General features: G+C 34.1%; 5 protein-coding genes and 1 long non-coding RNA gene across 10 annotated transcripts; 2 read left to right on the plus strand and 4 right to left on the minus strand.

Annotated features, from left to right (window-relative positions):
• The first annotated feature begins 236 nt into the window (after positions 1-236).
• Positions 237-21,513, plus strand: LOC106051736 (uncharacterized). 4 transcript variants are annotated; one of them, XM_056032786.1, is made up of 6 exons: positions 1,679-1,793; positions 5,688-5,813; positions 7,308-8,075; positions 12,402-12,545; positions 16,061-16,183; positions 16,775-21,513. In XM_056032786.1, the coding sequence occupies exons 3-6, from the start codon at positions 7,325-7,327 to the stop codon at positions 16,972-16,974; spliced, it is 1,218 nt and encodes a 405-aa protein (XP_055888761.1). In that variant the 5' UTR covers positions 1,679-1,793; positions 5,688-5,813; positions 7,308-7,324; the 3' UTR covers positions 16,975-21,513. The 4 variants fall into 4 exon arrangements, with proteins under 4 accessions (XP_055888762.1, XP_055888759.1, XP_055888758.1 ...); XM_056032787.1 differs by lacking the exons at positions 1,679-1,793; positions 5,688-5,813 and adding an exon at positions 237-791; XM_056032784.1 differs by lacking the exons at positions 1,679-1,793; positions 5,688-5,813 and adding an exon at positions 1,069-1,343.
• Positions 21,514-26,589: 5,076 nt separating this feature from the next.
• Positions 26,590-68,075, plus strand: LOC129926910 (uncharacterized). Of its 2 annotated transcripts, none has more exons than XR_008778609.1 (4): positions 26,590-26,665; positions 27,882-29,555; positions 51,458-51,574; positions 65,770-68,075. It is a non-coding gene; the product is annotated as an uncharacterized LOC129926910 (long non-coding RNA). The 2 variants fall into 2 exon arrangements; XR_008778610.1 differs by having other exon boundaries at positions 51,474-51,574.
• LOC129926909 (uncharacterized) lies at positions 41,382-56,153 on the minus strand. Its single transcript, XM_056033503.1, has 3 exons — positions 56,018-56,153; positions 49,141-49,225; positions 41,382-47,480 (listed from the first exon to the last, which is right to left on the minus strand). Exons 2-3 carry the CDS (start codon positions 49,172-49,174, stop codon positions 44,086-44,088), a joined length of 3,429 nt encoding a protein of 1,142 aa, XP_055889478.1. The 5' UTR covers positions 49,175-49,225; positions 56,018-56,153; the 3' UTR covers positions 41,382-44,085.
• Positions 68,076-77,666: 9,591 nt separating the features above from the next.
• On the minus strand, positions 77,667-79,561 carry LOC129926967 (G-protein coupled receptor GRL101-like). Its single transcript, XM_056033835.1, has one exon. It carries the CDS (start codon positions 79,504-79,506, stop codon positions 77,695-77,697), a length of 1,812 nt encoding a protein of 603 aa, XP_055889810.1. The 5' UTR covers positions 79,507-79,561; the 3' UTR covers positions 77,667-77,694.
• Positions 79,562-94,298: 14,737 nt separating this feature from the next.
• On the minus strand, positions 94,299-102,463 carry LOC106051739 (uncharacterized). The gene is made up of 2 exons (XM_056031463.1): positions 102,364-102,463; positions 94,299-98,954 (listed from the first exon to the last, which is right to left on the minus strand). The coding sequence occupies exons 1-2, from the start codon at positions 102,398-102,400 to the stop codon at positions 95,485-95,487; spliced, it is 3,507 nt and encodes a 1,168-aa protein (XP_055887438.1). The 5' UTR covers positions 102,401-102,463; the 3' UTR covers positions 94,299-95,484.
• A 16,810-nt stretch (positions 102,464-119,273) lies between these two features.
• On the minus strand, positions 119,274-120,593 carry LOC129926670 (G-protein coupled receptor GRL101-like). The gene has a single exon (XM_056032146.1). The coding sequence runs from the start codon at positions 120,591-120,593 to the stop codon at positions 119,274-119,276; it is 1,320 nt and encodes a 439-aa protein (XP_055888121.1).
• Between the last annotated feature and the right edge of the window lie 23,586 nt (positions 120,594-144,179).

Consider the following 144,179-nt stretch of genomic DNA (forward strand, 5'->3'; position numbering starts at 1 on the left):
GAATCAAAAGTTTCAATAATTTCTATAGATATATACAATTTTTTATTTTTAATATATTTGCATTTGTATATGTGTAATGTGATTTCTTTAGGTATCCGCGGGCCGCATAAAACACTTCGGCAAGCCGCATGTGGCCCGCGGTCTGTGTTTTGCCCACCCCTACTATAAAATATAAAAACAAAGCTGTCAAAGTATTCTCCTTCGTGTTGAGATCTCGCTGGAAAAAAAGTCTTTCAATAGTAACATTTTTTCTTGGCTTATAGCATTGAAGTGCGTGGAAGGACTTGATTATCTCACATTTATTACACATTATCCGTCAATTTGAAAGTGTTATAGACCTGCACTGCTTTATGGCCGATCACGTGCAATAATGTCATAGACCTGCAAAAATGTCATAGACCTGCACTGCTTTATGGCCGATCACATGCAATAATGTCATAGACCTGCACTGCTTTATGGCCGATCACATGCAATAATGTCATAGACCTGCACTGCTTTATGGCCGATCACATGCAATAATGTCATAGACTGTACTTCTCTGCTTTGTGTATCCAATCCACTTGGATGACTGCCTGGTCGTGTGATTTATGCGCTGGATTGTCGTTTGGACTTACCTATAGTCCCGGGTTCAAACCCTGCCCGCCCCCATCCTTCGTCGTCCTGTGGGAGGTTTGGACTAGGAAGTAAAATATCTTCAATTTGAAGGAACATCCGAAATATGTCAAAAAAGCAAAACAAATTCGCTATAGTAAATATCTGAAAGACTGCTTGATTGTTTTCGCAGTTTTCAGGTAAGTTGCAATTTAATTCCAGCAGTTGTGGCTGGTGAATTCGGTCCATCTAGCACTATATATTAGATATCTTGTACATACAACTTGTAACAATTCACTTTACTACCCTAACATTCCTTTTCATGCTGTCTCCTTCAGCTGTTCACCGCCCCCTTTTCAACTCAGTCTTATCTTACTTTAGTAACTCTTACCTTAACAAAGTACTAACACTAAACATCAACTAGTCGGTCCGTACTGTCAGACACTTAACGTATTTTAGGAACACACTATAGCAGACTGACTTTGAACGCTACATCGTCTAGTGGCGACATGGGCATTGGGTTAGAGATTATTATTGTAATCATTTAGGCAGTAACCGCTAGGCTCTTGAAGGGATAACATCGTTTTGGTTACTGACTTGACTGTGACCCATTCTGCATTAAAGTTTATTATTCTAATTTTATCTCGAGGGAACTGAGGGAATCTTGCTAGCTATTTCTATTTTGTGACTTGATGCATATTTCGCATCAGTAATATACCATACAAGATACTCAAGCATCTAGGATTATCAAGGTACTGTATAAATATATCAAGTAAAATGGGTTATATACATACATCCGTTGCAAAACACAGTTACACAATGCACTACAAATCTCTCAAAAACAAGCACACTTAGTATCACAGTTAATCCTTTTTGTTACACACAAAGTCCATTCTTGTTTGTTTGGTGCTATTGAGACTTTGACGATGCTCAAAGCTAGAAAACTGGGTATGAAAATATTTGTAGGTGACATTGAAACCCGGACAGTGAATCATTTACTGATATCCATTATCATGAATTTTCCTTGAAAAATAAGTCTGATATAGGAGTCTTTTTTTTACATGTATTTCTACAAAGGTATAAACCCGCTCTTTAAAACAACGTAGATAACAGTAACATAACTTGTTTCAGAAATGTTTAAGTTTAAATTGAAAACTATTGCTCGTGACAACGATATCATAAAACATAATATAGTCCAGAAGGTATGTTTTAAGATTAACTTTCGGATAAGTTTTTAAACATTTTCTTATTGAAAATTAAAATATATAGTAAAAAAGCAAGCTTAACTGAGTGATGTTTTCCATTAAAGGAATATTATTTACATTTACTATCAAAATCATTGGCAAAAAACAAAACCCATTTGGGTAGTGGTTTGAGACAAACATCTATAAAAAAGCTAACAAGATCCTCGAAATAAAGAATCACCCTTTGTGTCAGGATTTTGTGATTTTACCATCACAAAAGAGATACAAGACACCGATAGCAAAGACAAACAGACACAAACACTCTTTTGTTCCCCTGGCAATCAAATCATTAAATAAGAACAATCTGGTATAAACTTTGTCACATGTAAATTATGAGTGAGTCTGGTGTAAATGTACACATTGGTTTCTTATAGTTATGTTTTTTGTTTGGTGTAATGCACAAATTGTAAGACAAATTTCCTTACGGATAATAAAGATTATTATTATTATTATTATGTTAGAAATGAACGAGTAGTCATTCTCTGGCGCTGCCAGGGTCGAGTTTCGCTAAAGAGAAACAAAATTCATCGTAGTCCCTTTAACAGTTTTCACTGAGGAATTTTCTGGTGATTTGGCAGGTCTGCAGCAGTACCGCCCTCTGACAGGCAACGAAGATGTTCCTAGGAATGTTAAGGGCCTTGAAGGTGTCTGTGAAGTCAGTTGTTATTATCCCCTCGGTTGATATAGCCTAACAATGGGGTATATTGTTATTTTGGACAATTTCCATAGACGCTTAATCTCCAAGCCTAGGTTCCCATATTTTCTTTGTTTTTCTATCTCAGTTTTTCTTAAATTATGAGACAGTGGTACGGCGATATCGATAATGTTAGCGGTTTTTTCTTTTTTATCGATGAACAGCAGATCCGGGCGATTATTATTATTAATATTATTATTATTAATAGACTGTATTCGTTTAAAAAAATGTAAAATCATATTATTTTGAAAAATTGCTAAGTGCAAATTTGTTGAAAGAAATGAGTTTCAAAACAGGGATATCTTTAAATACTTTATAGCACTGCTTTTGATTTTAATTTACAAAGTTTATATCAACTCAGTCTGACTATCTGTCTATCTGCTACAGTCTGACTGTCTGTCTATCTGCTACAGTTTATATACACTTCTTTTCATCAACACCCATTCTAGGATCAATTTAAAACTTTTACACAATTATTCGTATTACCTAAAAAAAAACATGAAGTAACGAAAAAACATTCAATTATTGGCAATGAATATCTCAAGGAAACTAAGTGCTACACTTAAAGAGAAAAATATTATGGATTATGGGTGATTATGGGTGATTATGGGTGATTAATGGGTGATTATGGGTGATTATGGGTGATTATGGGTGATTTCAACCTACCTGATATAAATTGGAAAACACTAACCATAGATAAACACCAAACCCTTAAGGACATAAATGAGCTTTTCATAGAAACTTTATACAGCTTAATTTTAGATCAAATCATTAAAAAACCTTCTAGATTAAACAACACGTTAGATCTCTTCTTAACCAACAGACCTGGATTAGTAGTAGATTATGATATTATCCCTGGTCTATCAGACCATGAGACAATTAAAATACACAGTCAGATAGAAGCATTAGCCAATATAAAACCCAAAAGAGAAATCTTAATGTGGAACAAATGCAACCTAACACAACTACACCAAGCTGCATTAAACTTTCAAGAAACATTTATATCAGAAAAAGACATTAACCAACCAGTCGATGACCTCTGGAATTTCTTTAAAAACTATCTTAAAAACATTATATAAAATCATATACCAACTAAATACACATCAAACAAAATAAATAAATGCTGGTTTAATAATAGACTAAAGAAGCTTTGTAAACAGAAGGAAAGCCTATATAGAAAAGTTAAAGTAACTAAGGCAGAAGGAGTTCATAAAAAGTGTATTAAAATAAAACACCTAACCCAAAAAGTAGGCAGACAGCTGCAAAGTGATTACATAAACAATGTAATATCTAAAGATAACAACAAAAACCTATGGTCATACATTAAGTCTAAGAAAATGGAAACAACAGGCATAGCGTCATTAAAATGACAATATAACTTAACACATAATGATAACAAAACTAAAGCTAACATCCTAAATAAATACTTTGCATCAGCACTCTCAGCCCCAGGAGACAAAGACATATTACTTAATTTGAACCAAGTAGACAACATAGGAGATATAGAAGTACAAAAAAAAGGGCATCCAAAAACTATTAGCAAACATTAAACCTGATGGTATTCCAGTTAGATTACTCAAAGAACTAAGCAATGAGATAGCACCAGTGTTCAAAATACTTTTTCAGGCATCTCTTAACCAGGGCAGAGTACCAAGGGACTAGAAAGAAGCTAATGTCACCCCTCTATTTAAAAAAGGAGAAAAATATAACCCAGGAAACTACAAACCAGTATCACTTACCAGCATCACATGTAAAATCCCAGAACACATAATATGTAACAACATCATAAACCACTTAGACAAACATAATGTCCTCACACCATACCAACATGGCTTTATGAATTGTAAATCATGTGAAACACAACTAATAGGACTAATTGATGACTTTTCAAAAGCTTTAGATAATAGTGAACAAATAGATGCTATCTTACTAGATTTTTCTAAGGCTTTTGACAAAGTTCACCACCATAGTTTGCTTAAAAAATATTTCCATTTCATCAGTGGATTAAAGATTTTCTGATAGGGAGAGAACAAACTGTAATAATAAATGGCTCTAAATTAACACCAATAACAGTAAACTCAGGTGTACCTCAAGGAACAGTGTCAGGTCCACTACTATTTTTTAATTTATAGAAACGATTTGCATTAGTTCAGGAACAAAAGTCAGATTATTTGCAGACGATTGCAGAATATATAGAACAATAAAAACAACACAAGATACAGAAATTTTACAAAAAATTTGATGAATTACAGAAACTGGGAATTTAATTTGAGCATGTCTTTCCACCCAGAAAAATGTCAGTTATTAAGAGTAACAAAAAAAACTAAAACAAATTAATTCCACTTATCTTCTTCGTGGTAAACCAGTAACACAGACTAAAAACGCAAAATATCTAGGTGTTATAATAAATGAAAAACTGTCATGGAATCCCCATATTGATGAAACTATCAAAAAATCAAATAAAGCATTAGGGTTATTAAAAGATATTTGTATAAATCAAATAGGTTATAAATCTAAAATGTTATTTACCCTTGGATAGGTCAATAATAGAATTTGCATCCTCTGTTTGGGACCCTTCAACTCAAGAAAACATTAAGAAACTAGAACAGACACAAAATAGAGCACCAAGATTTATAACAAACGAATATTCACTTTTGACTAGAGTAACATCTTTAGTAAAATCACTAAATTTAGAAAGCCTTCTGGATAGTAGACTTAAAAGTAAGGTAGCAATTATACATAAAACATTGAAGTATATTATAAAAAAAACCTAATAAAATACTCAGAAAAACACAATCCTCACTCCCTCGGCTAGTACAATTATATACAAATACTCCTTCTTCCCTAGAGCTATTAGAGCATGAAATGGTTTGCTTTAGCCAGCCAGGAAAACCAATGAATTTAAGTCATTAATTAACATGCATGACTAGATTAACATAGGGCGTAATCATATTCATTTTTGAAGAAACGTATGTAGTTTATAAGATAGGAAGTAACATCTGTATTTTTTAAAATAAGAAGTAACGTCTGTACTTTATAAGATAAGAAGTAACGTCTGTACTTTATAAGATAAGAAGTAACGTCTGTACTTTATAAGATAAGAAGTAACGTCTGTACTTTATAAGATAAGAAGTAACATCTGTATTTTAAACGATTAGATGTTACGGCTGTACTTTAGAAGATAAACTGTCAATAGTCGTCGTGCAAGTTCTTTAAGATTTTCAAAATCTATATATACATAATTCTCTTCATGGCTCAAGAGTTTGGACACGTAAGAAGTAAAGGTAAGATCACTCTTTTATTTCTGCAAGTCGGACGGACTAGAGTTAACCTACGAAAATAAAGAGGAGGGGGGGGGGAAACAAGTAATATTCACACGTCACTAAATAGAGAGGGCCGGGCTTAACCATTCTGACCAAGAAGTCATAGAAAGATCACTCTTTTTTACTTCTACCCCATGTAGCTTTAGTGGCGAAAAAAAGAGGGGGCCGGGAGGAGAACAAGTTATCGACTCTGTATTCACCCGTCACTAAAAAGCCCTATGCAAAACGGATTTTGCGGGGCCAAGTTTGGGTAGGAATACGGATAATAAGTGAAAATTAAGAGTTTGCATTAGAAAATAAATTCGTCTTTGCATTTTATTCATTCTTTACTACGTACAGAATTACTTTACGAGCCTTGCGTGTAGAGAAGTCATACAGTTTATCATTCAAATTTTGTTTCCAACATAGATCACACTCAATAGCAAGAATTACCAAATGTTTCAATCTATCTTCGAGAATAGTTGACCTCAAGTAATTCTTCATTAGTTTGTGGCGTGAGAAGCTTCTTTCACTAGATTCCACAATTATGGGTATTGCATAATGCAGTTTTTTTTCATCATGCGTTGGATTGGCGTTTTCCATTTTGAATGACACCCCAAAATTACAATTTTTGTCCATATATTTCAGGTTTTTTTTAGTTTTAAAAAGATTTTAATAATTCCCGGAGATTTCCAGGATTTTTTCGTACAGTTTGCAATTTCAGGAGATTTCAAGGAGCTCCTGGTAAATCAGGAGGCTGCGGGAATTCTGTTATAAGTTATAAAATGGTTTAATTCAATAATTTACACCTAGAATTAGAGCGAGTCTAAGACCGGCCCTGCAAAATAACGGCGTATACTACGCCGTGGGTCGACTAATTGTGAAATATTCTACATGATGCTAATTATAATTATATTTAATGTGGAGATGCTGGACAGTAAAGCGATTGGCTTCTGAATCGGGGTTCAGGGTTCGAATCTTTGTGAAAACTGGTATTTTTAATTTCAGGATCTTTGGGTGCCTCTGAGGCAGGGTAAAGGAAAGGCTGTTGGTCGCTGTGCTGGCCACATGACATCCTCGTTATTCGTGGGTCATAGAAACAGATGACTTTTAAATCATCTGCCCAATAGATTGCAAGGTCTGAAAGGGAATCTTTAATCCGATGAGAACACAAAGCTCTTGGATTTTAAAAGAAAAAGTCATAAGGTCAAAGCCCGTAAAGAACTTTCGGATTCGAGCGCCATACATAAAAGTCTACACAGATCTAAACAAATCTAGTGGCTACCTGAAATTAATTATTTGAAACAAAGTCGGTTCTGGCAACTTATTTTGCTTTCGGTTTCAGAAACAGATAAACTATAACTAAAAAACTAAGTTATTCTTTATTTTACGCCTGCATTTCATGGATTTTTTAATAGACACCCTTTTTATCGACTGCATTATAAAGTTTTATAGTTATAGCATTTCTATTAACAGGTCGTTAACATTTCAAAATGAACTCTTCACTAAGAAGTGTAATGCCCAGTAAAAAGACATCCTATAAAGCCCGAATGAGAAGCTTCAATCTTTTATCCAATGGCAGAAGAGGTCAAAGAAAGTTGTTTGAAACTTTGGCTATACTTGGGTTTCGATATTGGTCTAGTAAATCAGAGATTGTTTGTGACTTTTGTGGTATAAGAGAGGACATAGAAAAGTTAACTTCCGGAAACCTTATTTCTCATGGATGCATTGAACGTAAAGATGGCGTCTTAAAATATAAAGAAAGAGATAAAGTTGAGAATCACATGGACAGTGAAGTAGAATTCACTCCAAGAGATAATGACTTATCTGAATTAAAGCACGAACATAGAGATGCCTGTATTCAAGGTGTAAGTCACTTGGACAGTGCTAACAATAAGTCAGAAGTGAGAGAAAGTACTGAGACAAATGTTTTCCGAGATGTGAAATCTTCATTAAATCAAGTAAAACATACCGATGACGTTGATGGTTTTGCTTGTGAACAAACGATTTTGATAGATGAAGAATGTAAAGCGGTTGATGAAAATGATCAAATAGAATCGGTTGAAAATGAACAAACACTTCTAACTTTTGATCATGAACAAATTAAAAAATGGTTAAGCCAGTGGAACTTTTCAGACACAAACATTTCGTTAAGTGGGTCAAAGGAGAGCTCTTCTGACGAGGAAATTCAACTCTCTAGCAGCACAACAAACAACAGAACTAGTGATAGCGACAATAAGAGAGGTAAGTAAGGGGGGAAAAAGCATCATTTCAAACTGAACTTAATTTTAAATTTCACACTGTAAAAGTTGGCAATTCTTTCCCTCCTGTAGACATTACGAGAGTGTAGAGTTTAAAAGAGTTGAAACAATCATGCAGAAAGCCTAAGTTAGCAGCCAACGTTTTCTTGTGTAAAGTTTAGAGTTGCGTTTTACCTTTACCTATCCCTTAGTATGTTCGACCGTTGGGGCACCATGCAATATTTGTCGACCGTCTTTCTCCATTCTTCTCTGTCTTTTGCCTTAGATATAACCTCTTTGAATGGCAGCCCGTCCATTCTTTTAAGTTGCTTTTCTCTGTCTGCCTCTTCTTTTTCTTGATACTGTTCCCTGAAGGAAGGACTATGCGAGCCCCGAGTAGCGTTTAGTAATTACCATTTCAGGAAATGTAATAAAATTAATATATCTTAGTAGCCAGATAATATTCATTTGCGTATTTTTGATATAGTCACTGATATAGTGTATTAGAAACAATTGAAAAAAAAATGTTATAAGTAAGGCGAATGTGTGGATATGAAAACATTTTGAATAGAGCTAAAATTAGCTATTTGACCTAATGAATGGCCTATATTTAGTATGCTCATGTGTTAAGGTATACCAATATCTTTGCGAAGAGTAGGTCTATCACCTTAGACTTGAATTAGATGTAGTTGATCTAGGGTTCAAGAGATTTTAAGTAACCTTTCGGTCGCGCGATGAATTGGACGTCTACATTCGCAGATATAAGGAACGAATTTATGTAAAAAAATGCTTTTGAAACAAAAATTTGAAGGTTAATTTTATAAAATATTGAAAAGAATTGATTACATTTTTGTATTTTAATGTGTTAAAGTAAAAAAACTAACTTTGCAAAGTGAAGTTCTTAAAATTAGATCTAGATCTAGATCTTATCTCATGTAAACATGGCCATATGACCTAGATCTATGAATTAGTAATAATTTCTTAGAGTTGAGCAACTTTTTTGAGGGTCTTAAGCTTGTTTTAGGACTACAATACATACGTTACAGTTTCATTTAGTACCCAAGAGCATACCCAAGTTTTATCAAGATTAGTCAAACAGTTTTGATTTCTATGAGGGACATACATACATAGACCTACATACATACATAAGCCTTACTTTATGTTTTATATCATAGATAAGGTTCCACAACACATGTTTCTATTACCAAAGAGACGACTACAAATAAGGAGATACTCTTACTATATATAAATAATGACGTCAATGACCTATGCACTCTAATCACAATTTAACAGAGCCCTACTGTAACGATGTTTCGATCTACCTTTTCAAAATCTAAGAAAAAGATGAAAGAAAATTTAAGACTAGTCAGTAGAATTAACAAACAGGAAGATAAAACATTGAACTGCATCTTTTGTGAAAAAATAAGAGTTTGAGTTTTGTGTCATTACATATACGATTTTGTAATATGTTTTCTATTTATTTTCTTTTTTTAAATTCTCGTATCTGTTGCAAAAAAAATTATAAAAAAACTGTTCTGACTGACACTTTTCCAGGAAATTATCTGGGAATTCCCTTTTAGCAGATAACCTAAATCACCGGGTCAACTTCTTAATATTATCGAATGTATATGATCATGGGCTTGAAGAGTAACGACTAGGAATACAAGCAAGCTCCAGGCATTCACCAACAAACTTGCAACATATAATTGGTGTAAGTTGGCAGGACAAAACCTCAAACTTCAGAGTGTGTGGAACAACACAAAATAGAGATGGGTTCAATGACGCAAATGGGAGCTGGAATGGTCATATAAAGGTTTCAAAACAGGCTCTAGACTGGAACGCACATGGGAAGACAAAGGCTGGGATACCAAAGTAAACATTGAATATATCGATAGGCCAAGAAGCAAAGACAACAGGATGGACATGGGCCCAAGTGCAAGGAATCGCCCTTTAACATAGTTCAAAGACGAAATACTTTTGCGGCCCTATTCTCCACTGAAAGTCAAAAGGACAAGAAATTCTGACCTAGTTTAATGAGCATTATCGTAATACATGTGTCCAGAATAACAAAATATTTGTATCAGAGAGTATCTCCTACATCCTAAGGCAAGATGAAATACGTTTAGCTAATTCAGTCATAACATGAAAACCGACAAGAAGAAAGCGAAACCAAGGCCCACCACGTAGAGCTCGGTGTCGTACCTCCTTTAAAGAATCTAAATTCGTGGGCACCAGTTGGGAAGAGGCTATGAAATCGCCATATCTCTGTGGAGAAAGCTTGGTGCCCTATGCGTCATATGGCGTGATCGGACCTAAGCCTAAAAAGCCTAAGTATGCCATAAACTTCTGTTTCTATATAATTATCCCGCAATGAACGCATTAAGGTCTAATTGTTTAAAATAAATACAAAAATTTCGAACAAGTCTAATTCGACAAAATACTCATAATTACGCACCAAGGCCTTCTTCTTGACATAAATACGGTGTTTACAATCATTTATCTTTGAGCAGATACTAGAACTGATAGCAGACATTGGAATGCCAATGTTACAAAAATACAACGACAATACATGAGACAGTGATAGTAGAAGACACTGACAAAGTTATGACATGTTTAGCAGAAGACGACAATGACATGTGAGATATGAAATATGGAACACACTTTACAAATACAACAAAAAAAAATAATTCATGTGTAAGTTCACAGTAGTAGACTCTATACATGCATACATTGTTCTGTCTGTCCGTCTGCCTGTGTGGCGCCTATCGCTACTTTAACAAGATCTAGCTTATTATTATAGCTTTTATATAGCTTTTATATAGCGCTACTTTCATGCTTATAGCATGCTCAGAGCGCTTTGGTCCAATCTCATTTGTGGACCAGTGTGTGTGGGGGGGGGGGAGGGGGGTATCTAGGAGTCGGTTTTCCGTGCTGCCTTTAGGCGCTCAGTAAATACAACTCTGCCCGAGTCGGGTGTCGAACCTCGAGCCCCCTTCTAGGTAGCCAAGACAAGTCAAGTTCAAGCGCACTTAGCCTCTCGACCACGCTTCCCACTTATTCATCGACATTGCAAGTCTACGTGCAGTTGATCGGTCGTTGACTTGTAGCCCCAGACCGCTAGTACAACTAAACCGATGTAGGCGTTGTATATGTTTCATAAATAAACTGTAAATAACTTGCACAAACTTCTCATGGGAACAAAAACTCAGCGTAACGTTTATTACAATTTGAACATATTTAACTTGAAGATTTAGATCTAGTAGTCATGAAATGTACCTATAATTCAATAAAATCTAACTCACTATAAAAACATGTCTTTACTCTTTCAAATCTATGGGTGACTGTCTTTCTTAACAACAATGATGATAAATCCTGCCGTAATTTCATCCTTCCCCAAGACCAAGAATGAATGCTATCCTTCTTCATCATTGCATTGGTAACTCCATAATGATGGATATGTATGATCCAGCAGCTGTTGTTTTCCATCGAAGACTGCTTAAGACACATGCGAGTTTATAACAGGTATTCGGATTTCTGAATATTCTCAAATAACAATAACACTTTTAAACTCGTTCGTACCTCACTCTGTTAGACTCTATCACCGCCACTCATTGATCAGGGAACATGAAATGCACCAAGATACCTGTTTGTAGTCGCTGAATGAACTCTTTATGTTGTCTGTTGTATTTATGTGTATTTTTCTGTTGTGTTGTCTTTATATGAGAAACGAGTCCTTGTAATCACAACAAATTTCCGTAAGGATCAATAAAGCAGTCTTAGTCTTAGTCTTAAAGAGTTTTTAAACATTTAATTACATGGTGGAAATGTTAAGTGGCCTCTCTTGGGCGTCTCTATTCTAGTGTCTCTAAACATGTCGAAACATGTACTAGTAACACTATTCATTGAACTATTTCCTCAATCTACCAAATATCCTAATACCACTTCTTATATTCTGATTAAGTTCAAACTTTGCATAATTATTTATTGTCGATGACAACACATGAATCGATCAAATATGTAGTTAGTCAATTATTCGTGTTTTATTAAATTTGTTTTATATGGAAAAAGTACTAAGCTAACGGGAGATAATTCTTGCAATATGGAGAGATATACAAGCTATTCAACGGTGCTCTCCCCCTAAAAACACGAATGGGACTCTTTTGTCAACCTGCACGATAGCGGACGGGAAAAAGTCGCCTGACCAGAAGTGAAACGTGCGCCATTTTGTGCATTTATGATTGATGCAAAATAATTGATGCAATTTAATACAAAGTTTTTTAAAAGGTATTTGTATAAGGTAGTTTGATATTTCTTTATACTTTTCAAACAGAGACGCAAATCACAGACCAACCCGATAATGGAACTTCAACAGAATTGATGTCTAATTCTGACTCTAGAAAACAGGTGGAAAGTTCTTTATCTGAAATTACATGCACGGGAGAAAATCAATCTCTGAATTCTAACAATGGTGAAGGTAAAGCAATTAACTAATGAACTATGGTAGACTTCTGAAACTGAAAGTCCACTTATGTGTATTTCTAATTGTTTAGTCGACGCTAATGTCAGATGGTTGTTGATTTCATTTTGTTTTTCCTCAAATGGTTAATACTAAAATTAGTTAATTTTCTTAAGTTTCTCATAAACTTCCATTGAATCGTACGAATCTTTGTAACTTATATAGTGTTTGATGCCTAAATCAATTGTTTGATGCCTAAATCAAGTGTTTGATGCCTAAATCAAGTGTTTGATGCCTAAATCAATGTAGTCATACCTTTTTTACCTTTACCTATCCCTTAGTCTATTGGACCGTTGGGGCACCATGCAAGACTCATCGACCGTCTTTCTCCATTCCTCTCTGTCTTTTGTCATAGTAAGAACCTCTTTGAATGGCAGACCCGTCCAATCTTTTATGTTGTCCTCCCATCGCTTTCTCTGTCTGCCTCTTTTTCTTTTTCTTGGTACAGTTCCCTGAAGGAAGGTCTATGCGTGCCCCGAAGATCTTGTAATATGGCCATATATTTTAAGCTTGCGTTTTTTACGATAGTTAGCAGGTCATCATGGGGTCGAATCGTTGCAGTAACCCTGTCTCATCTCTTGGTTTGTGATGCGGTCTTTGAATGGGATACCTAGGATCCTTCTGTAGCATCTCAATTCTATTGCTAAGATCCTCCTCTCTAGCTCTGCAGTCAGCGTCCAAGACTTGCAAGCATATAAAAATGTGGCCATGACCAGGGAGCGCATCAGTCTAATTCTGGTACCGAGGGCTAAGCCTTTGTCTTTCCCTATTTTTTTAAGTTTAGAAAGGGCTGCTGTGGACTGTGCTATTTGGGCAAGTAGTTCAGGTTTCGTTCCCTCATCTGAGACAATAGCTCCATTTAAGAATACTTTTAAAAAAAGATTTGAACATGCTGATTGTAAAATATATCTGTTGATATACTGGAGTGCGAAATTTATTTTTTTTATTTTTGCTTTAACTTAATAACTTTTGTTATATTATATCATATGACAAATCAATAATAAAAAATATATATTGAATGTTGTCTAATGTTTCCGGGTTGCCATGGTAATGGCGGCCATCTTGAAAATAAACAAATATTAGTTCATATAGGAAAATTCTAAAATTTTTCAAAATAGATAAATTTCAAAACTAAAAATACTTACACCTTAAAGTATAAAGGTGGCTGGAAGGAGCTAGCTAGATTTTATACATTTTCCCTTAGTATTGTGCATTTTATGATTTTTTAAAAAGGGTGATTTTTTTACCTGTAAAATGCATCCACATTTTTTTTCCCAAAAGATTATATAAATTCATTAAAACTAGCTGATTCTCTGTATTATTTATCTCTGAATATGTGTACCAAATTTGATACATTTATCTCTATTAGTTCTAGAGATTTTAGAAATATGTTACAGAGGGGGTCACAAAAAATGCATTCACTCAAAAACAGTGAATTTGTATTAAGAAAAATATGGAAAATAGTGTTCACCATGCATCATTAAATGCTTTTTTTAAAATAAAAAATGCTATTTTATAGAAAATTTTTGGTGCCAGTTTATAAAATACATGTCCACCTATTTAATTACACCAAAATTGAAAAATCGATTTTTTTTTTACCCAAAATCGAATCCAGTAACCCCTTAAGATCTAGATTAACAGTCAGCAACAAACAAACAACTACCATTAGTGTCAAGGCTGAAAACAATGCTTTATTATATTGAACGCGCGCACCTTTGCGCACCATATTATATAACTTTCAGAGGATATTTCCATATTCACAGTATATTTTAGGTTTTATACAGTTTACAGTTTATGACTTTAAAAAGGAATAAATACGTCCACATTGAATTGTATGTGTCTACAATGAAATTGAAAGTTTTACTTTATTAAGAAAGTCTGCGTTACTTCTTAGGCATAACATCGAACTGTGAAATTTAAATAATTATCAAACAGATATTTATATATCTGAGTTTTTATCGAAGACCATACAAATATGTGTCAATGGGATTCTTAAATATGTAAAAAAAAAATACTAATGATTACATTTTATATTTTTGTTTTCATTGATTATAATGTTCTGATTATATTTTAAAAAAAAAAAAAAAGGAAATTGTAGATATATTTATTTTATATTTTCAATACAATTTAGCACTTCTTTGAGATTTTTTTTTTCAGAAAATTTTCTCCCAATGTATTTATTTTAGAAAAGCATAATAAACTAAAGGTAGCGAGTAAAATATCCCGTTAAAAATAACATTATTAAAACTCAGAAGAACAAGTACCTTTGTACACTAATTTCATTTAGACAATGTTGTTTGTTCGCTTATATAATTGTACATTTTGTTCATATAAAAAGAAAAACAAACCAGTAGGCCTACTACAAGTAAATGTGTGTTAATGTAAATAAATTGAGAAAATATTTCGTTATTATTTTTGAATTATTTCTTTTCCGAATAATTTCACTAAATAATTGTCTAGATAAAGTGCAAAGCCTTGACATTTTTTTCCTATTTCAAAGTAACACTATACGACCTTTTATTTTATTATTCATTATCTCATCACCAGTCTCTTGACTTACGTCGTGGGGAGTGGAGTGGTGGGGGGGGGGGGCTGTGACAGTAAGCGTAAATAAGTCCCTCCATTCTTCTCGGTCAGCAGCTGTTCTTAGCAGGATATCAAGCGAGTGGCCGATCCATTCTTTTAGCTGTCCAGCCAGCTTTTCTTTGGACGACCCTTTCTTCATGCTCCCTCTACTGGACCTTAAAGGATGACTTTAGACAGTGAGTCATGTCTTACAATGTGACCAAACCAGCTCAGCTTTCGTCTCTTCACAGTATTGAGGAGTTCTTCCTTTTTTGTCAGATTAAGTGTTGACAGTAAAACACAAACTCCCTTGTCTTTTTTTCCCTGGTACCTGAAACCCAGTATTCTTTTGTAGCATGTACAATCGAAGAAAAAACACTGAACCATAATATACAAATACAAAAAAACCTAATAAAATTCTCAGAAAGTCGCAAAGATAAAGGCACACTCGTTATTCCATATGCTATGTCAAATTTGTACAAGAATTTTCCTAGACATTCAAAAATGTATTTATATCTTTTGGAAAAAAATAACTGCCTAAACTCTGGTTTGACCTTTATAATTGTTCAAAGTATAAGCATCTTTAAGACAAATTTTGCTATTTTAAACATGCTTTCAGTGGGTTTCCCAAACTCTATTCCAATGTTTCTAAGTATTCAGTAACAAGTTGAATTAAAGCTTAAACGTGTTTTAATTTTTTAAATCTTCCATCTCTAGTTTTTTTTTTTAGACCCTATATATCCCTATGAGTCAAATATCGTGTATAAGTCTCAGGGCTGTAAGAATATAACAAAAAAGCTTTTCTAGCTGTCCTAGTCCTATTTATTTGGATTTTTTAAAAAATTGAAGTGTTAATTATTTGATCAATCAACTCCTACTTCTCAATATTTAACCTTTAATGTGTGCAGATATTGGAGTGAAGAGCGCACTTCCAAACAGAGAACTACCAAGATATCTTTCTAAGAACATGTTCACCACAGAAGACCAAAGGACGAAACAACGTAAACGTATTGATGTCAATCAATTATATGGTAAGAAAATTGAATTAGAAATAATATATTTCCACAAGATTGATATTTTAATGAAAGTATTGAATCCAAGATTTAAGAACTGTAAGATACAAAGCATAAATGTGTTTTGTAAAAGAAAAATTGAAATTCCACAAAAATGTTATATCCTATATATGTGGTCTCCTTCAGTTAAGATGAGTGCCTGGGCATTAGCAGTTGTCGAAACGAAGTCGCTGGCACATCAGTTCCATCCCCCCACTCCACGCAGCTGATGTATAGATACAGTTTGGTGTCATCCTCGTCGCTGGCTCTGTCAGGGTGTAGCACTGAGTGCCTTAAAATTTTATTATATTCTAGACAAGGTTTACCATTAGGAGGATTTCTTATTGGAAATGAATTTTTTGGAGGAGAAAAAAAAATATACATTTAACCCTTTTAGCCCTGCTTTGGTCAAACTTATTTAGTATAAACATTCTTGTAAATATTCTGATAATAAGTTTATCATGTTTGCAATTAGTAATTTTTTAGGCCTTATGAATTTTTGTAAAAAAAAAATGTACTTATTTCAATGTGTGTTCTATTTATAAATATACTTTTTTTACTCAAACATAGAACTCCTCAATGTGGTGCAGAAAGAGAACGAGTGTCTAATACTTTTCATGAAATGTAAACAATGCAAAGAGAGACCACTACAACAGCTGTTTCTACCCTGTAAACATGTGTTTGCTTGCAGGGAATGTGCTGCTAAAATTGACCAGTGTCCATCCTGTGGTAAAAAAATACTGGCCACCATCAATATTTATTTCGCATAAAATTAAGAATGGCCCAAATGAACAAAACATAATGCTTAATTAAAGCATGCGATTCAAATAGGAATTGAAAGAATAGGCGGTGAGGTAGAGACAGTTAAATGGGAATGTCAATAGTGATTTGTCTAATAGTAAGAGACTGACTGACAGACAGCTGACACGCTATGCACAACTAAAAGCTTATTTCAATTCACTTTTTATCTGTCTGGTAAACATTTGAAACGTGTTATTTCTTCCACACCCATTTGTGACGATACGAAACTTGCATGCAAGAGTTCATTTGAGTTTTTCCCAGCTAACCGTGAGAAACTTTTTATTTTTAACCGTAAAATTAATTTCTTGTCCACCCATAACTAATTTATTTTAGAATTTATCTCCCCTTTGCACTGTTTCTCATGAGACGAAGCTTAACTTAAAACATTAACTAGCCTCTCTAGGGCTAAGTTTTAATTTTTGACCGCTGTACAGGTGACCAGCACACAATAGTCGCGGCACCAGCGCTACACGCAGCGGCCTAATAACTTTTCACACCTATTTCTCCCCCTCCCTCCCCCGCAGGATACGCACCGCTCTAAGAATAGCATTGCACTCGGGCTGGACAGATACATATTCGCTTAATTTTCTTACTCTCACGGTAGGCAACGAATATTGACCATAAATCTGACCTGACGCCTGACATCTCCTGTACATAGATACATGTGAGAAAATCACCTAGATTTCTTCTCCACCCGTTAAACAAAATGCCCCAACTGTATATAAAGAGGGACCCAAGCATTCTAAGTTAGGCCCACTAGAATTCTTACAGTGTCCTGTGTTAGGGAGTTTATTTTGTGAGGTCTCATTAGGGACAAACGGCCTAATTGCTACACCCGATTGCTGTACCCGATTGCTGCTTGCCGTTGTTATAACTACCAGATCTCCACTTAAAGCTGTAACCAAAGCTGACCACACCAGATACTCCCCCCCCCCCTCCATTAGATACCTGTCAGCAAGAAGGCATTGCCTACTGTCCTTGGCCATAAAATATTTCCCAGTGTCCACAGTGCCCTATACTACCCAGTATCATCTGCCCAGTACCCGGCCTAAACTGTCCACTGCCCAATAGCTATTGCCTAACGCTATCCGCTTAGAGCAACCTTCGCTGCAGAAGATAAACTGGTGTGAGTCAGAACGGCCATCTACAAGCTAGAAACCACAGCTGAGAGGTCCATCCCACTACAACTTTGTCTGCAGCACCAACCCTCTCTACTGCTAAACAGGCAGCGGCCTCAACATAGAGCCGGCTTGCCTACAGCATAGAGAATATCCCAAGCCGACGTCCTAAGACAAAGCCGGATGACTCATCCTTCTGAGTGCCAGTCCTTCGACCGCAAGAAGAATTCCCACGGGCTAGCAGCTAAGAATATAAGTAGTCAAAGGCATAGGAACACTCTTCTCTTCCATTCACGCCTAAAGTAGCAATCCATGATGAACAGCTATGTTAGATATTAGCACCTTCATTTCATTTCTTGATTGTAATTTTATTTGATCATTTATCTTTTGTAAACTTTCATTTATTAAATTATTTTTATTCATAAACTTACAACATTGGTTTGTTCTTACTGTTAGTTGCGGTGTGCCTGTACAAAATCTTATATATGTGAGCGGGATAAATTAATAAAATTTCCCCTAGATTTAAATAAACAAGCCACAAATGAACTAATTAAACATCTCGTTACACCAGTCTCGGATCAAATGGAAACTTTACGCAATTATTCATTGTACCTAACAAAACATGAATGAATACAAATTAAAAATGAACCAAGTAGTTCATTAATTATAAACAAATAATTAATTTGTTTGATTTCGAAATAAAAAAGAATATACATTCTACTTAATTGAGAGATATACTTGTAAATGTGAAGTTCTTCCTCTTGTATAACCCTTTTTAAATGTAATTTTTTATACTATGCTTGTTTTCTCTTTGGCGTAAGCTAAAAATTGAAACTTTAGCGCTCACATTATCCTTTTCTTGTCTCAGTCAGTGACATGTCCCGATCACGACCTGCCAGCCATTGTTTTAAAATATGCATTCTTGACACAGTTAAAATTATTAAAAACTTTTTTTTAGCGGTAAGTGTGAGAGAATGAATAACTATGATACAGTACAATGAAGAATGCAAAATGCAAAGTTGTTTTCATTGCAAGATTAAACATGTAAAGTGTTTTAATAAAAAAAAAATAGAGACATTAGAAAGAGAATGTGGGAAGAAAGTACAACCACCTTAGAAATGATCACAAAACAAAAGTTGATACATGGATCTGTTCGAATCTCAGCAAAGTCTAAATGAAGTTTTCAAAGATCTTTAGGATATGCTTAAGTCCCACCACTTATAAAAGGTAACTTACATCAGTTTGAGATTGTAAAGGCGTTTGGTCGTTGTGCTGACTGTCAGGTGGGGTTTCCGTTAGTTGCTCTAGGGGTAGACATAAGTTCAGTGCTTTTACGGGTTCCCCCCCCCCCCACACACACACCGCAACAGTGTAAACCAAAGCAAAGAGTGCTAGCATATAAACTACGAAAAAATTAACAACGAATAAATGTCATCGAACTGAAACATTATCGAGTAAACAACAACTGTTCAAAATGAACAATATTAAATAATACATAATTGTAAATTAACAAGATATTTCCAAGTGTATCAATCTCATGGTGGTTAACATTAACATTAATAATTGTTCAAATATCAAACCAATAACACACCTTCCACACGCATTTTTTTTTCCTTTTTTTTGTGTGTTTTTTTTTAACCGAGGAAGAATTCGCAAGCTGAAAAGAAGAATTTAAACAATTCCTTATCATAGTTTATAAAAATTGTATTGACATTAACACAGACGCAATTTTGTCTAGCCACTAAAAGACTAATAGTGGTGGGAAAAAAGATAACTATTGGACTGACATTGCAAACACTTTTAACTTGTAGGTGAGCAGTGGAAGTGTACAGTTTGAGAGGGAATATTTAGTAAGGATAGGGCAAGGAGGAGACTGAAGATGGAGAGAGAGATACAGAGAGGGGGAGAGAGAGATACAGAGAGAGGGGAGAGAGAGGGAGAGAGAGAGAGAGGGGGGAGAGTGAGAGAGAGAGAGGGAGAGAGAAAGAGGGAGAGGGAGAGAGAGGATGATAGAGAGAGGGGAGGGAGAGAGGGAGAGAGAGGATGAGAGAGAGAGAGGGGGAGAGAGGGAGAGAGAGGGGAGAGAGGGGGAGAGAGAGGGGAGGGAAATAGAGGGTGAGAAAGAGGATGAGAGAGAGAGGTGGAGGGAGAGAGGGAGAGAGGGGGGAGAGAGAGGGAGAGAGAGGGGTAGAGAGAGAGGGAGAGAAAGAGGGAGAGAGAGGGGAGAGAGAGGGGAGAGAGAGAGGGAAATAGAGGAAGAGAGAGGGGGAGAGAGAGAAGGAGAGAGAGAGGGAGAGAGAGGGGAGGGAAATAGAGGGGGAGAGAGAGGGAGACAGAGAGCGAGGGAGAGAGAGAGAGGGAGAGAGAGAGGGAGAGAGATTGGGAGGGAGAGAGAGAAAGGGAGACAGAGAGAGAGGGAGAGAGAGAAGAAGAGAGGGAGACATAGAGAGAGGGAGAGAGAGTGGGAGAGAGATTGGGAGGGAGAGAGAGAAAGGGAGACAGAGAGAGAGGGAGAGAGAGAGAGGGTGGGGAGATAGAGGGAGAGAGAAAGGGGGGAGAGAGAGAGAATAAAAAGAAAACAGAGAAGAAGTGATGTAATGTGCGAATTGCTGTGATTTTATATTAATACTTTTATTTGTCAACTGTTGTGACATAATGGGGAAATAACTATTTTTGATTAATTGTAAAGACAGGAGTGATTCCCCTTAAGAAGCTTATATGTTTAGTTACCAGCTTGACCACTTGAACTGTGTTGTGTGCTGTATATAATTTTTGTTCTGTTAGTTATTGGTCGTGTGACTTGGGGTACCTGGGAGAAGTGTGTCTTGGGATACCCGGGAGAAGTGTGCCCTGCTCTGGAAATCTTTAATATATCTTTAATCATTATTGTATTTTATATAATGTATTAAATGCTATTAATTAGTAGGTATAGCCTCAAATGATTTCCAGGCAGTATGTTTTACCCTGATGTTCTGCATCCTGGGGTACTCCCAAACATGACATTTTTATAGCCTTGACTCAGAGGGATTCAACTCTGTATTGAATAATCAAATGGGCTTTACCGAACAGATGACTATAAGTGGGATTCCATGTAGCTTATAAGTTTTCTTGAAGCTATAATTCATCATGGCCCTTTGGCTAAAGGTGGCTGTTTCGGCCTAAACTCTATGACCCCAGAGTGGTCAAAAGTGGCCGTGTGTTGACCTGAGGTCTGTGACCTTCATTTTTGTTTACACTGATGTGTGATTTCCAGAATGTGACGATAGTGTACATATTATGTGTAACTTTATTTAACATGGTGTTGAGAAGGCAATGTGAGTTGACGGCCAGTTTAATTTGCACATTTATTTGACTTGTTTTTTGTAAATAAACTTTTTGTATATATGTTTACTTGCGACTTTGTTAAGTCTTGTTTTGCATACATTAGTTTAATTAGTTTAATTTCCTGTTCATTTATTTTCTTTTCACAAAACTAATATCAGCTTATTTTAAGTTCAAATTCAGATCGCCCCACCCTTTTTTTTTCTTCATAGCTTTAATTAAAAAACGCTGATGTCAAAATTCACTCAGATAACCCTTTCTTTCTGCCCCCACCCTATTTTTCACATTTTCCCACCTGGTCCAGATAAGTCATAAGATCTAGACTATCTACTAAAGATTTATGCGATTAGAAATATTTACCAGGTTTCTGTTTATTACAACGTTATGCTTACAGCTCTCTCAATACGCTGATTATTTTTATTTTTTTTTTGCCACCTAATTAATGTTAATATCATTTTAGTAACCACAATATAAATAAGAGAAAAATAGAAAAGGTACTGCAAAGGACTGTCAAAACACAATGAAAAATGTATATCTTGATAACACTACAGGTTAGCATGTGTCATGTACATTGTATGAAATAGTGCCAAGAAATCTTAAAAATATAAGTTGAAAGAAATGGGAAGGGTTTTATTTCTTCTTACTTCAGACTTACCTTAAAAGCACTTGTAATATTCAACAATCTGACAACTGCAGACACCAGGTAAAGTAGGGCACATACAAGTCGATGGTATATTACATACATACGATTGTGTTAACGAGTGTATGGGGTGAGAATATGTGTATAAGTGTGTGTCTAAAATATGAGTGTATAGTGTAATTGAGGGTAATTAGGTAATTATATGAGTGTAAGGGAATGTGAATATGCAAACCAGTGTGTGTGTGTGTGAACGTGTGTGTCAGTTTGTGTGAACATATGTGTCAGTTTGTGTGAACGTGTATGTGTAAAATCGTGTGTGTCAAATTGTGTGAACATGTGTGTGTGAACGTGTGTGTGTGAAAACGTGTGCATGAATTTGTGTGTGTGTGTGATTGTATGTAAACCTGTTTTTGTGTTCATGTGTGTGAGAATTTCTGTGTGTGTGTGTGGTATATGTATATGAGTGTATATAGACGTCTATATGTGTGACTTGGTGAATGGAATCTAAAATTATAAAAAAATAGAAAACAAATGGAAGGATAAACACTTCAACGTTGAACCAGTACTGTTAAGGCTAGGGCCACTGACAGACATTGTACAGTCAAGGCTAGGGCCACTGACAGACATTGTGGACAGGTTAACAACGTAAAAGACATTTAATTTTTTTGGTTTTCCCTGTTTTGACTCCACATTTAAATCTTGTCTTACTGTAAGCGACTCTTAGACGTTTTCCAAACATTTCCGTAGTCTTTTTAACCCTAAAAGTGCTGAGCTGTCTTACAATGAGTGCATACAAAATGGAATTACAATTCTGATGCTTAGAGGCTAAACTACCAGACGCGTTTTAAGGGTTAACAAAGATCGTGTTTCTCCCAGTGTTTATTCTTACATTCATTTCTCTTGTTCTAGTAGAAACAGAGAGACCTTACCTTCACGTGACGTCCCTTCAAACTGTTTCATTAATCCAAATTGATAGAATAATCTTTACAGTTCAATACTCCAGAGAATAATATCTTCCATATAATTAATTATATAATTATTACGATAGTGCACAATCACTGATAAATAATAAACATTGACGTCTGATTTCAATAAAGTAGGTCAACTTGATTTTCAGGGGGAACAAATGATTCACGTGGAAAGTAAAGGAGAGTATTATTAGAAGCCCGGTTAGTCTTAAGTTCCATAACTCTAGCGTGTATGGCCAGTAGTTTGAAATACGTAACCATTTCAGAAGGTTAGTCTTATTAAATTGACGAATAGGTGGACAGCTACAGATACGGAGATGTGTTCTTACATTTTAAGTTAAACAAATAGAAATTATTTTAATAGTCTGATTAAGCAAAACATTCAATTGTTTGGTTGCTAAAATATTTCACATGTTTTGGATGTTCCTTGAAAGTTGAATATAATTTACAAGAGAGGATGAAACGACGACAGGGATGGGATCGGGCAGGGTTTGAACTCTGGACCATCGATAAGCCCGAACGACAGTCGAGCACGCAAACCGCACGACCAGGAAGCCATTTAGTGTGTGTGTGTGTATGTAAAAAGGATGGGTGTAAGAGTGTGTTCATCCACGCTCACATCTACAGAAGGTCAACTTGCAGACTTGTGAGGTACACACAGACGTCTCGTGCCAAGGGAGGTACTAACATCAGCAAATAGGCTATACATATTGTCCAGCTTCTCTCTGGTTTATCCGGAGTATGGATTAAGTCTTAGCGAAAAGAACGTGACGAAGCCGCCTATTGTATTAGCAACACCAACACAACATCACAAAACACCACACAACAGCAACACAACACCGCATAATACCAACACAGCACTAACACAGCATCAAACAACACCAACACAACTCCAAACAACACGAACACAACATCATACAACACAAACACAACATCAAACAACACCAACACAACTCCAAACAACACGAACACAACATCATACAACACAAACACAACATCAAACAACACCAATACAACATCATACAACACCTACACAACATCATACAACACCAATACAACATCAAACAACACGAACACAACATCAAACAACACCAATACAACATCATACAACACCTACACAACATCATACAACACCAATACAACATCAAACAACACGAACACAACATCAAACAACACCAATACAACATCATACAACACCTACACAACATCATACAACACCAACACAACACCAACACAGTACTGCACAACATAAACAAAAGATCACACACCACCAACACAACATCACTATTTATGAATTCTATTTTCTTGTCTACTGTAGCACCTGGGCAAGCTACTCTGCCTCATAGTGGCTTCCGGGAGAAAACGGTCCTAATAGGAATAAATTAAGCCAAAGGGTAGCATAACCAAAATTCCCATAAAGAGGGTGCACTGTGTGAAAGGGTTGTAATTGAATTCAGATGATGTTGTTAACAATCCAAGCGATGTTCCTCAAGGAATCTTTTGTATAATGTATAATGGCTAGTCCGGCACCACTAGCCTGGTAAAGCAAAGAAAAATTGAGGAAGTCCACTGTGTGATAAAACTTCAGCCAAGTGAGTCAAAAGTGTCAAAAAAACAACAACAACAACAACAAGAAATAGCAGTGTTGATAATTTAGACATCAGCTTCGACCCTCGCGAGACAGGACGTTTTGTTCAACCAGGCTTGTAAGAGAGGGAGCTCTTGCTGACCTAGTTTCATCAGTCTTGGCTCGACCCTTATAGTCAGATCAAACTGTATCACATACAAGGTCCCAAACAACGTGTAGACTACGTCATGACTTCAAACAGTTTGTAACAATATTGTCACGACTGTATAGTTACTAGATGTATCAAATAGATACTTGTGATTGTTTTCTTTGTAGTCTTCAATACACTAACAATACAACATAATGAAAATTTAAATGTGTATTATTATTATTATTATTTTTTTAGAAAAATCATATCTAATATTTTTATCATTATGATAATCACATTCATAATAATTGATCCTTTGTCGTGACCGGTCCATTCTTTGATGTTGTCCATCTCTGACAGAGCTTACTTCGTGTGCATCTTCCACTTTACCTTGAAATTTGATTTTTGAACGTGAATCGTGAGTAATTAACGAAATACATATATATATATATATGGACATTACAGAGGGACTTCTTTTAGTCCGACAGTTAAACTGTGTAGGGCACGTATCCCGTTTGGGAGACGAACGTATGCCAAAGGCAGTCTTTTTTGGTGAGCTAAAAGGTGGTCGACGTAACAGAGGAGCCCCACGGAAACGCTTCAAAGACAAGCTTAGGCGTCAACTTTCCTTGGCTGACATAGAAGAGAGCACTTGGTTGCACGTGGCCTCAGAACGATACAGCCGGAGGTCACTCACGAAGGCCGCGGGATAGACATTTGAGATCAAAAGAAAATCTGCTGGCGAGGACAAACGCAGACGGCGAAAAGAAAATCTAAATCGACCGCCTGAGGACAATGGTTATGCTTGCCCTGGATGTGGAAAAATATGCAGGTCACAGTTGCGACTGCGCACCCACGGGAAATACTGCATTCCTCACTAATCTTCGGACTCGAAGACTAGCGTTATTATTATGTATATATATATATATATATATATATATATATATATATATGTCAATGAGTAATTAACTGTTCAATAAGCACAGTAGCTATGTTCGTCATACACAGACAAGAGTACGCTGGTTTGGACATGTCAACCGCATGCCAGATGGAAGAATCCCTAAAGACATTCTCTATGCTAGACTTGCGAAGGGAGTCAGGCCCTAATGCCGCCCACCTCGTAGAGCAAAAGAAACGAAGCGGCCTTAGATAAGACGAAGAAAATGAAAGCTGGTGAGAAGCGTGTCCGTACCTAAAAAGGGGACTCGAGGTTCGACACCCGACTCGAGCCGAGTTGTGTTATTGAGAACCTAAAGGCAGCACGGAAAACAGATACCCCTCTCCCTACTGGTCCACAAAAGAGATTGGACCATAGCGCTCTGAGCATGCTATAGGCATGAAAGTAATGTTCTTTAAAAGCTCTAATTATTATTATTATTATCATCAGTTACCCCTAAAACAATGCACAATATTCATCATATTGCGTTGATATATTAATTTCAAGATTATGTTATATATCCCCAGCACTTGAAGCCCAAACAAGTGATAGTATTCTATTGTGTCATTCTATTCTATAAATAAACTTCAGGTCTGCAGACGTTGGTCTTTGTTGGCATATCACAGCTTCTTGATGTACGTATAGTTTAATCCTATACCTAGCACTACTCTACACACCTGGTGTATCTCCGCATGCAAGCAGCAATAATATTCTCATAGTTTAAATTTGAATACTAGTAGGGTTGACGGGATAACAATATTGTACAGTATGGGCATTTAACACAATTCGGTAGTCAGTACGGCCGTGTACAGTATGACGTGCTTGTTACACTATTGGGACTACATTCAGCAGAGCTGCGCCAAACACACAAATACAATAGAACTACTTTCTTTCCACAAGATGGAAGCAAGCCGGTCTCAATCTAAATCCAGATAAGTATCAATTTGTTTGCATCACAAAGGTATTATAGGCAACTATTTTAACATTCCAGTTTGAATCTGATTGTATTAGAATACTAGATCCACTGTTTTAAATCTTAATTATAATCATTCCACACGACAATATAATATAAACAAGTAAAGCCAGTCTGCAAGAACTCAATCGGAGGTCATTGAAGTAGCTGCATGACGTCACAATCGCAGCGTGTTGATGCTGAAATAGCATCTAGTTGAAGGATTGATAGAACTGTTAGGTCTACATTAACTTTACAGCGATTATTGAAGCAATTTTTTTCAATTATTTAATACTGAGAAAAAAAACACGATATATGAAAGTTTCTCATTGGTTGACCTGGAAGGTCCAACACGCAATGACACATTTCCATATAGAAATCTAAATATAGATAGGTCTAGATCTAGGTCTAGATCTAGATATTACCTAGTGTTAGCTGAACTCTATATGATAGAATACCAAAAGAAGTAACCTGAACATTTTCTACAATAATCATATTTAATGAGAACGTAGCCTCTTATCCGCAAGTCTAGCTGTGTCAAATATGGACTTATATTTAATGATTGTATAACCAGGTTAATGACTCACTATTTACAATACCTTTATTCAAGTCAGAAATTTATGGAACCTTCAGGAATCTGGACGCGTACCGCCGATCTAAAAAAAAACCCGGCTCTATCGATTTACATAGAAATTTAATAGTCGATGTATATCGCTGACAAAAGAATTACTAGCTGGTTGGCCAAAAGGGGAAAGCTCTAGCTTGACCGTTTGACAATTGCGTTCGTGATTTCCTAATGTTATTATTAATTCACGAGATTAATAAATTAATGTTCAGAAAATATGAGATAACAGTAAATTTAAGCTGCTTTAAGTTTATTGAAAGATCATGTAAAATTATATAATAAAGATTAAATCAAAATTCTAGATATAGAAGTAGGTTTAGATGTAGACTAGATCTTAAGAGTTCTAAATCACAGGTCTATGTCTAGAGTTAGTTCTAGATGTCTATTTAATGATAATATCTATAAATAATGGATAAAGTATTCTTTTCCCGCTGGCCGTATTGGTAACGACCTACGTTCAGTAAGCTGACGGTGTCAAAATGACTGCTTCGGGTTTGAAACAAATATTTAAAAAAATATTTTATTATACTTTAAGGTGTATAATGGAGTCATTGACTTTTTTTAAAAATTATTTTTAAAATGTTTTTCTTGTCGTTTTAGTGACACAAGTACCAACTATCCGCCACTCATCATCATCCTCATCAAACTCCATTAGAGTGAGGGCTTGAGAGGCTCAAATCCTCTCTTGCAAAACCCTGGACAGGAATCATGCCAACAGGAGAGTGGCCTGTCCTGCACTGTGCTATAATAGCTTGCTCAGGCCAGGACAGCCTTCACCACGGGGAAGTGCGGTCAGGGCGCCTCATGCGCTCCCAGACTCCACGGGCTTTTTGGGACTTGTCCCAGCAATCCTATCCGCCACTACAACTTGAGAACTTTATGATTGCTGTCTGAACAAATCTTTTAAAGTATAATAAAGTTCTAAACAGATCATCTGTATACAACATCAAATCTTAGTGAATAAATCACTTTACTTCGACATCATTGAAGCTTAGATCCAGAACCATGTAACATCATCAACAGCAGAGTCAACACATCAAGACTAACATCATTGACTGCTGAGAAAACACTAGAGCCTGTGTGCGTGAAAAACTCTGCAGATTTCTTAGCCTGTTTTTGTGACAGATGAATAGCCCCCCCCCCATGTGTTTTTTATGGCACATTATACAACATGTAGCTTAGGCACTGATGCAACTACACTGTCTACACGCCTCTTAGGAAACTGGACATTCCTATCTAGGTCATTAAATGTACCAGTTGATCTTCTGCAAGCGCAAGCTTGAATGAACAGACTCTCAGACCAGTTTCAGTTATACACACACAAACTATATGAACGATATGTTTATTCAAGCTAAAAAAATAATAGAGTCTTTATTTTCAAAGACATCGTAAAGAACGTGAATGTTAAAGTAGTTGTCATTGTACCGCTACATCCCCATATCTTCAATAGTTCACAACATCGCCTATTTTATACAAGCAACTTTATTTCAAGCTTTCACTATTTCAAAATATTGACTATACATGCAAGAGGTATAGAACTTTTAAGACTGACCGGGAGATTCATACAGTGCTCGAATCTACTCGTGACCCAAAAGTTGACCTATTTTATTGAAACCAGGTGTGTTATAATCTCCCCCAGTCAACTACACACATTGTTTTATTATATTTTATTTACCCTACGGATAACATTATGTTAAAAAAGAATTTTACTGAACTATTTGGATTTTTCAATTACAATGCATTAATGGAGCAGTATGGATTATTTGAATTACATGGATTAATGGAGCAGTATGGATTATTTGAATTACATGGATTAATGGAGCAGTATGAATTATTTGAATTACATGGATTAATGGAGCAATATGGATTATTTGAATTACATGGATTAATGGAGCAGTATGGATTATTTGAATTACATGGATTAATGGAGCAGTATGGATTATTTGAATTACATGGATTAATGGAGCAGTATGGATTATTTGAATTACATGGATTAATGGAGCAGTATGGATTATTTGAATTACATGGATTAATGGAGCAGTATGGATTATTTGAATTACATGGATTAATGGAGCAGTATGGATTATTTGAATTACATGGATTAATGGAGCAGTATGGATTATTTGAATTACATGGATTAATGGAGCAGTATGGATTATTTGAATTACATGGATTAATGGAGCAGTATGGATTATTTGAATTACATGGATTAATGGAGCAGTATGGATTATTTGAATTACATGGATTAACGGAAAACTATGGTGTTACCATAAGGTAAGGTTCTATATTTTTTTTTATCTGAAAACGAAAATGAATGAAAGAATAAAATCTGTTGAGAAACAAAATAGAATTAACATGGCCACCGAAAATATTTGAAGGGCTTTTAAGAATGAGATGTAAATGTGGAATTTTAACAAGAAAAAAAAATTAAAAATGAATTATTTTTCAAAGGTGTCCACAGTTCTCACTAAATGATCAAATCATTAACCTTACTGATCATTGTAGATTTAAACCTTTGTTCATTCTTCCATACATCTTCTTTTTCAAATAATTTATAGTTCATTCAGCGTGTCACATTCACGCATGTAGGGGAAGGTGGGGTGAAATGTCACAAGGGTAAGTTGTCACAAACACTATATCGATATAATGTGATGCGCTATCAAAAATGTGAAACTACAGCTGAGATGTTTACGGAAACATTTACAAATAGTTATAAAATGAAGTAGATACCTTCTCGCATTTTAAAATTATCACGATTCATTGTTTTTGACTGTTCGGAAAGTGGAATTTTATTTTTGTGTAATTTTGTTGAAAAACACTTATAATTTTGAGATGATTGTCTAACATTACACTGTTTCATATATGTGTATTAGTTACACATTGAAATTAGTTTTTTTCAAAAAGCTCGACCCAATAAAATTTTATTTAAAATAAATGTTCTGAAAATTGTTGTGGGGCAAGTTGTCACACAGGTTGGGGTAATTTGTCACAGTTGTGACAACTTGCCCCAATGAAGATTAAGCATTTTGAAAATAAATTTTAATATTAATATTTGTTTATTAATAATTATTTGTTTTATTGATTCCTTTTTATGGTGATACCTAATAGATACCTAAATAGTATTAAGCGACTTTCTCTTTAAATAATGCTGTTTACAAAGGTTATGCCAGCATCAACATACAGAAAAGATGTTCTCCTAGCGCAACATTTATTTTAGGAAAGAAGTTACCTAGTCCTACTATTTAGATAGGTTGGAAATTACCTAGTCCTACTATTTAGATAGGTTGGAAGTGGGTGCATTGCTGAAAGAAGTGAACAGATATTTTACAAATATTATATAGAAAAAAATAAACATTATTTTGAAGAAAAACCTACAGCTTTCCTTGTTAGGTCCAAAACTTTTCAGAACCTCCACATATATATCATTCTTTCACGACGGCCAGTCAAGGAAACTACTACAAGAACAAAGTCTTGACTTAATATGCTATTTCTTTTAGACATAGCAAGATATGGTGATTTTTTAAATGTGTGACATTTTACCCCATGCCTGTGTCAACTTACCCCGGTGTGGGGCAAATTGTCACAACCTCAACCCAGCCACTTTTTTGTTGTATAACTTTGATAAATAAAGAGATAAAGTTTATTTCATTTACTCTAATTGTTGTCTGAATGTTTAAGTTACAGCATGTTAAGTTTGGTGAGAATCAATGAATTCTAAATATGTTTAAAACATCAAAATCTGAAAACTGTGACAACTAGCCCCACCTTCCCCTACATACACTCACAAGTGTACAAGACAATGTGAAACAAATAGAAATAACATCTTACACAAATGTACACAGACTCTGACACAAATATATATACACTCTGACACAAATATACCTACACTTTGACACAAATATACAAACACTATGATACAAATATACATTCACTATGATACAAATATACATACAATATGATACAAATATACCTACACTTTGACACAAATATACAAACACTATGATACTAATATACATTCACTATGATAAAAATATACATACAATATGATACAAATATACCTACACTTTGACACAAATATACAAACACTATGATACAAATATACATACACTATGATACAAATATACATACACTCTGACACAAATATACATACACACCTTCGCACACATACACATTCACACATACACGCTTACAAATGGTCACACACACACACATGTATACTCATCCACCCTCTATTTCACACACCTACGCACATTCACATGCATGCTCACACATATACACTAGCACTGGTACACGCTTACACTCACATACACACACACACACACAATCTTATTTTAGTAACACAGCAGCATCTTGAATGCACCTTACTGTGCAGTACGTCTGCCAATGTCAAAATGTTGAACAATCCAAGTGCTTACAAGGTAAGTTTGACAATTATGTAATGGCAAAGTGTTCTTATCCTCTACAGACACAAGACGAAGTCCCGCCCCCTGCCGTTTCCATTAACTTTTTATTTACAGATGACTTAGTATAGTGCCATACAGGTGTACATACTAACCTGTTGGAATAATCCAGGCATAAATAATTAAATACATTTCCTTATTGTTTCTTTATGCTTTATTCTTTTTCTCTCTCATGCTATATAGATAATATTTGTTTTGATAGCTAAGATGATAGAAACATTTCTAAATATCATTGGACTGCCTAGATAGATTTCCACATTATTATAATCTATGTGTTTTTAAAACCTTTAAATAATAATAATTAAAAGAGGATGATTCTTAGAAATAGTTGTCAGAGAATCTTCAAATTAGTACTGGAAAGGCACATCCCAGCCTATTTCTAGCTATTGACATTTAATAGCGTTATCTATTTTATTTGTCGCCTATTTCACTCTTGATTCTTGACAATCTCTTCTTTGTTCAAATTGAAAAGTGAAGAAGGATGTATGACTTTAATGTTTGACTCAAATTATGGACATTTTCGTTAGTCTCCTATGTTATATTTTCATTTTTTTTTCTGCCTACGGGGATTGTATGTATTATATGTTATTTTCCATTCTGGCACGTAAAAAAAAAAAAAAGAATTTTAATACACTCTTGAGTTACACTGTTACTATTTACTTGTATTAATCCTTGTAGACCTTTTTTGAAGTCCAGTTCTAATCAATATTTTTTCTTCATTTGGAGTTTTTCTATTGTAGGATATATAGACTATTGTCATATATCGCTTATCTTTAACTGCTCTGAGGTCGTTTTGCAAGCGTGCCTATTGGTCTATAGGGCAGGATAATGTCAAAACTTGGTCCAAATATCACGCTGTTTGATGTAGTAGCTCTCACAGCTTGCTAAAACTCTCATTAAATCATTAACAAACTTGTGCATGTTTTAGGCGAAATGAATTGGGTCGTCACCAAATGAAATAGAAAAAAAAAAAAAGAAAATTAAGATACAAAAAAAATGCAATTAATTACAAACATTCCTGAATCTAAATGTACACATAAGTTCAATTCACATAACGCAATATCCGCATTACTCAAATAGCGTTCTGTAATCTACCTGAACACTTCTGTAAGCTACCTGAACACTTCTGTAAGCTACCTGAACACTTCTGTAATCTACCTGAACACATTCGTAGAGATGTCGTAAACCGATTTGTTCAGCTTTAGATAGTTCAATAGCATCAGTATAAGTGACGTTAATTTTAAGGTTTTATTACTTGAGTGTTTTGCAAGAATTTTTTTATAAATAGTAGTAACGTTGAATTGTGAATTTTGATCAAATGTATCTTTGAATGGGTTCATTGAAAAAAGAGTAAGCGATATTCATCTTTCCCTGGCTTGTGATTTCGTTTATGACATTATAAATACACAAAGGAAGCGTTGTGCTGTCAACACAATCCATAGTAAAATCAACGTCGTATTATTGGCACCAAACACATACATCGCGACAATTGATCCCAGGGTCGTTAGTCATTGTCCACATTTTTTTTTAAAAAATCGTATCTGGATTGTTATTGATCGCCTACATCTTTACTATCAACTCTATTTGTTTCTATTTTCCAGTTATCGTTTTCAAGTGATTTTTTTTTTCATTGAGTTTAAAGGCATTAAACTTAAAAAAAATTATAATAATGCTTTAGTGTATTCCATCTGTGTATTGGAATAGATATATAGGCATCTTCAAATTCACGTATTTGACACTACCATCGTGACATTTTTTAAAGTCCACATTCAATGCATGTAAAGACTGACACTTATACTTACATTTCTAGTTCTTCCAATCAATGTTTATGTTACCGTTTCACCACTTGAGCAAATACCATTTACGACTATTCACTGCTTTGACGTATATACAAGCCTCTATCTTCCTAACTCCTTACGGCCGTTGTTGACATAAATGTATTGCTTAAATATATATTTAACGTAGCCTTATAAATGATCCAAAAGCGCAGGCAAGGAAATCACAAATAGTACAGAACATTACTTGTGAATAAGACCAAGATTCTGCTGGCGATCAAGTGTGACCAGTGAACGAACGTTGAATTTAAAAAGGACCGCATCTAGATATATCACAAATTTAATTACGTGACTGATGCAAACTAATTGATACAATTACACTTCTTATTAGCTTTTTTTTTTTGTTTCTAAATTATTTTTTAATGGTTTTCTTGTTTGAAATAACGTCTGTGTTTTATAAGTCGTATCATAGAAAACGATGGAAAATGGAAGCAATATAAACATGTTCACGTATAACGTCAAAGAAATTCAATGAAACAGAAATATTTGTAAATTGTTTTTTTACAAATTTCCTATGTTACTTTAGAGTTGAAAGATAATTTACTTCTTAGACCAAACCTCCCGCAGGAAGACGGGGGATGGCAGTGGGCAGGGTATGAACTCGGGAATATTGAAACGACCGAACGACAGTCCAACTCGCATAACGCACGGGCAGGCAGCCACCCTGCAGTAGTCTAGCATTTAAATGTCAATGTCATTAGTATAAATGGGAAACAAAATAATTCTCGACCTGTATGGTGACATGCATGCATTACGCAAAATAGCAGGTTTTATGTCCAGGGCTTTTGCAAGAGAGGATCTAAGCCTCTCAAGCCCTCACTCAAATGGAGTTTGATGATGATGAGTATAAATGTCATAAGTATATTAGCACTACACCACTTGAACTATTAAAACTCACATTCGCTCTAGAGATGATAACATAGTTAGTTCATTCCCCATCTGACACAGTTGGCGAAATTAATAGTCATTTCTATTTAGACCTTAATGGCCACGATCAAAGCTAACAATAACAAAAAGCTAAACTAAATGAGATTGTACATTTTTGAGTTTTGAAAGTAGATGAACGCATATCCAAAGCAATGAAATCAATTAAACCAGTGTTTCTCAAAATGTGGAACCCTAGTGCTCCGCGAGGCTTGAAATGTTGTTCCACAAACGACTGGAAGAGTTAACTAGTCGGCCACCACGTAATTACATCTCTAAAAAATACAACAACATATAAGCAAGTGTTCCTCTAAATGTTCAGAATGTGCGAAGTGTTAAGGAAAACGTTGAAGCGAGTAATAGGCTAGAGCAGAACATAATATGATCAAGTGTTTGATATGCACTATTGCTATTTCAGTTGTATGCTAAATATGTGTGTGAGATAGCCTATGTTATAACATTAGACCTACACATTTTATCAGGACCTATTCATTTAAATACGTTGTAGTTTTAAAGCAGTGGCATAAAAAGTACGTATAATGTCTAGTGCGGAATCTCTTTTGATACCCCCTCTCCCCCCCCCCCCCCAAAAAAAAAAAAAAAAAAAACTTTTTTGTGCTATTCTGACTTTTTTCTCAAACTTTTACTGATGAGAACCCCATACATAATTTAAAACCACGCTCTCTCTCTTCTCCCCAACCTCATTAACCAATGCGGTTGTCTGTGGTAGCGTTTTTAGGTCTATCTGCAGAATACTTGATGGATCACCGACACCAAGCGTTTTTTTTTTTTTTAACTGCGGGTACGTATGGCGTCCCGCAGTATTTGTTAGAGCTTTACAACTGTTTTTTTCAGAGCCAATCTGCTGCAAGCTACTTTCCTCTATGCCAGTGAGCGCGAAATGGCGTAACAGAGGTGCCCCGCCCCGTAAGCGATATAAAGATCAGCCACTGACCATAACTATGATCACATACAACAATGTTGTATAAGCATCTACTAATTTTCGACACATAACTATAATGATAATTATTTAATGAAAAACAATGACATTTATTTAATATGTGAATAAGATAGTTATAATTGATAATTATAGTTAAATCGACTAATTAAAGTAATAGCTCTTTTGTTACATTGAAATATTATTATTTAGTTACTATATAGTTGAGTATAATGTCTGTTTTTAGTTTCATATTTGTTGGGAGTTTCATATACTATTGACTCAATGGTGTGTACACAAGGTACATTAGTCGAATAACGAAAAATTGTCGCCCAAAGAGAAAATGTCGGAATGACGTATTTTCGTCTCTGCGTACATATTACGCAAGGTTCGTACTTGTAGGCAACTCTGCGTAAAAAGAATTGAGCAACCTCTCACGTAATAGATAGCCTGCTAAGAAAACTGATGACAGGGAAAACTAGAGGTATTATGTTACGCAAACTGTCACAGCGCCCTTTCGAAGCAAATCCAGGGACAGATGAGACATGAGAAGACATGAAAGATGTGTTTAGATGGTTTAAAATAAAATATATTTCCGGTGAAGATTCTAATGAAATAAAATAACTATTGCTCTGTTCTGCCGAGTACCTGACACTTTGATCATGACTCGTATTCAAATAAGTAGCTATGAGATAGTATGACGTCATTGAACTTCCAGTGATGAAGCTTGCTGGGTACTTTGTGCACAGTGTTTCACAAATTTTCGGAAATATTTCATGAAAGTCTAAATTGCGAAATGAATCGTAAATGAATACAAAACTAATATGCCAACAAAGAAATACTACTATATAATTTTAAGCGATATTTTTTTGCAGCTTTTCCAATCGAGGTAAATACTTGAATCATTAGTAATTTGATTTGGTAAAGTGCTTGACTTCCGAATCTATGAGTCTCGGGTTCCTATATCGGTGAAGGCTGGGAATTAGAGTTTCAGGATTTTTAGGACGCCCCTGAGTCTGACAAAATCGAATGAAATTAATCAGGGAAAGTAAATGAGTTTGGTCGTTGTTCTGGTAACATAATACGCTCGTTAACTGTCGGACATAGAAATAGTTATCTTTATGTCATCTGCCCTATAGTTCATTAGGTCTGAAAAGAAAAGTGTTTTTTTTTTACTTTAATTGCATAATCAAACTTTTCGATGTCATTATTTTTAGAATATTTAGTTCACTTATTCGAAGATAGTTTAAAATGTGAATCCTTGTGGTGAGTCAAAAAAAGTTCAGAATAAAAAATTATGTTAACATTGATTCATATTTTTTTGAAAAAAAACAACACCCTGCTTGTATTTCAGGGCTTTTGTTCTTATTTTTGCTTTCGACCCGTTGTTCTGTTAAGCTTTTAAACAATTCTGACGTAAAGAGATTAATCATGGCTTGAACGCCCCAAATACATATTTTAACAACTTAATTGTTTGGTAACTGGAGACAAAAATTGAGAATTGATTGTGATAGTCAGTGTTTCCCAAACTTTTAACATATGTATACCCCTTCAATAATTTTTGTAACTCTGAGTACCCCTCAAAATATAACTATATATAAACAAAAAATTAAAATGTTAATAAAAATATAAATAAATGTCATAATAAATATTGTTGTAACTCTAGGTTAGGCACTCAACGAATAGGCATGCAACTCAACACAGTGTAACAGGAAATAAATACAGGTGTTTATTCACTAGGACAAACACATAGCATCCTTCAGCTTCCTCAGAGTCTTTCTACTAATTTACCAGTCCTTTAAACAGCAACCCGAATGTGGACCAACGACAGCCTTCCCCGCTTCGCTCCAGGTCCCTTCTACAACCTTCAGGCAGCACCAAAAGCTGGCTTCTTAGTTTCCAAACATTCAGACTCTTCACAATCCCTGATGCAATGTTATTATCTCCGTTCTAGTCTCTTCCTGTTTACGTTCACTAGTGCGCTAGTGCGCACCTCAAGCACTGGTGCAAGGCAGGGTTACAACACTACCCCCACCTTAGTCTTTTCGTCCCGAAAAGAAACATGTTCACGGTTGGCCAGTGCAGGTGGAGGTCGGTCAGTGGGAGTCACAGATTGCATTGATCGTGCTCCCCACAAAGCAATCCACACTGCTCTCTGCAGGTACCGCTTTCTCCTTCTGCTCCAATTGACCTGCCTTTGGTTAAGGGGAAGTCGTTTTCGTTGTCTGGCCTTTCTCTTAGTTACCACCGACGGCAGACTCATGGCAAGAAGCGATGCAGTGGATGTCATAGCGTAGGTCATCAAGACCATTTGTCTTACACGTTGCTCCAGCAGGCTTTCTCGATGTGCCGTGGGCCCCCAGGAGGCCAGGTTGTCAAACACGGTATAATCTTTAAGCTTGTCTGAAAGACATATCTGTGGGGCACGTTTACAACGTCCTATGTGTCCATCTGCTGTACCACCATCAGCGCTTCTCTTGCTGATACTGGTATCAGGACAAATACTTAGTTGGCAGGTCTTCCGGTGCTCGAATTCTCCCTTTGAGGAGGTCCCGTCATCACAGTTATTTTTCAACGTCTGAGTGTAGGCAGGAATCACGATAGCATGATCAGATCTGTGCTCAGTACTTTCACAACAAATGTTAGGATTCTTGTCGTAGGAGCCAAGCTTGCACGGCTCACTATTACAGTCATAAACAGCGCCACCATCAACGGCGTCTCCGTTGAGTAACGGATTGTTTATACCTGTCGACATGGTAGCCATCTGATCGTCGGTCTTGCTCATCACGGTATCAAACGTATCATCAGTCTTGTTCAGCGAGGTACTGATACCTATCTGTTTAATCATGGTACAGATCTGCTCGTTGACCTCTTTTAGCTGTACCTGGAACGAGTTCATCTGATCTGTCACGGTATTCATGAGCTCTCTGATATCTGGTTGTACTTCGAACAGATACGAGTCCGGATCTTCATCTTCGTCCAGCAAGGCTTGTCGAAGGCGTTCTCTCATTTTTTCTTTGGCACAGAAGATCCTCAGCTCCCTGGCTCGGAGCTCCTCTTTTAACTGTTTACAGCTTAGTTCATCTAGCTTCCTCAGCGTTGTCATTGTTTCCTTTCGTTGAGCTGCCCAAATCCCACTTCTGATACCAATTGTTGTAACTCTAGGTTAGGCACTCAACGAATAGGCATGCAACTCAACACAGTGTAACAGGAAATAAATACAGGTGTTTATTCACTAGGACAAACACATAGCATCCTTCAGCTTCCTCAGAGTCTTTCTACTAATTTACCAGTCCTTTAAACAGCAACCCGAATGTGGACCAACGACAGCCTTCCCCGCTTCGCTCCAGGTCCCTTCTACAACCTTCAGGCAGCACCAAAAGCTGGCTTCTTAGTTTCCAAACATTCAGACTCTTCACAATCCCTGATGCAATGTTATTATCTCCGTTCTAGTCTCTTCCTGTTTACGTTCACTAGTGCGCTAGTGCGCACCTCAAGCACTGGTGCAAGGCAGGGTTACAACAATATTATAAATATAAATATTATAAATAACATTAATTTGCATCAATGAAAATAAGAAGCATAGTTAATGCGAACCCCTTCCAAACTCTTCCCTTACCCCTTGGGGTACGCTTACCCCACTTTGGGAAAAAAAATCAAAGTTAACTCAAAGCTTTGAAGAAATTTATTGTGAACAGCCATATTTGGAACACATTCCACTGCTTGAAAATAATTCATAAAATAAGGATCTTTGTCAAATATTTGTAGAAAATAATTCATGCTTTAAATTTCTAAAGTGTTTGCATCTTCAGCCGCAGAGTTTAAAAAAAAAATATTTAGGTACATCCGGATAAGAGTGAACTTCATGACATTCACATATCACCAATGACCGTTTCACTATTTTTAAACCATCATCGACATACACGTGTCATTAAACGTTCTGTATTATTCGGCTTAAAAAGAATATTTTCAAGATTGGTCATATTTAAAAAGAAACAAACTCTATGCTGGAAGCCGTTAAAGTTATTGAAAAACACAAAAGGATTTCCAGACTGCCAAAATAAATAGACATCTTTAATTCCAACATGTAAATGCATTTTGTGTAAGTCTTTCGCAATAAAAGATGTGTTTAGATAGTTTAACAAGTAATCTATTTCCTGTGGAGATTCTAATGAAATCCGATAACTATTGCTCTGTTGTGCACTGTACCTGACACTTTCATCACGACTCATATTCAAATAACAAGCTATGAGATAGTATGACGTCATTGAACTTCCGGTGATGAACATTCTGAACTTGTTTCTACTCGCATGAATGGTTTTAATTAAATTAACAAATTAATTTAGATGAAATCATTTGTTGGAATCATTATCTTTTTACATTTGCCTTTACCTATCTCTTGGTCTGTTGGACCGTTGGGGCGCCATGCAAGATTTTTCGACCGTCCTTCTCCATTCCTTACATCATTACATGAAGAATAAATTACATTTGGCAGGAGAACTAGAAAATATTTATCTTGTACAGGCTATATGTCTTCATGTATTACGGCTTTCATTCAAGAGTTTAATAATTAATATTCGGGAACATTTTGCGCATCATCTTCTAAATTTGGATCTAAAAGCATTTATAAATATTTTAAAAATATTATAAAGTCAAATTTTTTTCTCTGTCTTTGGGGTTGGGGGGGGGGGGGAATGTATTATTTTTTTATATCTTACTTTATCGCATTTTACTTCTCAAGGTGTAATAATCTCCCTTTGCGACTTCTTGTGTGACTAAAGAGGCCAATCCTTGATACACAGCTTCGGTCACAGGTTGGACATCTGTAATCACCAATTGCCGTTGCATTTTCACCCTTCTTTCTAGTACTACTAAATTTTCTTTTTGTCTCAAATGTGTATCACGCGGTCTTTAAAAAAGATATCTTCATTTGTCTTGTTCGGAAGCCACCTGCAGCCAGTTGCTCTCTTTGTCAGTTTAAGCAAGCTGGCGCCTATTCGAAGGGGAACCTGTTGCGCCACCATTTAGCTCACCAATTGATAAATCTTCCTATCTTGTGATATATCAATTATTTGTATATCACTATTCCTAGCCCCTTTCGCACTTTTAGCTTTATGGCAATACAAAATAAAATAGTATCGGTGATACTGCAGTGGTTGTAGCTCATACTTTCTGATATTGAAAATATCGATACCTGACTTTTTATCTGCTTGAGATGACCACTTCGGGACCTATTTTGAGTTTGTGTTTCCACATAGACTATCTTTGTAACCTTGTATTCATTTTAATAGTTCTTCAGGGCCCTCTAATGTTTACTACCTCACTGACTAAAGTAGATAAAGGAACTGTGTTAAATGTGCAATTAATTCTACAACTATTTGGCTTGATGATGGAGAATAAATTGAATTTGAATTTCTATAATTTCTGTGCTAACATTTTAGATTTAGCACCAGAGATAATTTATTGTAAAAATAAGTGAAAGAAAATGTTAGATTTCATTATGTGAACTTCTCCGTGGTAGAGAAATATAAAGACATCGTTTGCTATCAAAGATGGCCTCTTCTACCAACCTCGAGTGGCACTATCAGTGGGAGGCTGAGATTTAAACAAAAACAACTTCTAGATCATGTGTATTATACGCGCAAAATACCAGACACTGATTTTTCTACCTGTGTATAAATGTATTTAAAGATCTCGTTTTTACTCCTCGAAATAATCGGAGGCAAAGGATATTATTTTTGTAAACTTAACTCTTTAAGCTCAATGCTCTCAGAACATCAGGGAGACCTGTTTTAATCTAATTTAACCCTTACCAGTCGTTAATGTTTTTGAAGGAGTTGGCAGCCAGATCTGAATTAATTTTTAGCTGACTCATTTAGTATTTGACAAGAAAGCAGAAATAATAACAAATAAAACATAAATCCAGTTAATTTTCATGCAGTATTTTATTTATGACAATAAAAAATGTTCCAAACATGATGTCTGAATGTTTATTTTTTGAAAATTTATTTGTGTATGGTGCTTTTTGAAGCACTCGCGAGGGTTCAATCCAAGGGGACGTAGCGGACCAACCGAGAGTAAGTTTAACAGTAGAATAATGTCTTAAGCCCACCTCCAGGTGTTATTCTGTTAGTAGAAACACTGCAGTCTTTAGTCTTTCTGTTTGGAAAGTTAGCTATGATATGGTGTCTTTTGTTTAGTATCTGCTTTGATTCCCCCCGCCCCCCTCCACCTCTACACTGCCTCTCATGCTGTGAAAAAGTATCTATTTAATTTATGTTTTGGAAAAATGTAACGATTATCATTTACTTTATGCTTTATAAAACTGTAATTTAAAATTTAGGAATCAGGAAGTGGAACATAAAGCTTGATATTCAACTTCAATTCGTTTATTATTATTATGACGCACTGGGTGAGTCAATGAACCGGGACCAAAATACAAAAAAACAACATACACATGATAAACATCTAAAAAAAAGCTTAATCAATGAATACTTTAATTCTAGCATGCATCAGAAAAAAAAGCACAATATAGTTAAAAATAAACATTCGACTTAAGTTATTATAACGAATACAGAGAAATTTATTCTATACATTATAGAAAATAAAAATAATTATCAATTATATGATTAATATGAAATTACAAAATGTAATTATGCTAGTAAAAAAATATGCACAAACATTAGCAGACATTTCACTAGAAATTGTTACAATCACAAAATGTCTAAAACCCATAAATAAAATCATTAACAAATCTCACATTTTTATATAAATACATATGGTTATGTTTGCTAATGCATACAGGGAAGGTCATAAAAAATCTGTTTAAAATGTTTAAATATTAAAATACGTAATAGATATGGCTACATCATAACATATTATGAATAATTATGCTTTAAAATACTTAAAAATCGTACACGAAAGTTAATATGATGTACATTCTCAGTGTTGATAATTTATAATAAATAAGGTATTTAAACGCAAAACTAAATTATTCCTAAGGCCACCCTTAGGTACGTCTAAACTAAGCAGCCGCCTAGAGCCTCTGATGGGTGAAGGCTTCGCTAAGGACCTAAACAAATTTTTTAGAAAAACAATTGACAAACATGGATCAAATGTCAAACACATCAGAGCTTTATATCTCTACTCTTACTCAACGTATTCACTTATTAGTCTGTATGTTTGAAGACCATTGTTGCTTCATTTTGATGAAAATGTCCAGGCGTTATTTTGAGTCTTCTGAGTCAAAGCGCAAACAAAAAGGGGAGGAGGCATTTCTTTTAAAACAAAGTTGTGCCTTATTAAATTTCGTTACTCAACAGCCGCCGCCACATTCAGCAGCAGCAATTTACTGGGAACGAATTGGATACACGTTTTTTCCCAAATCCCTAACAAGTGGTCAAAGTGGTCAATTGTGGTCGTGTCTTAAGAATGGGTTGTTAAGGTTTTGAAAAAGAAACAACAAAAAAAACAAACGTCATGTACGTGGTCAAGGAAGATTAAATTCAAGCGATGCAGACAAATATGTATATTTATATATACACGTCAGCAATATGTTTTAGCAAATAAAATATACTCGAAATACGTAATATAATGTTAACATGTGCTACATTAATTATAATAGAACAATGACAACTTTCAATGTAGATACACATCAATATATGTTTTCATAAATGATTGATCTTTATAATGGTTTTAACAAAAGTAGTAATAATTTGTTGAATTATACATTAAGCTACCTTACTGATCCTCTACCACCTAAGTCAATGCAACCTTAACCTGCGTGACATGTGGACAAGAATGCCTCTCTAGACATAGGGCCCCACAAACACATGAACAAAAATGTCCTATAGGATGTACCATGGTCGTTCTATGGCTGAAGGAGGCCTACATTGATGATTAATACAGATGTTTGCCTCGACATGTAAAATGCTCTTCCTATTTTGACAAAAAATTATTAGGTTCAAACTCGGTTAGCTTACAACGTGTTTTACTGGTAATAAAAATAAAAATCTAATTATTTTCTCTTAATCTCTTAATATCTCTTAATATCTGAAAGCGTTACTAATATCATAAAGAGATAAACAAAAATATGTACTCTAAAGAAGACAGTTAACATATGTTTTGGCAGCACAGACTCTCTTAGTTCTAAAGCCACATATTTTCAATGAATCTGTAATATGTCTAGATTGAGACCTAAAAATTGGATATAAAGTTTGATTTCTATGTCTTTTTTATGTTTAATTAACCTATTATTACACAGGTTGCCTTCAATACTTACTTATTGGGTACAAGTTTTTATAATAATAATAATAATAATAATAATAATAATCTTTATTATCCGTAAGGAAATTTGTCTTACAATTTGTGCATTACCAAACTTATCTCTTAATTTTATAAAAAAAAAACATATACAAAGTACAACACAAATTTTAATAAGTTTAAATTAAAATTCAAATTTTAAAAATAAAATGGGAGAGATTATATATTAATATACACATTTGTAAATGCGCACACAATATTACACAATATAAAATTGTATTGATTTTAGTTCCTATCAGAAATTAAATTTAGATTTATTCCCAACAAACATTACAAGATTTTTTTTTCTAAATCTGTTAATGCTAAGACAATGTAATAAAACGTTTTTAAAGCCTAATTTGCATTAGACAGTTGTTAAGAATGATAGGAACTGTGTAAATAATTGGATTAAGAGCAGAATTGACAGGCATTACAAAAACTGCGATCCAGGCGTAAACTTCACGATCAAAGATGTGACCATTTAATGAAAGAAATCCAAGTATTCCAACAGGAAACCAGCACATAAAATCTGTCAGTGCAACAAAAGCTAGTTTTTTAGCTATATTTAAATCATTATTCCTTCTACTGCCATTGATTTGCATGCTATTCACATTTTTTCTAACGTTGACAATGTTAACAAAAATTAAAATTTGACCAATTGCTATAAAAAGAAACAGGATAAAATTAAAAATCACGAACACAATAAAAGAAAAAACCCAGCCATTATGTTTTCTAAATCCCAAAGGCATAGCTGAACACAAACCATTAGAAGAATAAATATTCAATTCAGTAGATGTAATAGGAATTAGAGCCAATAGAAAACCAAAGAACCAAACCAATGTAAAAGATAAAATTTTTCCGATTTTTGTAAATTTGTGTTGACCGAATGGATACGTAATTTTCAAGAATCGATCTATTGTTATCAGACAAATAAAAAATGTCGAAGTTTCACTTGAGACTGTTGACAGAAATCCTGCAAATTTACACAAAGCACTATGTCTCCATTTGACATCTTCTAATACATAAATATCTTCATATTGAATATCTACTGAAGCTATTAATAGTAAATACAGGCCCATAATAAAATCTGAAACAGCCAGACCAGATACAAACAGTCCATGAGCTTTTTTAAATATCTCTCTGTTCCATCCAATTCTATAAACCAGCACAATACCATTTCCAATTAAAGTTACAACACTTACGGTCCAGATGGTAATTCTCTTTAGAATGTCACCAACAAGATGTTTACATGAAGAGATGGCATCTACAGGTGCATGACATTTGTCTGCTGAAATATTTGGATTTAATATTTGTGGACAACAAAGTTTATAATCACTAGCTCGTAACTCAGACTTTATAGTAAGACCTCGGAAAAAATTTTTTTGAATATTTGTCATCTCAACATTCTCTATGTATAAAGTTTCTAGTGTAAAGTATTCCGGTATTCCCAGATCTTGAAACATAGAAACTAAAGTATGACTTAGATTTAAGTGTTTTAGAAAACTTACATTTTCAAAGACATTCAATTTTAGTGATGATGTTTTTGTATTTGATAAATCAATAATTTCTAAGGATGTCGGAAAAACAAAATTTTGATCTATCGTTAAATTTTCATTGTGAGAAAAATTCAACACTTTCAAATTGCTTAAAGCTTGTACTAATCTCAAATCATTACTACTGATTAACTCATTATAACTCAAATCTAATAAAATAAGCTTTGAAAATTTCCAATATTGAAAGGAGTAGTCATAGTTTGATATCTTGCAAAAAGATCCATAAAAGGCAACAATCTGAACAATAGGAGACATTGACACAAAAAAATCACTGGAGACAATTAATCTGGAATTGTTATATATCCCTGCTTTAAATGTAATAAAAAACTCAATGTTATCTGTTTTGTTTTTTTGAACTCTGTTAGAAACACAGAAATAATTTTTTGGACATGGTGGATCACATAGAAAAGTTAAACCCTTAAGGAATAGGGCTATTAATTTATAATTTAAATCGTTGAAAGGATCAATACAGTTTTCTTCTACCTTGAATGAAACCTTACCGATCCCTACAGGTACAAGATCGTTAAACTTGAATTCATCTTCACCAAACGGACAGTCTCGAATGCCATCAGCGAGATACGTTGTGTAAATACAAAAAGACTTTGGACATTTAATAAATCCTTTAGGACAAATAAAATTTTCGCAGTTTTGTAAGTGTGAGTTATCTTCGCATATAGAATTAATGAAATATTTATGGAATGTTTTACTTTTAATACATTTGTGAACTATTTTATTCGGTTCCAGGTTACACTTGAATGCTGGAAATAAAAAGTCGGTTTTGTTAGTTTCCTTTGCACAAATCAAGTCAACCTGTTTATTAATGTTCAGTTCAAAAAAAGAACTAAAGTTTTTACCTTGTTGACCTTTACTTGCGTTTGTACAATCAGATATATTAAAACGTTGTAGAATGAAATGATTATATTTAGTGGCTTGTAAAATAGAAAAAAAGTTTTTACTTTCTTTCTGGATAAAGTTATCATGAAATTTCTCGCTACAGCCGTAATATTTTAAATAATCGTTTTCAGGTGAAAAACCTTTAACACATTCAATTTTCTGAACTACACTAGAAATGTCTTTAAATATTTGTTTATCGTCATTATAAAGTAAGAAAATAATAGCCATCAAAATTGAATAAGAATTATTTTCTACTATGTTGCTATCTAAATTTACTGAAGCTAGTAAATCTCTAGTTAGGTTTTGATTGTTTATAAATTCATGACATTCACAGATGACTAATGAAGGTCTAACTACTTCAGAACATTTATCTGTAAACACGAAGTCCATAATATTTTCAATATTCATTTCAATCAACTCATCATTAATCAGACTTGAAAAATTAAAAAATGTGCATTCGACAGCAATTGAATTGTAAATATTATTGAAAAATAAAAATGGATTATCTGAGAGCCAAAATAATTCAGTTTTGATTTTTTTTATTCCCACAGGTAAACGCTTGATGTTTAAGTCTTTTCCTTTAATAAACTCGTTTACTAGATTCCATAAAAAATTCATTTCTCCAGTTGACTCTATTGAAATTAAATAACTATTAGCCTGCTTGGCACAATACTGGACACTTTGATCATGGCTCATATTGAAATAATCAGCAATATGATAATAAGACGTCATTGCACTGCCTGTAGTAAAAGTTGATGGATATTTTAAACACCCCAGGTTACAAATTTTAGCAAATACTTGAACAATATTTACGTCATGAAAAGTAAGAGAAACGTGCATAAAATTTAAATTAGTATTTTGTAAGTTCTCGTCTCCTGTTGACAATACAAAAAATCTGTCAACGTTCGTGTCTCTCCTTTGCGTTTTAAAAATGTTTCCTACATCACTGAAATATGAAGTCAAAGATGTAGATATAAGAATCATTACTACCAAAGGTCTAGGTCTAGACGTGAACCAAATTCTAGAAACATTAAATACGTCATTGATTGTAAATGATTTATCACAAGTCATAGTCACATTTTGTATATCGCTTAATATATTTGTCTCAATCAACCCAGTTGTCGAAAATGTCATGAATGTGTGATTTTTCTCGCCTAGTCTTTCTTTGAAAATATAATCTGTAGCTGTTTGTAGAAACTCTATTTGTTCTTTCACTTCTTTTCGACAGTCAATGATAAACAAAATATCGTTACTTCTTGATTGACAATCGTTCAATGGAAATAACCAAACGCAACCTGAAAAAAATAATTATTTTATTTTATTGTAAAAATTTACCTTCAAAATTAAGCCGAATGTGTCATCAAAAGATAATTGAATTGGATTTATTCAAATACTGAAAATGTTTCAGATTTGTACATACATTTACTTTCATTCAACAGAGTCAGACACATTTTAACAGTTCCATGTTGAAGAAATAATTAAGGATTAATGTTCACTAGAGGATGAAAATGTTTCAGAATCGGAAGATTTTAAATTCTTAATACACAGCTGTTTTTGTTTTAGCCATGAGCAGTGCTGCAAAGGGGGAAAATGTTATAAAAAATACAAATAATTATGTTTTGTTATATGCACTAATTACTTTTCGAAAGCTGCGCTGGGCCGAACTTTATCTCACATGGAAGACGACCCTATGCCAAAGACGATCCTCTTTGGGGAAGTTAAAGAAGAACGGTGTAACAAAGGTGTCCCCCTCCCTCCTATAAAGATCAACTCACGCGACATTTCGCCCTCACTGACACAGAGGAAATAGAAAGAGACAGTTGGAGATCTCTCACAAAAGCTGCGGGACACATAGACACAAAGGAAAGACCTTATTAAAGACAGGCACAGAAGGCGGATAGAAAACTCACAGACAAAGGCTTTATCTGTATGAGGTGCGGAAAATATGCAGGTCGCAACTGGGTCTGCGTAGTCAAGTGCAGCATTGCATTCACCCATAATATATATATATATATATGTCTGTGATATTTTACGTCTCGTGTGACTATCTTTTCCCTTTGCAACTTCTCATGTGACTAAATAGTTCAATCATGGATACACAAATGCGGTGACAGGTTGGACTTCTGTAATCACCAGACGCTGTAACACTTTCACCTTCTTTCTACGCTATCTGAAATTCAGGATCCTTCCTTAATGCTTGTTTTCCATCAGGATCTATCCAGTGCCTAGTTTCCCAACTGTTTTTGTCAGTTTTGGAAGCGCTTCATGTCATGATTACAAACTCTTATGTACCTTAAGAGTTGGCAGCCTGCTGCTCTCCTGCGTTCTCTTATATCACCGTAAGGAATGTCTTGTAAGAGTCAACCTTAGTTAATCTGCTTTGACTAATCAAGCCATTTCTAGAGCTGTAAAGTTTGTCAGTTTGTGCTTATGAAGAGAGATTTGTTCCAGCACGCTAAAATATGTCTTCGTGCAATCGGATCTTGTGCTATTTGCTTCTAAATACTTTCAGCGATGTTTCCAGTACTACAATCTCTCTTAAAGACATCTCTATGGTTTAGTCTTTGTAGGCCTATGGGTCTGATTCCCTCCACAAGCTCTGCTTAGAGGATGCCCTTCGGTAGAATGCGGATATGTTCAAGAAAACGTTTCAATTCGCACAAAATGTATTATTGTTAGTGTAGAATTGTTTAGATCTATTACAAATTTAATTACATGCACAAACTAAACTAAACTGTGTAACTATGTACGCTTTTTTTAAAATTTTTTTTTTTTCTTGTTTATATTTGTTTTAAATTTTGACTTACAGAGAAAAAGTCAATAATGTCTTCAGATCTCAAGAAGTAAAAGTTGACTTTTCTCTCAAAAATATTAAAGACATTTTCTTCATTATAGAAAATTTGACTTTTAATATTGTATACATAATTATAAATTATTTTGTAAAGTTTTACTTACCAAAAGATATGAAAATTGAGAGGATGAAAAACATTTTTTTTCTGCTTTGACGATTGAAACTCGTTCACTAGCTTTGGATTGAAGTCTTTTTGTGCAAATAATAAAAGTTGGTTTTAGTATTAATACATGAATATTCTAAAAATACCAAAAAAAAAAAATATATATATATGTCAGAAACTCGCATAAGTTACATTTTTATTCCTCTTCCAATATAGTAATTTTTGTAAAATCTTTTATAAAAAGACGTAGGATACATTTATGTACTTATATGGAATATTTTTTTTTTAAAAACTGATATCAATCGTTTCTGTAATGTTAGAATTTTTCTAATAATAGTTATTGGTTATTAGACTTAAAATCTTCCAATACTATTATGTGAGAAAAATCTTAGGTACATTTAGTGCAATTGCGCCCAGTCATCCAAAATTCATCTTTGAGTTGAGTAGAGGTTCTTAATGCGGTTAGTTTTAGCGTTAGTTTTTCAAGGTTCTGATGTCACAGTTAGTTGTTTTACTTATCTGAGAGCGAAAAATTTAATTTTTAAAATCAACTATGCAAGCAGTTTTTTTTTATAAAAATACACCATATAACTAAAAGAGTAAGATTTAATTGTTTAGGCTTTCAATAAGAAATTGGCCGTTTAGAAAACTATTAAATCAATTAGATAATTATTCAATATTATGAGTAAGGCCATATTCAATAACATAAGTAAACTAAGATTCACGTCAATAATATAAGCAGAAAATAAGGCGTTTGTGTGTATGTTAGTATGTATGTATTGTAATGTATTGTAAAGATGTCTCTAATGAAAATCAAAACCGTTTGACCAATTTTCATAAAAATTGGCATAAATGTTCATTGGAAACTAACAAGAAAGCTAACACGTGTAAAGTAGCAAACTGAAGACACTCAAAAAATAAAGTTGCACAACTCTATGAACGTATTACTATTTCATGGATCTAGGCCATATAAACATGTTTACAAGAGACATGAACAAAAGGTTACACATAAAATATGAGTCTTCTTTGATTTTTCAATTTTGTACGAAACTATTTTAAAGGCCCCTTTGATGCTTTCAAACACCAATTGTTTAATCAAGTTTAAAAAATCATCTTGGAATCGATGTTATAAATTCCATTTCAACTTTTATGTAGTTGAATTATTACAATTAAAGTGTGGGGAAAAAAAACAAAAAAAAAAACGTTATTTAAAATAATATCCAAGCGATTGGGTACTTAAATTCTGACCCTAGCTCTATCAAAAAGTCTAAATTTAGAGTTATATGGCTGATGATTACTGTAAGAATTTGATGGATTTTTAGATTTAGTAGCTCTTAGATTTATAATACTTTTCCAACTAGATCTAACCATAATTGTCTTCCCAAACGACTTCTTTATGAGGCTGTATGAAGAAAAGCGCTCCCAGGAAGGGATATGTCCACACAAGCTCTACAAAGACACCATCAAGCGCTCTGACATATATATATATATATATATATATATATATATATATATATATATATATATATATATATATATATATATATATATATATATATATATATATTGACATTTATGGCTAGGAAATCCTAGTTCTCGATGGCCCCTCATAGCGTGAAGCCGTAAGTGTCGGAATCTCAAAATACGAGTCAAGGAGCGCCAACATATAGCTGATAGAAGAAGCCCAGACCTATCTGCAGTCGAATCAACTTACACATGTCATGTTTGTGTCTGGCTTTTTAAAGTGAGGATTGAACTTCACAGCCATCCTCGAGTTCATAGGAAATGAGAAATGTGATAGTCTTCGACCACGATGGAGGAGGTATATATAATCTCTCATTATTTATTACAGAAGTAATAAAATAGAAGGTCTACTTCAGATGCCAAAGACATTTCGTCAAAATCTACATGGTTAAAAATAAAATAAAAAAAAAAACTATCTGGTTTGATACTGAAACCATAACAAACATTACGGAAAGTGTTCAGCGTTACAAAAACCAAACAGGTAACAAACAAAATATAAATACAATACTTAAAAAATCAACAAAGCTTATAAGTTATATCAAGTGTATCAATTCGTTTGGATCAGTCAGGTAACTAAATTTTTAATAAGGCTATGACGACGATCTGCAAAGAGGACGAATTCATCTTATACAACCACTTCAGTCAATGAATATTTATTTCCCTTAAAAAGGGGACTACTTCAGCTTAAACCACTACTTTAGTCAAGTACTATTTCCTTCCCTTGTTAGAGATAACACTTAAGTAATTTTTTTACCAATAGTTAATTAACTAATGGGTTATATTTTTATTTATAGATTCTTGTGTTGCCAGGTTGCTATACTCACAGTAAACCGAACAGAAATACACTAAGATACTCTCACTGCGTTCTATATAAGCAAAACATTTTGTTGTCTGTCTAGGACAAAATACAAGTAGGTAGATGCTATTTCTTCCTATTCCTATTCTTGGATCAAGTTGAAACGTTGATTTTTTTTTCACTTTCGTTGAAAACACGTAAATCAAATGAATTATGTATTAAATAGAAAAAGGGAAGATAACGATTGGGATATTGAGAGAGTGTAGAAATTGAACTGCGCTCTTCATTCACTAAATATGTTTTTTTTTGTTATTTTTACAAAAACATCCTTATATTTTTCTTGTTCAATTTGTATGTTATGCATTTGTTTAGTTATTTCAATTGGGGCCAATGGGTGAAAAAAATGTGAATGACCTCTGCTCTTGACATAAACGTATATCGAAAAGTAGTTAAAGAGCAAAACCGAAATAAAGAGACAAACAATTCAGGAAATAATGGACCACTTGTGTTTCACTTGACTTGGTTTGAAGTAGGACAATTTGCAAGGCTTTGTTTAGCACCTTGTTGTTCTAAAGTGCTTAGCAATACGGATGTTCAAATAGTGGCTTGTACTGTATAGCTGCCAACAGAAGAAATACGCGCAGGATGTGAACACTATACTTTGTTTTTAAGTATCTCTAATAATAATAACTGGAATTAAACTGACGGACTGTGACAGCCACACACAACTCTTATGTTTGAAAGATACACTGAGACACAAAGTTAAACTAAAGGGAGCTAAGTTAAAGCACTTCAACAAAACCACCAAAAGGAAGGAGCATAATGTTTTATTTCAACACAAGAGAAAACAGTTCTTCCGAAAACTAACTGTTAATGATGTAGACAAAATTCAAATCATTGATAGCAATAAGTATGGCGCGTTCATCGACTATTGGGCAGCGCTTCTATAACGCGCAGGCTGACTGGAACCCAAACTACAAACAACCAGAAATGCCTGATGAGGATTTCACAGCTGAGAAAGTCTCAGCGGCAATATCAGAAACTCAAAACTGGACTGCTCTTTGGCCGGACAACATAGACAACTTTTCGCAGAAAAAACTTAACAGCCATATATGTACCACTAACATTACGTTTTAACGAGCTAATACCAGAGCCATGTTCTATGCTGATAGAACTCACTCAAGGGAGAACATCTCTACTCTCCAAAATAGGTGATCCGAATCAACCATCGAACTATCGCCCTATCACTTGTCTGTCAGTTGTGTATAAACTATTAACTTCACTAACAAAAAGAATAATGTATACATTTTACTCTCCCCCCAAAATACTAGCAGCGGAACAACAAAGTTTCATTGAAGAGTCGATCGGCTGTAAATTATAGCTAACTATAGATGATATTATACTATAGAAAGTATTATACTATAGATGGTATTATACTATAGGTGGTATTATACTATAGATGGTATTATATTATAGATGGTATTATACTATAGATGGTATTATACTATAGATGGTATTATATTATAGATGGTATTATATTATAGATGGTATTATACTATAGATGTTATTAACTTATTATACTATAGATGGTATTATACTATAGATGATATTATACTTTAGATGGTATTAACCTATAGATGGTATTATACTATAGATGATATTGTACTATAGATGGTATTATACTATAGATGTTATTATTATACTATAGATGGTATTATACTATAGATGGTATTATACTATGTATTATACTATATATGGTATTAACCTATAGATGGTATTATACTATAGATGATATTATACTATGGATGGTATTATACTATGGATGGTAACCTATAGATGGTATTATACTAAATGTTATTATACTATAAATGTTATTATACTATAGATGGTATTATACTATAGGTGATATTATTCTATAGATGGTATTATACTATAGATTGTATTATACTATATATGGAATTATACTATAGATGGTATTATACTATAGATAGTATTATACTATAGATGGTATTATACTTTAGATGGCATTATACTATAGATGGTATTATACTATAGATTGTATTATACTATAGATGGTATTATACTCTAGATGGTATTATACTCTAGATAATATTATACTAAAGATGGTATTATACCATAGATGGTATTATACTCTAGATGGTATTATACTCTAGAAAATATTTTACTATAGAAGGTATTATACTCTAGATAATATTATACTATAGATGGTATTATACTATAGATGGTATTATACTCTAGATGGTATTATACTTTAGGTAATATTATACTATAGATGGTATTATACTCTAGATGGTATTATACTCTAGATAATATTATAATATAGATGGTATTATACTATAGATGGTATTATACTCTAGATGGTATTATACTATAGATGGTATTATACTCTAGATAATATTATACTATAGATGGTATTATACTCTAGATGGTATTATACTCTAGGTAATATTATACTATAGATGGTATTATACTCTAGATGGTATTATACTCTAGGTAATATTATACTCTAGGTAATATTATACTATAGATGGTATTATACTATAGATGGTATTATATTGCACCAAGCTTATAGATGAAAAAGAAACGTACACGTGTGCTACATCGACTATAAAAAAATATTAATTCAGTTCCGCATGATTCGCTTTTTAAAACCCTGGAAATTCAAAGAATCAACCCAAGAGTAAAAACACTATTGAGAGTCTGTATGGATAATCGAATCAAAGATGCGAATCGAACCCAACCTTTAAGTTCGGGTTCGGTTCGGTCACATTTAAGTTAGGGTTCGGTTCCTCTCCATGACGATTTTAGTTTGGGTTCGGTTCGCTCAGGTCTAAAGTTAGGATTCGGTTTCGGTTTGATGTTATAAAATTAGATAATAACAAAATTAGGTTCATGTAATAATGTTTATTATTAATTAGATAAAACAGAGATGTACAATCTTACTTGGCAGGTGGACCATTTTAATTTTAAACACTCGTGTCGTGGGCCACATAACAGAAAAGATTAAAATAAAATTACATAAAAAAATAAAGCACTTTTATTAGAAAATGGATATAATTTTTTGTAAATCCCTTTCAGACCCTACGATCTATAGAGCAGATGATGTAAAGGTCATCTATTTATGTGGTCCACGGTTAACGAGGGTGTCATTTAACCATTACAACGACTAATCGCCTTTACTTTCCCCAATTAACGTCAGGTACCCATTAGAGCTTGGTCGATTTAGAGGCGACCTTTAGATCCCGAAATTAAAATTATCAGTCTACACCAGGATTCGAACCTAGGATATCTCGGATCGCAATCCAAGCGCTTTACCACTCATACACCGCTCATCCCACTTGAGTAGAATATTTGCACTAATTCATGGGATGTAGGAAGTTTATTCAAATACAACTTCTGAAGATCCCACTGCTTTGATGGGACACCAAGTTCAAGCACTGAATCTAGAGGCTCATCTTTGAGTCGAAATACGCCACACCTTTCGCCTGTTAAATCTTATTAAAAAATATTTCAAAATCTTTGATTCAGCTTGTTGTCAAATAAAGGACAGTTTGTTCGGTTCGGTTCGTTCCGATCAGTTTTATAAGTTTGGGTCCGGTTAGGTCGTAAATGAGGTTCGAGTCTAATTGTTTCGTTTGAGCTCGGTTCGTTTCCCATTTCTAAATTGAAACATAAATCTGCACCTTAATGGTGATAAACTAGCCTCTGTCCACATAAGAAGATTTATATACTAAGGTGACTCTCTATCTGTGGTCTGGTTCTGCCTATCATAAATCTAAATTACTCCATGGCACTACAAACGGTTTTAGGGTAGACACTTAATTTACTAAAAGTGTGTATACCCATTATACATGGATGATTTAAAGCTATATGCAGTAACCGAACAAAAGTTATACACCTTCATTACAACATTAAATAGCTTCACTGACGAGATCTTTATGTTTTTTGGCCTTGATAAGTGTGGTATGATAAGCATTCAAAGGGCAAGGCAGACTACACCAACATTGCATTTGAAGGCATCAAGGAATTGAACTCTGCCTCTCTTTATAAATATCTTGGAATAAACCAGAATGCCAAAATAACCCCCCCCCCAAAAAAAAAATAATAATTAAATAGAGACTTTCTTTGTATATATAAGCAAAGAGTAAAAAGAATCCTCAACACCAAACTGTCTGTCAGTAACCTTATCTCTGCAATAAATAGCTGGGCCGTCCGTGGATCCCTTACATCGAAAGTACTTTATATATATATTTATATATATATATATATATATATATATATATATATATATATATATATATATATATATATATATATATATATATATATATATATATATATATATCGCCAAGCAAAGAATAACAAGCTCGTTTTCCTTACGAGGAAAATTCTGGTTTAATAATTATAATAAGTTCAAAATAGATATATAATATATATATTATTTTTATTATAATATAATAACTATTGGAACCTAGCGATATAGTCTAATTCTAAACAATGAAACACTATCTAATAAAACAAGACTTCAAGAACTTACTTGTCACCAACTCAACCGAGTAATGTGGAATAGCAGCCAACATCATGCAGACGACAATTCATAATACTTAAGCCAACGACGTGGCTTCCTGTTTCCTGTCCTCTATGACTACTTTGTTTAACTTGTTCTTACTTGAGGAGTCCTAACGTATAAATTGTCACATTTGAAGCATCGAAACATTTTATTTAATAGCAGAACTTGAAAGAAATTACAAAGAGAGCAGAGGCGTAGCTAGCAATGGGCGGATGGAGCGGACCGCTCGAGGCGTTATGCGGTGAGGGACATTAAACTGAGGACAAACTTTCTTAGAAAAAAAAACTACACATTATGTATATGACTAGATTGACCTTGCGACACATCTGGAATATATGTATTTTATAAGATAAGATAAACAAAATCACAAAGAATATGTAGTTATTTTTCTTCTTTAAAATCGCATACATTCTTTCTATAATTAAGTTGAATGTAAGCTGTAGTGCAGCTTAATTTAAATTTTTACCAAATTTTTTGATTTTCTGAAAGAAACAAACTTGTACACTTTTTTTCACTCCATCGTATTTGTTGCTACTTTATTGTTTTAAATGAGGAACAATGCTATGATAGTCATTTATTTTCATTATTAATCAGTTAATTGTAATACGTGCTTGTACTCAGGAATGAATTTTGGATGACTAAGCGTAGATTTTTCTTGCATAAGATTTTTTAAGTCTATTAACTGTTATCTATTATAAGAGTAATTAAAATATAACATTTCAGAAACAATTGATATGAGTCTCTTTTTAAAGTCTTTTTAAATTTTTTTAAAATAAAAATTACTATACTGGAAGAGGAATAAAAATTCAACTAATGCAATGTTCTAACATTGAGATATGCATTTTTAGCGACCCCCGTAAGGGGAAAAGACGCTGTTAGTTTTTGCGTGAAATGTCTGTCCCTCTGTCCGTCCCGTTTAGATCTCGTCAACTAGAAAAGATAGTGAAAATCGGACATCATAATATTTTAGTCCATTCAAAGTTCTGATGCAACGGCTAATGAAGGCCCACTAAACCTTAGGAGAGAAAGGTCAGTACTGACCTGCTTTGAGCGGTATAAAAGGCTCGACGAATACCTCCCATCTAGAAAATTAGTGGATAGTTGGAAATGCAGAAGACGTATCCAGATGCAGTCTTTTATGCATCATTCCACTAGACTATCTGATAAAGCTGGCCTCTCCACCAACCGACAAAACATTCAACGTTTTCATCCCCTTCCCCCTTTGTGTCGCCCAACAAAACCAGACATACGCTTGAAACTAGTAGACCCTAATGTCACTGTCAGGTTCCTGTGTTCTTTTATTTATGAAATTATTATTATATATTTCAAATACGAATATTTATTAATATTAAATATTATTTCAATTTGTATTATTGTTATTATGTTCTGAACTTATAATATTTTGGCTCAAGTTCAGCCTGACAAGCACATCATGCACATATAGTTGTAGATAAACTAATAAACTAAGTGTATGATGTAAATAACAATACAATTTATTCTTGTGATATATTTACAAAATGACTGATCCATGATGAATGATAATAATAGTATGAAATATCATTATGTAATAATATGTAATATAATCTGATCCAGTTAATATCTTTAGAATATGCAAATAATTATGAAATACATAATTTATTACCTTAACAGTAATAGGTAGTTCAATGGATCACATAGACCTTCAATCCCAAAACAACAACTGATAATATATGTAGATCTAGCCTCTAGATCAGCTACTGTCCACTGACGACAATTCCAAAATAGAAGTTCATAGTTGATACTACACCATCAGGTCTGACCAATGCAACCCGCAGTCGGGAATCTTGAACCTCAGACTCATGTAAAAACCAACGTGCACACCAGACGACCAACTGAGAGAAAGACCTCAGTCCTGTAGACTGTAGACCTAAAGTTGTACTCTCAATATAGAACTGAGACTGGAAAACCAAGTCTTGACACTGAGACTTGACACAGAGTCTAACACATAGACTTGAAACCAAGCTAAGATCACTATTTAGACTTGACGCTAATACTTGAAATAGAGTCCTCACTTGAGACTACGACTAAAACTTAGTCTTGACGCTAAAACCCTATAGAAGATAAAAGAAAAGGATTCTTCTAATCATCTATATCTAGTCTAATTATAGACTTACAAATACGAACGAATTCAAATAGAAAACTATACAATGAAAAATAAAACTCACCCTAAACAGGGGTCAAGATAATCCAACAAGAAAATGTCCAAGGCAAATGCTAAGGCTATCCAATAACAAAAACCAAGGAGAAATTCAAGAGCTCTCAAAACACGTCTATCTGTACCAACGTACAAAACAATGGAGAGACTGTACTAGACGATAAATGACGCAAATCACACACACACACCTAACTTTACGTCGCTAGAAGTTGTGACAATCAACAAAAGCTCAGTCCTCTAGTCTACACAGGAAAATTAATAGTGTAATGACGTCATCAATATAGTGATCAACGCCGCACTATCAATTAGAGAAATAATTCTACTATACAGTTACATAGATAACTGCGACAGTCACTAAGCTAAGTCGTTCATCTAACAACCTTCAAATTCTAGCACTGGAGACCACTAATGCCTTTAAGCCCGGTGCTATTTTTGCATATACTGATGGGTCGGCATCGATAGATTCTGGAAGAGCAGGCTATAAAGCCTACATCGACTTTCTTGGCTCTTACTAAGTAAAAATCTTTGGACCGTGTGTTAGTGTTTCTAGTTTTGATGCGGAGACCATGGCAGTGGGTTAAGCCTTAAATGTCATTGCCTCTCAACTCGGCGATGGAAATTTGAGGGCAACACAGATTGTTGTGATCACTGACTCAAAATCTGAACTACAGGCTTTGCAAAGCCCTGGATCATGGCCATCCAATATCCACACTGTCATTATGGCCTCACTCAACATAAAGCTATGGCACCCCTGTAATAATGCAGTGGGTACCGAGTCACATAGGTGTGACTGGCAACACTATTGCAGACTCTTTGGCCCACCAGAGAGGACAAATTCCACCAACTGAACAGGCTGTAAGTTTTTTGTATGCTCTGGCTATAATTAAAAAAACAACAAGATTACAAAGAGAGTTTGTGTTGCCACACAAACTCTGAGGCGGTCCCCGTAGGAGACGGATCCCTGGTCGACTGAGGATGGCATCGAGCAGGGTATGAAACCGAGACCGTAGAGATAATCAGTCCTGCGCGCTAACCGCACGACCAGGCATTGCTCTTAATCTAATGACAAACTGGTTACAAACTAATAGCTTACTATTGATAATATACATACACATTACGGAATGACAACTACCGGATATGTACAATATGTCAGAAGAGCGATTTTAGATAATCTTTTGGTATTGAGCATTTTCATTTAGGCCTAAATGGAACTAGAATGAGGATGTAAATCTACCTAAATTAAACTACTAATTTAGCACTCTCAATATCTATATCTACTAGATCTAGATCTAAAATATATATTTGGGATAATATAGATGTAATTTAGATAAGCTTTATATAAAAAAAACACTAGATAATCAATTAATAGAGCAAATTGCAATATGAAATATTAAAATAGTAGATTAGTTTTAGTATTTTATAACAATGCAATATTGACATATTGACAACCTAGACTTTAGAAATAAAAATCTACACTTTAAGCCTAGAAATTAAAATTATAGATCTTGATCTAGTCTAAATCATGGCTGTCTGGTAGTGCGGTTTGCGCGCTGGACTGTCGTTTTGATTCATCGATGGTCCCAGGTTCAAATCCTGCCCGCTCCCATCCCCCGTCGTCCTACAGGAGGTTTGGACTACAACTCTGAAGGAACATCCGAAACATGTAAAACAACAAACATTCCAAACTAGACCAAGAAATTTTAAATCTAGATTATATAATGATTTTAATTAGAACTTAAAATCTAAATCTAGTTTTAAAAATCTAGCTCTAGTGTAAGAAAAAAATCTAGATCTAGTGTAAAAAATCTAGCTCTAGTGTAAAAAAAATCTAGATCTAGTGTAAAAAGTCTAGATTAGATCTAAATCTAGCTATTATGTCTTTTTAAAATGCGAGTAACATTACGAGGTTTAATAAACATTACTATACCGAGTTGTTTTAGCATTTCATTTAAAGAATTTATTCCATACTAGACATATGTTACCCGCGACCCGCGGGTTTTTATTTGCGCATTACTTTCGATATAGTCACTGAGTGTTTTGTAAACAATTAAACGAAATAATAATGTAATAAGTAAAGCGAATGTGTCAATGTAAAAATAGTGTGAGTGAAGCTATCAAATCAGAATAGCTAATAGGCTTAAATCCATTTTTTTTTTCAAATTAAAACATTTGTTTGAAGGCCTACATATATTTGATTAAAATTTGAGATGAATAGACTAAATTTTGTATGCTCATGTGTATAAAGTATAAAGTAGATCTTGAGGTAGACATAAATCAAAATCTACACTAATCTAGAGTTAAAAATTGGCTTTTATAGAGTTCATTTTGTGCTGCGCATGCGTGAACTTTTTTCATGAATGAATATAGGCCTATCTCAACACGGCCACGCAGCTTTAGCGAACAGCGAACCAATGTATTAAAAATTAGAAAAACAAATTTGAATGTTAATTTGATTAAAATATGAAATGAATGGACAATAATTAGTATGTTTATGTGTTAAAGCATAAAACTATCTTTGCGAAAAGAAATTTTATCATCTTAGAGTTCAATAAGAGTTTTAGACCTAGGCCTAGGAATAGACTCAGTAGAGAGATGTGTAACCATTTGGTAATGTCTAATGAAAGAATATTCGCCAGGAAATCTGTAGTCACACAGATATCAGGAACTAATTTATGTAAAAGATGCTTTTGAATAATCTAGTGGATTGGATTTAGATGTATGTTAAACGTAGCTAATGATCCTTTCACGTTATTTCTCTTTCGCTACGAAAATAAAATTAGTTTTGCGAAAATCGGTTTACCCCAAGTCGATACATTCTTATCTATTAAAAACAATTAAACGAAATAATTTTTAGTACGCGATTCATGAATGAATATAGATCTAGGCCTATCTCAACTCGGCTTCGCAGCTTTCGCAGATGAATGTAGCTTTAGAAAACCAAATTTGAATGTTTATTTGATCAAAATATGAAATGAATGGACTTTAATTAATATGTTTATGTGTTAAAGTATAAAACTATCTGTGCGAAGAGAAGTTTTATCATCTTAGAGTTGAATTAGAGTTTTAGATCTAGGGATGGGATTATAAAGTAAACAATTAAACGAATTAATATTTAGTACGCGATTCATTACGGAATTGTCTAATGAAAGAATGTTCGTCAGGAAATCTGTAATCACAGATATAAGGAACTAATTAATGTAAAAAATGCTTTTGAAACACAAAATTGAAGGTTAATTTTATTATATAATGAAATCAATGGATCTTCTTTTGTCTTTTCATGTGTCAAAGTAAAAAACTATCTGCGCAAAGTGTATTTCTTAAAATTAGATCTAGGTCTAAATCCTTTCTATCTTTTCTCATGTCAACATTGTAGACATGGCCTAGATCCATAAAATACTATAGCTTTAATAGAGTCGGACAACTTTATTTTTTTTGAGGGTCTTAAGTTTGTTTTAGGTCTACATTACATACACTACGGTCTAAGTTGGTACCCAAGGAACATTCCTGCCTAGTTTTATCAAGATTGGTCCAGCGGTTTTGATGTCTATAAGTAACATACATCCATACCCCTCACATTCTACTTTATAATATAGATGACGTCAAAGGAAAAAAATTCCATTACGTCACACGTCCTAGTTAAACTAAAAAATGTCATCTATACGAGCAGCTTGTCGAGTGTTCATAGACATTGGTGCACCGAGTGAGATCTTTTAGCATTTCATTTAAAGAATTAACTCTATATGACGTCAAAGGAAAAAAATTCCATTACGTCACACGTCCTAGTTAGACTAAAAAATGTCATCTTTACGAGCAGCTTCTCGGGGGATCATAGACATTGGTGCACCGAGTTTGTTCTTTTAGTATTTCATTTGATGGGCTAGTTAGACTTAATATATATATATATATATATATATATATATATATATATATATATATATATATATATATATATATATATATATATATATATATATATATATATATATATATAAACGGATTTAAAACGCTTTTTTTTTGCTTTCTCTGTCAGTCTGTCTGTCCGTTATGTTAATAGCGAGAGAAAAAAAAGACTAAAAGCTATTGAAAATCTGATTAAAATTTAATTTCCCTTCCGAAACATCGCATTAGTTTTAAGTTTCTATAATATATTGTTCCGGATGTTTATATATTTATAGTGAGAGAAAATAAGAATTCCAGATTAATCAAATGCCGTTAATTAAATTAGTGGGATGGTCTGTTATGAAAATTACATGTACCATAGCCTTATGAAGGTTTTTTCAAACCATACTTTGGTGTTAGGAAGCTGTTTTCCTTAAAAATCGGAGCATAATATTAACAATAATTAGATTTTCTAACGTTTTAGCTAGAAAGTAAAATGTTAAACTATTTTTCATAAAAAATCCGGAACAACCAATTTTCGTAAATGAGAAAATTATTTGTTTTATTTATTACAAGAGGGATTTCAAACATTTATTAGCGTTATTAGATTTTTCATATACAATTCGGATCATTTTTGGCGACGATTTGTAAGAAAATTAAGGTAATGTAGTTCGATTTCTTTTTCGAAACAAAATCCGGAACATTATTTACCGATTAAACAACTTTTATTATATTTCGACAAGAAAATTAACTGTAAAATAAGTCTAAAAATTGATTTTCAGCAGTCGTTTCTAGTTAATTACTTTCTTATTTTAAAATCCTGAATAACCTATTGTCGATATTTTTGAAAAAAAAATTATTTGACATAAAGTTGTTTTAAATTAAAAATTTGGAACAATTGATATTGATAAATAAACTATAGTGACGTTGTGTCAAAGAATATAAGTGTAATATTAGTCAATAATGCGATTTCAAACAATCATTTGACATAATTTATTTTTTATAAAACAATATCCGGAACAACTTTATAGTTAATGAAATATAAATCAGTATAGATATTTTAATTTAGCATTTATATTGCTATTTACATTAAAAACCGGAACAATATATTAAAGATCATGTGTTTCTTGCAACGTTTAAGCATGGAAATAAAATCTAATATAAGTTAGAAGAGCAAACAAATATTCATTGGCATTGATTTGTTTTTCACAAAACATCCGGAACAATCTATTATAGATACTTAAAACTATTGCAATATTTCTGAATGAAAAATTAAAGGTTAAATCAGATTTACAATAGCCTCTAGTATTATTTGTTAATCTAATCGTGACGGACAGACCGACCAACAGACAAAACGCACAAAAATAATCTTCTTCTATTTGGATGGGGGCACTAAACAAAAAATTAATAAAATCTGATTTTTTAAAAAAGTTTAAGGAATTGGTTTAGGACCTGATCATGTTGCGACGTTACGCTACTGCACGAAAGTCGCTGCATAAAAAGACCATTTAAAAAAATGTGCGTGATATTTACATACAAAATGCATTATTAGCCTTTATAAACAAACAGAAATGTTTTCTTTTAATTTTAGCAGCTAGTTGACCAGAAAAAACACCTTTAACTATTATTTATATTTGTTGTAAACATTTCTTGTACATTTTATCAATATATTTGACTTAGTGATACTGAAAATACACAAAAATTGTCCATCTTTGTTAGCATATTGTAACATTGCCTCCCTTACATTTACCTAATTGTTTTAGAATTGGTGTATTTTTCTGGAAAAAAAAGCTTGCATAATTAATTTTATAAATTAAACGGTTTGTTTTTAGAAAACCAAAAGTAGCCGTTGCACCTAAACTTTTCAAGCCGCATTTAATGATGAAATAATATTTTTCATATCTCTTCTAGTTTTAGAGATCTGACTGTGACAGACGGACAGACGGACATTTTGCACAAACCTAATAGCGGCTTTTTCCCCTTACGGGGGCCGCTAAAAATGGAAAAGTGGTTTGAGTGCTGAGACAAGTCCCAAAAAGCCCGTGGAGTCTGGGAGCGCATGAGGCGCCTTGACCGCACTTCCCCGTGGTGGAGGCTGTCCAGGCCTTAGCAAGCTATTATAGCACAGTGCAGGACAGGCCACTGTCCTGTTGGCTCATATTTCTCACGGCTATAGCTAAATTTCAATTCACGGTGCCCCCACTGCGAGGAAGAGGAAACTGTGCCTTATATTCTGTCTGACTGCCCCAGACTTGCTGATATCCGTATCGACAGGTCTAGGAAACCAAAAATTCTCGATCTGTATGGTGACATGTATGCACTAGGCAAGTCAGCAGAGTTTCTGTCCAGGGCTTTTGCAATAAATGATTTAAGCTTCTCAAGCCCTCACTCAAATGGAGTTTGATGATGATGATGAATGATAGGTAGGAAGTTATGTGAACCTGGCCTTACTGATGTTATTAAATGATTATCTAATTTATCAAATAGTTTTGTTAAGTGCAAATCTCTCATTAAAAGCCTCAACAAAGAAACTTAAAAAAAAGAAAAGAGAAACGTTTCTCTTTAGTCTTGCGTTTCTAATTCCAGTGTGGCATTCAACAAAATGTGTAATATGAAATACTACTAATTACTTGTTATTTTAAATAATAGTCCACTTGTATGCATACTAAATAGATTTTTCCTCATATTTGTTTTTTTTTTTTATTGTTAGAATGACAGAAATTACTTAAGTAAAACAATTTTAAAAATTGTGCCAACAAATTTAAAACCATTTGCATAATTTATTAAAAATAAGCTAATTTTCTCACTTACTAAATAGTCTCCCGTGTATTTTACTAGTCAATAGTGAAAAGCTGTAAAAAATTGTGAATTTTTATGAAAAAAACTCCTTGCATAGTTAATTTGAAAAATTACATTTTTCGCTTGCGGAAAACGAAATGAAACAGTAGCCTTGCATTAGATCTAAAATATAATATATATATATCGGATTTCAATATCTTTTCTAGTTTACGAGACGGACCGACCGACATACCACACGAACTAACAGCGGCTATTTCCCATTCGGGAACAAACTGACAAGATGTATTTTATGTAACTAACTTTTTTTTTTAAATTGCATACACAGGAAAATAAAGAGATAAAGTAAAGACAGTTTTATAAGCAGTATTTTAATATTGTCTAAAGCTACAGATTTTAATCATCGTATCAGGAGACACACTTTATAGAGCTATGAAAAAATAGAGATTTATTCATTCAGTTTTATTAGTTACCTTTGTTTATTTTGATCGTGGTTTAATCTAGAATCTATGGCGATAAGAAAGAGCGGACGTGTGTAGAAGTAATATATAGAGACAAATTTGTACAAATACTCCTTTTTCCCTAGCGCTATTAGAGAATGGAATGAGTTGTCTGAGCTAGCCAGGAAGACCAGTGACTTGGCAGAATTTAAGTCATTGGTTAATATGCATGACGTAATCATCTTCTTTTTTGAATTGACGTCTGTATTATATAAGATAAGATAAGATAGAGATCTGTAACGAAGGAAAGTAATTTATGAAACAAAAACTTAATGAATTCTTAAAAACGAAATTTATTTTCTGTATAAAACGTTAATCTGTCCTTCTTTTTTACAATACTTCTATTCAAGTCACAACTTCAGAGAGGACAGATGAAGCTGGAAGGAATCTGGACAGAACCTGGACACGCATCTCAAAAAACGAAACGGCTCTAAAGATTTTCCTAAGACAGTTGATGTATATCGCTAAGAAAAGAATAACTAGCTTGTTTACCCAACCGGGAAAATTCTGGTTTGACCGTTATCATAAAGCTAAAGATATAAATGAATTTTAAATTGGCTTGTAAACTAGGTCTAGATCTAGATCCAACATTGTTTATGAAAGGACTATCGCGTTCGGGAATTTCCGAATGTAAGGTATTATTGATTGAAGAGTTTTTATAAATTTATTTATTTATTATTATTTTTATTATAATATAATAGCTATTCTTATTCTAAAAAATTAAACAATATATTATAATACAAGACTTATAAAACCAATTAACTTACCCTCTTGACACCAACTCAACCAAGCATTGTGGAATAGCAGCCGACAACATGCAGACCTCAATTTATAATATTAAGCCAACGAGTGACTTCCTGTCTATATGACTTCTTTGTTTAATTTGATTTTAATTGACGAGTACTACGCATAAATAGTCAAATTGGAAACATCCTAAAATGATATTTAATAGCAGAACTTAAAAAGATTACCAAGAAAGCACAGGCGTAGCTACCAATGTGCGGATGGAGCGGACCGCTCGGGCCATCAAGTGGCCATCAAACTGAGGACAAACTTTCTTGGTAAAAATGACACATTATAAGTACATGACTAGATTGACCTAGCGAAACGTGTAGCACATGTAGCAGATATGTATGTATTTCATAAGATAAGATGAACACAAACAAACAAATGTAATTACTTTACCTTCTATATACTTTTTATAACTAAATTGAATGTAAGCTGTTCACTAGAATGAATCAAATTTTACCAAATTTGTTTAACTTTCTTAAGGCAACAAACTTGTACTCTTTCTTCTGGGCCCATGGTACTTGTTACTTCATTGGTTTTCAATGAGGAACAATGCTATAATGGTGATTTTTTCATTACTAATTAATTAACTCTTTCTCTCCTAACAGACGACACCAACGTTGATTCCACCTGAATGTGGTAAATAATTACGGAGAGAAAGAGTTAATTGTAATACTGGAATGTAAAGAAAGTCAACGTAAGGAAAGGCGAGGGAGCTTTCAAATGCTTGGTTCTTCCAGCTAATTTCAAACGGCAAGAAAGTGGATGTGTTAACCGCTATTAGTTTAGTGTGGTATGTCGGTCCATAAATAACTCCATTAATTACTCATTCATAGAGTCGCGCATTGATACAAAATATTTGCATGTAAGGTCACAGTGGAGAAAGTATAAATTCCGATTCATTAACTAACTAATTGAATTGAACAGAAGTGCTTGTTTCTCAAACTTCTTTACATGACATTTCCAAACAATAAATAAATGCTAGATGGGGTTTTAGGAGCAACAGAAGTCAGCGCCAAGCATTTCCCTGCATTCTGAACTACTTGAACTCATTACTCTCTCGTCTACAACGCACAACTTCAAGTTCAAGACACCCGCCGTTAATGATATTTGAGAAACGTTCATATCATCTAATGTATGTTTTATAAAAAGCCTAAGCAAAATCTATTAGTGTAATCAAAGCTTTTTAAAATTGGATCTGTTTTTGATGTCGCAAAGACGTCGATACAACGCCTGGTCATGCAGTAGGCGCGCTGGACTGTCGTTCGGGACTTATTGACGGTCCCGGGTTCAAACCCTACCCGCTGCCATCCCGCGACGTCCTGCGGGAGGTTTGGACTAGGAAGTAAATTATCTTCAATTCTGAAGGAACATGCGAAAACATGTCAAACATAAAACAAAACGACAAATGGGAACGAGGAAAAAAATACTGAAGCTTTCTGTCAAGAGCATGCGCTGGTAGAGAAATGTCTTATTTAAATCTACTTTGATTTCATCAATATTCAATACAACAGAATAACAATAAAACTATCGTCTCGCGCTCTCTTTAATTAAAGAAGTACTATTGAAGTTATTGCTATAGTACTAAGCATCAGTTTTAGAAAATAAAATATGTATGCACTAAAAGTAAAGGCGGTTGATCGTTGTGCTTGCCACGTGACACCCTCGTTAGATGTGTGCCACAGAAACAGATGATATTTACATCATATACATGTATAATGTCAGGTAATGAAATAAATATTTTTTATAAGAACACAAAGAAGGAGAAGCGTTTTATTCAATTGTGTAGTTATAGGAATTTAAGAAAATACAATAAAATATGACAGCTATTATGTAGTCCATGATAGGTATAGGCCTATGGGTAATATTGTTTATACAAAAATTACAACCGCTTACTTTAACGTTCGAACAAAATTTAATAACTTCACTCAAACATCATCCAACATTAATTGCTAACCATTTTATAATTCTATCGACTGTATCATTATATATCTCACATTTACATCGGATTTAAAATAGAGACATTAGTTCTTTACCTATTAGTTCACACTTATTATCTCTTATGCTACTCATTAGCTAATCAGTACACTCGTGAAAAAAAGAATTATAATTTTTCAAACAAAGTACTCACTGGCCCTGTAGACAAGTTTTGGAACGTAACGATATAGCTTAAATCTTCTGCGCTTACTATATTAACATTTTATGAATGGATATTACTTATTTGATAACAAAACCTTAAAGCTGAGATGTACATTTGCTAACACCACTGGCACTACAAGAATGAGTGTTTCAACAATATTTCTTTTGAAGTATTTTTGTATCCTCTAAATCAGGGGTTGGCAACCTTTTTGTAACGAGGGCCTAATTGAAAAAAAAAAATTTAGAATGGCGGGCCGCATATAAATTTTACGATTGTTTTTTTAAATTGCTGTTGTTTTTTTTTATATAAACAATATCCCGCAAATATACATTTGTACATATTGTGCAGTATTTTACATTTTACATTCGTGCATAACTTTCCGAAACTGTGGAACTAGCTTACTAGTTGTTACCATTGTGACTGCTGTCAAATAAGTCAGTAAACTTTGACCAGTCATTATACTTGTTTAGTTTTAAAAAAATACTTATTCACTGAATGAGACAATATATGTTCCGAAAGTTAAATGTCGGGACAAGCTAAAACTGTCAATGTTGAGCATCACCAGATTATGCTGACCATGTCCTTCAATTGTGCATTCTAATCACAATAGAGCCGAACAACACTCTGACCCCAAAACCCTTCTGTAGAACAAAAAACTATTTGGAGAACTGCCAGATCTGGAAACCACTGCGCAGTTCATCTCATATTACTGATCTGAACCCTCCAACATGTAAACTGAGAACAAAGAAGAAGAACAGATGTATGTGTACCCAAATAGTGTGAACAGCAGCAATTTTTTTAAAGTGTGGAAATACAGCTTCTGGCAATAATAAGACTCCCGTGCAAGTACTGACTGGAACTTCTCTTTGCCTGGAGTTCTGGTGCTTCTGCGATAAATGGTGAGCTGATGATATTGAAAACTGGTTCTTGACGCCTTCAAATTTGCTTTTATAAATTTGCACAATTAAGGAATCTAAATAAGTGTTGTACTTTTAACCATTTCTCTAGAAATAGTTTCAACTTTCGGCAAAGGAAAATGACAAAACTTGTTTTCTTTAGCTTGCTTGTAGAAATGGGAAAGCCTTGTTTGAAAAGATTTAACATGCATTTACATTTCTTATGCAAGCAACCCGTTGCGGTAGGAATTATGAAACACATGAAATCTGTCTTCCACTTTTCATTAGAACAATTGGTAACAAAGTCACAGTTAATGTCCTCCTAGTAACATAACAATAAGATATTTTTTTCTGATCTGCCTTGCCCATGCTTAGCTAGCGCATACATTGGATTTTTTTGTTCCTATATCTTAATTACCTTTGGTTAACACCCCTTGCATTAATAAGTACTATTACTTTGAATTACTTTGGTAATACTTTGTTCCAACATACAGTTGTGTAGCAAGGGATTTGGGGGCCCTGGAGTAGCTTGACCTCTTTAGGCGCCCCTGCATTAAGACTTCTACATCATGACATAATGTACTTCATAAACATATAAATCTAAATTCAAATTGGTACAGTATATCATTGACATCGTTTAGATCCAATGCTAGTAGTTTTGGCTCCACTGACATTGAAGCCATGCTGCTAAGTGTCTCTTCCTCCTTTTTGATTAACTTTTGTTTTGAGAATCGGTTTTATCACAGTTCAGAAATGTTGCCTTTGGAGACGTTTCTGCCAACAAGACAGCGGTCACTCATTGTGGCTGCGTTATCATAGGTTTGACCTCTGCACAGTTAAGTCCAGAGTCCAAGTTCTTCATATCGTTACGCATTTGGATTCACAATTTCACATAACCAATAAATGACTTTTACTTCAAATTTCTCAACATCCATGTAACGAACAATAAGGGATAATTGTACTTAGCGAGAGACATACAGATTGAGTTTATATAAACTTTGTTACAAAAAAAAAAAAAAAAAAAAACAGACCCAAAGAGATTGATTCGAAGATGAACTGATATATATAGTAGTTTATTTAATTCGGACATTACATGAATTCGGACATTCGCTGTTTTCGTGGTCATTAAATAATTATTTTAATATTTATTATAAAACTAGCGCGCTGTATAATGTGCTTGTCTAGTTTCCAATGATTCTGACCAAATTTCCTTCCATTTAGCTATCTTTTTATGTAAGAAAAACGAATTTCAAATTTGTTAGTCAGGTTGTTGTTTTTTCCTATGTTACCCGGATGACTTTACCTCTTCCTAGAGTTAACACTATGTTTTTTAATTGGCTAAGTCTATACTAATGAGCCCGGCAATATTTATTCTGTTTTTTAAGTTGATTTATTTGATTTATAAGCCAAGTTGTCTGATTCCATACAAATAAAAAATTAATAGGGTGTCCGAATTAAATTATGATTTTCTTACCAAAATTTATTTCGGACAGCCAGTTTTGGACATCAATGTTAATGATCTTATATTATATTTGTTCGTTTGTTGTTGTTGTTTTTTTAATAGAGAATAAATGGGCAAATGTTTTGGAGTGAGCTTGGTACATTGAATGAAGTTAAATGCTTAGCTCTAGACCTACTAGAGATAGATCTAGATTAATATAGAGAGAATATAGAGGATTCAGTTAGGCAAGAATGGCTATCCTTACCTGTACTATACAACAAAAGATCATCTGACAGCTGTATTAGAAATTATTAAATTAATAAAGAAAAAACACAAACATTCAACACACATCTAATCATTCATACAATTCAAACATAAAATAAGTCTAAAAGTCGGTATAGAAGTCACTATCCCAGTGACCTAATTTGGTAGAATAAGTGTGTTCATATTTTAACATTTTGTGTTCGTATTTTATGCATAATTCCAAAACATCTTAATGATTTAATGTGAGGGGTTGCCTGGGGATCTTATAATTTAGTTAATTCTAGTAAAGAATTAAAATCTGAGTTTATTGAGGCCTAAATATAGAGACTGTCCGAAATAAATAATAGTGTCCGGAATCAAATAATGTGGGTCAAATTTGTCTGAAGTAAATGAAAACACATGGCCTCTTTGACCTTAAATATAATAACAAATATAATTTAGGGGTACATATATAAGTAGTCATCCTTATTCTCCTTAAACTAAAGAAGATTTTGATACTTCATTTTCTTTTCTATGTCGAACCATTGTCAAATAATGCGCTGTCAAAGTCAAACTTTCAAATTTGGGCTTATAGGTGTCCGAATAGCATAGACTCCTCTATATGAGATATTACTTTTTAGTTACGATATAAGTTTTCAATTTAGCGTACTTGACATAATGTTACCGTTAAAAAATCCATAAATTTTGATGACAGCATTAGTAATTTAATGTGGGTTGTGTGTGTGTGGGGGGGGGGAGGATTGGCTGAATACAAGTAAACCCTCTGCAATTATCATTGTTATTATCTCTGTGGTATGTACTCACTATTTATTCGTATATTTAGTATATTTAAATTTTTACTGATTAATACCGATTATCTCAAATCCGTTACTTTAAATTCTAAACTGGGGCTGCTTTTAAAATGATTTTCTTATACATAAATATATTTTTAAAAAATACTTCTTTTCGTATAATTAATTAAAAATAAATTGACTTACCAAAACAGAGAACTATAAGAAGAAACAAAGGAAACATCTTTACATATCACAACTTATGAAACACTTTCCCAGTGCTTTATTTTCTAAACCCTGGAAACTTCGAAATCTATTGACTCCAAACATTTTCTATCATGTCATGCATGCGACATCAATTCTTCACACCTTGGTAGGCAATAGAACAAATGCGGTAAGGGACGACCTTATAATAGAAATTAACATGATTTATTTTTAAAAGAATTGACGCAATAATTTTCTATAATGTAAAAGACTCTTGTGTTGTGATATTAGATGTTGTAAATGTAATTCACACTTTGGCTTTGATACCGTAACAGACAATAAGTTATGAATTATTCAGTATTAGTATAATTATTTCAAATTTTAAACAGCTTTTGTTTTCAAAAATCGTTTAAATAGTTTAATTATAATTTTCAAATTTCAAGACGTGCGGATACAAGTTTGTTCAATGGCAAATTGTGTGTAAATACTTCTGACAAAATGTGTATTGCAAAGAAGCCTTGTTTAACATGATAAATTAACATTGTAACAATTCTCATTATTCAGGTTTTCTGCAAACTGCACCACACGACACCATCAACTTGAAGAACTTTTATAACTCAGGATTCCAGGACTCAGGACTCTCTCTCTCTCTCTCTCTGTGCGTTTCATTACTTTTGCTAACACGAATGTCGTGTTGAGCCCATAACTTGTGTAGCACAACATATATTAAGTATCACACTTTCCAACAGACAATATATTTATTAATATAAAATAATAATAGATAGGCGATCCAACCATCAGGCTCAATAAATAAATATATAGTAGCTTCAGGAATAAGTAGTGAATCCAACGTCAAATACACTTATCACTGGTACTTAATTAAACTTTACTTCATGCAACAGAAATCATTAATCCTACGTCCTTTCTCAATGGGGACCAAGTAACAACTGTCTTCCACTTCGTGGTCATTTTCAGACCGAGAGCTTTCCCACGTGAAATGAACACGAGATAAAAAAGTGACTACAAATCACGTCATGTCACAGTGATTCCCAGTGACACCGTGCAGTTATCTCATTTCTACGGCACTGTAAGAAATCAAATCCAGAATAAACATCATGAACATAAAATGAAAAGAAATACAATTCGTTCACCTACAATTTTGTTAATCTATACACGTTTGTCCGCCTTTATCAACATGTTCTGAGACAAAAGTAAAAAAAAAAACAAAAAAAAAAAATTTTGTTGTTGAAATTCAATGCTGTCTTTTGATCTTGAGAAGTCTTTTATTTTGTGTTTCATACATGCTAAGAAATAACAGTTTAAGCATTCATTTTTTAGCCTAGCCCAAGTTGGACTATCCCTAATGAGTAACTCAATTAGGTAGGATTTTCGGGTATATATGGAGCTAGTAAGAAATGTTGCATACAGATGTATGGTCAAACATTAAAAGAAGTTGATTCATTGCAATACTAAGCTAATACACTATAAGCAAAAAGGAAGCCGCCAAATATGTGACTACCACAGATATATATCTTCTCTCTATTGCTGGAAAAATCCTCGCACACATTCTACTGAATCGGCTCAAGCAACACCTAGAACATGGTCTAAAAGCCAGTGCGGCTTCAGAAAAGAGCATGGAACTATTGACATGATCTTTGCGGCAAGGCAGCTCCAGGAAAAATGTCAAGAACAAAATGCTGACCTCTTCTCAATATATGTCGACCTAACTAAAGCATTTGACACTGTTAGAGGAGATGGACTCTGGAAGATTATGTCAAAGTATGGATGACCTCAAAAGTTCATATCTATGGTGAGACTATTTCATGATGGCATGAAGGCTCGTGTCCAGGAAAGTGGAGAATCATCGGTGCCCTTCGAAGTATCAAACTGGGTAAAACAAGACCCTAGAATCTTCACTTTTCAGTATTACGGTCTTTGCTATGCTGAGAGATGCATTCACAAATAGAGAAAACAAAGGGATAAATACAACAATCACATTTGAAGGTGGGCTGTTTAACCCGAAGCAGCTCAAAGCAGAATCAAATTTAAAATCAGCAGTAATCAGGGACTTGATATTTGCTGACGACTGTGCCCTAAATGCCTGCTCTAAAATTGATCTGCAGAGCATTGTCAGTGACTTATCAAGAGCATGCTCAGACTTTGGCCTTACCACTAACACAAAAGACTGAAGTCTAATTACCTGCTCCTGGGAAAGCCTACTCGGATCCAAGCATCAAGATAAATGGACATTATATAAATGACGTAGACAGATTCACATATCTTGACAGCACACTCTTCAGAAACAGAAAGATGGATAATAAAATCGACTTGTGTATCACCAAGTCCATTGCATCCTATGTCAGAATGACTAAAAATGTCTGGAACAGACGATGTTTCATACAAACACAAAGCTAGAGATCTTTTGCCGCATCCCTAAACGACGCCTGTATGGCCAATTAAGAGAAAAAACAAAGCGCTCACAAAGCGGACAAAGAAAACGCTTTAGAGACGTCCTCAAAGCTTCTTTGGAATCGTTTATCATAAACCCAGCCACCTGGAAGATAGAAGCACATGACTGACCACCATAGCGTCGTGGTGTGAAAACTGGCGCACTAATTGCCGAGGAAAAGAGATCAGTGCTGTCAGACACTAGCTCCAGCTGGAATAACCTGCCCAATGTGCAGCCGAACATTCCGGGCTCACATAGGTCTTACCAGCCATACGAGGAGGCACAAAACCCCAATGCAAAGCCTTCAGCCCCCTGGGTGACAAAGGTGGTCTTCATCGAACCACGATGTAAGATTCATATATATATATATATATATATATATATATATAAGCATAACAAGATGTTTAAAGCAGTGGTGGGCTACCTTTTTTCCATCGAGAGCCTCATTAAAAAAATTGGGAATGGAGGGCCACATTTATATTCATGACCATAGACAACACATGAATCAATAATTTTTTTTTTACCAATTTAACAATTAATTAAAATTAATTGTTTTGTTTAATAGCAACAATGGAAACTAATACTTCGCCACCTTAAATAATTGTTATGGCTATTTCTCCCGCCAGCATTCTCCAATCAAATTGATTCTTTAAACAATATTTATTAAAGCTAACAAAACATGGTTCAGTTAACAAAATTACTCAATTATTCAATTAATAATTATTAATTACTGGTTATATATTATTGTGTTTGATACATTAAGTTTTAATATAGTTTTAAGAACAAAGCTTTTTTTTTTAAGCTTTTTTATTTTAATTTTCATTGCACTTGATTTCAAGAGTGGAAAAAAAAAGATAGAATACTTTAAAAGATAAAGATTAATATTTTAAACGATGATTAAGAATGAGTATGTTTAGGCTGATAACTGTCTTTTATTGTCTTTCCATACATATCGTTTATTGTCTCTAATTCTAATACATTTTTTTTTCTGGCACAGACTACAATAAAGCCGACAGCTAAGCAGCCAAAAGAAATGTTTATCCAGGGTATACAGAGCAAACACTTATGTGTTTAACACAAATATTTTTTTGTAAATTATAACAAAATACACTTGAGTAAAATACAACAATACTAAAAGCGTAAAGAACTACATAGATTCGTTAAAGAGCATTGTATACAGTGAACTTAGCTTTATTTTCAATACGTCATACTTATTTTGTTCTGAAATTTTGTTATGATATTAAAAGAAAAGATGCATATACGAAATCGGAGTTATAATGAAGAAAGTAATAGTGAATAAAATACATGAAAAATGGACAAGCTCTCATCCGAAAGATGATGCCTATTATAAGCTATCCCGACAAGATCAACGTCTAATCTAACGACTCAGGACCGGACACAACAGAATGAGACAACATATGTACCGGAAGCTCAAAATTGGAACCAGTGAAATCAAAAGAATGCTGACCATGCCCTTTCAAAACTGCTCTCTTTACCAAGAGACACTGGCCCCAAAACATCCCAATAGAAAGAAAACTATGTGGAGAGCTACCGGATTTGGAAACCACTGCCAGTTCATCTCATATATTGGTAAAGTCGTCTAAAGTCGTCTAAACGCTCCAATGTGAAAATGAGAATGAGGAAGAAGAAAAGTTATAATTATTTGTTGTTTTCTTTTTGCCTACAATGCGTTACTTAGTTCAATTTGAACATTTTGTAGGTTTTTTACAGTATTCCAAAATTATTTTTGAAATGTCGATTTCTCTGATATTTGTTAAATTTCCATAATTTAAGTAACTTTATACCGATTTCCAGTGCCAGGTTAAACAGCTTTCTATCAAGTCTACTGTGGATATATACTTCATCTCCTAGGAATTTAAAAGCGCTGTGAGTACAACTGAAAAAAAGATGACGAATAATGTTGGAACCAGAACACATCCTTGTTTTACTCCGTTCTTGATGGAGAATGGCTCAGAGGCGGAACAGTGAAACTTTACGGTGCACTGCATATTTTCATGAAAATCTAACACTAGTTTCGTAGCTTGCTTGTACATCCGATTTTCTCTAATGCGGCTAACAAGCCGGCTCTGCTGACAAGGTCAAACGTCTTGGTCAAGTCAAGAAAAGCTATAAAGAGGGACTGCTTTCGTTCTCTGCTTTTCTCCTGTAGCTGCCGTAGGGAGAAGATCATATCTGTTGTGGATCTACCGGCTCTAAAGCTACAGTGCGATTCTGGGTAAATTCGTTTTGCATCCACTTCAGTATTAATCTAGCTTAAGCCTTTCCAACTATGCTAAGGAGTGAAATGCTTATATAACTGTTACAATAGAAGTGGTCGCCTTTATTTCTGTAAAGTGTTACAATGTTGGAATCCTTCAATTCAGGAGGGGGGGGGGGCATTCCTTGCTCCCAGCACAAACTTAGCAGTTCATGGAATTGCTTGATTAGGGCATGCTTTCCAGCCTGAATGGCTTCTGCTGGAATACCATCTCCTCTGGGTGCTTTCTCGTATGCAAGCATGTCAATAGATGTGCTCAGTTCCTTTACAGAGGGTGTTTCGTCTTATTAGCTCAAAACTGAAAGCGATGAAAAGTTAGACAAAGCAGTTGGTGAGATGACATTTTCAATCTGGTAGAGTTATACATAGTGCTCTACCCATCGCTCCATTTGCAGTGCCCGATTACTGTTTATTGAACCATCTTTTGACTTAATCAGGGCACACCTAATGTTGAGAAGTCAAAAGGCTTTTTTTCATGCCCTCGTGTAGTCCTCTGATATTACCACAGTCGGCACAAGATTGGATGTTTTTACATAGGTCCTGCCAGTATTTGTTAGCACACCGTCTCGATATTCTTTGAGTGCTTGTAAGTTTCTTGGGGTGGGCTCCTTCTTGTAGTTTAGCATAGCTGCTATCCTGTTTCTAGTTTCCATCCATGAAAGATTTGCTTCAAAAAAGTCTCTATATTTTTAATTGTTTTGTTCCCAATCACCAGTGATGATGTTTGGTACATAGAATCACGTATGAACGTCCAGCTATTTTCTACCTCAGTCACAGAGAAGTTGTGTGTATATATATATATATATATATATATATATATATATATATATATATATATATAAGAATGCAAAAAATATTTAAACATTATTAAAACTAAGTATATTGATATTTTCTGCTACAGATGCAAAAATTATTAAGCTGCACCGCATACATAAGAATCAAAGACAATAAATATTATGAACTTTTTGGATAATGTGATTCTCTGTTTCAATCGTTTATAAAATAAAAAAAAAATGTTTTCAAAATATTTCAAAGCTTTAAAAGCTATATTTTGCATTCGATATTTCTATGAAAAATGGCTGGAATAGTGTAAATAATAGGATTGAGTGCAGAATTGACAGGTATTACAAAAACAGCGATCCAGGCGTAAACCTCACGGTCAAAGATGTGACCTTTTAATGAAAGAAATCCAAGTATTCCAACAGGAAACCAGCACATGAAATCTGTCAGGGCAACAAATGCAAGTTTTCTAGCTATATTCAAATCTTCTTGCCGCCTTCTGGCATCATTTCTCATGTTCTGCATACTTTTCCTTACATTGACAATGTTTACAAAAATTAATATTTGACCAATAGCTATAAAAAGAAACAAAATGAAATTTAAAACAACAAAAACAATGAAAGAAAAAATCCAGCCATTATTTTCTGGAGATCCTAGAGGCAGAGCCAAACACAAACCATTAGAAGAGTAAATATTCCACTTAGTAAATATAATAGGAATTATAGCCAACAAAAAGCCGATTAACCAAACTAATGTTAAAGAATATATTTTTCCTACTTTTGTAAATTTGTGTTGACCAAAAGGAAAAGTAATTTTCAAAAATCGATCTGTTGTTATCAAACAAATAAAAAATGTGGAAGTTTCACTTGAAATTGTTGACAGAAATCCTGCAAATTGACACAAAACACTATGTCTCCATTTAACATCTTCTAACACATAAATATTTTTATACTGAATATCTACTACAGCTATTAACAGTAAATACACGCCCATAATAAAATCTGAAACAGCCAGACCAGATACAAACAGTCCATAAGCTTTTTTAAATATCTCTCTGTTCCAACCAATTCTATAAACCAACACAATGCCATTTCCAACTAAGGTTATAAGTCCTACGGTCCAGATGGTAATTCTCTTTAGAATGTCACCAACAAGATGTTTACATGAAGAGATGACATCTACAGGTGCATGACATTTGTCTACTGAAATATTTGGATTTAACATTTGTGGACAACAAAGTTTATAATTACTAGCTCGTAACTCTGAATTTATAGTAAGACCCCGGAAAAAATTTTCTTTAATATTTGTCATCTCAACATTTTCTAAGTTTAAACTGTCTAGTGTAAAGTATTCCGGTATTCCCATATCTTGAAATGTAGAAACTAAAGAATTGCTTAGATTTAAATGTTTTAGAAATGTTACATTTTCAAAGACATTTAATTTTAATGATGAAGTTTTTGTATAGGATAAATCAATAATCTTTAAAGATGTCGGGAAAATAAAATTTTGATCTATTGTCAAGTTCTGGTTGTGAGAAATGTTCAAGACTTTTAATTTGCTAAATGTTTTTACTAAGCTCATATCTTTACTGTTAATTAACTCAGTATAGCTTAGATCTAATACAATAAGTTCCGAAAATTTCCAATAGTGAAATGAGTAGTCAAAGTTTTGTATTTTGCAATAGGATCCAGTAAAATAAACGATTTGAAGTATTGGGCTCATCGTGAAATATACATTCCATGGAAAAATTAAATTAGAATAATTATATATACTTTGTTCCGACGTTAAAATGTACTTAGTGTCCTCAGTTTTGTTTCTATGTTTGATTCTGTTAGAAATACAAATATAATTTTTCGGACATGGTTGATCACATAGAAATGTATTGTTCGAATCATACGCGGATTTGGAAACTACGAAATAGGCCAATTGATCAATACATGTCTCTTGTAGCGTATACGAGACTGTAGCGATCCCTACAATATTATTTGACTGAAATTCATCTTCACCAAACGGACAATCTCTAAAGCTATCGCCGATATAGGAGATGTAAATACAGTAAGAGTTTGGACATTTCATAAAACCTTTAGGACAAAGGAAATCATTGCAGTTTTGTAAATGTGAGTCATCATGGCATCTATAATAACTTGCAAATTTACTTTTAATACATCTGTAAACTAGTTTATCGTTTTCCTGCTTACACTGGAATGCCGGAGATGAAACGTCTGTTTTGTTGGTGTCCTGTATACAAACCATGTCAACATGTTTATTTATGTTAAGTTCAATAATGGAAGTCACGTTAGTATTGTGTTGAAATTCACTTGAGTTTGTACAATCAGATGATATATTAAAACGTTGAAAAATGAAATGATTATGTTTTGTTGGTTGTAAAATAGAAAAAAAAGATTTCTCTCTTGGTTTTTCGATACGATCATTCAGTTTCTCGTTACAGACGTAATGTTGTAAATATTTGTCTTCAAAAGAGATGTTTTTAACACATTCAATTTTCTTAAACACTTTTGAAAATTCATTAATGTTTTGATTATCCACATCTTTTACAAAGAAATAAATTATCATCAAATTAACAAAGTCAAGACTTTCTATTATGTTGACGTCTAAATGTGCTGAACTAAGTAAATCTTTAGTTATATCTGGATTGTATAGAACTTCATGACATTCACAGATGACTAATGAAGGACTAACTATTTCAGAACAATTATCTGTAAACACGTAGTCCATAAAATTTTCAATATTCATTTCAATCAAATTAGCATTAATTAGACCCGAAAAATTAAAAAATGCACATTCGTCACCTATCGAATCGTTCACAGAATTCAACAATAAAAATGGATTACCTGAGTGCCAAAATAAATCAGTAAAGTATTTCCATATGCCAATAGGTACGCGTTTTATATTTAAATTGTTGGTTATAAAAGACTCATTTAAAAGATACATTACATACATTATTTCTTGAGGTGTCTCCATTGAAAGTAAATAACTATTAGCCTGCTTGGCACAGTACAGTTCACTATGAGCGTGACTCATTAAAAACATTATCAAAATAATAATAAGACGTCATTGCACTGCCTGTTGTAAAAGTAGCTGGGTATTTTATGCAACTTAAGTCACAAATTTTAGAAAATATTTCAACAATATTTAAGTCACGAAATGAAGTACAAGTGTAAATAAAATTATCGGATTTTTGTTTCTCATATCCAGTAGACATTATAAAAAATCTGTCGACATTCAAGTCTCTGTTATGTTTGCGTATAATTGTCTGAAATTCATAATAAAATGAAGTTCTTGAAAGATAAACAAAAATTATTGTTACCAAAGGAGTAGGTCTAGACGTGAACCACACTCTCGAGAAATTAAATACGTCATTAAATGGATATGAATGACCACACGTAATGGAGATTTCTTCTATATCTGCCAGTTCATTACTCTCAATCCATCCATTAGCAGAGAACGCCATAAAGGTGTGATGATTTTTCTGCCTGAATTTGTCTTTGGAAATATAATCTGTAGCTGTTTGTATAAACTCTATCTGTTCTTTCACTTCATTTCGACAATCAAGGATAAACAGAATATCTCTGCTTCTTGTTTTACAATCGTTTAGTGGAAACAACCAAACGCAACCTAGCAAAACAAAAAAAAAAAGAAGGTTGTTTGTGAAACATTAAAATTTGTTGGTAGAGCTTTTAACGAAGGAATGAAGCCATTTTTTTTTTATAAATCATTTCGAGATTTTAAGAATAAAATAAAAACTCTTAAAATCTGTGTGTCTATATATAATTACACCTTAAGCAAAGGGCTTGGATGGCATGCGTAAGAGAAGATGAGTCCTGGATCGCACTTAATGAACACAACAGCAGCAGGAACAGCCCTTTATAACTTACATATATCTCAATACTAATGTATGTTAGATATTTAAAAACTTGAATCTTTGTACCCTGCCTCATTCAGTTGAAATATTTATTAAAGAAAGAAGATATTTAAGCCGAACTCATTTTGGGAACATTTTTGTTATTTCTATAATAATCGATCTGAAAGCGACTACCATATTCGTGTTCTACTATGTTCTGCTAGTTCTAAATACCATTGCCATTAGAAAAGAACGTTTCTTAAGTGCCCCTAAGGTCTGGAAATATAAAAAAAAACTATCGTTTACTTTGAGTCGTTTTATGCTGCAGATTTTGTGTAAACTATTGATCTATACATTGATCTATACATTGATGAAACTATCAAAAAATCAAACAAAGCATAAGGGTTTATTAAAAGAAATTTCTATAAATCAAATAAGAACATAAAACTAAAAAGTTTTTTAACCTTGGTTAGGTCAATAATAGAATATGCATCCTCTGTTTGGGACCCCTCAACTCAAGAAAACATTAAGAAACTCGAACAGACAGAAAATAAAGCAATGAGAGTCATAACAAACCAATATTCACATTTGAATAGAGTAACACCTTTAGTAAAATCACTAAATTTAGAAAGCCTTCAGGACAGAAGACTCAAAAGTAAAGTAGCAATTATACATTAAACACTGAACCATAATCTTCAAATACGAAAACAAAGTTTAATAAAATACTCTGAAAGACACAAAGATAAAGGCACATTCCTCGTCCCATATGCTAGGACAAATTTGTACAAATGCTCCTTCTTCCCTAGTGCTATTAGAGCATGGAATGGGTTAATAAGCATGACTGAATGCATGACGCGTAGGACTTAATCTTCTTTTTTTAAATAACGTCTGTATTATATAAGATAAGTTACGTGTAGTGCAGGAAATCTAGTGACTCTGAAGCAAAACTTTTGTTATGTTCCGTATTCATTGATTCATTTAATGTAAAACTTTTATTCAATATCAACTTTCAAAAAGTTTTTTTTAAAACATTTACATTTTTTTTACCCCGCCCCAACCTCCATGTTAGAATGAATCCTGGTTAATCAAATATATAAATCTATTACACTTTTTAATTTCCTAATGATAAGACCTTGATTGAGCATTAATTTATTAAACTAGTCAATACCAACATGTGGAGATAACCAAAGACGTTCAAGGAAATTTTTTTTTAGCGGTTCATTAAAGCTTGTAGCCAAAATTAATTTTTGATAATGAAACATTTTGACACCAATCTAGCGGTCGACTTTGAGGTATCCCGATGTGGCCAATTAGCTGATATTTTTTTCCTGGCCGTGATGCGGACAGAGATTATTGTGTGTGTGTATAGCATGGTGACACAAATAACATAGGCTGGCGTTAGACGACAGGTCAACTGTGTCAAATAGCGACTTTCGGGATCTTAAGGTCGCCTCTGAATCCAACAAGTTCTAATGAGAAGCTGACATTACTTGATATTAATTAACAATTTCATTTTCTAAAAACAAAAACAAAAAACGACCAATGCAGGTTTTACTCTACGTGTTTTATTTTTTCAATTATCTCTAGAATCAATTTAATCAATAATTTCCTCTTTATAATTGTTAACGCTGTTAGGACCAATAAAAAATTACATTAAATAGTCACATTATATGATTAACATATATAGATTACAGTCTGTGCTGTGTTTTCAAATATGTAAGGCTACCAAATCCAAAATTAAACCATTTGTTTTTTTCAATAATTACTTCATAAGATAGTAACCGACTATTACGTTACTGCACTCTTTTATAATGTGTTACTTTAAATGTTGATGTTTTAACACATTTTCGCGTCAATAAGTTGCTGTGTGTGAACATATTTGAATGTAAACACATTTTACGAGTGAAACAATGATTTGTAAACATCTTGTCATGAAACAGTTATAAATATTAAAGATATATTTTTATAGAATATCATGGCGATTATAATTTGTATTTACTTTAAAAAAAATGGTTTTACTTACCGAAACACATACAAGTCAAGAAGATGTGCAACATGTTATCTGCTGATCTTATGTGTGTCGTGATTTAGACTGCATCACTAGATTTGGATTGAGCGTCTTTTTATGCTGATGATAAATGTTGGTTTGATTGTTCCCGCATGAATAATTGAAAAATGTCGATATGACAAACAAAGAATTAAACGTAGTGAAAGAACATTGAGCCAAATGTTACGCCTATGACGTGAAGCGATTTGTTTGAAAAGAGGGGCAAGAATCTTATGTGGACTAATATAGAACAATTACGTAGTAAATTAGCAGTTCAATACTGCATACATCGACGCCATATTTGCCGTTTACCTCCTACGTCACGCTTAGAGTCTCGACTTATAATAGCTATAATGTGCTCTAATTTGGCGATGCATCAAATCAAAATCAGAAATTCGGCCAATGGGAAGACTGGGCTCAATAGCTTTGGTTGGCAGCCAGTCTATGAAACGGAAACTCCGGTATAAAACCTACGGCTATCTGTTGTTCACAGCAGTCTCAGACTTCTGTGCTACTCTGGACTGCATTTAGTTGAAAGAGTGGTAATGGTTTGAGCGAGCCAATTACCACTTTAAAAAATACTTGTGCGCCGGCTGGAGGCAATACAGTATTTTGTATAAGTAGCTTTCAGAAAAAAGAGGAAAGCTGAGCTGATTTGGTACATTGGAAGGAGCACGAAGAAATGGTCGTTCAAAGAAAAGCTGGGTGGACAGGGCAAAAGAATTGATCAGCCTATCTCTTGATATTGTTAGACACCTTATTTATAGTTTAGTTATTTAGCGACGCACCATAGAAGACGCATATTGAACGGGACTAGTGACGTTTGGGATATGTTGGGTTAGAGACCGGAAAATCAGTTAGCGATAGAATCCTCTAGGGTAAAGACGTGTTTAGTTGACATAGACTTTTACTGTGGCCTTTTTTCTTAGAATAAACATAGGATAAATTGTTCGTTAGCGTTGACTACATCTCTTTACTCGTTAAAACCGATGTCTTGTTTTATCTGGATTGTTGATCAACTACACTGAATACACCCGAACAATAAAACTCAAACGCTTGCAGAGTAATTGGTTGAAATCAACAGTCATCTATAGTTGACCTCAAGACAGCCTGAACAAGCAACATCACAATATCCAGCTAAGAATTGCTGATAATGAAAAAAGGGTCGGGATTAAATAACCAGACTATCACAGCACCCCTACCAAGAAAGTCTACTTTTAGTCAAGGCATAGATAAGCTGAGAATTTCAGAAGTACCTCTAATCACAACGTTAAACTTGACAAATTCTGAATAGTGAACATACATACGCTTATCGATTTACAACATGAAAATTAGAAATCGTAAGCCCCTTTTTGTTTTACACCTTGACTAATTGCAAATAGTTCGCATTATCTCATCATTCAAAGCTAAACTTTGTTTTGTTTTAGCATGTTTTAGTTTGTGTTAAATGAACGTTTTCTGTTCAGGAGTAAAGTCAATAGAATAAGATGCTTGAGACTTTCACAAGTTGACTAGTATAGACTTGAGGAACCAAAAGCAGGGGGAGAATGGGTATCAAAATCGGACGGGCATTACCATTTAAACAGGCCCAGAAATGGCCTGTCATATCATGGGCGTAGCCAGTTTCTTTCGGTGTGGGGGGTGGGGGATTTTTTCACTTAATTAATGGAGTCCAGCGACTGGTAGAAAATGGTAACTATAGTTTTGCTATAGTTTTCGTATTGGAGAAGGAGGATAACTACAAAACCCCATTTGGCTACGCACATGAAACTTAACGACTGTAGTTTGCTTAAGTTGGCTCCACTGGGGCAGTAAGTAAAGCTTCCCTTTCAGACAAAGAGTGATAGTTTGAACCCCCCTCTCGGTTACGCCCATGGTATAATAATAAGGCTTGTATTCTAGTTCGAAGATTAATGAGGAATGCAGTACTTCTCGTGGCTACGCAATCCCAGCAGTGACCTACATATTTTGCCATATTATTGGTGTAATCCTGATTATCTTTAAAATATAAAAATTATTAACCGAAAACTGGATGTATGCTTGCGCAGGATTACATAATGTATTTTATACATGTATGTAGTCTGAAAAATATAGACAATACAATAGCAGCCTTAATGAGTTTGAAACCTTTTGGTATTACTTATAGATTACAGACGTTTATTCAAAAAATAAGATAATTATGTCCTACGCATTTCATGTGTCATGCATGTTAATCTGTGACTTAAAATATGCTAAATCATTGGTTTTCCTGGCTAACTCAGGCAACCCATTCCATTAAAAGATAAAAAAAAATATAGAACGGATACAGAGGCACTTACTTAATGTAAAAAGATCTTGCTTCGTCCTAGTACAATCTCACAAATATTACAGAGAGAGTTTGTATTTTCACACAAACTCAGAGGCGGCCCCCGCCGGAGTCGGATCCCTATCGGATCCGCATATTCGCAAGGAATATTCAATACGTAATTTCTTTTTGATTGTCAAAAGTAATGATGTTTCAAAGATTCATTAGGCGTTGTAAAATGTTTTTTTTCTATAAAATGTTTTACATGTTTTGGATGTTCCTTTAAAGTTAAAGATAATTTACTTCCTAATCCAAATCTCCCGCTGGACGAAGGGGGGTGCAATCGAGCAGGGTATGAAACTGGGACCGTCGAGATAATCAGTCCTGCGCGCTTACCGCACGACCAGGCATTGCTGTTAACTTAATAACAAGCTAATAGCCTATTATTAATAAAGAGATATATTACACATTACGGCATGACATCTACCAGATATGTACAATATGTCAGACGAGCGATTTTAGATAATCTTTTGGGTTTGATTTGTACTTAAAAAAAAAGAAAAGAACAAGGCATTGAGCTTGTACTTCGGCAACGTCTGCTCGATGTCCCAGCACAGTTACCAACAGAGCTATTGGCATTTTCATTTCAATGGAACTAGAATGAGGATGTAGATCTACCTAAGTTAAACTTCTGATTTAGTACTCTTAAGATCTATATATTCTAGATTTAAAATATAATTTTGGAATAATGTAGATGTAATAAAGATAAGATTTATGTAATAAAGACCTAGATAATCTATTAATGCAATATTAAATTTTAAAAAAGTAGATTAGTTTTAGCATTTTATAACATTGCAATATTGATCTAGACTCTAGACATTTGACGGTTCCACGACAATTCGTTCACTGACATTTCGTTCACCGACAAATCGTTCACGACTTTTCGTTCACGCGACTATTCGTTCACCAGACATTTCGTTCACCCGACGATTCGTTCACGCGACTATTCGCTCACGCGACTATTCGTTCACGCGACATATCGCTCACGGACTATTCGCTCACAGACAACTTGTTCACCGAAAACTTGTTCACCGACAGTTGGTTCACGACAAATCGTTCACGCGACAAATCGTTCACGCGACTATTCGTTCACGGCACGGACAAATTGTTCACAGACAAATCGTTCACTCGATAGTAACATATTGTTTTATTAGGCTATATATTCTCGTCGCGTGTTTAATTTATTTACATTAAAACTTTTGTAGCTATTATTTCCAAATACAAAAAGTTTCTAGAGATCAGGTCAAATCCGAGTTTATTTAATTTCGTTGTTGTTGTTGTTAATATTTTGTTAATGAGGACAGTGTGTGATAAAAATTATACTTAAAATTTTAAAAAAATTAAAAAAAAAGATCAAGCTAGTTGAAAAATGTAAACGGGCCCTCACTTTACTATAGGTAACATTTTTACTTTCACCTTTAATATACATTTACACCCTATTTTTTTTCATCTACCGGGAATCTACCCATTCATATGTATACTCTAGTAAACACCTAGTGGAGTGCTAGACAGACTGGCTCCTCTGGAAGTAATAAAACTTTATTGGACATTGCCTGTACCCATGTTCAATCTGTTAACATTGAAAATATCTACTAGAAGTTTTATTTTATCTTTATTTTAGTTAACTTGTTTCTATATGTGACCACCCATTGGTAGACTAATTTGATTGCTTGGACTTCAGAAACAAATTTATTGAAACAATTTTATTTTGTTGTATTGCGATAAATTTATAATTTTTTGATAGGGAACCAAAATATTTCCTAGTGTTGTACATGTAATTAGTTTTTTTTTCTTAGATGTCTTAATTGATAAGTATTTACCTTAGATCTGTATTTAGTATGTGACGGTCAGAGTTGAACAGTGAAACCATGTATTGTACTAAATCTAGCACCATTGTTAAAAATCTAAATTATCTCTCGTAAAAGCACTGAAAGGATTGTGGAAAAAAATACTCATGTCTGAGCTAGCCAGGAAAACCAGTGACTTGGCAGAATTTAAGTCATTGGTTAATATGCATGACTGAATGCAGGACGCGAAGGACGTAATCATCTTCTTTTTTGAAGAAACGTCTGTATTTTAAAAGATACGATTTGTTTTTGTTAATAAGATGTCAAAAGAATGGGTATGTTAATTAAACATCTGGACCGCTATTAAGATGATATCAAAAATGTGTAGGGAGAACAAGACTACATGACGGACATGAGTGTAAAAGAAGGCCTACATGTTGAAAGTAAAAATGTTGCCCTCTAGTAAAGTGAGGGCCCATTTAATTGTTTCAGCTTGCTTGTAAGATCTTTTTTTTCTTTTCAGTATAATTTTTTATTACAAACTGTCCTCGTTAACAAAATATTAACAACAAACAAACAAAAATTTACAAAGAATTTCGGATCAGGCCCGATCTCTAGCAATTTTTTTGTTTTTGGAAATATCCAGTGAACAATTTGTCTGTGAACAATTTGTCTGTGAATGAATTGTTAGTGAACGATTTGTCGCGTGAACAATTTGTCGTGAACCAACTGTCGGTGAACAAGTTGTCTGTGAACAAGTTGTCTGTGAGCGAATAGTCCGTGAGCGATATGTCGCGTGAACGAATAGTCGCGTGAACGAATTGTCGGGTGAACGAATTGTCGGGTGAACGATATGTCTGGTGAACGAATAGTCGCGTGAACGAAAAGTCGTGAACGATTTGTCGGTGAACGAAATGTCAGTGAACGAATTGTCGTGTCCCCCATTTGACAATAACAATCTATCTGTTTGAAACTTTCTTAGATTAGCTTGTTATGTTAGATCTTGTGTTTTTGTTTATAATGTTAATTACAGCGCTTTGAGCCTACATTTTGTTTGTTAACAGCGCTTTATAAGTAAAATTATTATTATTATTATTACTTACAACTTTTTTTTTAATTTTAGAGAATTTTTCATTAGCCTCTTCATCATCAGAAACACTAATATAAAATTGTATAGATATATAAACTATAGACAGAAGTTAAAAAAAAATGTATGCATTTTTAAATTTCTGTAGGTATCCTCGGACCACATAAAACAGCCCGAACCTTAATTTGCCAACCCTTGCTTTTCAGTCTATTAAACTTCCTCTTACACCCAGGGCCGGTCTTAGGCCACTGCAACCTTTGCGGTCGCAGTGGGCCCCGCTCTTTCATAGGCCCCGCGCAATGCGAATTCTGAGTGTAAATTATTAAATTAAACCATTTTAACTTATTACTAAAGCGTTCTTGGAATTCTCCTTAAAAATGACAAAATTGTCATTTCGGGGTGTCATTCAATATGAACAACGCTAATCCTACTCGCGATTAAAAAAAAAACGGTATTGTCCACTTTCATTTAATAAAAATGTAATAATAAGTCGAATTTTAACCAAAACAAGAAGTTCAAATACTTAATTTACTTTAATAGTCACTGGCTTACTAATATATGTATATCTAAATCTATCTCGACTTCTGAGAATAAAAAAAGCTACATTTTGCTAGTCGATAGTAAATCTAAAAGGCAGATCTGAATGTTTATCGGCTTTTTGTTTCAAAACTACCATCTACTGTAAAGTAAATGTAAAGTTTATTTGACAGTGATTTTGTACTTAGATAAAGTATAAATATAATGCAAAGATGACCTTATATTTTAACACAAAATCTTAATTTTCACTTATTATCCTTATCACAACCCAAATTAGGCCCCGCGCTATCCGTTTCGCATAGGGCCCCGCAACCTGTAGGACCGGCCCTGCTTACACCATACACAATATTTTTCACTGATTCACTCTATGTATGGGTTTGTACCACAGTGTATCTGGGTTTTTTAATAAAAATTAATTCATTAATCTAAAAAATACCAACATTCAAATTCAATTAAGTTATCACAAAAAAGTATAGTAAAATGTTGAAACGAACATTATAAAAAAGATTTATTTTTTATTAAAGTTTTAAAAGTCAAAATACATTTTTACATGGTAGCAATATGTTTTCGCAAATGAAATTTACTCAAAATACTTAACATATCGTTAATATTGGCTACATATGATATATTGTAACTTAGCAATACATTTGTGATAAAAAAATAAATAATTTTTGACAAAAATCTAAAGCCGTTTGCATAAATGTGTTAAAAATATGATCAATTATAATTTCTTTTACTAAATAGCCTCTAGTGTTTGCTACTATTAACAGTGAATAGTTGTAAAAATTGTGTAATTTTATGAAACAACTGATTGCATAGTTGATTTTAAAAGTTAAAATTTTCAATTTAAGAAAAGAAAAAAATAGCCATTGCATCAGAATTTTGAATGGTTTTAAAATCATCATGTCGGATTATATATTACGAGATCTAAACTAGACCGACGAACAGACAAACCACACAAAACTAATAGCATCTATTCCCCTTTCGGGGTCGCTAAAAATCTTATTATTTTCTCTAAATATCTCTAAATATCTCTAAATATTGCTAATATCATAAAGATATAATAAATTTGTACACTATAGAAGACATCTGTTGTGGCAGCACAGACTCTCTTAGTTCTAAAGGACATATTTTCAATGAATCTGTAATATTTCTACATTAGGACCATAAAATTTGAGATAGCGTTCCTTTTTTTTTTGTTTCTTTTTTGTATTATTAACCTATAATTGCATTTACACAGGATACAAAATCTTCAATACTTACTTCGTGGGTAAACGTTTTTAAGTCAACTTCTATCTTAATATTATACATAAAAACAAAACATATACAAAGTACAACAAAAAATGTAAAGAGTTTGAATTTGTTGTGGCTTTTCCGCGGTGTCGACTATGAACAATGAAATACTCCGGAGGTAACTTTCAACCTAATTCAGGAAACACCGGCGAAATGCCAAAACAATCAAGATAGGTAGTCGACACTATTACTGAAACTATAAACACGTTTAATACTTAAGAAGGGATCCGTCTAATGTGCTTCGTTACTAGCCGTCTGTATACTCAAAAAAAACTATTGTGGATAGCGTAACTTAGAGCGTTTTTACTTTTTAACAAACTTAACGTCATCGTCGCTAAGTAAAACTTTCCCCCCTATTCTCGAAACAATCAACTAAATCCTAATCATGTTATAACAACTCCTCCCCCTCTTACATTGTGCAGTGGCCAAAATGTACGGAAACAAACAACAACACAACTTAAATCTTGATTTTGGCTTCAACTTCTCCAGCTTCACAAAATCAAGTTCATCTGCACCCATGCTTCCCTCAGGTGTTACTAGGTAGTATTGTCCAATGTGGTGTCCCGCAAAGTGACTGCAAGCCATAGACATAGTTTATGCTGACACCATATCTAGCTTTACATATCGCCAAATCATGTTTCAGAGGTTCTGTTTTCCCTCACACGTCAGGACAGACATTTTACCTAGTAAGACAAATTGACATCTATCACCACTGGTTCTCCCACTATGCACCTAACGTTTTTCAGGGCATTTACAAGTGTATTTCATTTTCTCTCTCCACTAACTTGTTACACCACGACCTAACTCTTTACTGATGTATGATTATGATCACAATAGCATATATGAAATCATAAAAACTTACTCGTTCCGTGGTAAAACTACATCGTCACCTTATAAATCTCCTTTCTATTCATACAACCATAAATACAACTCATACACACTACAGAAATAAATAATTACCAGCCAAACTGAGCCAATCTAATATTAACCAAATTCCAAACTCAACTCTATTTCCTATTACATACATTATAACATAAATATACTATCCCAAGAAACCTTAAAACAACATAATACCCGTCTAGTTATGACTACTAGCCTAGCCAATTAATTAAGAATAAACAATTCAATAAAATCCAACTTATTTACACACTACGGTCGTATAGTGCTATGTTTTACAGGCTATCTAAACGACCCATACATTTGTTCTCTCCAACTGTGGTTAACATCTCTTCTTACACCACTATAGCTCGCGTGCGGCCTTCTACCTCTGTATGCCTTGCGATTACCGCTACCACAGTCATCTCTTCTATCATCACTATCGGGTACAGACCTGCGCCTACTATCCGAACTCGCAATCTTCTGTTCAGACTGTTCTGACCTACTCAAACAGTCTCTAGCGATGTGCCCATGTTTATGGCAGTTAAAACAAGTTATGTCCTTTCTAGTTTTGTTTCGCCTCCTGTTGCCATACCTATTTTCCAACATAGTGTCATTAGCGGCCCTGACACCTGCTACATTTCCAAGTAACACATATTTCCATAACCTCGGCATGGCTACTGTCACAAACCGCTGTGAGCCCACAACCGTTTGTGTGTGTGTAGCAGAACAACCGCAGTCCACTACCATGGCCTTAGTTATTGTGTAAAGTTTTAACTCTTTCTCTCCGTAATTATTTGTCCACGTTTCGAAGGAATTCTTCATTTTGCTCATTACTATCTCACTCCCCTGTTATGATTAAGATTCAATAGCTTTGTTGCTTGTTATCAGAAAATGTTGTATTTGGTATAGAATTAAAGGGAAATGCATGCTCTTTTTATAAAACACAAAGTCAAGTTTATAAAATTCAACATTAGTTCATTTTAATGAGGTCAAAATCAACGATGGTATCGTCGATCAGGAGAGAAAGAGTTAAGTTGATTTCTGTTATTTATATTTTAGATCTAATGTCATTATTTATGTTTTAATATATTTTAATTAGATTTGTTTATTATTGGAAGGGGAAATAAGTATTTTTTTTTGTGCTTTAATGTTTATTTTGTTGTCACGGGACCAGAGTACCTAGGCTACAACGAGGGCGGGGTGATCTGGGAAATCTGGGGAAAGGGGCAGTTGGCGCGGCCTACGTCATCACTGGTCAGATACCGATGATGCATGTAGACGTAACCACTGAGGTTATGCGTCACTGATGATGCAAGGGGACGTAACCACTGTGTTGCGGTGTAGTCCACGTGTGAGGGTTTTTTTTTTTGCTCTGAAAGAGGGACAGTTAGTTGGCGTGGGTCTTGTAGAGCGGACGGTCGTATTTCCCGCTTCTGCTTGTCTTCTCAATATTGTACGAGAGACTGATAGTGAAATCTAACGTTGATAGCGATTAGAGACCTTAGTTTAGTAGTTGATGTACCTGTATATAACGTTTCATTTGGAAGATTATATGTTGTGTGTAAATAAAGTTAGAGTTTAAAGTTATAGTTTCTAACTAAATTCCGGTGTTTAGTTTCATATCTTAATTATATAGACTAACACCAAAATCGCGACAGGGCTAAAGCCACCAAAGTTCCAGCGTCAACAGTCGGGCCTCCAGAATCACCCTAGACTACGACCAGTTCAAGCAGGCGCCAGCACACTGCTAGCGTCTTGTGACAGCTACCCCTTCGCAATTCACTGTGTATATTGGAGATCGAAGGAACACTTTGCATGCATCCCCGGATATAATTTAAATCTATCCTCCCCACAATCAACGTAGTTAATTTCTTCATCTGGTTCACTATCTCCACTATCACGCTCCCTGTCTTGGATACTCCCTACAAAATTAACCCTATCTGGTGGCCGATTATCCCTCTCTTGTCTACGATTTCCCTGATTACCTCCCCTGTCACTAGTGCTACTATTACCCTGTGCATTCCTATTGCCAGCTCCATTACCTTTGTGTTTCCTACACTGGTATGTCATGTGTCCCTTTTCCTGACAGTGAAAAATGTGTTTAGTGTGTTGTGTTTGCATGAAACTGAAGAGACATTGTGAACTTTGGAGGCATTCTCAGGAAACAATTTAAGTGTTTTCATTGTAAAAAATGAATTTGAGTGTAATTTGTTGGCGACCAATTCACATTCTTCACAACTGTTTGCACTGTACAGTGGCGTAGCAAGGGATTTGGGGCCCGGAGTTGGCTTGACCTCTTTAAGGGCCCCTGCATTAACACTTTCGACATCATGACATAATGTACCTAACAAATATATAAATCTAAATTTAAATTGGTACAGTATATCAGTGACATCGTTTAGATCCAATGCTAGCAGTTTTGGCTCCACTGACATTAAAGCCATGCTTCTAAGTGTCTCTTCCTCGTTTTGATTAACTTTTGTTTTGAGAATCAGTTTTATCACAGTTCATAAACGTTGCCTTTGAAGACGTTTCTGCCATCAAGACAGCGGTCACTCATTGTGGCTGCGTTATCATAGGTTTGACCTCTGCAGAGTTAAGTCCAGTTTCTTTTTAAGAGTTTTTTATAACAAGTTCTTCATAACGTTGCGCATAATTTCACATAACCAATAAATGACTCTTACTTCAAATTTCTCAACATCCATGTAACGAACAATAAGGGATAATGGTACTTAGCAAGAAACAACAATTAACAACTATAATGATAATGAAACACATCCTATATACCAAATTAAATCACTGAGTAAACTCACTGGAAAAGGTAATCTGTATGGATTGAATGCAACAGCGCTGTTGACTTGTATAACAAAACGTAAATAGCAAGATTACATGGAAGTAGTGTAAAATGTATTATTTAATGTACAAAAACACATTCGGACACTCATTTAGGTCCACCTCATGTAGAATTTTCTAATTTTGACCCCCAACACCTTTTCCCCCACCCTAGCTACGCCACTGATAACATGGTGCAGATTTGCTTACAGTAGATGGTGAAGCTAAAGTGCTCAACTATTTTTCTATTGATACTATACAGACGGAGGCTCTGAAAGAGTTTTTCTTTACAATTTTTCGGATATTGAAGAAAATACATTACACGGGGTTCAATGCAGCTTGAACTATTGAGAAACGTCATTACGTCTGCAAAAGTATAACACAATATCTGCTTGACAATCTACAATTGATTTTTCATCGAATAAAAGTGTCAAGTTTGCCTTTATTTTGTCCTGCTTTGTAAAGATTTGTCTTTTGTGTGTGTGTCCTCCATTGGGCTTGTAGATGTAACCCTAAACAAGCACAGAACTTGAATTACATTATCTAATTTACAAACTTATCTTCCGTGGAAGGGATTGCGTTTCTTGGATATTAAATGATGTAGCAATCTTTCCGGCCATTTCTAATTAGTATTTCAGTATGTATTGGGATGTTTTACCAAAAAATGTTTATGATTTCGAAAGGAAGTGAACATTGCACATATAGTCAAACAATTTTATACAATGTTAAAGTGGTATCTTTGACTATCTTTATAACCACGCTTTTAAATTGTCCGTATCGTACACCCATTATCTTAGTTTCTTTGATAATTTCCAAATTTTAAAGTTCACCATTATCACGTTTGCCGTTCCTATTACCTAACATTACAAAATAAGGTCGTATTCCCCCAAACAATGCAAATGTTGATTTTTAGTAGTTCAAACTACTTTAGGATAGAATTAAGACAATTAACAATCTTTAAAATTATAAAATACATCGAGAATGTCTTCTTATCATATCTTATATAATACAGACGTCTGTTTGAAACACATTTTGTATACGTTACTTTTCCAACATTCCATTCTCGGATCAAGTTGACATTTAGCACAGTCATCCATTCTCCCTAACAAATCTTCAATCAATTGAAAAAGAACAAAAATAAATTTTAAAAAATGGTGGTAATTAATTTTTTTTTATAAAGGAAACAAAACAATTTAAATGACTGAGAAATATGGCTATAAATCTACAGTCATTTCTTTTATTAAAGCTTCTTTTTGAACAGATTAAAAAAAAAATTGTTGGCTTGTTAATGCGTGTAAACGTATATGTCGTGGTTAAGTTTACTATTTCATGTCCTAAGCGCTTACCATACGCAGTACAATTAAGAAATAGCTATGTAACATTTGTTCAGTTTCGGCTCAACCATTCACTTACTTTACTAAAAGAACTGAGTTCAAATACACTTCCAGTGCTAGATTTTCTTCTCTGTACATTCGAAATGTATTTTTGATAGATGGCTGGAATTGTGTAAATGATTGGATTTAGTGCAGAGTTTATAGGCATGACAAATACAGCGATCCAAGCGTAAACTTCACGATCAAAGATGTGACCATTTAATGAAAGAAATCCAAGTATTCCAACTGGAAACCAGCACATGAAATCTGTCAGGGCAACAAAAGCCAATTTTCTGGCAATGTTTAAATCTGTTTTCCTTCTTCTGACATCATTTGTTACATTGTAAATACTTTTACTTACATTGAAAATGTTAACAAATATTAAAATTTGACCAATCGCTATAAAAAGAAACAATATAAAATTGAAAATAGCAAAAACAATAAAAGAAAAAAACCAGCCATTGTGTTCTCTAGATCCCAGAGGCAGAGCCAAACACAAACCATTAGAAGAATAAATATTCCATTCAGTAAATGCAATAGGAATTAGAGCCAAAAGGAAACCAAAAAACCAAACCAATGTAAAAGAAAATATTTTACCTGTTTTTGTAAATTTGTGTTGACCAAAAGGAAAAGTAATTTTCAAAAAACGATCTATTGTTATCAAACAAATAAAAAATGTGGAAGTTTCACTTGAAATTGTTGACAGAAATCCTGCAAATTGACACAAAACACTATGTCTCCATTTGACATCTTCTAATACATAAATATCTTCATATTGAATATCTACTGCTGCTATTAACAGTAAATACACGCCCATAATAAAATCTGAAACAGCCAGACCAGATACAAACAGTCCATAAGCTTTTTTAAATATCTCTCTGTTCCAACCAATTCTATAGACCAACACAATGCCATTTCCAACTAATGTTATAAGTCCTACGGTCCAGATGGTAATTCTCTTTAGAATGTCACCAACAAGATGTTTACACGAAGAGATGACATCTACAGGTGCATGACATTTGTCTGCTGAAATATTTGGATTTAATATTTGTGGACAGCAAAGTTTATAATCACTAGCTCGTAACTCAGAATTTATAGTAAGACCTCGGAAAAAATCTACGTCTATCTTGTTCATCTCAACATTCTCTATGTATAAAGTTTCTAGTGTAAAGTAATGCGGTATTCCCATATCTTGAAATGTAGAAACTAAAGTATTACTTAGATTTAAATGTTTCAGAAAAGTTACATTTTCAAAGACATTTAATTTCAATGATGATGTTTTTGTATTACATAAATCAATAATCTCTAAGGATCTCGGGAAAAAAAAATTTTGATCAATATTAAAATTTTCGTTTAAAGAAATATTTAATACTTTTAATTGACTTAAACGTGATATAATTTTGGTATCATTACTTGTAATGAGCTCATTATTACTAAGATCTAGGACAATTAGATCTAAAATATTCCAATATTGAAAAGCGAAGTCAAAGTTTTGTATTTGACAATCCCGTACATTCAGTTCAAGTATTGCAAAGAGCGAAGTTAATTCTGTGTACAAACTTAAAGGATACACTAAGTTTGATACGTTATAAAGTTTATAATTGATTTGATATACAGTTTTATTTGCTTTATTTCGGATGTTCCCATTATTCATTTTTAGCTTACTTGAAATACATACGTGATAATGTGGACAAGGGAGATCACAGTAAAAACGTCGAAATTTGTCCACCAGTGGGACAGTATGCATCGCAATACACAATTCTTTCAAACTAAAAGTAATTTTAGCGATGCCTAAATAATCAGTTAACTGAATCTCGTCTTCACCCAAAGGGCAATCACGAATGCCGTCGTTTACTGCTGAGTTGTAAATACAAAATGAATTAGGGCATTTAATCAAACCATTGGGGCAGTTAAAATTTTCACAGTTTTGTAAATTTGAGTTATCTTCGCAGAAGGATGAAGTACGGGTATTTAGCATCTTGATACATTTATAGATTCTAACGTTTGGCTTTTTTTGATGTTCACACTGAAATACTGTAGTTGGACTGTCACACTTAAAGGACCCGCATGGAATAGTATTGAACTTGAAAATATTTTTGGAGATACGTGATTTTGGTTCAATAGTTTGGTTAGTACATAACGATTCAAAGTCACCATTTAAACTAAATTCCTCTAAACTTTCGAAGTTTTTAGTTTGTTTAACCTCACTGTTAAACTGACAGTCCGATACATCAAAACGTTGAACTTGAAAATGAAGGGGGTCTATCTTTTGTGTAGTCGAAATAAACTTTTGTTCCTCTTTAGAATCATCAAACTGATTGTTCAAGCTCTTGTTGCAGATATAATGTTTGCCATATTCATTGCTATTTGATGAGTTATAAGCACAGTCAAGAGTTTGTATTGAAGCAAAATGATTTTGACTTTTAGAAACAAATTTAAGCAAATCGAACAAATAGCGAAGCCGTTTTATGTTCTTATTACCGGAGACTGCATTTATTAAATCACGAGTCACATTTAAATTTGATATAGCTTCATGGCATTCACAGATGACTAGTGAAGGATTCACCACTTTCGAACAATCGTCAGAAAACAAACTATTCACTAAACTGTCAACACTTTGTTCAAGAATGGAAACATTGGTAAAATAGCATTTCCCGTTTACTAATGCGTGAGATTTTTTTAAAAATACGAAAGGATTTTGTGAATACCAATGTAGGTTTTGTTGAAGTCCTAAGTTCAAACGCATCTTACTCATTTCTTTTGAACTAAAAGTTCCGTGTAAAACATTGAATATAAAAGTTATTTCTTCAGACGACTCCAATGAAATTAAATAACTATTGGTCTGTTTTGCACAGTACTGGACACTTTCATCATGACTCATATTAAAAACATTGGATAGGTGATAATACGACGTCATAGAACTTCCGGTTGTAAACATTACTGGATGCCTTGTGCATTTTCTTTCACACATTTTAGACATGATGTCAGCGACATCCAACACTTTTGATGGACTATAGAGATACAGAAAGCTAATAGAGCTCATTACAACCAAAGATTCGTTATATGGTAGTATTAAAAATCTGTTCACTTTTTTGTCTTTGTTTTGTTTCTGAACAAGTTGTTCCAAATAATTCAAATTTATTGATTCCTCGTTAGAAATGAGTATTATTGTCACCAGAGGGCGCTTCCTTGATGTGAACCAAACTTCAGATGCATTAAAGACTTGATCCATCGGAAATGATTGTCCGCATGAAAAATTTGAGCCTTGTATTTCTGTTATATTATCTGTCTCAATCAACCCATTAGCAGTAAAAGCCATAATAGAATAGCTTATTGTCTCCTGGCCTCTGACTTTAGATAGATAATTCACTGATGTGTGTATACATTCTATCAGTTTTGTATCGTCAGCTCGACAATCCAGTATAAATAGAATGTCCTTACTTCTTGTCTGACAATCTTCTAGTGGAAATGAACAAGAACTACCTGAAAAGTAAAATACAGTGTCAGTTGGGAAATCATTTAAAACTTTCAATTTCTCAATTCTCAGTATATTAAACAAATATATTAGGTTAGTTTAGGTAGTGTTTTTGTAACTCTACTACTTTGAAATTTTGTATTCGTCCTGGAAAATTCCTTTTTTTAAAAATTAAAGCAATACGTACTGAAAGTTCAAAGACAAACTGTGTGATGTGATGTTCATAAAAATGAACTTTACGAAGACAAAATATTATATTTTTTAAAATTCTTTCTTAAGATCTAGATACTCATAATGTCTTTATTTTCAATCAGTTCAGAAAGTAACTAAAATGCTAATTTTAATGCTGTCAATGTCCAATTATGGTTTATGGTAAAAGCACATTTCTTTATAGTGCTTCAAACATTTCCTACTACATTTAAGGAGATACATTTATACAACTAATGTATAAAGTGATGTATAATATTAGCGCTAGTATCCTTTTTTATAGAAGTGTTATTTATCGCTGGGTGAGTGCCACTTTTTCTCGCCCGGGAACTTTTCTGAGCTTTGAGATGTGTTTGTTTGCCTTGTTGACAGGCGTACAACTACAGAGCCACCATGCACTCCTCCCCACCCCAATTTGAGTCGTGTTACAAGGCAAACAATGAGGAATCATAAAAAAAAAAAAAAAATTTTTGTCAATTTTAAAAGTTTAAAAGTTTACCTTATGGAAAAGAATTAAACATTTGCAAATATGTATTTAATAATGTAAAATGTAAAGATTTTTCTTGATCTCAGCAAATTTAATTGATTTTCAATACTTTAACGACTAATAGGTTAATAAAGAATTTCATAATTGAGAATCACTAAGGGAAACAAAGAATACAGCATCCCTTAAGAATTCGTTCTTACCTTACGATACGGTCAATCTTGTTGCCGCATTAAAACAGAAGAAAGAACCACTGAGTTCTTTAGTATCAAGACAGGTGTGAGACAGGTGTGAGACAGGGGTGCATCTGGTCTCCCTTCCACTTACTGTAAGCCATCGACTAAATAATGAAGAGAGCAATGAATCTTCCGTCGGTATTTCATGAAGTGAACTGTATCAATTGACAGACTTGGTCTTGGCAGACGATGTTGCACTACTCGAGGGCTACTAATAAAGGCATACGAGAAATGACGGAAAGCCCACCGAGAGAGAGAGAGAAAGAGAGGGACAAAAAATTGGCCTCCGCATAAAAGAGACGAAACTAAAATTTTGCGAGTGTGTAATTACGCGAAGTGTGCCCCCCCCCCCCGGTCAGACTAGGCTAGTCAGAGTTTTAAGAGCTGGATCATTTCACATACTTAGGTAGCATCATTGAGAGCCACAGGGACATAGCATGCTGAATAGGAAAGGCATGAGGTCTATTTGGACAAGCCAAGCTATTCGACTAGAGACAACAATCCACCTATTTAACACTCATCACCCATACAGCAACGTTAGCAAGACATAAAAGTCATCTGCCACAATTAAGAAAAAACTAAATATAGGTCAACAACAATGGCTAAGGCGAATTTTAGGAGTCCGTTACAGAGATCGAGTCTTAAACAGAGAAAACGTTATGACGAACTAGTTCTTGACCACTTCATGAAGAAGTGACTGAACGTCACATGAGGTTTGCGAGACAAGTGTTGCATTGAGATACAGGACAATACAATGAAATAGTAATAATAATAATAATAATCTTTATTGTCCATATGGAAATGTGTCTTACAAGAGACATCCTATTTAAATTAGCTCTACTTTTTCATGGAGGACTCCAGAACAGTGGACACAAGGTGACAAGAGGCGCCAGACATAGCCAGTGACAGATCTTTTTAAATTGATATGGTGTTGCCGAGTGCACCGAACAGTTGGGTAGGATCTAAGTCTCAATAAGTAAATAAAGGTTTTCATTTTCAACTTAATCCAAGAATGGGTGTGGTAAAAAATTAGTACCAAAAAGAGGGACAGAGTGAAATGATAAAAACATTGTTATATAAAAACAGACCTAAAGAGATTTCAAATAAACTTATATATATATGAGATATTGCTTTTTAGTTACGAAATCAACCTTCAAATTACCATCTTTGTCTTAATTTTATCGTTAAAAGTTCCAAAAATTATGATGTCAACATGAGTAATTTTACGGTGGATTCTTTTTTGTATTGGCTGAATATTATGTGAACTCGAGTAAACGCATGCCTGTTACTTCAAATTTGAAACTGAGGTTGCTTTTAAAATGACTTTCTAATAAATTAGTATAATTTTTTTAAACTTCTTTAAAATATCTATATTATAATTCTCTTCGTGACTCAAGAGTTTTGACGAGAAGAAGAAGAAAGAAGAAGTAAAGGAAAGATCACTTTCTTATTTCTGTGGTTAGTCACCCCACGAAAAAACAAGAGGGGGAGGGAAACAAGTTTTTTTTTTGTCACCCGTTGCTACCGATATCTGCCTGGTCGTACGGTTTGCACGCTGGACTGCCGTTTGGATTTATCAAACCCTGCCCGCTCCCATCCCCCTTCGTCCTGCGGGAGGTAAGACTAGGAAGTAAACTATCTTCAATGCTGAAGGAACATGCGAAACATGTAAAACAAAAACTTAACCATTGTGACCAAGAAGTCATGGAAAGAGAACAAGTAATCTACTATGTAAATTCATCCGTCACTAAATTACAGGGCCGGACTTAATCATTGTGGGGTCCCTATGCGAAACGGATTTCGAGGGCCAAGTTTGGGTATGGAAGCGGAAAATAAGTGAAATTAAAGAGTTTGTATTAGAAAATAAATTCGTCTATGCATTTTATTCATTCTTTACTACGTACAGAATTAGTTTACGAGCCTTGCGTGTAGCGATGTCATACAGTATATCATAATAATTCTGTTTCCTACATAGATCCCGCTCAATTGCAAGAATTACCAAATGCTTCAGTCTATCTTTGAGAATTGTTGACCTTAAGTAATTGTTCATTAGTTTGAGGCGCGAGAAACTTCTTTCACCAGATTACACAATCACGGCTAATTCATAATGCCGTTTTTATTTATTGCGCGTAGGATTGGCGTTTTCCATATTGAATGACACCCCAAAATGACAATTTTTGTCTATATATCCCATATATTTTAAGGACGTTTTCGTATCTTTTGCATTTTCGGGAGATTTCCATGAGCTTTTGGTAAATCCACAGGAGGGCGCGGGAAATCTGTTTTAAGTTATAAAATGGTTTAATTTAATAATTTATGCACCTTAAATTAGCGCTGGTCCTATAAAAGTGCGGGTCCTATTAAAGTGTGGGGCCCACTTCGGCCGCATAGGTTGCAGTGGCCTAATGCCTGCCCTGCAAAATAGCGGCGTATGTTACGCCGCCGGTACACGGCCTGGTGTTTAAATAACTAAAATAAAAATTTACTTACCAAAACAAAGGGATATAAGAAGCAACAAAGGAAACATCTCTTCACATATTATAACTTAGGAAACAGTTTCACAATGCTAGATTTTAACTCCGGAAACCTCGAAATGTATTGACTCCAAACATTTTCTAACAATCATTGTAATCGACATCAATTATTCACACATTGGCAGGCCGACGCGATCTACTGTGCAATGTGTACATCACACAAACGCGGACAAATTAAGGGGCAACCAAAAAAATTACTCCAAGGTTATCCCCCTTCTAACACATCATCAGATTTATTTTCAAAACAATCGATGTACTTCAATTCAGTAAAAGACTTTTGAATGTGTTTGTCCCCCTGCTCTAATTATAGGTAGAATATTTAGATTTAAAATTAACCAAAAATCATTGTTAATATTTTTATTTGAAATGCGCTGGAAAGTCACATTGAGGCAAAGATTCGTCTTAATTTCATTCATGAAATGTATGAAAATTTGGTTGAGACAACTGAAGACGCTATGACCAATATATTTACTAGAGCAGTGCCTTATGGTCTTGGTAAATCATTAATAGTAATAATGTAAGAAACTTGTAAAAAAAAATGTGTACTAATCGAGTTCAAATTTTATAACTGTCATAGTAACAAGTTAAAACATGAGCAAAACGTGTTTTAACTGTTTTTACACTGCATCTTAAAACAAATAATACTAAAGTTTGAAATATTAGGGAAGAATATTTATTTTTATTTCGCACCCAGGTTGCCACATCCCTAGCGTCGGCCTTGTTTTTAATTTTACAGTGCACTTACATGCTTATCAAGAGAAACTTAATAATAGTCTCCCTCCTAGCAGAAGTTCAGCAAGTTTCTCGTGTGGCCATGTGCAAAAAATATATTTCATTGCAAATATTAGTATTTGAAGTAAGTTTTCCTTTTTAGACATTGCGATCTAAAGGGCAGATGATGTTAAGTTCATCTGTTTCTTCTGCCACGTTTAACGAGTAGGGTTTCATGTGGCCAGCACAATGACAAACCGCCTTTGCTTTCCCTAACTTAGGTGAGGTACCCATTCGAGTTAGTTGGAATCGGGGGGCGCACTAAAAATACTGAAATTTTAAATGTCAATTTTCAACAAGTTTTTAACCAAGAACCCTCGGTTCGGAAATGAAGCGCTTAAACACTCAGCCACCGCGTTAGACTCAACTCTATTAAGTACAACATGTTATAAATTTGATACATTTGAATTTTTACAGTTTTTCAAGGGCTTATTTGCTCATTGGGCCATACCTTTTACGCCACTCTTGTCAACATAGCCTCATTAAATTTCTCGCCGTTTTCTTGTGGATTAACTTAGACATAGGAGATACTGAAAACGTTAGTAATTTACCCACTATAAAGCCAATGGCATAGTTGATATAGATTTACACGTTGGCTGCAACCAAAACATAATAGGCTACTGTGCGGACCACACATCTGTCCGTGTGTAATTACTCCCCCCCCCCTTTTTTTTTCTTTTTTTTTTCCACGCTCCATAGCAGTTGTCAGGTGTTAGTTAGACCTAGTTGAATGTTACTAAATCCGAACTAACAAAAAGAGAAATCTTTAATAACGATACGAACTTGAAACCACACACACACACACATGTTTCACAGTTGTAAGTGAACGGAAAGCCCTAGAGACTAAAATTGTGTGAGACATTCCTTTAGAAATACGTTTCTAACATAATAATAATCTTTATTATACATCTTACAATTTGTGCTATATATATATATGTGATATATGGCTCCTTTTGTCTCGAAAGGCAATGGATGCGCCCAAGTGAGTCACTGGTTTTGGCTTAATCTTGAGACGGGGCAGAATCTGGTGTGGCTAATCAAGCCAATTCTAGAACGGCAGACTTTGCTACAATTCGTACATGTGTATGCTTCTGATTTAGGGCTAGCAGACAAGGCAGCTTTCTTTTTATCCCTCTTGATTAAAGCCGCTTCAATTCTTTTGTTCTCAGCAAGGGTTGTCCCAGCACGCACAGTCTGTCTCCATGCACTCCGGTCTTTGGCTATGTTTTCCCACATACTTTCGCTGATGCCTGAGGCTCTCATGTCTCGCTTGCAGACATCTCTATATGTTAGTCTTGGGCGGCCCTTGGGTCTGACTCCTTCCACAAGCTCAGCATATAAGATATCTTTCGGGATTCTACCATCTGGCATGCGGGTGACATGTCCGAGCCAGCGTAATCTTCTTTTTGTCAGGAGAGCATACATGCTGTTCATATTGGCCAATCTTAAAACTTCCTGATTGGAGACATGGTCCCTCCAAGAGATGCCCATTATGCGTCTCAGGCAGCGCAAGTGGAAACTATTCAATCTGTGCTCTTGGTACATGTATGTTGACCAGCTTTCACTGCCATAAAGGAGAGTGCTCACAACACAGGCGTTATAGACAAGAATTTTGGTCGCTGTGGTCAATATATATATATAATTAGTGATGGGAACTAAACTAACTTTTAAAAGTTAAACTAAAACTAGTTTTTAACTAAAATAAAGTAGTTAAACTAAAAGTTTATCAGGAATTTCAAAAGATAGTTAAACTAAACTATGGGAAGTTAATTAAACTATAACAAACTTTTTTTTCGGGGGGGGGGGAGAGAGAGAGGAGGGGGTTGAACTAGACCTATATAGATATAATCATCCGACTGTATGCCTACGGTTCGATCTTATTTTTTTTAACATTCTAGTAATATCTATCTATAATAAAATCAGTATTAAGGAATATGTTTCTTACATAAACGTTAATGCACAATAAAATAAAATGTCTAAATAAATATGTGTGCTTGTATTTTTGCCTTGAATTAAAACCTTTAGAAAATAATGGTACTCTTTTTTAAAAAAAATATATTAGCCTATTATATAACGGAAAATCTTACTTATACTGGTAAAGTTTAAAATCTCATTACATAGCATACACATATAGTTTCAAATTTAGATCTAGTATCCAAAGAAATAGTTACGAAATCGTTTTTAGTTTTTAAAACATTTGACCTCTATATATATTTTATAGTTTAAAATACGATCTTGACTAACCATGCCGATGTGCTATTTTCTTGTCTGACCACTAAAAATACAACTAACACTTTTGCATAACCGTTAAACGCGCAAGGAAAAAAAAAACATGGTGATCTTGTCATTATGGACTGCACAATCAGTACACTATACAGACCTACACGTGTACGTCTATCTGGCCAGGTTGTTAAAATCAGTCGGACACACTGTCTATTTACTTTCTGGGCAGGGAGGGTGTATAACTATTTTAGTGTAAAGATATATCTACGAACATGCTTGACTAGCCACACCAGTGTGTTATTTTCTTGTCTGACCTCTCCACATTAAGCAAACACTATTGCATAACGCTTAATGCAGGGTAGTTGTTAATAGCTAGATGATCAAAGACTCAACAAACACTTTGAGTGATCAACTAAAACGAAAGGTAGTTTAATAGTTAACAATTTGCATTCCTGGCTGCCTCCATATTGCATGGAATCATAACAAACTATAAAACTCAAGGGAGACTACTTTAACAAATAAGCATCATTTTAAGCATTAGACTTAATGTTCTTAACTAACGTAGTCTTAAAGTATTATCGACTACACACGTACAGTACACGAGGCCTACATGTTGATTTAGACTTAATAGATATCAATAATAAGTCTTAAGACTATAAAAGGGTGTACTTGATGTTCCTGCAGTTAAAAAAAATATTGTTTGCCGCAAATGAATTGATTAAAACCACTAAATATTGATTTAACTCACTTATCAGATTCCCACCAGAAGCAGAAGTTAAACACCTCCACGTGGCTCACAAAAAAATTCGGAACAACCTCATTCATACTACTGCATAGAAGCTTTGGGAAAAAATGTTTAACATTTTATAATACTGCTACTTTCAAGTGCAAATATTTACTCCCATAACTTCTACCAGGATCTTACTTTACCCTCTAGAAATGCAGGCTGACTAAATAGTTGTTAACTGCATAATTATTTTTTTGATCATTAAAGTTATTGATATCACATGACCAGAAAACAGGGAGTGCGTTTCAACCCTGACCACATGTTGAAAAGTTTTACAAATTTTAATTAAACTTTTTAGTTAGTAACTAAAAAAAAATAATTAAACTACGATTTTAACTAAACTTTTTTTCTCTAGTTAAACAATGGCCATAACTAATTTTTTTTTAGTTAAACTAAAAGTTTCTAACTTTTTAGTTAACTTTTGCCCATCACTATATATAATTCTCTTCTTCCCTCAACAGTTTAAACAAGTAGTAAGGAGTAAAGGAAAGATCACTCTGCGGATAGTCCACGAGAAAACAAGAGGGCTGTGGGAAGACGTAGTCACAACATAGCAGGGCAGGACCGTTTCAATATCACTCTTTTTTTTTATATTTCTACCTAACGTTAAAAAGAAAGGGGGCTTAATCTACTCTGTAGTAACTATCGAAGCGACAGACGCTCAAGAGTTTGGACCCAACGGAAAGATCACTTTTTTATTTTTGCAACTCGGATGGAGGTAGTTATCCTAGGTAATTTAAGAGTGAAAAAAAAAGACAATTTTCGTCTGTATATTTCAGGAGATTGGTATGAGTTTTCAAAAGATTTTAATAATTTCCGGATATTTCCGGGACTTTTTCGTATATTTTGCAATTTCATGAGATTTCCGGACCTTCTGTTAAATCGACAGGGGGCCGCGGAAAATCTCTTATGAGTTATAAAATGGTTTAATTGAATAATTTATGTACCTAAAATTAGCGCGGGTCCTATAAAAGTGCTGGGCCCACTGCGGTCGCATATGTTGCAGTGGCCTAAGGTTGGCCCTGCAAAATAGCGGCGTATGCTACGCCGCCGGTCTACTAGTACATTATAATATAATAACGAAATGTACTTACACTCTGGTTTGCTACCAATATAATAGTAAAAGTCTGAAGCTTGATTTTAAGTAATAAATATACGTTTTGACATGTGAATAATCTCAGAGTCTTGGATACTAGTACGTATGTAGCTGTTAAATGTCAGCTATTCAAATGAAAGATTGTACTCTTTTAATCTTTGCCGATAATAATAAGGCTTGTCTTCGAGTACGCAGATTAATGAGGAATGCAGTATTTCTCGTGGCTGCGCAGCCCCAACTGTGGCCTACATATTTTGCTGATAATCACAATATAAATGTCCATGAAAAACTGCGTTGATTGAGTATCTAATATGGAAAGTTGTATGAACAAAGGGACATAACTCAAGGTACACGTACACACGTGTCATTGCATCTGATGGCATAAGACAAAGTTTTTTTGGTCCACTCGGTCACCATGACCTCAGCAGCTGAATGTCTATATTAAATGACTTCGACTATATATTCACTTTACATTGAAGGTGTTAAGCCTTTGTGAAATTCCTTTGATTAGCTTAAGCGTATAGTGTGTCATAAACCGAATTGAGTCTTTCTGTATGTTTTGAGTACATTTACAATACGATGTCGCAAATCGGGAAAGTCCTTTCATGATATAATTATTTAATAAGAATTACACATTAATCGCTAGGTAGAATAATGCAAGAATATACATGTTTAAAATCTCCACTAGCTCCTGGTAATTCCAAGCCGAGATAAAAATAAATATGTACGATGCAGTCTAATTAAAAAACTGTCAGAATTACTAGAAAAAAAAAGTCAGTATGTCAACAAAACTACAAACAGCTTCAAAGACACTTACTTGCAAACTATTCCTTGTCGGCAGCTTATTTGTGATCAAGTCACAGTACAGAAAAAGTTTCGACGTCACATCTGAATTTAAAATTTGGCTAACAAATAGTGTACCTAGTGATAACTATGATTGATTCTGACCCCAAAATGATCAAAGTCATCAAGTCTGGTACTTCAACAAAAAAAATAATACTTTACATTTCTTATACCTTCTTCTTCGTTCTTATCTTATTATTTTGGGGCGTTCAGATGACTTAGATAATTATACGAGATGAACCACGCAGTGGTTTCCAACGGCAGATCTCCATGTAGTTTTATTTCCGTAGGGCTTGTTTTGCGGCCAGTGTCTTGTTCGGGGCTCTTGATATAGAATGCAGTTTTGAAAGGCATGGTCAGCATTCTCTGGTAAAAACTCCAGAAGGGCACATTTTTTTAGTCCTAATTTTAGCGTCATTAACATTTCGCTGTGTCGGGTCCTGGAGTGAAAGATTAGACGCTATTTTTCTAACCAGGTAACACGTAGTTTTTAAAAGAGTTTTTTTTAAGGAGTAATTTCTTTTGGGCCATCGTTATTTTGACATTTGACGCGTGAAGCCCCCGCTACAAAAAGTTTTGCTGAAAACAAGACAGACCTTTCGTAGATGAAGCTAATGTCAAGCTATACATGCCATTGAAAGTTTGTAACACGTAAGTATCGGCCCTTCCAACCAATCTAATCGAGTTCAATGTATTTTTTTAATTAGTGGGATAAATACGCTGCAAACAACAAACTGCATTTCTGAAACTTGTTAGAAGAAGGCTTCGCTTTGCTTACAATGCTCCGCCATAGGTGAAAGGTTGAGAATAATATTTGTATGTATATTATTTATATTTAATTATTATTAGAAAGCTTATCTCAGCTCCCTTGGTTATTATCATTATAGCTTTTATATAGCGCTACTGTCATGCTAATAGCATGCTCAGAGCGCTTTTGGTCCAATCTTATTTTTGAAACAGTTGGGGGGGGGGGGGGCGCTCAGTAAACACAACTCTGCCCGAGTCGAACCTCGAGCCCCCTTCTAGGTAGCCAAGACAAGCCAAGTTCAAGCGCACTTGACCTCTCGACCACGCTTCCCACCTACCATTTCCCATTTATTGTTTCAAACAAATGATAAATCAATCAAATGATTAACCAGTTAGTTAATTAAATAGTGGTAATTTATTAATTTTTACTTGATATTGAAAACAAAAATAAATATTACATTAGTGAGATATGACCGCAAATGCGGTGTTTCTCCCTATAGATGAGCTGTTTTTTTTTTTTTTAAAGAAGGCCCATTTTTTTTTCATTTTCATATTTTGCTTGTTTTTTTTTTATGAATTGAGAATTATTCAATTTAATATTCATATATATATATATATATATATATTGATTGATCCGCTAAGATTTCCTAACGTGCCAGATGTTCCTATAGAAAAAGTTTTAGGGAACTCTTCTCTAAACAGCTGACCATTTGTTTTTTATTCTAATGGAAACATTGTGTATTACTGTATCCATTAGTGAAAAAATGTCACTACGGTGACAGCATCATGTTAGCTAGATAAACAATATGAATAAGCAACTCATGCGTTATATGTTACGTAGCTATCGGTTTGAGCTTCACGGTCATCTTTAGGGCATTGACCTTAGCATGCTGTGACACTTCCCTAAACTAAATCCAATATTCTCTGTCACTAGCTGGTCTTATTAGAAGATCAAGCTGTTCTAATAAGATCAAAGTGTCCAGTTTTTCTTTTTCGACCCTTTCAATATGCTTCTTCAACATTGGCTGAACATCCTTCTATACTTCATTTCATGTATTTTTTTTTCTAATTCAATACAGATGACACGCCCAGTGCCTGCTATTGCCATTTCTACATAATTAATCAAGAACTTTTGAGTGAATACCAACGCAAGAAATCTGCGTCAAACATGAAATAGTTTATATCGATTTCTCCCTTTTTATCGATACATTTTTACGATCTTCTCTACCAGGCCTTCTGTAAACACTGCTAAACACAACACAGCACCATCTAATACAAGAACTTGACAACAGGAACCTCAAGTAACAATGTGGCGGTTGATATACAAATACATAAACAATAGCCAGTAAACACAATTGGCTACACTAACTTCAAATGCTTTGCTATACTACAGAACTGCCTAACTAGCACTACAAGTCTCTCTAGCTCGTACAGCTACAATATTTCTGACTAGCTCGTACAGCTACATTTTTGATGACTCGCTTTGTAGCACTCAGTCACTGCTTGATGTCATGGACTCTACTGTCCTTTCTTTACACACTGAGTCTCTCGATCGTAAAGGCTATCTTTCACATGACCACAGCACATGTGTGCGTGCACTAGCAGTATTGTCCCCTTACTCAACAGCCCTTGACCTGTGTGATTGGCCTGAGTCGTGTGTGTCAGTAGGCCGCACACACATTAACCCTTTCAGTCCGCCACTGGAGTTACTACATTGCCCCCTTCTTAGATTTGTCCGTTCCGGAAAAAAATCTAGCTCACGACATGGGCTGTGGAGGTTTATCGACGCAGGTGGGAGTCTATCAGTGGGCAGGGCAGTGGGCTTATACTGCCATCTCGATGGGGGCATCTGCGTTGCAACCTGTGAATGTCGCTTTCTCCTGCACCAGTTCGTCTTAATTCGTTGCGAGGACGTCGTGCACGTTGTCTGGCCTTCCTGTCAGTCGCAGCCGATCGCAGCCTCGTGGCAAGTGGCAGAACTCTTGATGCAATGGCAGTTGCTCTCACACTTTCCTTCATCAGGCTTTCTCGATGTACCGTAGGCCAACAGGAGGTCAGATTGTCAAACATGGCATAACCTTTAAGCGTGTCTGATAGACATGTCTGTGCGGCACTTGGGCAACGTCCTATGTGCACAAGTCCATCTGCTGCACCACCATGAGCGCTTCTCTTGCTGATACTGGTATCAAGACAAACGTCGATTTGGTCAAGACTTTATTGGTAAGTTTTGCGGTGCTCGCACTCTCCCTGCCGCAGAAAAGCGCAAGTAACTTTTGCCAGATGCGTCATTGGACGTCAAGCTTCCCAGCTTTGCAAAGGAATCTACCACGTTGATTGAGTTACCATTCAACGTAATTAGCAAAAATAATAAGAAACCTATAGAAAGTAATAAACCTATAGAAATTAATAAGAAACCTCTATATATATGGCTCCTTTTGTCTCGAAAGGCAATGGATGCACCCAAATGAGTCACTGGTTTTGGCGTTTTAGCCGCTTTGCAGCAGCACCAGAGTTTCCTCTCCGGGGCGCATTCCTGGGCATTGGATAAAGGGGTCATGGGTGGCCCATGCGTCATGATCCCTCTCTCGACCTTGCTGATGTGATCCAAAGGAACGCATCGCATTACGTTTGGCACCTTTAGAAAGTAATAAATAAAAAACCGATAAAAAGTAATAAGAAACCAAAAGAAAGTAATAAGTAACCTCTGGAAAGGAATAAAAACCTCTAGAAAGTAAAAAGAAACCTCTAGAAAAAAATAAGAAACTTAAAGAAAGTATAAGAAACCTCTAGAAAGTAATAAGAAACCTAGAAAGAAATAAGAAACTTCTGGATATAAATAAGAAAAGTACAGGGAGTAATAAGAAACCTATGGAAAGTAATAAGAAACTAATTGGAAGTAATATAGAAACCTTTAGAATGGAATAAGAAACTTTTAGAAAGTAATAAAAAAAATCATAGAAAGTAATAAGAAACCTCTAGAAAATAATAAAAAAACCTACAGAAAGTAATAAGAAACTTAAAGAAAGGAATAAGAAACCTTTAGAATGTAATAAGAAACCTCTTAAAATAAATAAGAAACCTCTAGAATGTTTTATTCGACATTGACTTCTAGCATACAGCGGAATATATAGATATAACTTCTTTACATTTCGCAAGCCTCCTTTAAATTAGTGCGCGAAGACAATATATGTTGGCTATACTGAACACTGCGGGACCAATAATTTACTGTAAAACTGAGGTCTCAATTTAAACAAGACTATGTGAGAAGTAACTATGGTAGTGGCCCCCGAAAGGGGAAAAGACGCTATTAGTTTTGTGTGAAATGTCTGTCCGTGTGTCCTTCCTTCCCTTTTAGATTTCGTAAACTAGAAAAGATAGTGAAAATCCGACATCACAATATTTTAGACCATTTAAAGTTCTGATGCAACGACTAGTTTTTTCTTTTCTGAATGCGAAAAATCTATTTTTTTTAAATAATTTATTCAAGCAGTTTTTTCATAAAAATACAACACTTTTATAACTATAACTATTAAACACTCAAACACTTGAGGCTCTTTATTAGAGGAGACGATCGTTTGCCATATTTTTAACACATTTATTCAAACGGTTGTAGAATTTTTGACAAAAATTTTTATTTTTATATTTGCATTGTTATGTTATGTAAGTTCTGTTATACTAAGTACTATAGTCACATAGAAACAAATGTTTACTATTTTTTTTAGAGAAAAAAATCTTTTGTGTGCATTATAAGTTAGACATAATTTAAATCGAATAGTAATCTTGTAAACAGCATTTTCTTGGTCTGTTTTTTTTTTTTAAATACAAAATGCACAATTATTTTTCTTCAGGATTCGAATAAGAGATTGAGCCTTTTCAAAACAATTACATTAATTTTAATACTTCAGTTGGGCCAGGGGAGGCACGGTAAAGACTGGGATTTTCAACTTTGCAATCTTTGGGCGCCTCAAGCTCTAATGGGTATCTGACATTAAAAAAAAAAACCCGAATCTCTTTATTCACATATACGTGTTTTTCACAACATATTAGGTTTAGAAAGTTTGGATATATTTTCCTCATAACTTGTTTTTAGTTTCAAACACGACTATAAATTTATTTTCGATTGTTAGTTGGCTTGCTACTTTAGTTGTAATGATATTCATGCAAGAAAACACTTCCTCGCACACGTTTTTCGGTCCGAAGATAGTCAGTACTTCAAATGCTAACTTCACCGCATTGTAGCATTCTGAAGACTGTTCCATGCATCGAATATAGGCTAGGTGCCTCAGCTCGAGACATTTCTTTTAAAGTTGTCATTTTTGTTGCGTAACGGACATGCATTTCTGGACCTCCAACTTTTCCAACTTGCTTTTTGACTTTAAATCTTTCACCCCACAAAACTTTACTTTTTAAACCGATCAATTGCATTTCTAGAGACCCAGTATCAATTTCAAATAACTCTACGTGAATTTTTTTTACTATTTGTGTTGACAGGATTTACCAGGAAGGCTAGAATGGTTTTGTTGGTTTTGAATTGCTCAAATCTGTCAAGAAATTCATCTTTGATTCTTTTATTACTGTGCTAAAGTCATTTGTGTCAAACGTTGCACTGATTTTATTGCGATACTGCTTTAGACATTTTTCTCCGAAGAATCGTTGCTGCTTTTTTTTCTGTCAAACTTCTGGCTCCATCATTTGCTGTTTAAACGATTTTATTTCACTCGATGTTATTGTCTTCAAGGCATTTTTGCACGGCATTCGCTCTATCTCCCCATTTAGTTTGTCATATGAATAGTAGCAATCCTAGAAGAACTACTTTTGGACCTTGGGAAGACATATACATGACAAAATGGGCAACTTGTGCTATGTCTTGTATGTCGCAAGACTAGCATGTGAAAAGGCAGAAGAAAGTTACATATCTTCCACCTGCAGATATGTTACATTTAAAGATATTTTAGCTATTCCACCTTGTACTGTTTTATCGGATAGTGACAAATCTTTTTTTTAAGGTTTCTTTTTTTTTTTAAATCACGAAACAGTTTCAGACGCACGTAGGAAGCAAAGTAGTCTTTGACATACTCACCATCTGTAAATGGTTTGCCTTTTTGTGCAATTTCTAGTGGTACTGCAAACTTGCCAGATTAGCTTTACTTGTTGATTGCTTCTAGCTTTGAGAAGATCATTAGCTTCTAACTAATTTACTTGAAATAACAAACTATACGTCACAGGCAAGCACGCGGTGAAGATGCATTTCGTCTTGCGTCGAATTAAAACCTACATAGAAACACCACACGACGGCGTCATTCGAGAGCTTCTGACGACAGTGGCGACGCTTGTAAGGGGGGATGGTTTAAGGCTGCCTAATCCTCGTTATACGATTCAGAACTATTTAAAAAAATGTTTCGATAAAATAAATAATATTTGCGTATGGAACTAAAGAGCCGCAGCTTCACATCCAAAGAGCCGCATGTGGCTCGCGAGTCTCAGGTTCCGACCCCCGGGCTACATGACACCCTCGTTAACCTTAGGCCACAAAAACAGATGAACTTTACATCTGCCCTATAGACCACAAGTTCTGAAAGGGGAACTAGTTAGGCCAGGTTCACATCTAACTTTACATTCACTTTCACGTATCATTTGATCTGCTGGACCGTTGGGGCACTACACAAGATCTGTCAACCTTCTTTCTCCATTCTTATCTGTCATTTGTCTTTGATATTTTATTCAGATGTTCTTACTCAAAATATTGAAGCCTGCCTATGTGGACAATTTCGGGGGCGGTTTTGAGTTTGTGTTTCCACACAAACTGTCTTTGCAACCTTGTTATAGTACACGAATATACTACTAAAACGTTAACAATCTATACATATTTGTAGAGGCGAGAATTGATAAAAGACAGATAAGATTAGAGATAGAGAAAGAGAGAGAAAAAATTGTTCAATTAAAATATAGAAGAGAGAGAGAAAGTGAGACACAGAGAGAGACAAACAGAGAGAGAGAGAGACAGAGAGACAGAAAAAGAGAGACATGGAGATAGATAAGGAGAAAGAGATAGAGAGACAAATAGGGAGAGACAGAGAGAGACAGAGAGAGAGAGATGGGGGATGGACATAGAAGAGTAAAATAAAAGATTTAAGTAAACGACGAAATAAGAGACGACAACGGGACTAGAAAGAGACAAGGAGAAGGTGAGAGAAACAAACCCTAACCCTCTACCTATCAAAGTGAGAAATGGAGGAATAATTTTTGACACGCATTTTATGCCAGGTTTAATAATCGTCGTATGTTGTTAACACACCCACACACACACACGCACACACACATTCATATATCATTAGCATTGCTAATCGATAACAAATATACGCCTTAATTTGATAGTAGATAATAATGATTTTGTGGACTATAGACACAAGCCTTTATAACAAAAGCGTTTGTTTGAAACCTAGCATAGCGCGAGGATGGGTCAAAGAACATGTCCTTAATGTTGGAATAGAAAGCTAATCATTGACAATTTATTAAGTGTGATTCTTTTCTTTAGCCTCCTACAGCCACATCAAATTTGTGTACTCTAGAGCAGGGGTGAGCAACCTTTATCTATGTAGAGTCGCTTACATTTTTTTTCGTTATGAAGGGACGCATATTTATTAACGCATATAAATATTGTGTAAAATGTTTAAAATCAAAGGCCTTTGATCTAATCAGCAGAGAAGGCCTCTTTAAAATATTACAGTTAATATGCTGTCCACCCAAGCTACTTAATATTATTGTCTCCTTCCACCAAAATATGATGGGTAATGTGCAGTTCAAAATCGCCTGCTCCAAAAGTTTCAGCATATACAACACAGTCAAACAAGGATGTGTCCTGGCCCCAACCCTCTTTGGAATACTCTTTTCAATGCTAATCCACCACGCGTTTGACAAATCCACCGAAGACATATATGTTCATTTCAGATTCGATGGTAAACTTCTAAATATTGCTAGACTCGGGGTTAAAACTACAACGCAGCGGTAGTGGCACACTCTCAAGGGGAGCTTCAGTCACTAACGTCCTGCTTCTCTAAGCCTAACCATTAGCACAAAGAAAACTAACAGAACTAATGTTATGGGACCACCTGCTATAGCACCACCATCCATCCTCATTGACGATAACAAGCTAGATGCCGTAAACGAATTCTGCTACCTTGGATCTACAATCCAAGGCGACCTGTCATTAGAAGAGGAGATTAAAAAACGCATAGGGAAGTCCGCATCACCCTTCGCTAGACTCAGACCAAGAGTTTGGGAAAACCAGAAGCTCACCACAGCGACCAAAATGAAGGTCTACAAAGCATGCGTTCTTAGCACGCTACTGTACGGCAGTGAGTCGTGGACAACCTACACAAAACAAGAGAGAAAACTAAACTCATTCCACTTGCGCTGCCTTCGAAGGATCTTAAAAATAACATGGCAAAGAAAAAGTGTGTAATACTGAGATCCTCGCGAGAACAGGCCTTCCCAGCATCTTTACGCTCCTCAAGCAATGCTGGCTCGGACATGTTCGACGGATGTAGGATAATCGCATCCCAAAAATCATTATGTACGGGCAACTTGCGTCTGGCTCAAGAAAAACTGGTCGCCCCCACCTCCGTTACGTTGATGTGATAAAAATGAAATTAAAATCAGTAAACATTGATACTGACATTGGGAAAACCGCACTAGTTGGAGAGAGTCGGTGACCAAGAAAGCTATAGACTGCGAGAAAACATGTGCCTCGATTCTTGAAGAAAAGCGTGCCACACAGAAAATAGCCAGCTTCTCTACCACCAAAGCGAAACCCACCTTGACATGCAGTATATGTGGACGGGAGTGCCTCTCCAAACTAGGGCTCCACAGCCATATGAAAAATTGTTCGAGATAAACCATAGTCGTTTCACGACTGAAGAAGGCCGATGATGATGATGAGGACCTATGAGTGCTTTTAAATTATAGTCAGTAATGACCTTTTATTGCATGTATTTATTTTTTTTTAAATGCTTGTTTACAAATGTGAGTGGAGCCAAATAATATCAAAAGTTTGCTAGCAAAGGTGTTAAGAAAATAAATACAGCTTTGTGCAAAAATTTACCTTTCAGCAAAAAAAAAATGACAAAATATGTTTTCATTTGCTTGCCTGAAGAAAGGGAAAAGCTGTGTTTGAAAATTTTATTTTACATTCATCTCATTTCATTTTCCCGTCATTCTAATGGCAAACATAAATTGTGTCTTCCACTCTTCATTACCAATAATAGTAACAAAGTCACATTCAGTTTCTTGCATTTCATGGAGCAAAACTATTTCGTACTTGAGATCCCACACTCTTCTCAATATTTGCCCATGCTAAGCCAGTGGATATTGCCATGGTACAGGACATCTAAGGGGTTAAGTTTTTAAATCTTTAAGTAGTTTTTGTAACTACCTGTAGTTAAGACTCCTTGCCTGCTATGATAAGGTAGATAACTGATGTAATTAAACAGCTTCGATTCAGCTTTGCAGAAACTTTCGTGATGACTGACTGTAAGAGTGAATGGTCAGGGTATTGATCTTTAATGGTACCATTCATTAACTTTTAAGAGACCTATGGTTTTCCCAGTCAATACACTGGCTCCATTGGTTGTTACACTTCCTGTCCTGTACATCAGTACTTTCGTCCTATGCCAGCGAGTACCACAAACATCCTTCCTTGTACTGTGAAATTGGAGCATTTTATTATCAGCTCTCTTTGCAGAAAGCCTAACCACAGTTCTTGAGAAAGTGATGCTATAATTTTTGTTCTGTTCAGAACGCATACTATTGGCTGCGTCTAACGAGTACTTTCTAATGAATTTAACATCTGAAAAAAAAAGGCTTCTTGTAATGATTATTGTTTGTTAAAAAACCGATGTCTGTATAGTCAATTTATTAACTAACTCCTGTGCTTGCATTTGTCTTTCTTCATTTATGAGATTGTATCCGAAGTTATTTGATTGTGTCTCTTTTAAAATTGCACTCTTAAAAATTAAAACCTGCGATCGGTTCACAGCACGACAAGCTCACAGTTTTATCAGGAAGGTTAGTAAAAAAAAAATAATCAGCTGTCCATTCATCGTTAAAAAAAAAACAACGACATGTATTCTATTTTTATTTTTTTAGACGCATTCATGATGAAAAGCAAAAAAAAAAACTCAATATGAATATAATTCTGAATTGCCAATTAGAGTAACTTTCACTTACTTAAAACTTTTTTAGAATTCTAGAGATTGTTTTCATTAGCCTCTTTGTCGTCAGAAACGATAATATAAAATAGTATAAATAAATAATTAATAAAAAAAATAGTAGAAATATATAAACTGTAGACAGAATGTTAAAACATTATATACATGTTTAAATTTCTGTAGGTATCCGCGGACCACATAAAACGGTCTAATGGGTAGAATGTTTCCCGAAATCCTTAATTTGCCAATCCTTGATTTAAAGTCTTCTAAACTTCCTATTACAAAATATACTATATTTTTTTCACCGATTAACTTTAGTCATATGTTTGTAACACTGTGTTTCTGGGTTTTCAAATATAAATAAATTAATTAATTAATTAATTAAAAAATATTAACTGTCAATCATAAATACAATTATTTCATCACAAGAAAGTAAAATAAAATGTTTAAAAGGAACAGTATAAAAAGATTAAAATAACAATTTAAATTGCAGTTTTATTAAACTTTTATTTTATTTTATTAAAGTCCAAATCCATTTTTACATGGTAGCAGTATGTTTTTGCAAATAAAGTTTACTCGAAATACATAACTTAATGTTAACATTTGCTACGATGATTATAATATAATAATGTCGAATTTGGATTTAGATACACATCAATAAAAAATATATACAAAGTACAAAAACAAATTTAAAAAGTTTAATTAAAAAATCAAATTTAAAAAATAAAATATATACATTAGTCAATTGGCACATAATTTAAGACCAACAAATAAATAAACGCTTTGCTTCCTGTGGTCCTGGGTTGGATATCGCTAAAGTTGGGGAAGTATAGGTGGCTTGTCATTGGGCTGACTACATGAAACCCTTCTCGTTAACCGTCGGCCAAAGAAACAGATGAACTTAACAACATCTGCCCTATAGATCGCAAGGTCTAAAAGGGGAACTTATGTAGTTAGCGCCTAGGTCTGTCTTGTCACGATAATTAATGCACTAGCTACTGTGTCTGTTTCGTCACGCTAATAAATGCAATACCTACTAGGTCTGTTTTGTCACGCAAAATAATGCATTTATAATCTATTTAATGGAATAAAAGGTTTACTATAGTATTCATTTCGGTTCACATTAGAAATATTTTTTAGACAATGAATATTTCTGCTAATATCAATTTCATTTAGATTCCCATCAAACATTATCATACGTTATTTCTAAACCTGTCATTGCAAACACAATTAAACAAATAACCATTTTTGAAGCCTAATTTTTCCAAAATAATAGGACATGTGTAAATAATTGGATTTAGAGCAGAATTTATAGGCATTACAGAAATAGCGATGACGGCGTAAATTTCGCGACTAAAGAAGTGACCATTTAATGAAAGAATTCCAATTATTCCAATTGGATACCAGCACATTAAATTTGTCAGTGCAACAATAAATAGTTTTTTAGCTATGTTTAATTCAATAATTCTTCTACTGCAATTGTTTTGTATGTTATTCACATTTTTTCTAACTTTGACAATGTTAACAAAAATTAAAATTTGACCTAATGCTATAAAAAGAAACAGGATAAAATTGAAAACAACAAAAACAATGAAAGAAAAAATCCAGCCATCATGTTCTGTAGATCCCAGGGGCAGAGCCACACATAAACCATTAGAAGAATAAATATTCCACTCAGTAAATGTAATAGGAATTAGAGCTATTAGAAAACCAAAGAACCAAACCAATGTAAATGCTAAAACTTTTTTTGTAAATTTGTGTTGACCAAATGGATATGTAATTTCCAAGAATCGATCTATTGTTATCAAACAAATAAAAAATGTGGAAGTTTCACTTGAGATTGTTGACAGAAATCCTGCTAATTGACACAAATCACTATGTCTCCATTTGACATCTTCTAATACATAATTATCTTTATAGTAAATATCTACTACAGCTATTAACAGTAAATACACACCCATAATAAAATCTGAAACAGCCAGACCACATACAAACAATCCATACGCTTTTTTAAATATCTCTCTGTTCCAACCAATTCTATAGACCAACACAATGCCATTTCCAACTACAGTCAAAAGTCCTACGGTCCAGATGGTAATTCTGTTTAGAATGTTACCAACAAGATGTTTACATGAAGAGATGACATCTACAGGTGCATGACATTTGTCTACTGAAATATTTGGATTTAATATTTGTGGACAACAAAGTTTATAATCACTAGCTCGTAACTCAGACTTTATAGTAAGACCTCGGAAATAATTTTTCTCAATATTTGTCATCTCAACATTCTCTATGTATAAAGTTTCTAGTGTAAAGTATTCCGGTATTCCAATATCTTGAAATGTAGAAACTAAAGAATTGCTTAGATTTAAATGTTTCAGAAAAGTTACATTTTCAAAGACATTTAATTTAAGTGATATTTTTGTATAAGATAAATCAATAATTTCTAAGGATGTCGGAAAAAGAAAATTTTGATCAATTGTTAAATTTTCGTTGTGAGAAAAATTCAACATTTTTAAGTTGCTTAAAGCTTGTACTAATCTCAAATCATTACTGCCTATTAACTCATTATTACTCAAATCTAATAAAATAAGCTTCGAAAATTTCCAGTATTGAAAAGAGTAGTCATAGTTTGATATCTTGCAAAAAGATCCATAAAATTCAACAATTTGAAAAATAGGAGACATGGGCACCATTAAATCCTTGGTAAAAAATAATTTGGAATTGTTATATAGAGGTAATTTAAAGGTAATAAAAAACTCAATGTCATTTGTTTTGTTTTTTTGAACTCTGTTAGAAACACAGACATAATTTATTGGACATGGTGGCTCACATAGAAAAGTTACGTTTTTACCAATGTTGGATAGTATTTCATAATTTATTTTGCTAAATGGATTAATACAGTATTCTTGTACCTTTAATGAAAACTTAGCGACCCCAACGTCGTTAAGCTTAAATTCATCTTCACCAAACGGACAGTCCCGAAAGCCATCAAAGAGGTACGTGATGTAAATACAATAAGACTTAGGACATTTAATCAGTCCTTTAGGACAAGTAAAGTTTTCGCAGTTTTGTAAGTGTGAGTTATCTTGGCAGGTAGAATTAGGGAAATTTTTACTTTTAATACATCTGTGTACTAGCTTATTAGGTTCCAGGTGACACTTGAATGCTGGAGATAAAAAGTCGGTTTTGTTAGTTTCCTGTGTACAAATCAAGTCAACCTGTTCATTAGCGTTAAGATCAAAATTAGAACCGAAGTTTTTACTTTGTTGACTTTTACTTGAGTTTGTACAATCCGATAGATTAAAACGTTGTAGAATGAAATGATTATATTTAGTGGCTTGTAAAATAGAAAAAAAAATCTTACTTTCTTTCTGGATATAGTTATCATTAAATTTCTCGCTACAGGCGTAATATTTTAAATAATCGTTTTCAGGTGAAAAACCTTTATCACATTCAATTTTCTGAACTAATTTGGAAATGTCTAGAGATTTTTGTTTATCGTCATCGTTTAGTAAGAAAATTTTAACCATCCAATCAGTATAATGATTTTTTTCTACTATGTTGCTATCTAAGTGTACAGAAGTTAGTAAATCTCTAGTTAGGTCTGGATTGTTTATAAATTCATGACATTCACATATGACTAATGACGGACTAACTTCTTCAGAACATTTATCAGTAAACACGTAGTCCATAAAATGTTCAATATTCACTTCAATCAACTCATCATTAATCAGACTTGAAAAATTAAAAAATGTGCATTCGTCAGCAATTGAATTGTAAATATAATTAAGAAATATAAATGGATTATGTGAGTGCCAAAATAATTCAGTGCTGATTTTTTTTATTCCAACAGGTAAACGTTTGATGTTTAAAACTTTTGCTTTCTTAAACTCATTTACTAGCTCAAATAAAAAATGTACTTCAAGAGACGTCTCTATTGAAATTAAATAACTATTAGCCTGCTTGGCACAGTACTGGACACTTTGATCATGGCTCATAGTGAAATCATCAGCAATATGATAATAAGACGTCATTGCACTGCCTGTAGTAAAAGTAGTTGGATATTTTAAACAGCCCGATTCACAAATTTCAGCAAATATTTGAACAATATTTAAGTCACGAAAAGAAGGAGAAACGTGAACAGAATTTAAATTACTATTTTGGATTCTCTCGTCTCCAGTTGACAATACAAAAAATCTGTCAACGTTCGTGTCTCTTCTTTCAAAATGTAAAATGTTTCCTAACTCATGAATATATGAAGTCAAAAAAGTAGAAATAAGAATCATTACTACGAAAGGTCTAGGTCTAGACGTGAACCAAATTCTAGAAATATTAAATACGTCATTGATTGTAAATGATTGATCACAAGTCATTGGAGCATCTTGTATATCTTTTAATTTATTGGTCTCAATCAATCCAGTTGTCGAAAATGTCATGAATGTGTGATTTTTCTCGCCTAGTCTTTCCTTGGAAATATAATCTGTAGCTATTTGTATAAACTCTATCTGTTCTTTCACTTCACTTCGACAGTCAATGATAAACAAGATATCGTTACTTCTTGATTGACAATCTTTTAGAGGAAATAACCAAACGCTACCTGGGGAAAGAAATAATTAAATAATCTTATTTTATTGTGAAAATTTACCTTCGGAATTAAGCCGATATATACATATATTAAACATAAATGAATAGCAGCACCTTTGTTTCAGCACCTAGCTTCAACTCTATATTGAATTAGGCCGAATAGGTAATCAAAAGATATTTTAGTTACATTGATTTTAATATTGAAAATGTTTCAGACGTGAGATTTGTTTTTTACATGATTTGTTTTTGTTTTACTAAAGAAAATGTTTCAAAACAACTGTTTAATGATTCGATTTTGTTCACTAAAGTAAACGTTTTAAAACAAAAGAAGTGTGACGGGCCTGGTGATTAACGTGTATGAGTGGCTTCTTTGATGTCTAGGGGATGATTATTTTTAAGTTGCCAGACATCAGGCCATCACAGAAATATCGGGAGTAGGTACGCAACCAAAACAAACAATGGAAAAAGATACACTTTTTGAAGAATCTATATATATATATAATTCTCTTCTTCCTTCAAGAGTTTAAACAAGAAGTAAAGGAAAGATCACTCTCTTATTTCTGCGGATAGTCCACGAGAAAACAAGAGTAGTATTCACACTACTGATGACTGGCTGCGCGATGGACTGTCGTTTAGATTTATCAAACCCTGCCCGCTCCCATCTCCCTTTGTCCTGCGGGAGGTTTGGGGGAGGTTTGGACTAGGAACTAATCTAATTAATCTACTATGTGCGTGTATATATTTAGCTGATTGCCCTACTGATGCAGCAGTTGGCTGTGTTCCTTGGCGGCCTTGCAACTGGAGGTGGCGCTCTAGCAGGTAGAGGGACGTCGTGATTCAGTTCTTTTGGAGCCTCAATCTAACGAACGTTCTGATATCGGTCGTGGGCACAGTAAGGCGGATGGCTGGCTACCGTGGGCACAAGTGTGCTGCGGGCAGAGCTGATCTCCTGGGGCAGCGTCGTTAGCAGGGTAGGTTCAGTGAGTTGGTGAAGCTATTGCGTCTCGCATAGACACGTGGTATAAGGGAACGTTGTGCCTAATAGGTTGACAAGTGGACTGTCAGATAGGCCGGCAAGTAGAGCCGAAAGCGCCAAGTAGGTTGGCAAGTGCTGTAGTGCTGAATAGCACCAAATATGCAAGTGATCCTAAAAAGCCTAAGCTTAATGTAAATCTACATCGATAGTGACCCCAAAATATTCTACGCTTAACTAACAGCCACTTAACATAAAAGTGAAAATATTTTTAACATTGAGTTTTTAATTACTAGATCTAGGCTTACTTACAGGGCGGGTATTTGATTAAGCAACAATATTTATATATAGTAAGTAGATACTAAGAAGAAAAAAAATGTTTTGACTGATCGGCTACTGTAAGCGTCATTCTAAAAGAATATTACAGTCAAAGCGTAATAATTGAAGGTCAAAAATAATTAGGCGCCTATGGAATAACCCGTGGGAATCCCTTGCGCGACGCTCCGTGTTTTCTTATTAAACGTTTTCAAAATAGCTTCTTAAGTACGAATATCGTTTGTTATTTTTCTAAATAGTTTTCAAATGGATGCACACTGCACAATAGGTAGCGACGGTCCTGCTTCCACATAAAATGCGGATGACATGTCTAAGAAAACTTGTTTTTTTTTTTTTTGTCAAAAAACAACAACAACATAGATGTGTACGTATTGACAAATTCCACAACAATTAAACAACAATATAGATGAAGGCACATTCCTCATCCCATATGCACATAAAGGCACACCCTCATCCCATATGCTAGGACAAATTTGTACAAATACTCCTTCCTCCCTAGTGCTATTAGAGCATGGAATGGGTTACCTGAGCTAGCCAGGAAAACCAGTGACTTGGCTGAATTTAAGTCATTGGTTAATATGCATGACTGAATGCATGACGCGTAGGACGTAATCATCTTCTTTTTTGAAGTAACGTCTGTATTATATAAGATAAGATAAGTTAAGATGTGTACGCGTTGGCCAATTTCACAATAATTAAACAACAATATAGATGTGTACGCGTTGGCCAATTTCACAATAATTAAACAACATAGATGTGTACGTATTGGCCAATTTCACAATAATTAAAGAACAACATAGATGTGTACGCGTTGGCCAATTTCACAATAATTAAAGAACATAGATGTGTACGTATTGGCCAATTTCACAATAATTAAACTACAACATAGATGTGTACGTATTGGCCAATTTCACAATAATTAAACTACAACATAGATGTGTACGTATTGGCCAATTTCACAATAATTAAAGAACATAGATGTGTACGTATTGGCCAATTTCACAATAATTAAAGAACAACATAGATGTGTACGTATTGGCCAATTTCACAATAATTAAAGAACATAGATGTGTACGTATTGGCCAATTTCACAATAATTAAACTACAACGTAGATGTGTACGTATTGGCCAATTTCACAGTGTCCTGATTAGAGACTTGATCCCTACTGGAAATGTACAATATGCGTCGCATTATAATAAGATGTTTTTATTCGTACAAAATGTATTATTGTTAGTCTAAATCCATTACAAATTGAATGACATGCGCAAACTAAACTAACTTACAATTACGTTATGTAAGATTCTTTTTTTTTTTTGTTGAAATATTTTTTTCGTGTTTTTATTACCGGCCCCTAAAACGGACATTATTAGTTTTGTGTGGTGTGTCTGTCTGTCCGTCAGTCCCGTTTTGATCTCGTAAACTGGGAAAAATATTGAAAATATCAATATATCATATTTTCAACACATTTATGCTAACGGTTTTAGATTTTTTGAAAAAAAAATTGGATTTGTATTGTAAGTTCTGTCATACTAACTATACAATTAGAAATAAAAAAGTTTCCTTTTTTTTAAAGAGAAAAAATCAACTTACTATACATATAAGTGGAACATAATTTAAAACAATTAATATGTATGTAGTTTTCCATATTTTCATATTATGCACACCACTACAACGTCCACAATAAATGATATCATATAGACCATGTTCACATCCAACTTCACTTTCATCATTATTTATCCCTTGATCTGCTGTACCGTTTGGGGCACCACACAAGATCTGTCATCCTTCTTTCTCCATTCTTCTCTGCCTTTGATAGAATTTTAATATGATATTCTTTCTAAAAAATATTTAAACCTGACTGGCTGGACCACTTCGGGGACCGATTTTGAGTTTCTTTCTACACAAACTGTCCTTGTAACGTTGTGTTTTTTTTATTTTTTTATTTCGACCAAATGAAAAAAAAAATACACAGAAATGTTTAATAATGTCTTAAGATCTCACGATATATAAGTTGACATTTCTCTAAAAAATATTAAAGACTTTTTTTTTTCTTATATTAGAAAATTATGACTATTAATATTTTAGCCTATATATAATTATATATTATTTCTTTAAAGCTTTACTTACCAAAACACAGGAAAATTGTGAAGATGTAAAACATTTTTTTTCTCTCCTCTCATCTGTCTGACGATTCAATCACGTTCACTGGCTTTGGATTGAAGTCTTTTTGTGCAAATAACAAAAGTTGGTTTTAGTATTTATACATTAATATTCTAAAAAATACCGGTTAGACTAAGAAATGCATATCTCAATGTCAGAACCTCGCATGTGTTAAATTTGTATTCGTCTTCCAGTATAGTCATTTTTATAAAACAAAAATTTATACAAAACATGTAGGAGATATTTATGTACTGCTATCGACCATTTTTTTTTTTTACATTTGATACCAATTGTTTCTAAAGTGTTAGATTTTACTCTTATAATAGATAATCGTTGTTAGACTATAAAATCATCCAATATTATTAAATCTGAGGTACAAATAGCAGGAATACACTTAGTCGTCCAAAATTCATCTTCGAGTTATAATAGAAGTTCTGTTGTGGTTAGTTTTAGTGTTAGCTTTCAAGGTTCTGATGCAACGGTTGCTTTTTTTCTTTTCTGAAAGCGAAAAATTTAATCTTTGATATCATCTAAGCGTGCAGTTTTTTTTTCATAAAAATACACCATTCTATAACTATTCATTCTTAATAGTTAAAAAACACAGGAGATTGTTTAGTAAGGGAGGTAACTATTAGCTTATCTCTAACATATTTATTGCTGACTTTTAGATTTTTTGTCAAATGTTTAAAAAACATTTCGTATTTCTAAATCTAGTACTTTTTTCCATACCAGCTTTTTACATTGTACACAAAATGTTATTTTTAAAAAAAAAAAAAAAAAAAAAGAAAAATATTTTTAGTATGCATATAAGTCGAATATAATATAAAACAACAATTAATATGTAGTGTCTATTAACATACATAAGAAGGACAGTGGGTACATCTACACATCTAGACCTACCTAAAATAGAGATTTCTTTGTTGTGGCTATAAATGAGAGATTGACCCTTTACAAAACTATTACATCAATTAGATAATTATTCAATAACATCATTAAGGCTATATCTCTAACACCAGTAAGGCCAGATTCACATCTATATTATAAGCAGAAAGTAAGGCGTTTGTATGTAATGTAGTGTAATAATGTCCGTTATAAAAATAAAAACGTTTGACCAATCTTGATAAGACCTTGCATACATCTTTTCTTGGAAACTAACAAGAAAGCTAACATATGTAAAGAGTCCTTGTAATCACAACAAATTTCCATATGGATCAATAAAGCAGTCTTAGTCTTAGTAAAGTAGCCCTAAAACAAACTGAAGACCCTAAAAACAAAGTTACACAACTCTATGAAAGTATTACGATTTCATGAATCTAGGTCATATAGCCATGTTTACACGAGACAAGGCCAAAAGTCACGCAGACGATATGAGTATTTTTTGACTTTTCAGCTTTGTATGAAAATAATTGAAAGGCCCTCTGATGCTTTTAAAGGCCAATTTTTTTAAAATCAAGTTTTAAAAATCATCTTAGGATCGAGGTTATAGATTCCATTTCAACTTTTATGTAGTCGAATTGTTGAAATTAAATTGTGTAAAAAAAAAAAGCTATTAAAAAAAATTCCACGCGATTTGGTAATTTACTTCTGACACTAGCTCTGTAAAAATGTTTAAATTTAGAATAATATGGCTCATATTTACTGAAATAATTTTATGGATATTTAGTAACGTTTAGAGCTATAATACATTTCCATCTAGGTCTAATAAAGATCTCAAACGACTTCTTTATGTGGGCTGTGTGCAGGGCCGGCCGTTGTTCTTCTTAATCGCGCGTACAATTAGCGCTCCAAAGTTGACAATTTTGTCTATTTTTCAGAAGATACTAATGAGAAGATTTTAATAATTTCATGAGATTTCCAGGACTTGTAGTTTTCCATGAGATTTCCATGAGGTGCTGAAAAATTTAGGAGGCCATGAAAACCATGTTATTATGCATAAAAGTTATCATGGTCTAATTTAATAATTTACACATAACAATAGCTCGGGACCCACTGCGACAGGATAGGTTGCAATGGCTCAAGGCCACCTGAACACTCTTGGGGGGTTCACACTAGCGCTACAAAGACACACTCAAGAGCTTCGATATGGAAGAATATATTGACATTCATAGCTGGGAAACACTATGTCTCGATGGCTCCTCATGGCGTGAAGTCGTGAGTGTGGGAGTCTCAAGATAAGAAGCAAGGCAAGCGGACATAATGAAGGAACGCAGAGCCAACAAAAGGCTGACACATGCCATGTGTGCGTCTGGCTTTTTTTTTAAGGTGAGAATTGAACTTCACAGCCATCTTCGAGTTCATAGGAAATAAGAAAGTTGTTCATCTTCATCCACGAAGGAGAAGCTATATAATCTCTCAGTATAAATTACAGAAGTTCCTTTTAACAGAAGATGGTCGTAATAAAATAGTATGCTAACTTCAGATTCCAAAGACATTTCTTCAAAATCTACATGGTTAAAAAAACAACAACTATCTGGTTGACACTGAAGCCAAAAAAAAAAACAACAAAAAAAAACATTACAATCCAGACTGGAAACAATACAAAACAAACATAATTTAAAAACAACAAAGCTTATATTATTATATTAATTATTTACCACATTCTGGTGAAATCAACGTTGGTATCGTCATTTAGGAGATAAAGGGTTAAGTGTATCATTTAGATTGAAAAAAAGCTAGGTAATTCAATTTGTAATAAGACTAAGACGACAGTCTATAAAGGGGAGTAATTAATCTTATACCACCACTCCAGTCAAGTACTATTTCTTTCCCTTGAAAATGGTACTAACTCAGCTTATACCACTACTTCATTTAAGTACTATTTCTTTCCCTTATTTAAGATACCTATCAGAAATATTTGTCACCAATAGTTAATTGATTAATTAATATATATATTTTATTAATTCTTGTGTTGCCCAGTTGCTACACTCACTGTGCACTGAACAGAAAGAACCTACGCTAATATAGTCTCATTTCTTTCACTGTATGGTACAAAATACAAGCATGCACATGTTATATCTCCCTATATTTATTTTTCGATCAAATTGAAACTTTGCACATTTATTCATTGTCGTTGACAACACGTGAATCAACAAGCAAATTAACATTTAAATAATCAATTAATTATCTTCAAAATAGAAAAAAGGGAAGATAATGATTGTGATATTGAGAGAGTGTAGAAATTTAACTGTGCTCCTCATTCACTAAATATTTTTTTTAGCTGCCCCCAAAATGGAAAGACGCTATTAATTTTGTGTGGTCTTTCTGTCAGTTCGTCCGTACTCCGTCCCGTTTACATCTCGTAAACTAGCAAAGATATTGAAAATCCGACATCTTGATACTCTAGAGCAGTGATTCCCAAAGTGGTCTATATAGACCCCCAGGGGTCTACGAGGACTTCCAGGGGGTCTACGGAGGTGAAAAAATAAATTGGGGGTCCATGAACTGTAAATGGGGGTCTACGATACGGGATCTCATTTAAGCATGTCTAAACTATTTTATTTTTAAAATTTATTTTTAATTTGCTTAATTTTGTCTATATGAAAGTAATATTGTACAAGACCAAGTCTGAAAAGAACTGCAGAAAGTCCAGTGTTGGTTATTAGAAATTTCGTCCTTGTGAAACAAGCAAATGCATTTGTGCTTTTTATGCAATAAAGTTTAAAGTTATGTCAGAATGATACCATTATATCTGGAACATCATTTGAGACAACGCCAGCATGGTAAAATATATTGAGATTTAAAATACGTTTTAACAATTTAAGTTCAGAAAAGAGCCACTGTAGAATTTTTTTTTTGATTACACATCACAAAAGAGAAGAGGTTTGTGAACATTTTACAGCACTTTACTTTATCAAACTTTAGAAAATTGCACACTATAGGCAAAAATATAGTTTGCCAGCAATTGAAGAGGTTTTACAACCTGTTTTACACAATCCTATATCTGATGTCATGAACAAAATTCCTCTAAGTAACACTACAGTTCAAAGATGTAATAGTAATTGAGTAAGGACACTGGAAGGTTCTTAAATGTAATTGCTTGCAAATGACTTACTTCTAAAATAAAAAAAAAGCTGGACTAGTTAACCTTGCCCGATAATATAGTGTTATTACTATCATATTTTTCGTTATGTTATGAATCAAGAAATCTACAAAGAACTTTTTGATCAATGGTTCCGTCACACTGAAGTATGATAGTTGCCGAAATGCTTATGTGTGACTTAAACAAAGTGACAATATTTTGAGTCCTTGTGTGCTAATGTTCCAATTTTAAAACAAAACAAAAAAAAAAAGCGGGAATCGGACATGTCTATTTAACAGACTTGTTTCATAAATTTCATGAGGTTAATTTGTAGCTACAATGTGATAACCTAAATTTTTGTCAAAACAAAGTCATAATCTCAGTGTTTCTTGTGAGGATTAAATGAATGTAGCATGCATTGTACTGTAGGAATTTTTTTATTTTCCAAATTTAACTTAGTCAAACATTATCTAGTCGAGAAGATATAACGTAAACCTAAATTGAAACTCAATATGGACATTTTAGTATCAAACGTTTCCACCAAAAGGTGTTTTTTTCTAATTTGTCAATTCATGTAATGCATATTAAATTTTTTTGCTTCATTTTAATTTGAATAATCATCAATGTATATAGATCTATATGACCTAGAATCTGCAAGAAAAACACATTTGAAATTAATGAATTTTCAAAAAAATTCAGGGGGTCTACCGAAAACTGGAAAGCATGGCAAGACAAAAAAGTTTGGGAACCACTGCTCTAGAGTCATTATTCTAGACCATTTAAAGCTCTGATTCAGCAACAACTTTTTTTCTTTTCTGAAAGCGAAAAATTTAATTTTTAAAATCAATTATTCAAGCAGTTTTTTCCTAAAATTACACCATTTTTCAACTTTTTACTTTTAATAGTAACAAACAAGGCATGCTATTAATAAGGAAGATGACAATTTATCATTATTTTAACATCATTATGCAAATGGCTTCAAAGTTTTGGTCCAAAAAAAATTGTTTACAATTGTATTGCTGAGTTAAGTAAGTTCTGTCATACTAACTACTACATTTACCAAAAAAATAATTACGTTTATTTTTAAAGAGAAAATTCTATTTAGTATTCAAATAAGTGGAACATAATTTAAAACAACAATTAACAAGTAGTTTTTCATACTATGTCGTGAAATGCAAGTGCTAACTGTACAAATAACCTTGGGCAACGGCTCGGGATGTTCTCTATGCAGTAGGCAAGCTGGTTCTAGGGTTATTCCACTGCCTGTTTTAGCAGTAGAGGGGTTTGGTGCTGCAGACTAAGTTCTTAGTCGTAGCAGATCTCTCAGCTGTGGTTTCTAGCTCGTAGACGGCCGTGCTAGCGCACACCAGTTTATTCCCTGTAGCGAAGGTTGCTCTAAGCAGTCGGCAGTAGTCAGTAGCTTTTGGGCAGTGGACAGTTTGGTCCGGGTACTGGACAGATGATACTGAACAGTAGACAATGCCTTCTTTGCTGACAGGTAAGAATCTGGTGCGGTCGGCTCTGGTCACAGCTTGGAGTGGAGATCTGGCAGATGTAGGTACCAGTTACAGCAATCAATTACAGCGATCATTTACAGATACAGCAACCAATACAGCACTCATGCTGGGGATATGACAGACAATAAGGAACCTTCTAAAGGCATTGAGTAGGGATTCTCATATGCCTTGCAATCATTCAGATGCAGGCATTGGTATCAATCCCAATAAGCTTTTAAAACAATTAGCATGTAATCTTAAACCGCATATAACTCAACGCTTAATAAAATACAAGGGAATTAAGTTCATTATTAAAAGTAAAAAGTTTAAATTTTGATCTGACCATAAGATACTAGCAGAGGAACAACAAGGTTAATAATAATAATAATAGTCTTTATTATCCATAGGATAATTTGTCTTACAATTTATGCATTACACCAAACAAAACAATATAATTATAGAAAACCAGATTATACATTCACACCATACTCACTCATAATTTCATGCGAAAAGTTTATATCAGACTAGCCTGGCATTACCCGCGGCCTGTGGGTATAAGTTTCTGTTTACTAATGTAGTGGATTGGATTTAGATACTTAGCTAATGATCCTTTCACGTTATTTCTCTTTCGCTACGAAAATAAAATTAGTTTTACGAAAATGGGTTTACCCAAAGCCGATACATTCATATCTATTAAAAACGAAAAGAGCGATAGCTTTGTTAAATGAATGGGATTATAAAGTGAACAATTAAACGAAATAATTTTTAGTACGCGATTCATGAATGAATATAGATCCTATCTCAACTCGGCTTCGCAGCTTTTGTAAACGAATGTAGTCTCTTAAAAATAATGCTTTAGAAAACCAAATTTGAATGTTTATTTGATCAAAATATGAAATGAATGGACTATAATTAGTATGTTCGTGTGTTAAAGTATAAAACTATCTGTGCGAAGAGAAGTTTTATCATCTTAGACTTAGAGTTGAATTAGAGTTTTAGATCTAGGGATGGGATTATAAAATAAACAATTAAACGAATTTATTTTTAGTACGCGATTCATTACGGTATTGTCTAATGAAATAATGTTCGTCAGGAAATCTGTAGTTACATATATAAGGAACTAATTAATGTAAAAAAAATGCTTTTGAAACACAAATTTGAAGGTTAATTTTATTATATAATGAAATCAACGGAACTTCTTTTGTATTTTCATGTGTCAAAGTAAAAAACTATGTGCACAAAGTGTATTTCTTAAAATTAGATCTAGGTCTAAATCCTTTCGATCTTTCCTCATGTCAACACTGTAGACATGGCCTAGATCCATAAAATACTATAGCTGTAATAGAGTCGGACAACATTATTTTTTTTTTTAGGGTCTTACATTTGTTTTAGGGCTACAATACATACACTAAGGTCTAAGTTGGTACCCAAGAAACATTCCTGCCAAGTTTTATCAAGATTGGTCAAGCGGTTTTGATGTCTATAAGTAACATACATACATACACCTCACATTCTACTTTATAATATAGATAGTTATTGTTTAATATTCCATCACTGTGAAACAATAAAGATTTTGTATCTGTTTGTCTTTGCTATCGGTGTCTTGAATCTCTTTTGTGATGGCAAAATTAAAAAAATCCTGACTCAAAGGCTGATTTTTTATATCTAGAATCTATTTAGCTTGTTTTTAATGAATGTTTGTCTCAAACAGCTGCCCAAATGGGATTTGTTTTTGCCGATGATTTTACCAGCAGCATTTAGGATTCTATGAAGTTTATTCTTTATTGTTAATGTTTAAATTGCCATACCGGGCAGTTCTTCCTCTTATTCGTTCTTATTTTACATGTGGAAGGGTTCAGATCAGTAATCCTATGTCTGAGATGAACTGCGCAGTGGTTTCCGTATACCAGGCAGTTATATTGAAGAGTCGATAGGCTGTAAAGTACAGCTTACTATAGTATAGACGGTATTATATTGCACCCAGCTAATAGAAGAAAAATAAACTTACACATGTGTTACATCGACTATAAAAAAGCATTCGATTCTATTCCGCATGATTCGCTATTAAAAATCCTGGAAATTCATAGAATCCACCCAAGAATAAAACAACTACTGTAAGTCTGTATGGAAAGGCTAATTGGAAGATAAATCTACACCTTAATGGTGATAAACTAGGCTCTGTCCACACAAGAAGCTGGTTCTGCCTAGCAATACACTATCAAAATTACTCCATGGCATTACAAACGGTTTTAGGGTAGACACTAAATTTATTAACAGTGTCTCAGCTATTATACATGGATGATTTAAAGCTATATGCAGAAACCGAGCAAAAGTTACACACTTTTATTAGTAAAATATTAAAGTTGTTTAACGCTTAGACTTACAGACAATGAAAAATTGCAAGGCAGCTAACACTAACATTGAGTTTAAATGCATCGATAAATCTGCTACTCTTTATAAACATATTGGAATAAAACAGAATGCCACCATAAACCATAACAAAATTTAAAGAGGACTCTCTTTGTAAATATAAGCAAAGAGCAAATAAAATCCTCATCACCAAACTGTCTGGCAGTAACCTCATCACTGCAATAAATAGCTGGGCTTTCCAAGTGCTCCTATACACATGAAACAGTTGATGTATATGTATCGCTAAGAAAATAATAACTAGCTCGTTGGCCTCACGAGGAAAATTCTGGTTTGATTGTTATACTTTTTAAAGTTAAGATATATACATGCTTTTGAATAGTAAACTAGGTCTAGATCTAGACCCAACATTGGTTATGAAAAGACTATCGCGTTCTTGAATTTTCGGAATGTAAGGCATTATGTATTCAAGAGTTTAATAAAGTTATATATTTATTATTATTTTAATTATAATATTATAAATATTGGAACCAAGCGAAATAGTCTGATTCTAAACAATTAAACAATATCTTATAATAGAAGACATTTAATACCAATTAACTTACCCGCTAGACACCAACTCAACCAAGTAATGTGGAATAGCAGGCGACAACACGCAGACGTCAAATCATAATACTTAAGCCAACGATGTGACTTCCTGTGGAGTCTTACTCATAAATTGTCAAATTTTAGCATCCTAAAATTATATTTAATAGCAGAACTTAAAAAGATTACAAAGAAATCAGAGGCGTAGCTACCAATGTGCGGATGGGAGCGAACCGCTCGGGGAATCACGTGGTGGGGGAGGCCATCAAACTGAGGACAAACTCTCTTAGTAAAAACTACACATTATAAGTACATGACTAGATTGACCTAAGGAAACGTGTAGCACATATGTATGTATTTTATAAGATAAGATGAACAAAAACAAACAAATACAATTAGCTTTGTACTTTTTCTCCTATATACTTTTTATAATTACACTTTGTGTAAGCTGTTGACCAGCTGAAATCAATTTTTTTAGAAAATCTGTTTAAGTTTCATAAGGCTACAAACTTATACACTTTCTGCTGAGCCCATGGGACTTGTGTCTACTTCATTGTTCAATGCACTGGTTTCTAATGAAGAACAATTTATGATGGTGATTTTTTCATTACTAATTAGTTAATTGCAATACTGGAATGTAGATAAAGTCAACAAAATGAAAGGCGAGGAAGCTTTTAAATGCTTGGTTCTTCCTGTTAATGCCAAGCGGCGAGAAAGTGGATGTGTTACTTGCCTAAAAATAAAGAAATATAGATTCCTTAATTAACGTTTTCTTTATATTCTACATTCTACATACTCTTCTCGAAAAGATCAATATTACATAAACTACATTTAACGATGGATTTTATTAATAAAACCAGAAAGGCTCACATTTAGTGTAAACTTTTAAATTTTATTTTTAGCTGCCCTTAAAGGTGATTAACCGCTTCTAGTTTTGTGTGGTCTGTCGGTCCGTCCGTTCCATTTAGATCACAAAAGCTAGATAACATATTGAAAATCCGATATAACTTCATTCAGACTTTATTCATAAATTCGCCCGATGATACAAAATATTTACATGTTAGGTCACAATGGAGAAAATATCAATGGGCCTCATTCACCAACCGTAAACAAACAACATTTAGCCACGTGGTGCTCTATCTCTTCTATATAATTTACGACCTAATGTTTAATTCATGATGGTTGTCACGTGACAGTTTTTTTCCCGTTGTTTTATCAATCAGATCACGTGACTAAATGTTGTTTGTTTACGATCGGTGAATGAGGTCCATTCCCATCTATGAACTAACTCATCGAATAAAACATTGAACATAATAGACTTTCTCAAACTTCTACACCTTACATTCCCAAACAACAAATAAATGCTAGATGGGGTTTTAGGAACACCATAAGTCGGCGCCAAGCATTCTCCTGCACTCTGAACTGCTGGAACTCATTATTCTTGATGGCCAAGGAAGGTTTCGTTTTCATTTATTTATTTACACGCTGACCGGTAAATCGGTTCAAAAATGAAATGCATGCTTAACGAACGTTGTACTTCAAGCAACACCTGATGCCCCTTGTGACTTACCGTCCTCACATTATTAGTTCTCTCCCCTCATTTTCTGTGAATTTAGATGTTACTGTTGTTGTTACAATTTTTAATACGAGTACATGCATATTATCAGGTAATGAAAAAAAAAATTGTTAAACAAGAACAAAGGGGAGTAGAAGCGTTTTATTAAATTGTGTATTTACAGGAAAAAAACAAAACAAGGTTACAAAGAGAGTTTGTGTGGAAACACAAACTCAAAATCGGCCCCTGAAGTGGTCCACTTAGGTACGCTTCAATAATTTCAGAAAGAACTTCCGAATGAAATTATATCAAAGACAAATAAGAGATAAGAATGGAGAAAGAAGGTTGACAGATCTTGTGTAGAGCCCCAAAGGTCCAGCAGATCAAAGGATAGGTGCAAGTGAATGCACAGTTAGATGTGAACCTGGCCTAACTAGTTCCCCTTTCAGACCTTGTGGTCTATAGGGCAGATAATGTAAAGTGCATCAGTTTTTGTGGCCTACGGTTAACGAGGGTATCATGTAGCCAGCACAACGACCAAACGTCTTTACTTTTCCCCAACTAATGTCAGGTACCCATTAAAGCTAGGTAGACTCAGAGGCGCCCAAGGATTCCGAAATTGTAAATCCCAGTCTTCACCAGGATTCGAACCCGGGACCCTCGGTTCGGAAGCTAAGCGCTTTACCTCACCTGGTCTTTACTTTAAGTAATTGTTTTGAAAATGTTATATCTTGTATTTGAATTCTCTAGTGTAACTCATAAATAAAAATGCTCAAGAAAATGACATTTATAAGATTACTATTCGTTTTAAATTAGGTCTAACTTATAATGCATACTAATTAGCTTTTTCTCTTTAAAAAAACTGCTTGCATAACTGATTTTAAAAATTAGATTTTTCGCTTTCAGGAAAAAAAAAAAGTAGCCGTTGCATCAGAACTTTGAATGGTCTAAAATATTGTGATGTCGGATTTTCAATATCTTTTCTAGTTTACGAGATCTAAACGGGACGGACGGACAGACAGACAGACGGACAGACGGACAGACTGACAGACATTTCGCACAAAACTAATAGCGTCTTTTCTCCTTTCGGGAGCCGCTAAAAGTACTGAATTTGTCAATTATTTATATTATTTTGTTTAATATCGAATAACGGAAATAAATTGTACATTATTGATTAAGTTTAGAGGAGCCAGGCTCCTCTATAGGCAGACACGTCCATTATTTAATGCTGCCTTCCTTCGCTTTCTCTGAATATGAGTGTAGGTCTAGAACTAGAATATAAACAAAATATTGCCTTCAACTAGCGTGTTTCTCAATCATCTTTTAAAGGAAGAGATAATCAAATATTCTATAATTCTGCATGAAATATTGCCCAGATTTGGCTAAAACGACATTTTGATCAATTATATTTGAGAATTTGGAATGACAGAGTTATTATGTCCGTTAAGATGGAAGACGTCTTAAAAAAATATATTGTAATGGGCATAGACCAGTGATGCCCAACCTAATTCGACCTGCGGGCCATTTTAATTTCCGACACTCGTGTCGCGGGCCACAAGGCCGAAAAAGTAACAAAAATAAAAACAGAAATGAAACTAATTTTATGAGAAACCAGGATTCGAACCCGGGCCCCGGTTCGGAAGCCAAGCGCTTTGCCGCTCAGCTACCGCGCCTCTCCTGGCCTAACTGAAGTCTTATAATTGATGTAATTGTTTTGAAAAGGTTCAATCTCTTATTGGAATCCTCAAAATATTTTTAAAAAATAATAAGAAGGTGCCATTCCAATTTTTTTTTTTTGAGAAAAAGCAGTTTACAAGATAACTAGTCGTTTTAAATTAGGTCTAACTTATAATGCATACTAATTAGCTTTTTCTCTTTAAAAAACTGTTTGCATAAGTGATATAAAAAAATTGATTTTTCGCTTGCAGAAAAAAAAAGTAGCCGTTGCATCAGAATTTCGAATGGTCCTAAATATTGTGATGTCGGATTTTTACTATCTTTTCTAGTTTACGAGATCTAAACGGGACAGACGGACAGACATTTCACACAAAACTAATAGCCTCTTTTCCCTTTTCGGGGGCCGCTTAAAATACAATAAAATGCGATATATGACAGCTATTATTTGTCAGTGATTGTTATGTGCGTATGGATAATATTGTTTTTACAAAATTACAAATTTATGCTTAAACATTTGAACAAAATTTAATAGCTTCACTCGTACATCACCCAACATTAATTGCTATGTATTTTATAATGTCATAGACTGTATCATTATATTCACCTTACATTATTTACATATGCTTAAAAATAGAAAGATGAGTTCATTACCTACTAGGTCACACTTATTATCTCTAAGCTATTCAATAGCTACTGAGTACACTTATGAAATTCAAATTTTTCTTTTCAAGCCAAATATACACTAGCCCTGTTGGAAAGTAATGGTATAGTTTAAATCTAAATATATATGAAAGCATATCACTCATTTGATCTATAAAGATAAGATTTACATTGATTTACACCACCGGGACTAGATCAATGACAGCTAAACACTCTAGAATCTTCAACAATATTTCTTTTGACGTATATTTGTATCCTCTATAGGATTACAGAGGCAGTCAAACAGTCTATTAATATTGGAAAAGCAAAAGCATAGATAGTATAGAGATGAAATATAGGACAGGGTAAAGACAGAATCAAAACACATATACAAATTATGTTTATGCAAATAAAAAAAATAGTAACATGAAATATAAAAAAAGAAACGAGAGAGAATATTAGAAATATTAAGAGATAGAGATAACATGCAAGAAATAAAGAGAGAGAGAGACAGAGAGAGAGAATAAGGCAGAGAGAGAGAGATAACATATTAGATTTAAAGAGAGATGCCTGGTAGATGTGACAAGTTGGATTGAAATTTGGCCGTTTTGGGTGTCTAGGGGATTTTATAGTTTGAGAACCCACACTTGCACATATAATCTACAGGCACAGCGTTATATGCAGGCAACAAATACTATATTTAGATGTAAAAATATGTACTGTTTATTACACAAATAATAATTAAGAGGTAAAATGCTGTACAGTTGCTAGGATGGGATCTAGCGTATTTACATATATAAATCTATCATCATTAGATTTGATAACCAAGTGGTCTGAGTGTCATTAGGCTGGTTGCTTAGCTTTGGGTCCGGTGCTTCACTGATGAGACGGGTGGGGCTGGTACTGATGCTGTCTGCTGGTGGGCTGGCGTAGTGGATCCAGGCTCTGGGTGCAGTCCAACGTTGTACGGTTGCAGAGCTAAACTGCGTCTACCATTAAGTTAATCCAGTAACGAGTCTGTAGCTAGCGTTGTAACTTGGACTCTTGACGGATGAGTAGGACTGATGTCTGCAGATCTGGTGCCAACAAATCTGGTATCAGCTTTAGGTTGCTAAGATTTCAGGCGGGTGTTGCCTATAAATAAATGCATCAATCCAAAGTGAAATAAGGAAATGAAAATAGTCTAGAGCTCAAGCAAGAGATAGGTGTGCTCCCTGTCAGCTCTCCAGCGAGAATGAGATCGGACGATGAAGTTTTGACCATATACACGTGGAGAAGGGGTGAGTGGCGGGAGTTAAGTGCAAAGGAGGTCTAGACAATCTGGCGTCTCCTGACAAAGGGATCCCCGTTTGACCGTGACGAGAGTTTCCAGGAGATAGACACCGCGCGAAGGCGCGAGTTGAAAGTTCAGGAAATTCGCCCAGGTGGTCAGCGGAGACGATCGGGGATATCGCCGCCCAAGGTTGAATGGGGCTCTTAGAAGTGACCAGCCGCTCCCCACATTGGGGGGGGGGGGGTCAACGGATGTTTGCCAAGATAGGTAAAGGGGAGCGTACTCTTGTCAAGAGTCTAGTGTGGCACGTGTCAAGGTGGGGATAGTAAAATGTGACATCGATGCCAAAGGGGGTGGGGTTGGATTGGAGGTGTGGTGGCTGTGTTTTTAGCACTTGATCGCTACATTAATAAAATTGATGATTAATAGCGTGTAAATAAATTAATTAAATGCTTAGACCTGAGTGATACCTTGAGTGAGCTAAAACGGTTTGTCACAGTAGAAATAAAGAGATTAAATGACAGAGAGAGAGAGAGAGAGAAAGAGAGATACAGAGAAAGACAGTGAATATACAAGAAACATACAAAACTAGAAATATTTTTTAAAAATAAATAGGGAAGAAGGAGCACTTTTACGAATTTGTCCTAGCATATGGAATAAGACATGTGTCTTTATCTATATGTCTTTATGAGTATTTTGTTTTTCTATTTTTGGTTCGTTGTTTTATGCATTTCTGCTACTTTACTTTATATTCTCCTGTCATGAAGTGTCCCTAAGTTGAGTGATTTTACTAATGGTGTTACTCTGATCAAATTGGAATATTCGTTTGTTATAAATCTCAAAGATGTATTTTGTATTTGTTCTAGTTTCTTTAGGTTTTCTTGAGTTGAGGGTGCCTATTATGTTAGACACATACTTAAAATGAACCTTAAAATGATTACTAATAAAACGTTTCCTGCTAAACAAACAAAAAAACTTTTTTTCCTGACCATGTTAACAAGATGATTCAATGTCCACAAAGATACTAAACACTATATGAACAAAAAGTTAGACATAAAGATATGTCTAGATATAAAAGTTAGATATAAAGAAACTTCTTTTTATCTTTACCATGAATATTAGATACATTGTGAGGTAAGAAGAATGATTCCATTTGATAACTATATGCTTTCGATAAAATGAAAAGTGGTTTAATTTCAAGATACAAAAAGTTATTTAAGAATATATTCATTTTCTTTTTCTTAATCAACACAGCATATGGTTACCAGACTTTCGGCTAAAGAAGGTCCAGTCTTCCTTTTTGAGGCCTAAAGTGCCAAAATGCCCGGCTTTTCTACTGCTGCATACAATCTGTTTATGGAAATTAATACTTAATATCTTGTGGTTCAAATATATACACTTCCGTTACATACAAAGATGAAAAGATGTAAAGCTTCACAGCAGGACACGTGTTCGATTTAGTTTGTATAGAATCACTGTGTGACATGATAAATGTATTTGATAATGACGAATACTACAAAGCATCAACCAATCAACGTTGCGCACTAATGTATGCCTTTAGACATCCAAGTGCGTTGTGTTCGCAGGAAACTGATAAGACGTTATCAACATAGGAGGCGTTCACAGGAAACAATTGAAGTGTTTGAACAGTTGAAAACTGAATGTAAGAAACTATTTGTTGGCGACCAACTCACATTCTTTACAGCTGTATGCAACATACAGTGGCGTAGAAAGGGATTTGGGGGCCCCGAAGTGGGTTTGACCTCTTTAGAGACCCCTGCGTATTAACTTTTGGCATCATGACATAATGTATTTAATAAATAAATAAATCTAAATTCAAATTGGTATAGTAAATTTAAATCGATGCCTTCTAGTTGTTTTTTTGTGTGTTTTTTTTTACTTTACTGACATTAAAGCCATGCTGCTAAGTCTTTCTTGCCTCATTGTGCTCCTTTTGAGTAACTTTTGTTTTGAGAATAAGTTTTATCCATAGACTATATATATATACAGGACTGCCAACACTAACGGTAAGCATAAGTTTCGTTCAACTTCAAAATTGAGTCGAGGTACTTCCGGTATAAACTTATTTTTACGACATTCACGATGTTTGAATGATGCTGCCAGCTTGGATTATATTTTTTTTTTCTTTTTTCATCACATTTGACAATAATTATCTATATTATTTTTACATGTTTACATTTTTCTCTTAATAGGGTTAAAAAAAGCAATTAATGGAAGAGTCAATACATTTTCGAGAGTGCTATTTATTACCTAGGTAGCTTATATAGTGGATGATATAAGGTCAGTCTGTGAGTAAGTTAGTCTAAACAAAATAATAATAGAGTCACTGAGCCTAGACACTCATATCTTTACCAACTTTTATATAAATCTATACCAATTTTGTTTTATTTATTTAAATATTTTGTTTCAAGATAGTATGCTTTTTTTATATTAATGGAGAATCAACCATTAAAATCTAAAAGCAATTATGTATTTATGACTAAGTAAAAAAAATATACATAAAACTAAATAAAATCCCAAATAACATCCAATTCTTCTAAAAGCCACTAAAAACATTGAGATTGTTTCAAATTTTTCTTCGCCAAAAAGAATTTTAGAATTATAGGGCCCTACTTCAATAAACATTAATTGTGCATGTAGTAAACATGTAAACTTTGACCCAGACTTAGTAACCTATGGCTATAAACTATATCTACAAATACGATCATACACACTACTATAATTTGTTTTTTGAAAAAAAAAGTGCTTAGTGAGTTTTTAATTTTATATATGAACTAGCTAAAACGCTATGTATGTAAATGCTATTTTTAAGTTGGTAATTCAGAATTTGTTGTTATAAAAATCTGGCTATGCCTTTAGCTCTGTTAACAAAATTATGACTAAGAAATATTTTGAACGTAGATCTAGATCAAGAGTCTAGTGTTTTATCTACTCATGTTAACTTCTTGACTCAATTGTACATTTTATTGCTAGAGTCCTGTTGCTATATAGATAGATCTGTCCAGATTCATCATCGACACAATCTCTTTCTAATCTGAGATCTAGATCTAGATGATCTTTTGATGAATCATGAATATAGAGGAGGTTCTTATATTTTGGACACTTTATCACATCCTCCTTCCTTGAACGCGTCGCTTTTTTTGTTTGTAATTCATTTGTTTTTATGGACTGCGCATGTCCAATTTTAGATAAGTTCCGGTAATTTTGTTCCGTTTTTCCAAAGCAGATGGCAGTTTTTTTAGATTCTCGGTAATCATGTATGTAAAGCTGTTGTTTTAACCTCCACCGGCAATTCATACCGATATAAGGGATGAAGGCTATATTATGAGCCTGTTTGATTGTAGGCTGATGGGCATTTCAAAATAAGCTTCCAAACATCTTTAGAAAGACATTCCAATCGCATTTATACCTTTAGCTGTTAAATAAAATTTAAAAAGGGGGTGTCCAACGAATAATAATGAATTCAGCTCATTCTCCTTCCTTGGACACAGCAAAATCGTAATTAGAAATATTATTTGGATTAATAAATCTATGATTTTTTCAATGAATAAACATGACCTAATATATAATTTATGAATGAAAGAAAAGGTGCGGTCTGCTAATTTGAAGCCAGAGAGTTTAGTGTCACAAACTATCAAACAGGCAGTGGAGGGAAGGGGGGGGAGTCATGAAAAGAATTATAAGCAACTATGGGAGGGAGGGGGTGTTAATGTGTCACAAAAGGAACATCGAAATTATGAAAACAAGAAGAGGGTCATTGGATGAGAATTAAAAGAAAGACAGAGAGAAAATACATGTAGCCTAGTTAATTGCAGATTTAGTTCAGTTCCATTGGTGTAAATCAGTGATGGCAACCTTGTACGGTCTGCGGGCCATTTTAATTCCCGACACTCGTGTCGCGGGACACATCAATGAAAAGGTGAAAAAAATGAAATAAACTATTTTAAATAGCTTATTACAAATCCGTGGCTCTAGTAGGCAATGCTACGTAGAAAACAACTGTCTGCATCGCTCGAAATTTCTCAATCAGGAGTGTCTGGTTTGTAAGTTAATCAGTTTTAATTGTCGGGGCAATCCTCAGAGTCAGTAAAAAAAACATTTCGAAATCTGCTTCTCATTTGGAACAAGCACTGTCTCATTTAGTTTTGAATGGCGATTTGTACCATATCTTCCTCTCGTTTTGCAATGGTCATACGAAAAAGACAGACGACTTCAACTGAATTTTTAAGACATATTTCTATCATCACTTCACTTCAAGCAAGCACTTTGCTTATGCTTCATTTCTGAACTCGGATGCGAGCAACTTTGTAGTTTGCCGTTACCACCAATTCATTTTCTTATCTCTTTTTGGTAAATATTTTCGTCAATGGCCAAAATCACTCAAATTAACAATCTTTTTATCTGCGGCTCA

This window comes from Biomphalaria glabrata, chromosome 6, assembly GCF_947242115.1.
Source record: "Biomphalaria glabrata chromosome 6, xgBioGlab47.1, whole genome shotgun sequence".
Lineage (NCBI taxonomy): Eukaryota > Metazoa > Mollusca > Gastropoda > Planorbidae > Biomphalaria > Biomphalaria glabrata.

What these genes read in the sequence shown, in the direction of transcription:
- LOC106051736 (XM_056032787.1), top strand. Translation starts at nt 7,325, where the DNA reads ATGAACTCTTCACTAAGAAGTGTAATGCCCAGTAAAAAGACATCCTAT. An exon ending in TGATAGCGACAATAAGAGAG is followed by an intron (nt 8,076 to 12,401) that starts GTAAGTAAGGGG and finishes CTTTTCAAACAG; the next exon opens with AGACGCAAATCACAGACCAA. An exon ending in TGATGTCAATCAATTATATG is followed by an intron (nt 16,184 to 16,774) that starts GTAAGAAAATTG and finishes ACTCAAACATAG; the next exon opens with AACTCCTCAATGTGGTGCAG.
- LOC129926909 (XM_056033503.1), bottom strand. Translation starts at nt 49,174, where the DNA reads ATGTTTTTCATCCTCTCAATTTTCATATCTTTTG. An exon ending in CTCAATTTTCATATCTTTTG is followed by an intron (nt 47,481 to 49,140) that starts GTAAGTAAAACT and finishes TATTTTTTTCAG; the next exon opens with GTTGCGTTTGGTTATTTCCA.
- LOC129926967 (XM_056033835.1), bottom strand. Translation starts at nt 79,506, where the DNA reads ATGAAATGTCCAAACTCTTACTGTATTTACATCTCCTATATCGGCGAT.
- LOC106051739 (XM_056031463.1), bottom strand. Translation starts at nt 102,400, where the DNA reads ATGTTTCCTTTGTTGCTTCTTATATCCCTTTGTTTTG. An exon ending in TCTTATATCCCTTTGTTTTG is followed by an intron (nt 98,955 to 102,363) that starts GTAAGTAAATTT and finishes TTTACTTTTCAG; the next exon opens with GTAGTTCTTGTTCATTTCCA.
- LOC129926670 (XM_056032146.1), bottom strand. Translation starts at nt 120,593, where the DNA reads ATGTTGAATTTTTCTCACAACGAAAATTTAACAATTGATCAAAATTTT.